The sequence below is a fragment of the Gymnodraco acuticeps genome, unplaced genomic scaffold, assembly GCF_902827175.1.
Source record: "Gymnodraco acuticeps unplaced genomic scaffold, fGymAcu1.1, whole genome shotgun sequence".
Taxonomy (NCBI): domain Eukaryota; kingdom Metazoa; phylum Chordata; class Actinopteri; order Perciformes; family Bathydraconidae; genus Gymnodraco; species Gymnodraco acuticeps.
The window spans coordinates 1,163,052-1,305,893 of record NW_022991219.1 but is presented as its reverse complement, the minus strand read 5'-3'; the positions used below and the strand labels follow the sequence as shown (position 1 = coordinate 1,305,893).

Sequence of the window (142,842 nt, the reverse complement as noted above, 5' to 3'; positions counted from 1 at the left end):
TTGCAAGTGAGGTCTCCACCTGCTGGTCTTTAGCACAAATGCAGATTTAAGACACTTGACTCAAGTGTTTGATTTACTTTTCAGAAAAGGAGTTTGTCACTTGAACGCACTTTCACATACATATATATACTCATCCAGAGAGATGATAAACCTGTATAATCCAAAATGTCAAATTAACCCCTTAACCATTTTCTGAAGCAGTTATACAACATTAATGGGAAAAACTTTTGAGGTGCTGGGTTGTGAAGAATCTACTTGACAAATGTGACTTTTTTCAATAGATTTTCAACACTTAAAACTGCTTGTTTACAGAAAATTGTGAAAATGTCCCAATTCACATTAAGCCTACTTTTTACCAAATTTGCCAGCCAGTTTAAAGTATTCAAAATGTATCTAATTGTTGGTGAAATGCCATGGTGCTCATTAAAAGGTAACACGAAAGGAAATATCACTAAGCAGACAAATATATCATGTATATACTGTATATCAGATTGAGCAAAAGAGTATAGCAATATTTAGCCATCCGTCCAATCATTGATTGGCTAAAATATATTAAAGAGTTTAAGCTACATCCCCAGGTCAACTCAGGTTTGTGTGAATGAAAGTCTTGGGAAAGTTGTAAGGTGAATCATAGACGTGGAAAAAAACCTACTGCAACAGTGACACACACCTGATGCATGTAATGCTCTTCCTCTGTAGTCATACCCTATAATTACAGTCATATTTATGAGAGAGAGAGAGAGAGAGAGAGAGAGAGAGAGCGATAGAGAGAGAGAGAGAGAGAGAGAGAGAGAGAGAGAGAGAGAGTAGAGAGAGAGAGAGAGATATGTCCCCGGGTTGTTGCACAACCAGAGTTTTTCCGCGCACGGCTGCATAACTTCCAGGTGACGGATGCTCTGCAGCGAGTCGGGGCGAGCCCTGCAGACTCTGTGATGAAATAAAAAAATGCGTAAAAAAGAGAATTTACATTGACGGAGCATCATAAATACCGTTTAACTCGTGGACCTGCTTACATTCTCTCCTCAGCTCTGCACATGAGTAGTTCAAGGCCGCTCCTGCACTTTTGATGCAAACAAGTGTTTTACGCTGAGACGTCATGTTGGATACATTTGGGTCGCAGAGCGCAGTTGTGCACGTCTCCAGCGCGGAGCTCCATCTCAAACTGACCGACAACAAGAGCAGCCTGGCCGGGATGGGGATGGAGAACGGCAGTGGGAAGAGACTCATAGAGATAACTGGACCGGCGTTATCCAAAGAAAACTTCTGGTGGGGTTAGACCTCCTCTGCCTCTTCCTGGGTAAATATCATCATAACGTTTACTTTAGATCTGCTGTTTCATTTTTGAATGCATTGCTGTGTACTTTCTTAGTGTACAACAACTGGGAGTGAACTTGATAACAGAAACTGTGCAACATCATTCAGATCATCAAAAAAGTCAAGTTCCATTGTACATAGCCTATCTATTAACTTTTTGTAAGCAAACATTTATGTTGAGGTGCTGATACAACTTTGTTAAGTTCATGTATTGTTAGGCTTTTGCTTGCCTGCTGTGAGGTGTTTTGTTATTTTGTGCATCCATGCATAAGTTATTTCAGATCATTTGCACTGATTGCTAAATAATCAATTAGGTCATTGGTAGAAATAAATGAACAATTTTGGTATTTTTTATGAAAAACTGACAAGTGTTCTCTGGCTTACAGCAGTGATTATTTGCTGGTTTAATGTCTCATGTGTTAATACATGTGAATATATTTGAGTGAAGTGTTTGTTTGGACATAGCAATCTGTGATCATGGGTGTTATGAAATGTGTGACTTTTTACTGTTTCCTTCTTTTTATTAATTAATGAAAGTAATGAAAGAGTTCATCAGTTGGATATTTTTAACTTTGAAGACTTTAAATGAACTATCTTGAAGTTTGTTAGTACTTTATTCAGGGTGGCTCCGGTGGAAGGTGAACTTAAACCATGAGGGGAGCTCGGGTTCCACTTTGTTTCCATCGCTTTGTATTTAGTCAACTAGGACAGTCAGATTCAGGATGAGGATGAGGATGAGGGTCTGAACAGGAGCAGCAAAAAGAAAGACAGTTTCTTCGAGTTTTCTCTCCTACTACATGCTGGCTCTCTGATTTCCATTCGTGCAGCGCTCTTGTGCGCTCCGTGCCAGCTGGTTTGTGCATTGCCCAGGGAATTCTGCAGTTTCCATGACAACCTCAGTTCTCAGGGTAGAGCCGGGCCAGGGGGAATCTGTATTTGTTATAAATAAATAAATGGTGTGTGTGTGTGTGTGTGTGTGTGTGTGTGTGTGTGTGTGTGTGTGTGTGTGTGTGTGTGGGTGTGTGTGTGTTGTGTGTGTGTGTGTGTGTGTGTGTGTGCCTATGACTGTAATTGTTGCTCCCTCCCATGGTCCCTATATGTGACAGGGGGAGGTTATATAATGTCGGCTAATTGGAGAAAGCTGGATGGTGAGGTATAGTCTGAATATTATTCGAACAGATTGAACTTGTGCAGAAGGATTCTCGTCTTTTCTCTGTCTCTCAAACCCTCTGTCCACTGTGTGTGTGCAGGCATGCAAAACAGGGAGAGAGAGCGGGAGGACAGACAGAGACAGTTGTGAGGCTGGCTCTGGCTCTGATCTGCTGCAGCATTTGCTTTGTTTTGTACGGAAGAGTTGAACTGAAGTCACAACAACGCCCCTTTCTCTTCTCATCAACAGAAATGCACACACACACACACACACCACACACACACACACACACCACACACACACACACACACACACACACACACACACACACACACACACACACACACACACACACACACACACACACACACACACAACACACACACACCACACACACACACACTCACATGCCAATTCAAGACTGGTCTCTGTCAATCTCTGCCTGCTTTCCAAGGAAAAAGAGTTCCCACCTGATTTTCCTGCAAAACTATTTCTCGTTTGACCCCTCCCTCCATCTTCCCATGTCCTATTCCCTGTTAGTTTGTTATCGACTTGCATCTTTGTTCGATCAGATTCAAACCATGCTGCCCATTAGTTTGAGGTGATATTGAGGTGGTTTCTTTATACTAAGTTCTTGCCTAGCTGATGTAAAGCTAAACATAACTCAAATAACAGTATATTGACATTGACATTGACAGTGCATGCTGATGTTTAGGCAGGTAATTGTCCATTCTTGTACATCTTAATTTTAAGAGTGATAGCATGCTACTATTTGTTCTTTAGCCATGGCTGAAGGCTGATGGGAGCTATTCACGTGTGTTTTGCAAGTGTTTGATAATAAATCTAAGTTTAGGGCTAAGGAGTTGAGATATTTCAGACTGGACCAAATTGACCTACCAACCTACCAACATCACAACATCGCCATCCCCAGAGCCACACTGCTAGCATGGCTCAAACGCATATAGTAGAAATAGAACTCTAGGGGATAGCACATCTTGAAAAACTGATGTGCATACTTGGGTTCTTCTTAAATTGCTCTTTCTCATCCTCTAGTTTCTAGTCGTTCTACTCCCACGCATCATCTCCACTTTCCCATCACAAAAAGGAATGTCTCTACTCCCAGTGGGGATTGTTGTGATTACAAATCATGTCCCTTTCCTCCCGTGCAGCTTCCATCCCTTTCTTTGCGTGTGAGCTGAAGGCAGTGAGTCCTTACAGGAGGGGCTTCATGTGCGGGGACCCCAGCATCACGTATCCTTATCTGCATCGAGAGGCCATACCTGACGAATTACTCATTGCCGGTGGCATCATCATCACCGGCCTCACTGTGAGTACTCAACATCCCTGTCATAACTAACAGTCCATTATTGATTTGACACAAGGAAGAGAATGTTATATGACGATGTGTCCTCCTTCAGATCGCTCTCGGGGAGTGTTACCGGGTTCGTTTCAGAGGCATCAGCTCCAAGGCCTTCGTGAGGAACCTGTATGTGTCCTGTCTCTACAAGGAGCTGGGCGGCTTCCTGTTTGGCTGCTTCGTCGGACAGTCTCTGACCAACATGGCCAAGCTGAGTATCGGGCGGCTGCGACCGCATTTCCTGTCTGTGTGCGGTGTCACCTATGCATCGCTTAACTGCACACCTGGAACCTACGTTGCAACAGTGAACTGCCGCCAGCCTGACCACCGGTTGGAGGAGGAGGCCAGGTGTGTGTGTTTGTGTGTTTGTGTGTGTGTGTGTGTGTGTGTGTGTGGGTGTGTGTGTGTGTGGTGTGTGTGTGTGTGTGTGTGTGTGTGTGTGTGTGTGTGTGTGTGTGTGTGTGTGTGTGTGTGTGTGTGTGCATGCTGTATGTTCAAGGACATGTGATCTGTGGGTTTATGCTTTTATTTTGTTATTCTAAAAACTTCTCTATTTTTTTAGGAAGTCTTTCTTCTCTGGCCACGCTTCCTTTGCGATGTACACAATGCTCTATTTAGCAGTGAGTATTTCTATCCATCCATCCATCCACACACACACACACACACACACACACACACACACACACACACACACACACACACACACACACACACACACACACACACACACACACGCACACACACACACACCCACAGACTGGCAAAAATTCAATTTGCCGTCTCTCCAATTTTCAATTACCATCTCTCTATTAAATACAGAGTGAGAATGAATGAAACAGCGAGCAATCTTCTGTCCAGTTAGCAGCAGAAAGCGAGGGAATGAAAGAGGAGAGGGAGAAATAAAAGGGCTGAAAGGAGAAATGGGACTAACAGAGACAGCTTTGTTCGGCTGTGGGAGGAGTGTGACCTCGCCTCACCGCCTCACTGCTCTCCTCTATTGTGTCAGTGTGTGTGTGTGCAAGCCCTCGCATTTATATGTGTTTATGGCAGCCTATGTGTGTCCCTGTGCAAGGGTCTGCACATGTACATGTATGCACACAGCATATTAATGTGAGTGTGGGGGGGCTGGTCTTGCTGGTTAAAAAGGGTAAAAGGGAAGATGAAAAACAAGTCACATCCACTGCACCAACCAGACTGTTAATCTCTACTTTTACCATAGGGAAACTTGTCTATAATGTTATTTAAATACATTAGTGTTTTTTTTTTTAAAGAGATATCATGTCATGGTTGGATCACCAAAATAACAAAGAGGGCAACTGTGTTGTTTTACTCAAGCTACATTCCTCCATCCCCCTATATATCAATCAAATACTTATTAATGAACACAAACACAATGCACAGAGAGGGGTGGGTATGGCATTCGTCTGTACTGATGGAATTATACTGCACATACGAATATTATCCAAAATGAGTAACATTGGCATACATACTGTCATCATTAATAGGATATACAAATAAGATTGGTGCCGTCCATCAACCATGCTCTTTTAACGGTGGCCGACAGGTGCAAAGTTGTTACAACGGGCCAAAACATTTCCATTAGGGAAAACGCACTGCAGTTTAAAAAAAGGATGCAGATTAAAAAAACACATGCAAATTAAGATGTTTGCACTGTTTACCAAAGGCTCTGCATACACAAAACTCTGTCCAATTTTAGGATCCCCAAACGTCAAAAAGCGCTACGCCTATGGAAGCAAACAAGAGACAGAAGTATTTGAATTTTATTAGACACCGAATTTATAGCATTGAAAATAAATACTTTGAAAATCATGTATCTGATTTTTTTTGCTCCGAATTTACCAATGACAAATAAAAATGTAAAAATTCAAGTTAAATAATTCGAATGTTCAAATTCAGATCCCAAAAATTCAAGTGAAAAAAAATTCGACGTCAACATTTTCGGTGTATAAAATTTGACATCCAAAATTGCGATGCAGCATCATCCGGGTTACTCAGACCATCAGCTCCCATCTGCATCCATCGCCTACAGTTTGCAGCATTGGGCTTCACCGCACTCTGTCCCGGAGTTCACTGCTTGGCTCTGATAGGCCAGAAGTCGGTTTGATTGCATTCGGGCTCGATTGTTTATCCTGTCTGAGTAACCCGGATGATGTTGCATCGCAATTTTGGACATCGAATTTTAAACACCGACATTTTTGACGTCGAATTTTTGGGATCTGAATTTGACTATTCCAATTTTTTTAACTTGAATTGTTACATTTTTATTTCACATAAACGTAAATTCGGAGCAAAACAATTCAGATAGGCCTACATGATTTTCAAAGTAATTATTTTCAATGCTATAAATTCAGAGTCTGAAAAAATTCAAATACTTCTGTCTCTTGTATGCTTCCATATTCGCCCACCCTATGTTACTTCCCCCAAATCTCATGAAAAAAAAAACTGACTGGTAGACTTCAATGGAAAATCTATTATTTACGATAACAGATGACGACCGTACACACAAAAGTAACATGTTGTTTGTTTTTGTCACATAGTTTTACCTGCAGGCGAGGTTGACATGGCGCGGTGCTCGGCTGCTGAGGCCGGCGCTGCAGTTCTTCCTGGTTCTGCTGGCGGTCTACACAGGTCTGACCCGAATATCAGACTTCAGGCACCACCCGTCCGACGTGCTCACAGGCTACATACAGGGCGCCCTGACTGCTTACTGGGTGGTGAGTACACCTTACCTAGTTTTTGGGCATATCCATATACCAGGGTCTGTTAAAATCCTAAAGTTTTGCATGTGCTTGTGTGTTTTCCAGGCATTCCATATCTCGTCCATGTTTAAAAGCTCCAGTTCATGTCTGTCTCCGACTGACACCCTGGACAGCCCGTTGTCGCCCCTCCACACTGTCTGCTAAACCTCACCTCTACCAACCCCTGCCACCTGCTGCCTGTAGTCTAGAGTGGACAGACAAGAAATATGAAGAATGTGAGACCATTTCCTGTGAAGTCAAACCACATACCTCAGTATTGGAGCATTGAGATACAGGGAGATAGTGAATGTGACTGAATGTGAAATAGGAGAGAGGAAAAGGGAGGGTGCTAAAAACGAGTGTAAGCAGCCAGAGCACCTGACCTTTTGACGGACCTTAGTTTCATGTGTACATTCACCTGTGAGAAAAGAAGACTGAATCCTGAACACACAGCAACCACTTCCCACTCTAAACGTCACCTGTAAATATATACATATTTTGTACAACGAATGATACTGTAAAAGCACTTTTTGCCCTATACTGAAACAGTTAAATGTTGACTTTAATTAAATGTATTATGTCAACAGATTTCACTTAACCGTATAAGGTCAGTTGAGAGCAATAATATTACGTTAAAGAAAAAATATTATTGCTTTCAACTAACCTAATACGGTTAAGTGAAATCTGTTGACATAATACATTTAATTAAAGTCAACCTTTCAGTTTTTTCAGTGTAGTATTAATAACCACATAGTATTGATATGGAATGTAGGATGTAATACATTTTGTACAAACATATAATGTATATTTTACTGTAATTGTTTACTACTTTTTTTCTTTTTTACATGAACCCGGTGAATGTAATGGTGTTTGAGTAAAGCACATATAGCGAGAAGGCAACTCATCTTTCTAATGTTGTACCATTTAGATGCCGGCTGCGTCCGTCCTTTGTGTGCAGTCTGTTTAATAACGAAATAGACAGTGAACATTTCTACACAATAGATATAATCCATGTATGTAAAGTATGGACGCTATAGCTCTCAGATTTGTTGACATGTTAATGTTGTTGCTAAACTACTTACCACTCCAAGAGCACACAGATCATTGAATAAAAATGAGATTTTTTTAAAGAAACATTGTCTATGTTTAGTTTGTGACATAATCTTTATATATACAGTCTATGGACATAATACTGCACACAACATGTGTTCATAACACATTTTTAATGTTATTGTATAATCAATATATATAATCTGTATTTATATATTAATAACTACAATCTGAATCTGTAACAATACTTGATTTAATCAAATATTTAAAAATCATTGTACGTTTAAAATCTTCTAAATTGTAGGAACATGTTAATCTACAAAGTAACAGCAGATGCCAGGGGAGAATAAATGAGTCTTGTGGAATAGAAAAAGAATATAGCCAAAAATGTATGTAGGTTAATCAAGTAAAGTCAAGGGCGGAAAATGAGACAATGGGCCCCTGCAAGGATACCACCTTTTCTTCTACAAAGGAGCAAGAATCACAAAGTTCATACAGTTGTATAGCCTCCTTTTGAGTTTGTTTTGTGTCTTTCGCAGTTATTTAGTCTCTTATGGCGCATTTCCACTGCAGCGCGTAGCACGGTTTAAGCGTGCCGTGCTAACCCGGCCCGTTTTTTGTTGCGTTTCCACTAGGGGTAGTTCCGGCTAGCGGGTACTGTTTCCAGAGTTCCTGCAGGTTTCACCAACTCAAATGTAAGACTTTTTGAGACCTTTTTAACAGAGCAGCCAGAGATTTTCTCTAGGGGGTGCTGTGGGGTAGCTTGACGTTTCATAGAGGGTGCTCAAACATTAAGGGTTTCCCATTAATGCACCAGCGCTACAGTTGAATGTTCTACTGCAACACTCCCCACACACACACACAGTGTGCCCGCGACTGTTACAATGAAGGCTCGATAATCAGCTCACGGCATATAGGCAGGGGTAAAGTACTATTTTTACAAGTGGGGGGTGGACCTCACCTCCTCTAGGGGGGTCCTCACCTCCTCTAGTGGGGTCCGGGGGTTAAAAGCATCAACCTGGTGCACTTTGAGAGCAACATTAAGAGATCTATGGATACATCTCTCAACATCCATATAACACAGAACTGTAAACAGATTTTCTATTTCTTTATAGATATTTTTAAAATCACTCCCCTTTTAAAACAAACCGTTTGAGACCCACTGAGATAACTAGACTAAAGTTAACTATCTAAACACTGAGAGCCCTTTACTTCACCTGAGCTGAGGTTATTTGAGACTCTCCGTCTGACAGGAGAGAGTTCTCCCTCCACCTTGTTGTTGAAAAAGCTCCTTATATCCGTTAACTTGGCTAGCTAGCACCAGATGCTAACCACAACGATCTCCGGTAGATACCCACCGGTGCGCGAGGCGAGCTCTCTCGCTCGCGCACACAAAATGGCTCGTGCCACACACACAGAGCAGAGCTTGAATGAAACACAGAGACCAGAGAAGCTACTTGTAGGCTACTCACGACGCTAGGCTATTATGTGCAGAATCCCTCTCGCTTTCAGGTGGTTTTGATTGAGTGTCCACATGTGGACGTTTAAGGACAAAAAAACGATCCATCTTTCACTTTGCTGTTAGCAAATAATTTGGTGCTCTAGCTAACAGGAAGTCACTCAAGTGTCAAAGTAATTTAGCCTATGGGTAGGTCAACAATCGAATGGGTGCTGGCCATTGGCCTAATCATATCACCTGTGTTGGCTTTATGTTTTTGGTAAAAAATGTGTTTGTTTCACATTTGCATTGATGTAATCAATAATGTTTCTAATTTAATAAAAATAATAATAATTTTCGAAAAAAAACAAACATATTTCTTGGGGGTGCTTTGGCAATCCTGGAGGGTGCTTCAGCACCCCCTAGCTCCCCCCTAGCGCCGCCCCTGCTTTTTAAGACAACTTTGAATAGAATTTAAGACCTATTTCATGGCAAGAAAGTAAGGAAAATTGCTATGAAAGAAGAAATACGTCTCATAATTATTTACAAAGTAAATGTATTCATGTTCAACATAAGAACGATGACTGAACATAACAGCATAGGCTACACAGAACTGTGTGTGCGTGTGCGTGTCTGTGTGTGTCTGAGATTGAGTGACAAGAGCTATATTCAGAGCTCTGCTGCCTTGGCTACAATCTTTCATCGTTGCTGTGATTGGTGTTTAGCTACGGTATTTAGCGTCCACAGCACCTACCGGTCCCCCGATGTTGTTGCGGGAATTAACGCTACATTAGCAAAACAAACGCAATTTTTTTGCTGCAAAAGGTGCAGCGGGCTTCAGACACGTTCTCCTCAACTGGTTTCAACCAAGCACTAAATTAGATGTTTTCCAACCAAATATGGTTGAACTTACACTTCGCCATATTTATTTGTAAGTAGATTCGAAGATACCAAGGTTACTGACTGCCGCTAGCTGAAGCTTGGTTGCTAGGTTACTAGCTGGGTGTTCTTCGATAAGGGGCCGGGGGAAACAAAGTTAGAGATTACTGGTTCCATGTTGGTACAAATTGTTGGGGGGGAACTGAAAGGCTATTACCATACTGATTACTTTGCCGCCCGGACATTTCCCCCAAAACACATTTAGACACGATCGCTACACAGAAGTACCTTTAAAATCCGATCATTTTTAAAACCTTCTAAATCATATTTAATTTAATTTTTTGGGACTTTTTAAGGCCTTAAATTCTGATTATCAAATGTAAGACTTTTTAAGACCCCGCGGGAACCCTGTGTTTCACAGTTTTCTGGCCCTCCAAAATACAGGTTCTTTCTGGGCCAACCACCGGGCTGAATATGCTAAACTAGTGAGAGAATCGCTGGCAAGGGGGCTACAACTACAACAAAATGAACATATTTTACCGTGATTTAATTGTAATACACGTTTCAAAATGATGCCGAAGTAACAACATACTGATACCGGTTAGTAAAAACCATGAATTAATGCTTTGACAAGTCTGCAGACAGACGGCAGGCGAAAAACCTTTTAAAATGCGTGTTTTCTGAATGGAGATCGGCTAAGCTAACGCAGTGTATGCTCCGACCGTCCACACTCACAACAACGGCCTATACAGACAGAAATAAACCAGCGACTGTATTCACCATGACACACAGTCTGTGGTTTGTACTTGTTTAACTTTTGTCTAGTTTCTGAACAGATATGAGGAGCTGTGAGCTCTGAGTGTTAACAGCTAACGGCTGATGTTGGTTTTCTGTGGTCCGCCTACACTGCGTTACTATAGTTTCTGCCCCAGCTACTAAACTGTAATGGAAACGCAGCATAAAGTGAGCCTGGCCTACCAAGGCCTAACTATACCGTACTAAGCCGTGCGAGGCCCTGCAGTGGAAATGCGCCATTAGTAGTCATTTTGTCACTTTGTGTCTCTTTGCAGCTATTTGGTATCTTTGTGTGATACTTGTCTTTGTAGTCGTTTCAAGGTTTCTTTCAGGTAAATTGAAAGGGGCCTTAATATGCTTTTGGGGGTTTTCCTGAAAGAGTGTCGTATACGTAGGTTGTCGGAGCCATAATGCATGTGTCTTTGTTTGTATTTTATCTGCACGTTTAATGCAGTTCCAACTTTCTACACAAGAGTATTCACTTGTGTGTGTGTATAAATGTAATCACTGGGTGATCAGGTGCAGGTGTTTTGGGACGGAAGCAAACCGTGTCGGCAGAAGCCGTGTCAATATGAGCTGTGTGTGTTAAACCTGTTTGTATTCAGCGTGACTGGCGTGCATATATTGGTATCTGAATGGTAACAGAAAGGCTATATGGAAAACAAAATAAAAGGATCGATAGATTGAAAGATATACACTCGTATGGACATTGTTTTATCATCTGGAACACGCGTCCGAACTGATTCGTGTTCACCAACACAATTTCGCCATTTTTTTCGTGTCACACAGAACGATTTTAAAAGCAATGTAAATAATAACAAATTAGAAGGAAAAACAGATTTAAAAAAAATACAGATTTCAGTATTCTGACACAGAACGATTTTAGAAGCAATGTATTTCTATTGGTAGTATGTTTCGTGCCTGCACCAAATAATAACAAATTAGAAGGAAAAAAAGATGACAAAAAATACAGATTTCAGTATGCTGAGGCTCTTTGCCCCATTTATTTTCCTAGCAGACGGCAAAACAACTCAGACATTATACAATTTAAAATAAAAGGGATAGGGTTAGGCTTAGGGTAAGATATTGAGTAAGAAAATGTTTTTATGAACCGCAGCTTCTGGTATTCCAAGATCCGACCGGACAAAAAGACGTGGTGCAGGCACGAAACATACTACCAATAGAAATACATTGCTTTTAAAATCGTTCTGTGTGACACGAAAAAAAATCATGTTGGTGAACACGAATCAATGGATTAAATTAATTTTGTGACTATAACACGAAATGCCGTGAGACTGGGTTGAAGGGACGGGACATCTCTGATAGGTTGGCCAATCACAACAGAGCTGGTCAGCTAACCAATCAGAGCAGACTGGGCTCTGGTTACAGACAGAGGGTAAAAAGAGGAACTGCAACACAGGCAGTATTAGAAAAATAAAGAGCTTTTTGAACATTAAAACATGTAAACATGTCACAGTAGAGGCACATAATCCAATTAGCAACGTGAAAATGATTATATTAGGGCCCCTTTAAATATCTTCCTAGTTGGTACAGTTATTATATCAAGTCCAGGGGGGGCCCATGACCTTTGAGCCCCTGTTCCTGTTCCCTATAGGCCTGTTCAGTAATCCATCCATTAGTAAAGTAAAAGTACTTTATGTACAGAAAAGTGTCTTAGTAAACATACTTAATTACATTCAACTGTAAAAGTATTCTTTATCTTTTTATTTATCTGATTCTCTTTATTAAATGCATCAACAGTCTCTCACCCCCCACCCTTTTCCACTGTGAATATCTTCTTGTGAAACCCCCCTTTCTCTGTACAATCACACAAAGAGAAAGACAGTTACATTTATTTCACATGTTTACTTGAACTTCAATAGCAATACAAGACAGTCAGAACACTTGAGGTCGATATGTACAGGGGTCTCAGGGGCGCAGAAAAGTTTTGAGGTTTCATATGATCTCTGGCTCTGGATTCAAGAGTCCTGTTGCTATGACAAACTCCATGGCAACGAGTCCCATCACCGACAGTTTGTGGCAGGTTGGGGGAGGGGCGGCGGAGGTTTTGGTCTTGATGTGAAATGGGATTGGTCAAGAGTTCAAAATCAGTGGGAGGGGATTTGTGTAAGAGTCCCCCCAGTTGATATTGATAAAATGCTTCACTGTGATACATTAATTATACAATAATGATGTATATACACACACTCACACACACTCTTCCTTACACACACGCATGCTCTTCAAGCTACGCACACGCACTCTTTTGCGCACACACGCTCACACACACACTTCAGCGCTTTCCTCCTACTGTATGCAGCCTTGTAAAGCCACTATAAAGTCATGCACATGTTCTTTGAAAGTATTTTTTGGCAACACTTGAGTGCTTCTTTGACACACTGTTTGCTTGCTACAGGAAAGGGCGACACGCAGCCGACGAACCAATAGAAACTTAGACGATGGGCCGATAAAGATAACCACCGATGAGACGGGAAAACACAGCAGGGCTTCGGGGTAGAGAGGATGAGGAGAGGAAGTCGAGGAGGTTTAAATGGATCACAGTCATAGAAAAGTAACAAAACATGAAAAGGTGGCAGTCTCGTGGTGATCGGGAGATAGAAGCAGGGAGGAGCCATCGCTGTCGTCATCGTTACCTTCAGCATTTATCCTTGTTGTCCTCTTCATCATCACAATCATCGTCATTTCCATCAGTTTGATCATCATTATTTGGTATTATCCCTGTCTTCCGCGTCATCCCTGGTTTCTATGCCCCGATCACCACCGCCCTAGTCACAGACTCGTCACCCGCTGCATCTGTCCGTCTTCTCCCTCCGATGCGGGCTCTCCTGTGTACGCTGCTTCTCCATTGGATGCCATTGGCGGCGGCTGGTAGAAGGTCTGCAGGTGATTGGGTCGCGGGCCCAGCGGGGGCCGCCCCAGGCTGTAGGGCAGCTCCAGGGCGGGCCGCTGGGTCTGGCCAGTGGGACTGACGTCTTCAGGACCTTCAGGGCTGCTGTCAGGGTACGAGAGCGTGGGAGGGGAGGTGCGGGTGTAGAATCGAGGAGGGGAGCTGCTCCGGCTGTACACCTGCGGGGAGTGGCGGGAGTAGATATTGTTTGGAGGCGAGTTATTGTCTCGAGGAACGAAGATATTTGTAGGGGGAGAGCTTCGGGGGAAGATGCTGATTGGAGGCGAGCAGCGGTCTCCGGGGTAGAGCGAGGGATTTGAATCGTGGGCGTAGATGGGTGAGGAGTCAGGGTCAAGGTCAAGGTCAGGAGTCAAGGGCAGAGAGAAGCTGTCGGAATCCTCTCGTTCGCCATGGTACCGGAGAGACCCTCTGTCTTTCCCTCTCTTCATGCCGTCGAGGCCGCCATCTTTGTTATCGAACAGGAAAGACTCCTCCCTGTCTACGTCGATCCCTCCTCTCCACACGTCCAGCACTCGCTCCTTCTGCTTGTCATTCTCTCGCTCCATCCCCGCTCTCCAACCGTCTCTGTCCTTCAAAAACAAGGATTCATCTTTGTCTCTGTCCATCCCAGCCCTCCATCCTTCCAGCGTAAAATCTTTCTTCTGAGTTATAAAAGTCTCTTCCTGGTCCGTCTCTGCTCCTCCCCGCCACACCTCCATCCTCCCCCCTCTCTTCTCCAGCATATCCTCCCTTGCCTTCTCCATCCCAGCACGCCATTCGTCCATCTCTCCATCCCGCGTTTGAGAGGTGAAAGACTCGTCCCTCCCTCTTTCGGTTGCTCCCCTCCAGTCGTCCATCATCTCGTCTCTTTTTAAGAGAAATGTCTCATCCTTCTCCCTCTCCTGGCAGTTTCTCCAGGTCTCCACGTTGGCCTCCCTCTGCTTCATCAGCAGCGGTTCCTCCAGAGCCTTGTACAGGGGCTCAGACTCCTGCGGGGGAGGGGGAGGAGGAGGCGGGAGGGGCCTGTCCCGGTAACGCTCCCTGTCTCTCTCCCTGTCCCTGTCTCTGTCTGTCCCTCCGTTCGGCTCTATTGTGCCGCGGTGGCGGGACAGAGTACCAGGGGTGCGGCTGAGGGTGGAGTACGGCCGTGCCTGGACATCGGGGGGGCGCGCCTGCTGCCTGTCCTGGAGCCCGCGGCGACTCAGAGTTCCCTGCAGCGACCGCTCCCCATCTTTAAGCAGCTCGCGGGACTCATGGTCTCCAGGAACTCGTGACTGTGACCAGCCATCTTGTAGGCGCGGCGCTGTGGCGTGATCTTGTCCACGGTTTGAGGAATGTGTCTCAGCGTCCTCCGTGTGGTGCCGCGTGTGCGCCCAGCCCTCTGGTCCGTTGTGTCGTGTGTTTGTCTGCATGGTGGAAGCCCACCCGTCCTGGGGGGGCTGTGGGTGTCGAGTCAAAGTAGCGGTGTGCGTGAGAGGCCTGTCGTGGAGGTGAGGCCTCGCCAGGCTGCCGTAGCGCTCAGGAGGGACGGGCATGGCGGTGGAGGGCCTCAGGTTGCTCTGCACCAGCTCTGAGATGATCATCTTTTCCAGCGCCGCCGCATCAGACAGGTTATGACGCATCCCTGCACCACTGCCCAGATCTGCAGCCCCGTGGGGGGTGAGGAGGGCGGGGGAGATGTCGTCACCTCCCATCCCAACTCCTCCCTCGCGCAGGAGGTCGGTGCTGCCCACCACTCCGGCTCGGGACCCGGGCGTGGTTCCCAGCCCGTGCAGGGTGAAGCTGTTGGGGGTGTAGCCTCCATTCAGACACACACTGTCCAACCCACAGGACTCCTGGCTCTGGGACCCACCACCCTCTGTTGGAGGAAACAGGGAGAGAACATTTGAAACAGGGATACCAACAAAGATTAACATTTGTTGAGTGAACATATGAATGAATGAGCAGAGTTTAGGGTTCCTACTGAGGGTGTGGATTCACCAGAAATATTTGGATATCAACAATATTGTGATGAAATGTTTGGTTATGAGGCCAAATAGGATAGATTTATGTCATGTCTTCATGGTGTATGAATAGTTATTGTGGGCAAAAGTGGCAGAGCTCTATGAAGTGAACAAGGAAGTGGCGCTTAATGATTTGAGTGAGCACAACAAAGAAGAGCTCGTACTCAGTTTGTTTCTGAAGGTTCCTACTGCTCCACATAAAGACAGAGAGACAAAGAGGGAAAGTGTCAAAAAAAACATTTAAAAGACAAACATTTAAAAGTAAAAAAAACAGAACAGACGGGTAAAACAAAGAGAATTCAGTTTTCATTTCCAACCATACAGATTGTACAGAAACAGCACAAAAGAAAAACAAACTGTGCTGGGCAAAACACGCCACTCAGGGAAATTCTGGCAGGAGAGCCCAAGTGATGGGCCAAAATGGACTCATTACAGATAAATGGGTATTGGCACGTAATGTATGCTGTCAGTGACAAGTAACAAGAAATGACGTTAAGAAATGTATGAGCTAATTTGGAAAACTGCCACTATCGGATTTGCTTATTAGATAGCACACTTACATTTAAGTGCACTGTCCATACACAAATCATGAATTAATAATTTACGTTTATGCTATGTCAAATCTTAAATTTGGTAATGTTTTGTCGTGGGATTTTTCAACCACAAAGAGGATCAATGGAAAATGTATGTAAGATTTGAATGGAGAGTTGAAACTTCCCTTAAAGGCGATGTTGTACACCTTTTAAGTGAGAAACTGTAACCCTTTTTCACTGTGGCTTAAGAGATTTGCAAAGCACTGTTACTGCGCAAAAGTGACGGACAGTAAAAGATACCAACATAAAGAGAGACAGTGAGTAAACTGTTCGGAAGTGAATAGACTCTAAATCGCAGAGCGTTGTGATGAAGCGTACCTGTGGAGGTGAACGGTTGGTTGTAACCCTGGGCGAGCATCGTGTCGTAAGGAGAGGCTCCAGCGTGAGTCTGCAACACTGGATTTGTGAGGAAGTGGTTCCCCAGAGCAGCTGAGGAGAGGGAGAAAATAAATATAATATTCTTAAGCAGCAAAGGAGTATGTAAGCTCGAGAGCCAAGTGAGAGAAAAAAAATTGTCCAAGTATCTAAATCTAAAAGTTTTCTCTCCTATATTTAAGATTTAAAGAGGTCCTATTATGCTGTTTTGGGTTTTCCCTTTCCCGTAGAGCAGGGGTGGGGAACCTTTTTCTTCTCAAGGGCCATTTCAATTTTTACAACATCCTCCGAGGGCCGTACAAATTATTGAACTCAACGTCTGCTTAAAAAACTAAAATCACAGCCCATTTATTTTATGCTGTGCAAAGAAAAAGCAACCTCTTAATCCAGATATTTGACCATGACCCGCGCATGCATGCACCGTGGCATGACCACCAAAACAGAAGTACAGTATATGGACACAAGATGTTCGCAAATGTATTTAGTTTCATATCCATGTGGACATGATTTAAGTGGGGGGGGGGATCTAACCTCATCTAGGGGGGTTTGGGGGCATGCACCACCAGGAAGATTTTTTTTAAATGTTGAAGTTAAAAGCATCAATCTGGTGCACTTTGAGAGCAACATTAAGAGATCTATGGATACATCTCTCAACACCCATATGAAACAGAACTGTAAGCAGATTTTTTTCTTTATGGATATTTTACAAATCACTCCCCTTTTAAACTGTATTCTTGTTTATTAATAATAACCTTTTTACTGTCATATTAGTATTTTATTCCTGTTTAATTTATTCTCTTATTTGTTTAGAACTATAATGATCATATAAAGATGTGCCTTTACCTCACTGGTTGGAGAAAAAGCTTCTTATATTCGTTAGCATAGCTAGCTAACCAGATGCTAATAACAACAAAGTTATTGACTGTATGATCAGTATGACAGATCGCCACTGGGCTTTCAACTAAGACACAGCCACGCAAAAACTGCGGCATGTGTACAGCTCCTTATGGGTATTGCAATTTGTGAAGTCCCGGCCCGGAGCCGTGTTCTGGTGCTCTCCGTTAGAACTACACCCGTGTCAGACGAGAGATATACCACGTGATGACACGTTAGGCTCGTGTTGTGTTCAAGGACCCTGACCTTGGCCAGGAAAAACAGGCACTCGCTTGTTTAATTATTTTGCGGTCTAGATCATTTGAATTTTTTTCTTTTTGCTTGTGTTTTTAAATTACCTCGAGGGCCGTACCAAATGGTCTCGCGGGCCGTATACAGCCCGAGGGCCGGAGGTTCCCCACCCCTGCCGTAGAGTGTTATATAGATATGAATTTAAATGGTCTGCAAAGGCTAAAATCTCAACCAATCAGACCTGGCTCTGGTTTCAGACAGAGGGTGAAAAGAGTTGCTGCATAACAGGCAGTATGAGAAAAATAAGAGAAAGAGCTTTTTGAACATTAAAGCAGTTAAAAATATCACAGTAGAGGCTCATGACACAAATATGAAACCTGAACATAGCATAATAGGGCTGCTTTAAAACAGTTTTGAGTTTTTCGAGAAAAATGTTTTATACCAGACTCAAAACGGATCATTAGATTTCTTTTTTTCACACTTGCTTCTCAGGGCTTTTGTACAAAAGGCAATGCTGTTATCTAAAATCTTTACCTCGGTTTAGAGTAGGTGTGTTGTTAATGTCTGCAGCGATGAAAGAAGATTCAGTCTGTCTGCGAACAGTGTCGTTCCACATCCTCCTGATGCGACTCTGGAACAGAAATAATCCAGACAAGGTCAAACTCAGAAGCTGCCAGAAAGAGAGACAAAGACTTAGAGACTCAGAGATCCAGGGTGTTGTAATGTACCTGTCTGTTAGCGGTAGCTCTCCGGCTCTGGCTGCTGGTGTAGCGGCTGTTGGAGCGCAGGGCGGCTCCTTTAACTGAGTCTGGAGAGCTGGAGGTGGATGTGGCGCAGCACTGTGAGAGGCGCAGGCACCGGCCGTAGTCCTTCTGACCCTACACGCAATATTCAAACATGTTAACAGCTGTTTAGTCACAAATGATGATGATACATGAAACATAATGTTACATAATGACAGATACTGACCTTCCTGGCAAGGGTGCAGTGCAGTATGGAGATGAGGAGGCCCTGGGCCGTGTTGAGGGAGGAGAAGAGGTAAGCCAGCAGCAGAGACGGAGCACACAGGAACATTAGGCCTGAGGACCAGGTGACGCTCTGCAGGAAGAGCAGCGTCAGGGAGCCCACCGCCCACGCCCTGGAAATCACATTTTATTTTCATTCCAACAAGTGATTTCAACAAGGGTTCACTCACCCAAATCTGCTAGAATGCCTTTCTAATTGGATTTCGCAGGTCTTGAGCTTTAAATGGCACGAAAAAGGTTTGAGTGCGCTCCGACTTGACAGAGCAGGTAAAACAAGGACAAACAGAGAGCTGGTGCGCGTGTTGCTAATGTCAATGTCGACCCAAGGTCAAGAAGAGCCTGCACACATCTATCAGAATGCCACCATCCTCAAGCACCCCTGAGTGTACATTTGAAAAATTACTAACTAAAAGCACTTTTGTTTGCTTTTTACTAACACTTTATTGAATGCTGCTATTTCCCCTTTATGTTTCATTTATACAATGGAGGTAAGATTTGACCTTCACTTTCTAAAAATGCAAACAATTCATGCTGCTGTCATGACTGCTATATACTGTATATGTTCTTGTCCTGTGAATACTTGACTTTTTAACTATTTAACATGTTGCAACTTGCTTTTTTTGTTGTTGACTGCATCTAGCTCAAAAAATATAGATTTTTATATTCATTTCAAAACTCATGAACTCAAAAGAATATATAATAAGACAAAATAACATGCCACTGGAAGGTAAGGTAACATAAGTCAAACATTTTTCATAATAAACCTGTTTCAGTTTATACATTTACCTCAAGACTGTGATTATAGCCAAAGCTGCTGAAACACAATCAGCCCTGAACATCACCAGCGCAACACATTAGTATGACACACTGTACTTACCTCAGGTTGTCATGGCGACTGGAGTCTGGCTTCAGAGCAGCAGTGCTGTGCATCTTAAGTAAAGTCATCACCAGGACAACCAGGTTCAACTGAGGCCGAAAAAGACAAAAACAGCAAACACGGTTTGACATTATGTCAATTAAAAATGAATGAACATGATGTCATAACACAGAGATGATTAAAAATGTAGCAAAAGGCTGGTTTCTGTAAGAGAGCATGAACTCTCACCGTGATGATGACACCCACAGGGCCCAGGAAACTCCAGATGAAGTAATTGTCTGTTCGCAGCCAGCATCTACACACAAACACACATAGGGTTAAATAAGAACCTGCAAGCGAACAACTCCAATATAGGAGCTGAAACAATACTATACACATGTAGAAAAGTAATTATTTCCATCCAAAATATGCACACACACACACACACACACACACACACACACACACACACACACACACACACACACACACACACACACACACACACACACACACACACACACACACACACCACACACACACAACACACACACACACACACACACACACCACACACACACACACACACACACACACCCACTAGTGAACATACGCAGTGTTTGAGCCGTAGCCTCTGAAGTCTATCGCTGCAGACACAGCCACCACCAGCCCAGGAATCGAGTATCCACAGAGGTAGAAATACTTCCTCCGTGAGTTTCGTCCTTCGAAGACCTCACGCTGCAGCAGGTACAGCTCCAGCCCCTCCAGACACAACCAGCAGAACACTGAGAGCAGCGAGAAGTGCAGCAGGCCAGCTATGATGGAGCACACAACCTGCAAAATGACACAGAGGAGAGGGAATATTTAACTAAATGACTCTCCCTATTGGTGAAAAGGGTAAACTTTTTAAATATTGATATCACAATGAAAACGTTCAGGTTAAGCCAGGTTAAACATTATTTTTGTACCATTATTTTTTATTTTGTTGACGAACAGCACTGCTATATATAGAGGGAATGTTTTATATCTGAATGTGTACTGTGGATGTTTCCTCTCCACTTGTTTAAAATAAGACCAGTTCAATACATTCCTAAAATACATGGGTGACCTCCAAGCGCTCACCGTGTATTGCGTCTTGTTGGCACCAACGAGGAAGAGCAGCTCAGTGAAGAGCAGGTTGGCCCACAGGTTGCAGTGGATGGTGCTGTGGTCCGTGTGCCAGGGCGCCCCCTGGCAGCACAGGGTGGTGAGACAGGTGGCCAAACACACCAGCGCCACAGAGATGCCGACCCAGGAGACCACGTAGACGAGAAGCTCCTCCACACCCACCCCGAACTGAGAGACAGAAGCAGAGACATTATTCATCTGATCATAAACAGCATGTAGGAAGATGTGCAGATGCATTTTAGATGAATTACCCCACTGGTTGCATGTTGCTGAATGTTACATAACATCTATTCAAATGAATAAATTCACACCCAACCAAGAGAACATCTTGCATACTGTAGGAACACTAAATTCAATTTCATGGCAGGACAAAACAGCCCGCAGCATGTATCACTCTTTCGCTATTGTGCTTTTACAGCTACCACCCACAATTATAACCCCTTCTCTGTTTAATTTTTAAACAAGAATTTGGGAAGAACGGTGGAGGGGAGTCCAAATGTGCAACAGCAAATGGGTGCATGAAGGTGGAGTCAGGAAGCCTTTGTTGTCGAGGATGGAGCGGATTTATGAAGTTACAAAATAAGTGTGGTGGCATGAATAATGTGTAACATAGGACAATCATACATGTGCACTAATGCTAAATGTACAGGGGGAATATCTAGTGCATGGCTGTGTTCAGTGCTAAATGTATTCGTCGAATCAAACATACGGAAGTCTCAAAGGAGCATCAGGTGAGTAAAATAGCTACTTTTCGCAACACAGTAATTATACCGTTTAAGTTAATGCAATTAAAAAATAAACACACTGTAACCCTAAATATGCTTTCATTCTGCCGTAAAGGTGAACTAAACGCTGTTATGTGTTGTTTTTGTGTTACTTACAGCCGGTTGCTGATATGTCATGAGGACGGCGTAGCTGGACAGGTGGTTGCAGGCGCAGGTAGTGTGTGTGTTGTTGGTGTGTAAGAGTCGGCAGCCCTGTGTAGACCACCTGCCACTCCCAGAGACCCCTGTCCCGTTCCAGAAAGAGCAGTTAGGGCCAAAGTGGTTCTCCATCTGTGGAAACAAACACCAAACACAATGGACACTAAGCGACCAGATTCTTCAGAAAAGGTCAGGCTCATTCCTTAAACTGGTTTCCAGGCAGACCTGCAGGTGCCTGAGAGTGAAGATCACGGGCTCAGAGAGGTACACTCTGTTGGACCCTCGGTGCACTGAGGCAGAGATCACATGGGAGTTGACCACCAGGCTCCTGCGCATGGCGTCCGACCCCTGACCCAACCCCAGCCCCAGCCGCAGAGTGGAATTCTGGGTGGTGAGGAAGGAGCCCAGGTTCTTATAGAGAGAGAGGACCAGCTTCACCTGGCCTGGAGAGGAGAAGGGGACAAAGTGAAGAGCACAGAGACACTTAGACTTTATTTTCGTTTATTATATAGTGTTTAGATTTGTCAAAGGTGGAGCTAACCTAGTATTGCTTCTACTGCCTGTTACTGGTCCCACTAATATCACACTTGCCAATGTACCCTGTATTCTGGTGATTTCTTAAAAATAACACTGCAGTAGTATTTTTAATAATTCATACTTTTAGCTTTAACGTGCATAAATCTTTGGCATAAACTAATGTTTATAGATTTACATTTAATCAGTCATGCAGTTCATTCAATGTGTACTATTGCCCGTGTCTGTGCATGCCACATGATGGAGATTCACTTCACTGCAACCCACAAGCTAGAAGGAAAAACTGACTAAGCATATTTTTACAAAACGTAAGCCACATCCCTTCAAATGTTTCAGAACAAAACTGAAACTCTAGTTCCCAGGATGTCTGAATTTTGCTGAAGTATTTTCTGGTTTTAGTTGCATACTCTCCATTTCTCTCTAAATCTGTCATCACTGAGGATGCTTAGGGTTAAGGGCATGAATCCAGGTGGAGACACTCACTGTAATATAGTTGTGAAAATGTGTGATAAATATGGAGGAATGTGGGAGAATTCTAATCCAGAGAGGACACTGGGAAAGGAACATTTAAAAACTAGAATCTCCCAAGAAAATAATGAGGAACAGATTAAATCAAAAATAAACAAAAGTGTTTAATATGGTTTACAAACCCAAATGTTGATTCATTTCGGTGTGTCACATACCATTGTTGCTGTACTGCTGCAGAGCCTGAGCCGATATCTGCAAGATGCTGTCGCTGTCGTAGGAGTGAGGGAACGTCAGGTCCTGTATGTCTGCCTCTGTGTTTAGCACATACACCTCCAAATCTGTGAACACACCGGAAGAGACACACGCAAAAGCTCAGTCAAAGTGGTAACACCAAAACGATGTGTAGAGCACAAGGAAGAAGGAAACGTACCAACATTCGGTGCCCTGTCACTGAAGCGGCCTTCGTAGAGGTTGTTAGCCAATAGAAACGCTCCTTTTTCTACTGCGTCTAACAACAGGGATGCTGAGCGCGACTGGTCAACGCCGCTCATGTCCGCCCAGGACACGAGAGCCTCGGGACCCAAAAGGTTATTGACCGTCTGAACCACCGCCTGACAGAGAGAAAAACCGAGTGTTTTATTCTTTCTACTTATTCCATCTATTTATCCATCAGTCTGTCCATCTGTCCATCTGTCCATCTATCTGTCTCTCACCTGAACATATGCTCTGCATGTGCGCTCCCTTTTCTGCAGCTACAGAGAAGAAAAACATCTATTGTTAGAATCATAATCACTGACATTTCCGCTCTGATTTCCAGGAAAGGTCAAGTACATTTCAGCACCAACAGCAGCTCGAATCACCTTGTTGTAATTGCGTGCCGCTGACTCTTTATTGGCCGGTCTCAGGGCCTGCAGCTGGGAGTCCAGGATGTCCAATAGCTGCTCAGTAAGCTTGACGGACATGCTGACGTCACCGGCGTAGATCCGCCCCCGGGTCAGGTTGACCAACTCTCCGGCGATGTTGGCAGCGTTCTCTCCGCTCTTTATCTGCAGAGAGATCGGGGGGGGGGGGGGTTGTAATGTCAAATATTTTTGACATTTGCTTGCTGACTGGCCTTAGGGCATTTACTAAGCGTGTGTGTGTGTGTGTGTGTGTGTGTGTGTGTGTGTGTGTGTGTGTGTGTGTGTGTATTTGTTTGTGTATGACTAACCTTCTGTGCGATTTGGCTGACCCAGGGAGAGGTGCAGTTGGAAAGGTCAGGCCCTCTGGAGTTCCATCCCACTGGAGACTGAACGCACTGATAGGAAGCAATACCTGCGGAGACAGACAGGGCAAGGCAGAGTTTCAGAGAGAGAGAGGACAGATCATGTGGTACACCACCTGAGGTGTACCATATGTTTTTTTAGATTGTTGTTGTTAATATTTAAAAAAAGTTTGAAATGATATATGAACTGTGAACTGGGAAAAATAAACATGGACCCAGTATAATGCCCATTACTGGAAAACTATGACATTATATACATCCAGCAAGAATGCGAGTCATGTTTGAGTCAACCTGATTTATCCTTTAGTCTCGGTTTTAGTATTTATCAACCATACAAACAAACAATTGCTGGCTAATAATAAGCCTTGACTTGTCTGTCTTCCCAAACCAAACACTAAATGTATTGTTAAAAAACAAACTCAAAGCTAAAAGAAGCTAAAAAGCTATGTTAAGCAGTATATTCGAGTGTTGCTCCTTTGCATATTTCATAGAAAACAGGTCTATAGGATCTGTAACACGCCAGTTCTTGAAATTATATATATTTATAAGACAACGCACGTGTTCAGTTAATAAACATGGTTCAATATAAGATTATTCCCCAATGTATCCTCACCTCTGTGCTGAAATCATGTTCAAAGCATTTCACATGATGAGGGCTAGGTAAAATGCACCACAGGCTTATCTACATCATCTCCAAAACAGCTTTAGGTCAGAGGGAGCGCTTGGCTGAGGAAGACAGCTGCACAGCGAGAGGAAGAGTTGATGAACCCTGTTTCTCTTCACACTGTAACCTCTCTCTTCTCCTCCCCTCTCATCTGAGGGCAGGTTCAAAGAGGGGACATCCGACTACATTTCAAAGGGAAACCAGATACACACACTGAACGCAACACACAGCCTGGCAGCACCTACCCAGTGAGCCTTTGGGGCAGGGTCTCTCCACCGACTCTCCCTTCAGCGTCGGGGGCCACTGCACCCCTCGTGCCACGCGGCCCTCACATCCGCTCACCTGACCGGGGCCCCCGGGGGCCATGGGGACACGCAGAGGGGGACGTGGAGTCAGAGGGACCATGGCTGTGATGGGCCGCTGGTCAAAGGGTCCTCTGTTGATGACGCCTATGGGGTGAGAGGCGGAGGGGCGCACCGGGGCCAGCGCCACAGTGGCGGTGTACGAGCGCACGGTCGTCATCAGAGAGGAGAGCGGACCTGGAGGGGCGGGAACACTGTTGGTTCTCTAGTTTCATCAGGTTTTATTGTCATATGCACATAAGCTACAGAGTAGAAATGGCAATGACATTCTTCTGACCCAAGCTCCTCCAACAATGCAACATATATAATAAAATACAAAGAAATAGAGCAAGAAGAAGTATTTACAATACATGTAAATAGAATATGATATGTACAAGAACAGAATATGAAATTAAAACATATATATTAAAGGTCACCTATTATGACAAAATCCATCCTTTTATACATAAACATGTGTCCCCTCTGTGTAAAGAGATTCTGAAAGAAAAAAGATTTGCTCACTTTTTGTCCTGATCCATTTATATAAAAACATGTCTGTCATAACGATGTTTTGGCTTGTGTAACCATTAGCCAATCACCAACCAAGGTAACACCCCCCACCTTATCCCCTGAATCTCCTCCTAGAGCCCCATTGTGTTCTTTTTAACCAAATCTCTCTCAGAGGGGCGTGGGGAGGGGCTCCTTATTTTCATCTAAAGTAACAGACAGAGAATCAGCACTTTGGAAACAGGGCTGAAACAGAGGGGTTTATGGGATGCTACAATGATCTGTTTGGTGTTTGGAGCCAAATACTTCAGAGACTTATTTTGTATATATCTGAGACCTATAATATATTGATGAAAAACAGTATAATAGGGGACCTTTAAGACTAAATGAAATACGATTTATTGCGGTTAAAAACACAAGTGCACCAGGTCTACAAACCTTTAGTTGGCGGGGGCGGGGTGAACTGCAGCGGGTATCTCAGCACGTAGTAGTTATTCCACACGTACAGCTGGTTGTCTCTGGGGTTGTAGTCTATGGAGGAGATGTACTGGTACGGGTTGGGGAAGGGTATCTGAACGGGCAGCTCCTGTCCTCGGCTCGTGTCGTAGGCGTAGATCACCATGTCGCTGCCGACCCGGCCCTCCGCCTGCCCCTCGTCGTCCTGGAAGACGGAGCGCACAGCGTAGAGCACGCCACAGGCCATGAAGGCGTTGCTCGCCCCACGCTTATCGAATCCTGTAGCCCACGTACCCTCGAAGCGCAGGGTGTATGGGTTGATCTGAATAAGGAGAGAAGACATCAACATGAGTCAGTAATACAACTCCTTCTCTTTCCTGTCTCCACTCATCGATCTGTTTTCCTTCTGCCGTACCTGGCTGACCACGATGCGTCCGTTATTGGCTTCAGTGGAGTAGATCACCCAAAGGCCGTTCTCGTCCACCGCCAGATCGATGTCTGACTTCCCCCCCCAGCGGTAAGGCGAGGTGTCGTGGTAGTTGGCATTGACCACCACTGCCTCGCCGCTCTTGATGCGTGTCCTAAGGTCGTATTTGACAAGGTTGCGCGTTCGCTCCTTGTTATAGAACACAGCGCCATCGTACACCACGAAGCCTGTACCGTCCACACGGCTAGGCAACCTAGAACAGAACATTTTGGAAAATGTGAATTGATGTTATTCATATTTTTTATTAGGAGAGTTAAATGAAAACCCTTTTTTTCTCAATCAGATTCTTATCATGCCTACTGAACACACAGTAATAACAATTTTGGTCACATTAAAGATTTTTGCATTTATGTCCATTATGTGCTGCTGTCCCTGGTCTGATATGAACCGTTGTTAAAAAAGATAACACATGATCACTGCATCCATTGTGCAAGATTAAATCAAAAAGGGAAATATTCGTTTCATTTGGAGACAATTTGAAGTGCAATTAACCATAAAGATACCAACTCAAAACAGCACGTTGTCCCGGACAATACAAACTACTTCATAGACAAGTAAATATATATTTGTGTTAACACATTAAATGTGTAACAGAATTTATAAATCGCACCAAGAATTGGGTTTGATCTAATAAAAAACGTAAAGATTTCAAACTTTAACTTTCGGTTAACGCTTGGTGCTTATTTAGTCATAGATATTTCATTTCTCATGGATTTTAAGGTGCTTTTATTCTATCTGTTCATTTAGAAAGTAATTGTTGCTCTATACCAGTGCTTCTCAAAGTGTGGTCCGCGGACCACTGGTGGTCCGTGAGCGCCCCCTAGTGGTCCGTGAGTATATTGGTAAAATTTCACATTTTAAATAAATAAATACATTTAAGTTTTCCGCACGCTCGCGCGAATATCTCCGCAATGGAGCGAGCTTAAGTTTCACTTTCGATTGCATCATATAGCCCAGCGCAACACTTTGATCACACATGTTGCCACTTCTTTGTACCAATTTCAGGCGATTTGTAATCTGTTCTAGAAAAACGATGTGTTTTGGGATATTTGTGGAGTTAGGTGGTCCGCGAGTGTTTTTTTATTGGATAAGTGGTCCTTGGTATGAAAAAGTTTGAGAAACACTGCTCTATACCCATTTTTAATTGATTGGGCTGAGCGTGAAATTAGCCCTGAATTACTAATAATTTTTATTTTAAATTAAACCATGCAGTTTGTCTTGTACGAATAGATGAATCGTTAATTAGATTTTCCCAACGCCAGTCACAAGTGTACAAAGCCCAAGGTCCTTTCTCCAGCTTCACAAAGAGAACACTCAGACATGACTCACTTATAAGTGGTGGTGACTCTGTTTTGGCGGTAGTCGTCCCAGGAGGCGTACTCGTACAGCACCTCCGTCCTATAGGGCGTCCACGGCATGACATACAGCCTATCGCCTGCCTGCAGAGGGTCCTTACACCACGCCCCCGACTGATGCTCTGCCTCCAGGAGAGAGGAGGCCGGCTGGATGCTGAGCAGCGAGCCGGGACACACGAAAACTGGGAGACGGGAGTTAGGAAGGGGGAAGACAGCAGGATGTGAGAAAAGAAAGAGAAAGAGGGAGGGAGAAGAAGAAGAGGAGGAGGAGGAGGTGAGGGGGGGGGAAAGAGTGGGAAGATAGCGGAGGCAGGTGCGGGGAGAAAATGGATCGATGCATGAAAAATGGATCGAATTAGATGCAGTTGATGCAGCAGGAAAAAGAAAACAGAATGAAGAGAAAGAGAGAGAGGGAATTAAAACACCTGTGCTGATCTCGAGAGGCAAGCAACAGAAGACACGTACAAGTGTTGCAAATCACACACTGTTAGCGTGTGCGTGTGTGTGTGTGTGTGTGTGTGTGTGTGTGTGTGTGTGTGTGTGTGTGTGTGTGTGTGTGTGTGTGTGGTGAGTAATACGACAGGGACACTGCAATGAAAGGTGTGTGAGTGTTGTATGTGCTTTGTTTTGATTGTGTATGCATGTGTGTGTGGGTTAGTGCAAAAAGAGTAAAAAAGAGTGTGAGGTAGAATCAGGGACGCAGAAGGTGGGGCTACATGTTGCCTTGAAGTGAATGAGAGGGCAGGTTAGTTTACGCCAAGCACAACGATTGATCCACCCACATGTCAATGAACACATATGTTTACTGTACAGTCTCACACTGGCATGCAAATAGGCATGCACACACACACACACACGCACACACACACTCACGCACAGAAGCAGTGCTTGGTAAGCACACATCCAGAAGGATATACAATCACACACATTTGGTCTTATTTTTCCTATGAAGATAAATAAGGGGCTCTTCCTATAAGGGAAGAAAAGGGAAAATAAGCATGAAGAGGATGATCAGACAAGTAGGAAGGAATGATTGGAAGGAATGATTGGTAAGAAAGAAAAAGAGAAAAGAAGAAAGGAAGGAAGACAAATGTGCTTGTTTGTAAGAAAATAGAGTGAAGGAGAGAAGAGGTAAGAAGAAAATGTTGTTTGTTTGTGTTAGTAGGCGTGTTTTTGTTTGTGTGTGCACTGAGGAGCCGGGGGAGAGACATAAGAGACAGAGAGATCGACCAGCAAGAGAGGAAGAAGCTGGAGAGAGAAGGAAAGAGAGCAGAGAGAAACTAGGTGCAGAACCTGGATCAAATTGGATAAAAGGACGGGTTTCAACAACGAGAGATAGATAGAAATGGGGGGGAAAAAATATATGAAAATGAAAAAAAGGGGGCAACATCCAGCATGACTACGAAACAACGTCCTAGGGTAGGAGGAAGAGAGAGATGGCAGGAGAGAGGAAGAGAAGGAGAGAAAAGAGGGGGGTCGGGGGTAAGGAGAGATCAAGATGCTACAATGTTTTGTCTTTACCTTTTTGGTCCACTTCTACTCAAGCATAGGAAAAAAAGAGGGAGAGAAAGAAAGAGAAGTCAGAGGGTGAAAGAAGGGAAGTAAAGAAAAGCAAGCAAGAGAGAAAGGAAGAAAAAAAGAGAGGAAGAAAGAAAGAATTGCACAGATAAAGACTTTGGAACTCACTCTCACCACAAACTTTTTAGGTTCACATAAAAAGAAAGAAGAAGCAGAAAAAGAGATCCAGCATATCTCCCCCTCCTCTACCCCCCCCCCCCAGCCTCCCCTCTTTACCCTCCCCTGATCTCTCCTCCCCTCAATCAGGCTCCTGTGGAGAAAAGAGAGCAACTCCTGTGGCGTGAATCTGAAAAAGAAAACACACGCCGCATGCATGCGCAAGTGCGTCCGTGCACTCTCGCACGCACGCACACACACATACACACACACACACACACACACACACACACACACACACACACACACACACACACACACACACACACACACACAACACACATTATGCAAATGTAATATAGTTTTCCCTTTTTACTGTCTCCATCCAACTTTTGATTTATAATTCACAAACACGCACACCCTGAGAAAAAAACAAACAACTCCTCTATCACTCAACCTCTCAGTCCATAAGTCAGAACATCCCAATGCAGCGAGACAAAACCATGTTACATCTCTCACGCATATATCTGCGTGTTGTGTGTGGGTTTATTTGTGTTTGGATAATATATGCATACTCACTGTAAGGGACACATTCATACTGGATCTCCAGGTACTTGTATGTTCCAGGACAGGGGTCTGGGAAGACGTCGACCCCGGCCACCACCACACACTGAGTCCTGTTGTTACACCTGGGGGGGGGATGTATGAGTGAAAAGGGATGATAGAGAGAGAAAACAAAGGAGGGAGGGAGAGTGATTAACAGACAGGAAAGGGAAAGCAAAGGACACTCCATTTGTCTACTCTCCCTCTCCCCCTCGCTGACTATTGATCACTTCTTCTAGGAAAACACTGCTGAGTACACAGCTAGTAGTGCAGCCAGGCACTCAGACTCAGCTGGAGAGATTACTGCACTCGCACACACACACACACACCCCCCCACACACACACTCACGACACACAAGTATTGGCTTTGTCTAACGTTTCTTCTGACATGAATCCGCACGTATGTTGGCGTTGCACGCATGCTGTATGTAGGAAACAATAGATGCTTTAATTGATTGGCTTAACTGCTTCCCAAATGTTTGCAAATACGCAAATGGCCCGATTTGCGTCTGCTGGATGATTTAAGATCTCACTCAAACACAACATGTGTAAATCCGGCACATACACACCTCTGTGCCATAATCTTGAGTGCATCAGGGAGGTAACACTGCGTGTTCTCCATCTGGAAAGGGTCTGCGTCACAGATCTTGTCATCGGTGCGTCCATAGTTGGCGGTCTCCACCATCACGACATCACTTCCTGGGCAGCGCAGCTCTATGGGGTAACCCTCGCACGCCAGCTCCCTGCGCAGCAGCCCGAACGGCATGGCGGCCCGGGACATAGCTGCTCATGAGGGGGGGGGAGGTGAGGGAGATGGGGTTGGGGGGGTAGGATGAGGCAGAGTGCAAAAGGGTGGAGGAAGGAAGAAAAGAGGGAGTTTTTATTGGAAAGTACAATTAGCATTTACCTTGTTTGCTAATCAGTTAATGGATGAATATTCAGAGTAATGTAGTAATGAGTAGCAGCCTGTGTGACAATGACTTTCAGGACCAAGGCCCGATCAGACCATATCCAAGTCTGACAACTCTATAGGGGCTGATTTTTTGTTTACCTGTTTTAATTACAATAGTGCTTAAAGTGACACACAACCTTCTCAGGTTAGAAGCTGCTTGCTGTCTGCTCTGCAGCTACACCAGGGACTACATTCAACCAATCATCCCCATGTTGTAATTAGAGGGGCGTTAGAGGGTGGCAACACTGCCTAGTTGGTGATGAGAGCTTCTTATCTATGCGGATTCAAATAATGCCGTTATGTTTGTTTGCTAAATTGTGAATTTCCTCTCAAAGCAGCTGTTTATAATTCAAGCATACATACCTCAAGATATGTAATAAGCTATGAGCAACACACTCCTACGATCTACCCATGTTGACATGTACGTGTAATTTAGATACCTCACTCTGCTTTGCTCGATGCAAACATGGTGATACCTGCCTTGGTGCAAGCACACATATTGTCACATTTACTCTGGCAGTATTCCCAGGTGAAGCATGATTGTTGACATAAATCACACTACACCTCCACTGTGACACCTGCATGCGATGTGATGCGTGGGCACACGTGTTGTGAAGTCTTTGGGGGCAATAAAGCTTATACTACTGCCTGTCAGAGGCTCGGTAAACTCAAGTCGAGAAAAACAAGATATAATTATGATTTCTTTTCTTTTCTTTGAAGGCTCTCTTTGTCATGTCTGTGAGTGTGTGTGTGTGTGTGTGTGTGTGTGTGTGTGTGTGTGTGTGTGTGGTGTGTGTGTGTGTGTGTGTGTGTGTGTGTGTGTATACTCCCTTAACTGCCATATTAATCCGTGTAAACCATGTTCATTGAATAAAATCACATTAGCATTATCTTAATCCGCTTGTTCACATGATGCTGAGTATCATGTACACATGGAAAGGTGTTTTGCCGCTTCAGGATTAGAGCCTCTTTCTCAGCGAACAGGTCTGTGTGATCAGTATGCTGCTGGTGTTCTGTAACTGTCCGTGGTGCTGAATGACTGATTGTTTATTAACTAGGCGCTCTGGGCGGCTTCTGAAGAAACTCCCTGTGGCAAGCTGCACACTTCAAATGTTCTGGTGAGCTTGTTTTTGTTATGTAGGTCACCGGATGACTTTGCCTTTCTCTACAGGAAGTGGGCTGAGTTACACTTTTCGACTTTGCCAAACAATGACTTCAACTTGAGTCACACAAGCACCATCCATTTCTTCCTCTTCCAAATGTGATTCATTCTGCTGTTTTGCTGTGTCAGGTTCAAAACCATCACGTGATACATACTACCCTCAGTGCCGGGAAGCTTACCTTGGCTGGAGGGGGCGACGTGAGCCAGAGTGAGCACACACACCCCCAGGAACCACAGGGACGCAGCCATGCTGGGCAGGAAGAGTTAGGACGTCACACCACCAGCCGCGTTAGGAGAGCCTGGGGAGGGAGCAGAGTGAGACTGAGAGGGAAGAAGTGCACCTCTCCTTGTGTGATCAGTGTGTTTCTGTGGGTGTGTTGGATACTCCATAACACACACTGACAGTGAAAGAGTGCACGTGACAAAACACGGCCGTGTGGGAGGGGACAGAATAATACAGAGAGGAGAAAGAGATAAGAGTTAAGCATTCGGTGCAGCGAAAAGTCCCTCAATCTGCTGTTACCATGGTGATAGCACGGTGCAGTCTGAAGGAGTGAGAGATGGATGTGCTGCGTGCGTGTGTGTGTCTTTGTGAGTGAAAGCACACGCATGTGAGTTCGTGTTTTAAATCTGTAATTAGCAAGAAGGAACCACTGACCCATAAAAGAGTCTTAATCTTACTATCACACACACATACATTTTACTATCACACACACACACACACACAGATGAGAGGGGATGGGCTCAGTTTAGGCCACTTTTCAGTAATCCTGAATGAATTATGTCGTACAGACATCTCTTCCGCAGCAGGGGTAACAAGGTAAACAGCTGACGGAGGCCGCAGGTGATGGGAGGGCGATGTGGAGAGGGAACATACGGGACGCAGGCGGGCGAGACACAAGAGAACAACAGTAATATGACTCCTTAATATAGACTGAACTCTTGGCCCCGGACAGAAGGGAGGATGGAGGCTGAATCGCATCGTGCACGACATTACAATTATTTATTTTCTCCTGCTTAGCTGGACAATCTGCTGCTGCAGAGTGTGCACAGTCTCCAGTGTGTGTGTGTGTGTGTGTGTGTGTGTGTGTGTGTGTGTGTGTGTGTGTGTGTGTACATGTGTGCTTGCCTGTGTCTGTTTCTAACTTGCTTTTCTCTCCGTCTTCATGTTAGATAATGATGGCAGACAGATTTAGGTCACTACTCAACAAATGTCCAACATGCATTCAAAGACTTGTGCTTGTACAGGGCACACACAAGCAAACACGCACACACAAACACACACACACACAAATACACACACACGCTGACACACAAGAAAGAGAAGAGAGACCTCTGCCTTATTTAAGTCCACTGAACCAACAAGACTGTAATAAAGGCCTCAGGACCCCTGTGATACACACACACACACACACACACACACACACACACACACACACACACACACACACACACACACACACACACACACACACACCAAAGATAGTACATTTAAGACTCGCCAGAAAGAGAACCTTCCGTTTTTTCTTCACATACACACACATGCACACACACACACACACAATATAGGTCTCATCACATCCAAAACCCTTATGGAAGCATGTTCCTTTGCTTGCAACCCCCACGCTCTCTTGCTCTCTCTCTCTCTCTCTCTCTCTCTCTCTCTCTCTCTCTCTCTCTCTCTCTCTCTCTCTCTCCTCTCCTCTCTCTCTCTCTCTCTCATCTCTCTCTCTCTCACCCTTAAGTGTTGAGGCAGGGTAAGTAGAGCAAGGACACTGATGGGCCTTGACAAAGCCACACACCCTGTTCGCAGCACCATGCTCCATGCCTGCAACCAAACCCCAGCCCCAGGCCACCGGCCGGCCTACTTGGAGGAGCAGCACTCTCTAAGTGAGAGTGTGTGAGGAGTAACTCAACCAGGAGGGGAACTGCATTTATTTTCATGTATCTAACTTTGTTAACAGAAAATGTAGCAACATTTTTGTATCAAACGAAGCTCTTCGTTTTGGGCTTATGGGTTGTTGAGATCACATGTCTCTGACTGACGGCTTGTTACAACGCTCTCTTTCAAATACAAGACCACCAAACAAACCATGCGATCTTTGCAAACTTTGAGATCTGCTATAAAGTCATGGGGGTTTGATCAGAGTTAGGCTTCAGGTTATTCGCTGGTTCTGGCTCTTCGCATGTGAGGATTTGATACTCTTTTTGTGTTTGTCAAAAATGTAAATTGGATATAATTTATGCAATGGATATGACATCGATATGAGACCAGATATCGACAATCATTTTTGGAAAAGTGTTGTCTTTTCCTGTTTACAATGGCTGCAATGTCATTTTCTGAGATGAGTAGACTGTCCTATTTGTTGTTATTTTTCCGTTTCCAAATAGCCATTATATCCATATGCATCATGTTATTGCAGATTATTGATCAAAAATCTCATTGGGTAAATATTTTGAGAAAGCACTGACTGTCAATCTTACAATATTGTTGCAATATCGATGTATTAGTTCTTCATTTTCTTCCTATTACCCAGCCAAATGTTGTACTACAGACTAGTTCAGTATTATCTGACATTTCACATATTTAAATAAATGTAAGATAACAAGTTAGGGAAAAGATAATATCATGAGAATACTCTTAACACGAACCACTAAGAAGCTGATATGTTAAACAGGAGGTTTGATATTCAAGCAATACATATTGAAGAAAGCGTCACTGCTGTGGTGGTCAGCAAGAAAAAACCTGAAAGCCATTAACGTCAACCTGTTGGAAATCATTCAAACTGATGTGAAACTACGCCAGTTACACAGATTCACACTACGGGAGGCAGAGGCCATAACACACACAGCAGAGAGGGGGAGATGGAGAGAGGGAGGGAGAGTAACCTCCCCCCCGTTGGTCAGAGAGCTATCGTTGCCTGAGGGCAGATCACTATGAAGCACAAAGCGACAAAACAGCCTTGTAGTGTTATGCTCCTAATGGAAGAATGAACGTGTGTGTGTGGTGTGTGTGTGTGTGTGTGTGTGTGGTGTGTGTGTGTGTGTGTGTGTGTGTGTGTGTGTGTGTGTGTGTGAGGGAGGGAGAGGCAGAGAGATTAGACTTCTGAAAGCACAGCGATGGCGAAAGCTTTATTGGCTGAAATTCTTTTTTTAATAACAATGGTGTCAAGAAATGTTCTTGTTGCCGTGGACATTATTTAAGGCTTAGGAGAGGATTTTGGAACACACTACTACAGTGCCCTCTATTTCAGACCGTTGACCTCTACAGCTCCCAGAGGGCTGAAGCCTACTCGCCGCAGTCAGAGCCACTTACAGGGCTTTAGAGCCTGGATGTGTGTCTGGTCGATGCGTGACCCTGGGGAATGGAGGTGTCGCCCGATGTCAATCGTTTGCTTGTTGCAGGCACGAATCAGAGGCCACGCTTAGAGCCAAGATCAGGGGCCTCATTTATAAAGCATTGCGTAGGATTCACATGGGAAGGTTGCTTACGTAGGACAAAGCAAATAAATACGCAGACACTTTCCGATTCATAAAACACTGCGTACCGGCGTAGGACTTGCGTACGGCACATCCTACGCCGGTTTCCCTTTATAAATCATAATCAACTCAAAATGCGGCGCAGCTTTTGCGGGCTTCACGTAACGCCCATATTTGCCTAAAGAAACGCCCATTCATTCATTTTGACTGACTGCATGAAGAAGATCGCAGGAAATGACGACAGAACAGCTAAAAAAGACATCTCACACCAAGTTTGTTTTTTATAAGTCGCAAACATTGCGTAGAAACTGGCGTACGCCATCTTTTGAGCGTACGCACCGTTTATAAATGAGGCCCCAGGGCATTACGACCTGCACTGCATGTTTGAGAAGTCATTCTATTTATTTCACCTAAAGAACTGAGTCTCTTCTGAAGGCTGCAGGGAGGTGGATTAAATATTAATAGGTTCCCTCACATATTTATCAAGATCGTAGTGTTGCCCTCAGCACTCGCTCTGTGACTTAAAAGCACACAGTGCATTAGTGCCATATAAGCACTTTCTGGGTATATGAGAATTTTAGAAGTCTTTGGTCATTTGTCACTGTTTTGTTTTTATCTCATCACCATACATACAGCCTAAAGCAGAATAGATCACCACACACTCTGGGAAGAAATAACCCACGACACCACAGAGTGCTATTAAAGGATAGGGCCACAGTTTTTCTTTAAATCTGTCTTAAAACTGACACCATCATACACGCTTAAAGAGTTATTTGTCGCTGCGATTGTGTCTCCTCTCCATACCGGCGTTGAATTAATTCCCTCTCAGTGTGAACATATGAAGCTTCAGTGGTCTGTACAAAATAATCTGATGACTCTCAACGTGACAGGGCACATCTGAACTGATCTTCTGTACGGTACATGGCAAAGATGGGAAATCTCATGTGTAAATGACTACCAATTTCTCATGTTATTTAGATATTTGTATGAAGAGTTAGTTTAGGATTTAAATATATGCAACATAACACCACTGAGAATTCATTCTTACATGAAACAGTGGACATTGGCTGATGAGAGGCGTCGGCCATGCCTGTTATATTGGATGATATCCCCAGTTGTCGTAACAACTAAAACTGCAGCAATAAGTAAATTGATATCAAATAAATAGAAACTAGTTTGAAAATCAAAATGGTCTTTGAGCAAAATTGGCCATCATTTGCAGACTTCTGCTTCTCAAACGTCATGATTTTAAGCCTTTTTTGTAATACATGGTGGTAACATTAATATGTTTTGGTTTTGGTCCATTAGTCAGACAAAACTAGACATCTGAAGACATCATCTTGGTTCTTTTGAAAAAGGACAACACAAATAATATGTTAATGGGATTTTTCCATTATAAAATGCAACTTTACCTCTTTTGGATCACACCCGCAAAATAATGGAAGTATGATGGATAATCAGTAAAGACAAGCATGTCTGTATTTAAGTATTACATCAATTTTTGTTATACTTCCTAGTTGTGATAACATTTCTTAATTCTCAAATGTATTAAATAAACGTGTGCTGACCCAAACAAGGAGCAGCAAATGGATTGATGTAGTAACCAATCAGAACTCATTAAGTTCAGTTTAAAGATGTACACTTGAGTGGATGAGCTTCGTCGCTCCTGTAGCTAGCAGCAGTGACCGTTTGCTACAGTCCATGATGCTGAACAAACGTCTCTTACATGCAGTCCTCATGCTTTCACTGGGTGCTCATGCAGAGGCTTGTTAACTGGAGTCAGCCACCAGAAACATTTTCTTACAGTCAAAGTTAAACCAATTAAGTGCCTTTTTCTTCCACAAAGTTTGCCTTTTTCTGACTAAATGACCTCTTTGTGTTGACTGCTGAAGCTTCATAATGAACTGTACATGCATTTCTGCAGAGACCGAGGAATGTAGATTCTGCTTTTCTATCTCTTAAATTGGAGTCACGCTAAAAAAAGATCTTGTCATCACCAGTAAGGACAGAATAAGTTTGGTCAGAGATTTCCTCTAAGTGTATTGGACTATTGTGGGCAACACTTGCAAATCAAATGATGTTGCATTCACTCTTTGTTCTCTTTACCCATTAACAGTTCTCCATAGATTTTACATAAATGGAACTTTAGCTTTATATATCAATGTCTAAATATGAAATGACACTCTGTAATATAACATTTTATCCATGTGTCCAACCTTTACACAAGAGGCACAATTACTAGAAATAATAGTATGGTAATACTGTACAACTTATTTGAATAAATGTGATTCATATTATTTAAAGTAGCACACTGTGTTTCTGTGATTAACCGCCACACACTGCTCATAGTTTTCACAATAAAACAGCAGGGAAGTTCTGCAGTAAAGGTCAGAAAGATGTTGTATTTCCTGGAAAATGTTAATTCCAATATGTAAAGTGAACGGGAACCAAATGTCTTGGGGTTGCTTAAATATTCATAATGTATTGCTAATGTTAAATGCATCTTGAGTCGTAGAAACAATGAATAGTTTAGTGCTGTCTGAATGTCACAGAAAGCACAAAAGGGTAATGTATGAGAGCCTCTGATGTTATTGTAAGTCATGAGGATGTTTTCACTGAGGTTAACATTCAATAAAGAACAAACGTGAACAGTATTTCGAGCGGTTACGACCTTGAGTCTGTTGTGCTGCATGCTCTGTCCTGCCTTTTTGCACTAAGTAGGATTTGTTTGTCAGCATAACCTGGAACTACAATATGAGTCCTCACAAATAACAGGATTGCGATCTTACAAAGTCATGGCTATAATGTAAATATTTGTGCATTCTCTGAAATCATTGACGGAGCAGGTGCGTGACAGAGCCTTACACCATCACACCATTATAATAATTTAAAGAGGCAAGAGCATCAGGCAGCTTTTATTTCGGCTATAGGACCATTTATACAGTGAGATGATGGCAGCAATTGGCCGCTCGTCAGAGATTATTCCATAATCCCTTGAATATATGCAGTAGATTTAACCTCCATTGTTTGAGCAGATTTTTTTGTTTGAGGTAATTTCATTACATATATGGTCTGTGACTGCAGGAAATCCAATTTGGATGCAAAACGTTGCACTAAAACATTTAAAAAAGGAAAATTCAATAGTTTTCCAATCTTTGTAGTTGCACAATGATTGCTTTTATTTTACTCAAATTGTCTCTTAAATGTGTTTTTTAAGAAACACATACTAACCCACAGTATATTCCAATATCATAAAATCACATAAATCTAGTACTATGTTTTAGAAATATGAACATTTGTGCTTTTAGGGACATTTGTACAAAAGTTTGGAGAAAAAACCATAATATTCCTACAATGCTTGATAACTGTTTATTTTCCTTCCACAAAGTGTCTAACAAATCAGATTATTGTATTGCTGAACCATCAATCCCAGGAAAACACAACAATAAATCCTGAAGCAAATTACAGCAATCAGTCGATTGGCGGAAATTCAATTTGCCGCTATTTTGATAATTGATTATAACTCATCTCAATAATAAAGAAAGCAAAAATGTCAAAATTCACTGAGTTTAACAATGATTTGCCTTTCTCTGATAGGATTTTCTGTCATATATAATGGTTTTAATTTGACATCCCCTAAACATTTGTTCACTATTTATTTCCTAATTTATTCACTGTTGGTTACTCAGCCAAGTCATTTTTGAGGATTAATCAGTAATTAAAATAATCAGTTTACACCATTATAATAATTTAAATCCTGATGTCTAATCTCCACGATATTAATATTCGACTCATATATCCGCCCACAGGCCTGCGTGCACGCTCGCAGCATAGTGTGTGTGACTGATGCAATGAGACTGATGGGAACCTGGGAGAGGTGGTCAGCCCAGAAAAGACACAAATAGTGTGTTTTACAAGTCAAATCCTCCTGACTGATGTGTGTGTGCGTGTCTGAGTGGTTTAAGCAAATGGATGTTTTTTTCTCCTCAGTGGGTAATGTAAATGATCTCTACATGGATACAAACCTCCCTACCTGTTTTCTCGTGCCCATCTACCATGCACAGCACACACACACAACTAGGAGTCACCTTATTAAAATGTGAGTCCTCTGGCATTTCTACGTATAAATCAGTTCAAATAAATCATCCTACACACACACACACACACACACACACACACACACACACACACACACACACACACACACACATATACACACACACACACACACACACACACACACACACACACACACACACACACACACTCAAGGCTACAACTCAGATATCCAGCCTGACAGAAGAGCCACTGAGACGTTTCTGTCTCCTCTCATCCTCATCCTTGCCTCCTTAAGCTTTCTTCTTGTCTCCTTTCTCCTCTGCATCTGTTTTCTCTTCCTCATCCCCTCTCTGAAATATTGATAATGGACTCTCTCTGTCTCTTTCCCTCCTCATGTTCCCATCTGTGGTGAATCAGCAAACCAAAGTAGCAAACATTCAAACCAAACCTGTGTGTGTGTGTGTGTGTGTGTGTGTGTGTGTGTGTGTGTGTGTGTGTGTGTGTGTGTGTGTGTGCGTGTGTGAGTGTGGTGTGTGTGTGTGTGTGTGTTGTGTGTGTGTGTGTGTGTGTGTGTGTGTGTGTGTGTGTGTGTGTGTGTGTGTGTGTGTGTGTGTGTACACCACTTTCCAATGCAGCACTAGACACGGCAATGAAGGAGAATGATGTGTGCATGTGTTATGAACATAATTCAGCCCACTTGTGACAAACCCCCTCACTGTGGGACAACCTGAGTCATTACGCCACTTTCTCCCTGCACTCCTCTGAGAGGCTAATCACGTGACCATGAATATTTCACATCACCCATCATGCCTCACACTCCTTTACTGACCCAGCTTCAATGGCAACCAGGGCCTGCATCAGATCCCTGTCTGTCCCTCTGTGATCAAATGGCCTCTGACAGCAGCAGCAACAGCACTGTCTTCTCATGAATTGATCATGTGTGTGTGCGTGTATGTGTGTGTGTGTGTGCGCACGCGCGTGTGTGTGTGTGTGTGTGTGTGTGTGTGTGTGTGTGTGTGTGTGTGTGTGTGTGAGAGAGAGAGAGAGACATGAGGGGCGGCGTGCATCCTCATAGCCTATATGAATCCATATCTTACCGTCAATCCTCCGGTTTCCCTCCTCCTCCTCCTCCTCCTCCTCCTCCTCCTCCTCCTCCTCCTCCTCCTCCTCCTCCTCCTCCTCCTCCTCCTCCTCGCTCACTGCGTCTCCCGCATCCCGTCTCTCCGCGCCCTCGTGCACCCACTGTACTCTCCTCCCTTTCTCGCGCTCCTCTCTGCCCGATGCATGAAAAAACTGAAATATTCAATGAGGGGGAAATAAATGGGCGATACCTGCTGCTGGGCTATACGGCAGTCATTAGCGTCCGACAACAACTGGGCGTCCTCGGCCTGGGATCAGTGTCCTGTGTGGGGCTCCGCTGGACCTCACACCCTCCCTCCCTCCCTTTCTCCGTCCTGTTGAAGATCGATGTCTTCCCCGCTGTGCTGTGTGACTGTGCGTCACGTTGGTATCATAATTCCCACGGGTTTCATGCCCAGAGACGGTGCGGCTAGGGCCTTATAGCTCCGATTGGATGAGGGGGGAGTAGTAGAAAAATACGCGAAAACAATAATTAGGCGCAAATTAACACGCAGAGCTGCTCAAGTCTCCCTCCGTCGATTTCTACCGCGCGTCAAGCCCAGTCGTCGTATGTCACCGTTGATCATATTGCATCCTTGCATTTAATGGGGAATAACGTCGACGCGATGACAGCCGCTTTGCATATCCTTGAAGAATCGTGATGAGGCGCAGCAGCACATCAGGACGGGGATGTTGGATGTTGGGCGTCTTTACAAAAAAAGAACAATAGGCAGGAATCGTGCTAGAAAATGGTGCCGTGATCATTAATAAAAAAGACAACAGCTGGATAGGAGATATGAGGTTTTCAGCTCCTGGCCTCGCCTTGCATCCGTCCTTCTCTCTTCTTCTTCTCTCTCTCCATCCGCTGGTCCGCTTGTTGCGCGTTCTGTACTCGAGAGCGCGCAACGCGTGTGTGTGTGCCTTTGTGTGCGCACGTGTGTTTGTGTGTGCGTGTGCGAGACAGTGAGAGGATGCTTCTTCGACTAGATTAACAGGGGTTTGTCTGAGTGAGCAACAATAAGCTGCTGTGTAGGCAAAAGGAGAGGAATATGGACTAAACTGAAATGCTCATGTTTATTTAGGACGCTGTGTTAGATATATGTACGTGCATCTACAATCTTCCATATGGCAACAACATGTAGCAAGGGGAGCTATTGTGCGCAGCCTGCGTGCATCCAGTGAGCAGACTTATAGAAAGAGCTTTGCTACTGACAGAACAGGTGTCCTTAAGGAAATACATTATCATGTCACTGCCATTTATGAAACATGTCAAATCAGGCAGAAACACCTCGATGACACCTGATGGCATTCTGGTTTCATCATCTGTCTCTGCAGGAACACGTTTAACCCATCTCCTCCTGCCATTATACGCCTACTCAATAAGAAAAAGCACCGTTGATTTCTTTATTTGCATTCCAGGAGTAATGGCAGCATATATTGAAGGCGCAGGTCACTCAGGGGATCTTTTGCCCGTTCAGATACAAACATAATTTATGCAGTTTACAATGTGCAAGGAAGTGTGCAAAGACTAAACACAGTCCTTAGCATGGAGGAGGATGAAACATGTCCAATGAAATCAGTGATTATGTAGAAAAGCCCATTGCTCCATAGTTCCGCTCCACTGCCTCTGAATGGCTCTGATTGCTTCTCGTGCCGCACGTAAAGTGGAGCTACACTTCATAAACACTCAAAGCACAACAGTCACTAACAAAATTATTTTTAATGGTTCTGAATAATTCATTTGTTTCAGATAATACATGGTGTTTTGATTGATTGCTACAAATTATAATGTCAAAGACAATAAGAAAGTGCATTATGTTGCAGAGCTGTGTTGTGAAAATGGGGAGAGCGCAATAATAATCTCCTGGGTGTTATAAAAACAAGCTATAACAGGAAGACCTGGCTCAGACCTAGCCTTGGCGCCGAACTAGATAACAAAATCTAGTATGGATGTAAAAAAAAAAAAGTTAATCAATTAATCATCAATAAAATGTCCAAAATTACTGTAAAATGTCGATTTCAGTTTCTCATAGGTGATGTCTTTAAATGGGTTGTCAGACCAAAACCCAAAGATATTAAGGATTTTGAATGAAAAAGAGCAAACCTACAGTATGAGGCTGATCACCACGTTTTCTGCATAAAAAGTGTCTCACACTTATTTGATTATTAAAAGAGCTGGTGGTTTATTTCTCTGTCAATCGACTAATCAATTTCTCATCTTATTTAATAAGCTCTGAAACAGTCAGTGACCTTGGTTTGATGTTTCTACCTCTTGGTTAAGATGAGTAATGTCAGTATTTTTCTCACATTGAGCTGTGAAAAGGGTTTTGTTGGATTCAACAAAACTGTGTTGGCAGCGTCAGTAAAAAACCTTTAATTAATACTTAACAAAACCCCCAATCTTGTCTTTTTGTTCTTGGTCTCCATCACCATGGTGAACCTCCTCCATCCTTACCATTCACATCCTCTTCTCCACCTCCACCCCACCCTCTGTCAAGGTGCTTTTTCTTGCTTTTCTTCTTCTCATCCTCCACCCTGTACTTCAGTCTCCTCATGGGGTCACTCCAGCTGCACATGGACTTCACTTCAAAGTCCTCGTTGATCAGGAAGTTCCTGTCGATGATCTCCGCCGCCTCCTGCCAGTTGCGGTAGCAATCTGGTCCGAGGCAGAGAATCTCCTCCGCTGCGTTGGGGATGAGGATGGAGCAGTCGGGGCGCAGCACCACCACAGCGGGCAGCTCCTCCACATTAAACATGGCCTGCAGCTCTCTGTGGACACACACATACATTAGCATACATATCATTTATACAGCAAGGCATATTTACATTACAATCATTTACCAGCAGGTTGTGCACACAACCAAGTGGCCAAACCCACGCACCTCCTGTAGGGGTCCTCGTAGGCCAGGAACAGGCACCTCTTGGGCAGCTCTTTCAGGAAGCTTTCTTGCGCTTCCTCCGTCTGGTCCAAACTGAAAAGAAAAGGAACAATGGAAAATAAGGAGGGGCACGTTGAGAGTTTGGGATGAAGAGATAGATTCCAGGTCAGGACACATATCCAAATGTTTAGACTTATGAGGACATTCGGTTCTCACAAAAATAGGAATATATCCTTATTGTTTCAAAGGGACGAAACAGAAATATATATGTACAATGTTAACAAAACACATGAATACAGGTGCATATTTGTACACGGAACCTGCAAACAGAAAATGTTCATATTGAATTTGGGTAACGGGCATGGAGTGACCAAGTAACTATCTTTTATGTCTCAAGTCTTTGCACTGAAGTCTTCAAGTCAAGACTAACTAGTCCAAAGTCTTAACCAGATGTTTCGCCTCTTTTGCATACTGCTTTAGTTTTTTATTTGGCCATTATGTAGTTTTTGTATGTAAAAACAGATATGTTTGGTATCATTTTCAGCCAAATGCCACTCAGTAACGTGACATCAGTTTGTGGTTCTGTCCCGCATCTTGATTGATTGCTGTCGAAATTAAGTGTCAACTTGCTGGGAATGCAAGTTGACACTTAACATAGAATGTTAGTTGATTCAAGAAATGAAGTGAAAGCAATTATTTCGGGGTACACTTTTTAAATAACTTGTTTCAATCCATATGGGGGACGGTTTTAAGTCGAAAGGCTCAAGTCCAAGTGTAGTAACGTCACGTGTCATTGGTGTTTAAGCCAATTTGATCAAATCCAAGTCACGTGACTCGAGTCGACACCTAAGGGCTGTTGTTGAGCAGCTGATTAGGTTTAGGTGTTGGGGAATAAATGTGGTCCATTGCAAGTCTAATGCAAGTTTGAAGTGTCTCCGTGTGTGTTATACCTTATGTACACGAGAACAAGCTGAGCAGCTCGGTCGACATAGAATTCATCCGTCAACCGTTTGAAGAAGTTGCTGAGCGTGGGAGTAAACTGCTGGCATCTCTCACATGCTGCAGATGCAAAGAAGAGCATCAGGATGCGGTTCTGCAGGCGCATGACGATCTCTCTCTCTGTGTCCAGCTCATCCTGCTCCTTGTTGTTCTTCAACAGCACCCGGTCAACAAACAGGTCCACCATATTCACAGGAATGAGGACGGAGGCTAAGGAAAGCACAGGGGAGATATATAAAATGTTTTTATACACAATGGATTAACAGTAGAATCATAAGGAAAGCACAACATAGTATAAAAGAAAAAGGGAAAGAAAGAAAACAGATAGTTGTGAGGGTTATCACAGGCATGCATATCAGTGCCAAACGTGAAGTAAAGCAAAGACTAATAACTATAATCTTCCTTCAACAACAATATATGAAAAAGGTTTTGCCATTTGCAAAGGCTTATCTTTCATACAGTATGATTTGATAAGTAAGACGTATGTTTCCAGTCAGGCAGAATTATGAACAGCCCGTTAATCATATGAGCCCATCTTGCTTGCTGATAAATGGGATAATCCTCACAGTTGCTTACCTCTCGCAAATATTATCTCCCCTTGAGGCCGCAAATCCAAAAAGTAAACAGCTTTCAATATATTGTGTTTTCTTTCTTTGCAACTCCTCCTGGTGTCGTATGTGAATCTGTTCCCAGCCTGTCAGTTTATATCTCGTCCACTCATTGACTCCATCTCCTTCACCTTGACGGCAGTAGCTGCTCACTCCCTCTCCCTTTGTCTCCCCCCTCCCCTGTCTGGGAGGGAGGGATTGAAAGACAAGGTGACAGAGGCACAAGTGACATGAAAAGCTCACTGTGATTGTGTGTGAAGGCAGCAACTGAGCCGGAAAGCATAGAAATTACAGAATGAGAGTCGTGCTTGAAAAAATAAAAAGGCCTTAATGAGGTGAGAGCCAGTGAGACCTTTATTATCCAGTAACTAATGGAGGAGCAGAACCACAGGGAGAGTGTGGTTGGAGATAGTCTGATTTCCTCCACAGGGAAATACACAATAAATCCATGAAGCACAGCAGAGACATCAAAACCGTTTGTGCTAGCAGAATAGAGTGTATTGTTTTTAGAAGTACAATACAACTTATACTTAGCAAAAGATATACTATAGCAACATCAAATTAAGCTCGAGACATGCCATACATAACAAAACAAATGCAAACACAATGCTTTACAAAGTATTGAATTCCTTTTTTTACATCAGGCACCAGCACCTAAAATACGCTTTAATGAGGCAAACACTTGTTTTTAGCAGTGTCTCAAATTCGAAATACACCGTGAACACTAGGCCTACTTACTTGCGGCTGGTTACCAAAATGTACTGTCGCCTCAAATCAAACATAGCTGTTGTGCACTTCCTGTAAATTAAAGAAACATTTGACTAGTTTAAGTGTATTCCAATGTTTACCAGATTAACCAATTGGGTTTCCATAGCCTACATTATTAGACATGGGGATCCCCTGTCTTCAGCCAAGATGGCGACCACTTAGGATGAGATCTGTGAAATGTTCCAAAAACTACTTTTTGGTATTTTTGGTTAGATCAAGTATACTATGCTCTATCTTAAAAAAACGGACCCCAGACAAGTGTTTGGAAGGAAATAGAATAATAGATGGTAAACTGTTTTGTTGCACTGTACATATAGTACGTAGCCTACCCTCTTAGTTTCCAACACACAAAATAGACCCCTTTAAAATTAGGTGTTAAAAGAGGAGTAAACAAAATACCGGTACAAAAATGTGTTGATCAACTTATTACCTGAAAACAAATGCAAATTTGAATTGGCTTATAAAAAACACTATGACCGAAATCAAATCCCCTCAGATTTCTGTATTATTTCCCTTTAGCCAATATCTGATCTCTTAACCTCTGTGTCCACAAAACAAAATAAAAAAAGTTGCAGGCCCGAGATAGTCTTTATCTTCAGGAGAGGTATGCCACCGAGAGTCTGGCTCACAGGGACGCCAGTCCTGTAGAAACAGTTCGTGATCAGACAGATTAAACCGTCAAGCAGTGGAAGTGAAGTCCTCGTCCAAAACCACACCGAAAGTAGGCTAATTTCCGGCCAGCAGAAGCGTCCTTTGATGCAGCAGCTGTGCTCACGACGTTAGTTTAGCAGTTAGCACACACACAATCACGCAATAACTCCGCCCTTATCACCTGAGATTATGGCAAGAAACACGCGTTACAGTTTCCGCTAAAGTATATTGCTCATAACTAAATTATTCAACAGGCTAAACTATCCTCGTTTTTATCACCATGGGTCCTTCTCAAGTCGATTAAATGGAATCCTTGCGTCCCTCACTTGCGTCGTTTCCCCGCGTTTAGTCCCTCCCACAAGGGAAGCATGGAGAGACGCAAGGAAACCACGAGAAGCAGGGGTTGCGTTCCGATAATCCAAAAATCAGCTCCTAAATTCTAACCCTATCTCCTATTCCTTGACCTCTGAGTGAAACGTCACGGGGTTAAATAGGAGAATTCAAAAGGATTTAGGAGAAGAGACCGCAGTACTTTAGAGAATCCGAATGCACTTTCACTATCCGACGTGTTTATGATGCGCCAGCGGACGTCATAAATGTGCGTCTGCTGCTGTGGGGAAACTATGGAAACTACAGTTTTCTATACAGTGGACTACAACATGGATGTTTAATAAGAACGAGGGACTACTGTAAACTCATCTAGAGACTCTGCACCGTGCTCTGATGCTGTTGCTTTATGCTTTATGAACGTGGACAACAGAGAAACATATTCTTCATGACCAAAGTTGGAATTGAAATAAAAAAGGAAGGTGAAACTTATGCTCGTCACCCTCTCTCTCCGGTCCACATTAATACAAATGATCCCAATACGTATGATTGTATGACAATATCTTAAAATCATAAATGTATTTATTATAAACGTTAGTCCTTAGGACTCCTTACCATCTATCACTGTGTATATCACCATTCAAACATCTTTTAAAAGTTGAACAAACCCCACACAGCTCAGTAAAGACTGTGAGATGTTGACTTTATTTGATCATTTCAGTAAAAACTAACGTTCATATTTCTCTTTTTGATTATAATACTGATGAACGTTCAGAAAAAAGCACTTACCACATACGTTTTAAAATGCTTAATAAGCACCGTAACTTTCATGATATAATTTCTCGGTCATAATCGGTTGTTTCCGTGAACGGGCGACTGTTGTGATGGCAAATGCTGCGGCTGCAATGCATTGTGGGGCAGCATTTCCTCCTTAGTGAATAAAGGTTTTGATTTGCAATATTTATACAACAAATCGATATGTGTATGTATTTACTAGTGCTGTAGCGACGCGTCGACATCGTCGACTTCAAAATCTCGTCGACGACAGATTTCCTCGTCGACGCATCGCCACACACACGTGGGTCACCCAAAGCAACAAGCAGTTCGCAATCGCACTTCAAACACAATGGAGACTGAAACGGCTACCACCTCCTCCTCACAGGATTGCGCACGAAGCCCTGCAAAAAGCCCCCAAACAAAAACATCTCTCCCTCGGTCTTCAAAAGCATGGGAATACTTTAAATTTAGTCCAAAACGCAAAGGCATTGTTATTTGCAGTCTTTGCCAAATGGAGTTGGCATACCACACTAGCTCAGGGTTGCCAACTTTGGGTACCTGGCTGGAGTGAGATTTTGATATCATGGGTTTAATTACACATATGCGCACTAAATGACTGCTATTGTGTCAGCGGGACCTTAGCATATAGGATATACAATATATACAAATACACAATAAAGGGCACAAAGTGATGATGTTAAATGTGTTGTTTTAGGAACATCCATTGCAAATACATGGGATTCAATAAACATTGAATAGCATATCATGCAGTTTGTCGGTGCCTTTTCCTCCGTGTTGTCCTGGTTTGCTGTGCTGCCTCCTAGTCGCCACCATGGTTTGCTGTGCTGCCTGGGGATGCTCAAATCGCTCCGAGAAAGGAGTACGAATGTACGGCTTCCCCACTGACACAGAGCGTAGGAAAAAATGGCTGGCTCAAGTCAGCAGGAGCAATTTCACGACCAACAGCAAAAAAATATGTGATGTAATTATATACAAACACTGCATTTGCACTTTTTCACAAAACGAAAACCACACCATTGGGAAAGCTTAATGTTTTGTTTAATAAAAAAAAACAGGCAAAGGCTTGAAAAACACTGAGAGTTGAGACTCAGGGTGCAGGATGAGGGTCTCAGTGCAGGTATTCAGGCTCCATTGAATCCCCCTCTGGTTCTTGTGCTGAAAGAGGGAGTAACAGACAGGAGAAAGGGTTATACACACCTATATAGCACACCTATTGGATGGGAAATTGCCTGGGGGAGATAAGGTGTTTACTTATATAAAACAGTAGTATTAAACTTACCTTGTGTTTTCACTCTCACTTAAGTCCCTCTCCCTTTGCCATCAATCCAAAATCAGCTGAGCTGCAACATTATACAGACAGGTAATAATCAACATAATCACAAGGACACAATATGGCTCTGCTAAAAACACTCACTCTTACACGCACCAAAGTTATATTTAACTCCCTCCACCCCCGCATACAATCCCGTTTAGAAGCCCCTCTTCTCTAATTCAACAACGTTGGACCAAATAGACTTAAGAGAACGGAATTTACAATTAAAAGGCTGTTCAACGTGTGTTGCTAACTTGCTTCGGTATCCTAGCTTGATCTGTTATCTGTAAACGTTCCCTAAATCTACTGATTTAGGGATAATCCACTGACATCCTTTAATACACATGTTAATTTGAATCAGATGTACTGATAATATCCGCAATATAAATCTTTAAACTTCTTCTTACCTTTAAAAGTCCGTCACGAACGGTCTATTATGCTGCAACTCTACAGCTCTGCTAGCCTTGGCGCTAACTTCCGGGGAACGAGTGAGAGGCTCCACGATCCGCCATTGCTGTAAAAAAGTGGTCCATTGGAGTGAACGGAGATGACATAACTCTCAGTCTATATGGCGCTGGCGCTAGCTAGCCAATCAAACCGCGTGTAAGCAGGGAGAACCAGACCGCAGTTCATTTTTGAAAAGCTGCTGTGTGGACGTACAGTTATGGTGTTGGACACCTTTTTTATTACTCTTAGTGTGGTTGTCTTATTCTTAAAGTAGGCTATACATACATGCATACATACATACGTGTACATTTCAGGTAGAGGTCGACTGATAATGTATTTAGCTTATAACCGATTGTGCCAATAGTCAAAAGCTGCGGTGAAAACGATGGGCGATTAATCGGACAATAGTCCAAAAAAAGAAGTATTCACAGACTGTCAAATTCTAATTTCCCCATGCTTATTAATTATTATTAATCAGTCTACCTCTAATTTCAGGATTTGTTGTGCGACGGACTTTCAAGAAGCTGTCCTGTGATGTCTGCCGTGCCAGCCTGGTGACGGACGCTGCATCAGCCAGTAAGGACAAGAGCTACCACCTGCTGACTTTAAGAAACAATGGGGGCCTGGTGATTCCGTCTGAAGGCACAGTGAGTGTTGTCAGGGCAGCAGAGTGGGTAATTCGCCAGGCATCAGCAGATTCTAGACCAGGGGTGGGGAACCTTTTTCCTCTCAAGGGCCATTTCAATGTTTTCAACATCCTCCGAGGGCCGTACAAATTATTGACCTCTGCTTAAAAATACTAAAATCACAGCCCACTCATTTCACCTTTCTTTCATTCTGTGCAAAGAAAAAGCAACCTCTTAATCCAGATATCTCACCATGACTCACACATGCATGCACATGCACGGTTGTGGCATGACCACCAAAACAGAAAGATATGGACACAAGATGTGTGCAAATGTATTTACTTTCCTATCCATGTGAACATGATTTAAGTGGGGGGGACCTAACCCCTTCTAGGGGGGTCCGGGGGGCATGCTCCCCCGGGAAGATTTTTTTTGTAAATGTTGAAGTTAAAAGCATCAATCTGGTGCACTTTGAGAGCAACATTAGATCTATGGATACATCTCTCAACACCCATATGAAGCAGATTTTCTTTTTCTTTATGGATAATTTACAAATCACTCTTCTTTCAAACTGTATTCTTGTTTATTAATAACAACTTTTTTTTACTGTCATATAGTATTTTATACCCGTTTACTTTATTCTCTTATTTTTTTATAACTATAATGATCATATAAAGATGTGCCTTTACCTCACTGGTTGTGGAAAAAGCTTCTTATATTTGTTAGCATAGCTAGCTAACCAGATGCTAATAACAACAAAGTTATTGACTGTATGATCAGTATGACAGATTGCCACTGGGTTTACAACTAAGACACAGCCACGCAAAAACTGCAGCATGTGTACGGCTCCTTATGGGTACTGCAATTTTGCCGGAGCGGAGCTGCGTTCTGGTGCTCACTGCTCCCCGTCAGAACTACACCCCTGTCAGAGACATATACCACGTGATGACACGTTAGGCTTGTGTTGTGTTCAAGGACCCTGATCTTGGCCAGGAAAAACAGGCACTCACTTGTTTAATTATTTTGCGGTCTAGATTTCTTTAATTTTTTTCTTTTTTGCGTGTGTTTATAAATTACCTCGAGGGCCACACCAAATGGTCTCGCGGGCCGTATACGGCCCGGGGGCCGGAGGTTCCCCACCCCTGTTCTAGACGATCACAGCCCATCAAACTGCTAGAGGTCCTCTACATTGTGCGGAAGAGGATAGGTCCAGAGGATGTGTTTTTGCTCGGGGAGCACATTGTCGACACACAGTATGGCATTGACAGTCACCACCATACGCTGTTGACATTAGTTGTGTCCCTGTTTTTTAAGCTAAGGCTGCATCAAATTGCAAAAATAACTACTCTGAGCTTACAGAGTGGCAGCATGAGACAGAAGCTCACAAAAACAGTCCTTTTCAAAGGGCATTAGCTCCAACTGTGTGTGCACATGTGTTACATGCCGTAGTGGGTGCTTGTGTGTCTCCCTCTCTTTCCCCCTGATGTTTCTTCTTCTTCTTTGTTTAATGGCGAATCGCTACCACTAGGAGCATATATCGCCACCTACTATGTATTTATTAAATCTTCATGTTCCATGAGACGCAGCACTATGTTCCCCACATATGTTTATGTTTGCTCAGTCTAATAAACCCATAACATGGTTGTGAAAGAATACCAAAGCTGAGGCTGGACGATGATTGATTGTTGGTGTGCCATGTGTCACCGTGTGTCTTATTGGTTTTGTGTTATACTGTATTTTATTGTGTGCAGCTGGTCCTTATCTCCAAGACACATTTAAAACAAATAACCTTGAACCTTGAAGCCCCATCTCTCCCCACCTGCTCCTGCTTCCTACATCCCCTCCACACCAAGTTGTTCTTCTTAATAATAATAATTAGGGCTGTCAGTCGATTAAAATATTTAATCTCATGATTGTCCATAGTTAATCGCGATTAATCGCAAATTAATCGCACATTTTTTATCTGTTCTAAATGTACCTTAGAGGAATATTTTTCAAGTTTTTAATACTGTTATCAACATATGAGTGGACAAATATGCTTTATGCTAATGTTTATTATCATTTGAACAATGACAAATAGCCTCATGAATATTAAACACAACAACCTCTGAACATTACAAATATTCGCCTCAATTCAACCTGGAACCTCTCTCATACAATAATACAATACAAATTGTGTGTGTGTGTGTGTGTGTGTGTGTGTGTGTGTGTGTGTGTGTGTGTGTGTGTGGTGTGTGTGTGTGTGTGTGTGTGTGTGTGTGTGATCGTTGGAGCTATGTGTAACTCAAGGCATAGGCATATGCTCGAACGGGAGCTGCCTGGACGCTGCAATCATGTTGCGCACTATCCGTGCTGAGTGTGCTGACTTTTCGTACAATGTCCCACTGTCTGACTTCCTGCATAAAGTCAAGTGCTCGGCGCAGTTGTGGCGAAATGTCGCTCCTCTGTTTTCATTTAAACAGCTCCGTATATCCGTTAGCGCAGCTAGCTAGCACCAGATGCTAACAACAACAACAATGCACGTAAGGTCTCTCTCTCGCTCGCTCGGGCCACACATACACACACCCTCCCGGTCCTCCAGATGGCCAGTCGGTGCCTGCCGGTGAGCGTGGAAGTGTGGTCTGCCACAAGCGGGCGGCAGGAGCGGGACTGTCAGCATCAGCTTGTAGATGGTATTTTAAACTCGATGCGCTCTGAAACTACGGGGCGGCCAAGCCGATTATCAGGGCCGATATTCCGCATTCGACCGATTATCGGTATCGGCCTTTTTTTTAATCAAATTGCCGATAAAACTTTGGCTCTGATGCGGCCGTTTCTCTGGCTGCAGTCACCACTCTGTGTACACGAGCAATGTCCCGCCCACAGCGCTATCTGATAGGCTATTACTGAAGATTTTCCGGGCGGGAGCCAGCCAGAGGCGGGACCTTCTCAGATTACAGGCAGGTGCGAAAGAACGCAGACACAGACTGAAGCAAGCAGCAGCGTTGAGCGGCAGAGCCATACATGTGTTAAACCGAAGTTCAATAAACATCCCTATCCCCTATGCTGAAGTTGTAAAAACACCACGTTCTTATGATCCAATTCTATCAGTTTCCCAGTTACACAGGGACGCGGGAAGTCAGTCAGAGTTGGGGGTGCGTGCAGCGTCTCGCAGCGGAGTAACTGTGGTGGGGGGGGGGGAGGGGCTGCGAGTGGAGCCTCGCAGTTTTTCAGGTTGATATGTGAAGCTCATTAGCTAGCCAACATGTATCTAGCAAATGTTTAGCAAAATATTAGAAGTGAGGCTACTAGACTAACGTTAGGTCTACTGTAATAGCCTCACTTTTAATAGTTGGCAAAACATTAGCTAGCACTAGTGTTTTGCAGTTGCTAGCAGCTTATTGGGATTTTATGCTAGATAGACAGATATAATAAATTAAGCATTATTGTTAGTTAAAGGGATAGTGGAAATCCGCGAATTTTGGGTTTAACTTATGTATTTTTATTAAAAATAAGCATAATAAACAATTTTTTTTAATTTCATGCGCCAAGTTTCATTTTATTTTCAATTTTACTGCGCCCTCTCAATGAAATGAAATACTTCGGGAATCGTCGGGAATCTTCGGGTGATGACGAGAGCATAGGAAGACGGGCACAAACAATGGCGGACATTCAATAGCATTTGCATGTGAATAGCCGACCTTTATTATGGTACCGAGTATATTGCCATAAATATGATGATTGATTATCAGTAAAAAATCCTACGTGACACAACGACATTGGATTAACTTTGAGATGCGTTTTTATTCCGTTGAACACAACTTTTGATCACAACTCAAAAAAGGTAAGACGTAATTATTGTAATATTTTTGGAACCGGATGTTGTTTACTTTCTCTTTTCTGGCTGATAGCTATAGGAATTCGAGGTCTTACAGTGATGACATTACATGTGTGGAATCTGTGGAGTCTCAGCTTTAAATCGTATATCTTGTTTGTGCAGTTAAGATAGTAATAAGGGCATTTCTACCGTGTGTTGTATGTAAAAAAGCGTTAGCATTAGTTAGCATTGTTTCGCTCAATGCTAATTCAAAGGCTTGGTATTACTCTTGTGTTTTTTCTAGCTAACAATTGTTCTTATTGTCAGTTAGCGGAGTTTCTTACCTTTAAAAGGGTATGAAACATTAATAGTTTCATAAATGTTAAGAAGCCCTGAGACATGTGAGAGAAAAAAAAACTGTGGGAGGGGTCCACTGGGGGGACCTTCGGGATTAACTGGTTAACAATGATTAATATTTGTAAAGGCTACAGGTGATCTTAAGATGCGTGAGCTATGCTTAGGGACCTACCAGTCAAGATTATTTGTGCGTAGGGGTGCATCATCTGGCGCCTGGTCCTGGTCATCCTCGCCATTGCCCATGCCGTGAACCATCACCTCGGGCTCGGGCTCGAACAAATAAGGACGTAATGGTCCATCGTCTGGCTCAATATTGTCACCATCGTCGCTTACTGAACCGGATTCAGATTTAGTTCCTAAAACGACATTTTCGTAGGAAAGCCGAGAGGATGTTTCTGACTCGCTATCATCACTGGATACCTCGTACAATCCTTCTTCTTTGTCTGGTATATTTGCCCTTCCACGTTCATTCTGCATAGACGCCATGGTTTGTTATCGTATCGTCTTCCTACGTTTTCGTCACTTCCGGTTTGGCTGAGTCGAACATTTCGTTTCTAAAAAACTTCGGGGAAGCTGCAATAAAGTGCTTCTAACATGCGTAAGGCAATTATTATATATTTTTAATCAGGTGTGATTGTTTTGGTACGTAATTATGCTTGTATATAAGTTAAAACGAAACTATTTGAGGTTCCATTTCCACTATCCCTTTAAGCATGTCAGCCTGCAGCCCCACTTCTTGTCTGTCTCTCTAACTCATTGCAGATGACTGCACTAAAGAAAAGGGCACAGAGAGGAAACCAGTTGTAAGATGTTTAAAACTTAATTAAACATAATATATGCTTAAATGCATTTCAAAGAAGTTGTGTTGAGTTGTGTTGGAGTTTGTGTTATTCTACATTTTGACACCAATATTTTCTGATTTTACTGCAAATGTATATCGGTTCCAAATATCGGTTATCGGTCTCCTTGATTACTAATCATCGGTATCGGTCTTGAAAAAGCCATATCGGTCGATCCCTACTTCTAATGAGTAGGCTACTTAGGCTACTTTTTTACACAACCAGCAAACAAGGAACTACATCATCATTCATTTTTTAAAGTTCTGTCCCTAGTCACCTGATAAAAGTAAGTCCAATATTCACTTTATTTTAACTTTGCTTTGGAATACAACATAGGACATTGATTTGGCAGCCTATGCCCCCTTTGCTGTTCTTTTGTCAATTTCTAAAAACTGCTGCATGGTGCATCTTGAAAGGTATGGGATATGACTTGAGGTACTTGGCAGAAATTCAAAAACAATGTACTTACATTTGGGATTCCTGGGTTAAATGATATACAGGTAGACATTTATAAAGACCATTAGGAGCAAGACCATTACTGTGTATATTTATGTTTTTGTTTGAAACCTGGGATTCGCTCTGACTGAGAACTCACCCTTTGTGCTAATACATCCTGCAACAAAACAGAGGAGCTGTTTTCAGTGTGCATTTTTAAAGAGTCCTCCTAATGAGCCTGTTAAGAGACTGCAGTATCAGTCACCAAAGGATTAATGATTAAGGAGGCTGGACTTAAATGTGCAAGAGAACAAAAGCAAAAGTGTTTTCCTTTGTATTTTCTCTTCATCTTATTCTCCATATTCCTTTATCTCCATCTTTTCTCTTTCTATCCCAGGCTCCATCTTTCTCCTCCTCTTCGTTTTCATCTTTGCCCTTCACCCATAACTTCCACCATCTCTTTTTCCTCTTGTCGTCCTCTGTCTTGTACTTGAGTCTCCTCACAGGGTCAGTGGCACTGTGCATATTTAGGTTGTCGAAATCCTCGTTGAGCATGAAGCTCCTCTCAATGACCTCCGCTGATTCCTGCCAGTCTCTGAAACAGTCGGTACCGTAACTACAAATGTCCTGCACAGCATTCGGAGAGAGTACGGAGCCATCAGGGCGAAGGACCATGACTGTTGGTACGCTCTTCACCTTAAACATGGCCTTCAGCTCACTGACAAAGAGAAAAACACACACAGCTACCTTAATGCACTTGTATAAGTAATACAAATATTTGACTTTAGAAAACCTACACTTTAACATGTTAAACATACAAATACAGAAAAATTGAAACTACAGAGGCGCTCTTTTCTCTCCACTTACTTCCTGTATGGATCCTCAAAGGCCAAGAACAGAACCTTTTTGTGCAGCTTATTGAGGAATCTCTCCTGCTGCGCCTCAGATTTGTCTAAGCTGGAGAGAGGAGATGGAAATGGAAATTACATAAAAGATAAAACAGTGTGAATGGGAGTCCATGCAAACACATGGGGTCATCAAAGAGACAGACAGAAGTAAAGATAGAGACCTGATGTAGACAAGTGCAAGCAGTTTGGGGTATTCAATGTACGCTGGATCTTTGAGTCTCTTCAAAAAGTCATTCATTACAGGGAGGAACTCCTGGCAGTTTTCACACTCGGAGGATGCGAAGAATAGCATTAGGATTCTGTTTTCGAGGATCCCGACAATCTCTCGCTCTGTGTTGAGTTCATCCTGGTCCGTGTTGTTCTCGACCAATACTCGGTTTAGGAACAGGTCCACCATGATGGAAAAGATGGTGCAGGTGTTCTGTGTAGAAGAAACGGTGACATAAGATTTGAATATTTGGGGATATAAATCATGCTTAGTGCCTGTTTCCATGCCAACTCTATCTGGAAAAAAAGGTAGTCTAACACTGGAGATCATTATTCGATCATCTGAGATTTTCAGTGCAGTCTCAGGAGTAACTAGGGATTTCACAGTGACTTTCAACATCCCACAGAGGAGTGTGAAGCACACCGCTATATGTACTGAGAGGAAAAGTAGCAATAGTACTGCAGCAGAGAGATACTTTTTTCCCATACTGTGAAGGCACTAACTAATGCTGCAATGCACACCCCAATGCATTACATATTCATGATTTAAGGAGACAAAATAAGAATCAAAGTTTGGAGAAAAAACGCTGTTACATATTCAGAGTTTCACCATGCAGTACTTTGCTTCAGCAGGACTGTGGGTGGATCAAATTTGATCAACTGTGGCAGCACATGAAGTAAAGAAAAATCCACATGTTGATTAAATGTTGCTTGACAAATCAAAGGTTCCAACTTCCTGTTCCTGTCCATCACTTAGAGGAATGATTAGCCGCTGTTTTGGTGTTTGTTCTGCCCTAACATACTAACTTTATAAAGCTTAACATTTCTTTATAACACACATATTTAAGAAACTTAGAGGCACTATTCTGGCAGGGCCTTTGCTTATCTATTCCCAAGTCTTAAAAACAGGATACAAAAAGATTATATCAGATTTAGAAAATGGATCCTCAGAAATGTGTTCTCCCTTTATTTTCTCACTGAACTTCTGTTCAGTTTTGGATTATTTGATTGCAGAGCTTTTTTGCTATACTTAAACAAGGACATATATCTGTGAAAACCACACAGTAGTGCAAAGTAGAGTAAAAAATGTATGAACAACTATTATTAAACATTGTTAAATAAACAAAAAACAGCTACTGAATTGTGCACATTATGTTAAATGGTCTAGATGTGAGCAGTTATTAATGTGATAATAAAATATCTGAACACTAGTACATTTGATCAACAGACTGTTTTTGTTTTTTATATCTGTATCCAGGCCTCCCATAATGATAGTGAATGGATTACTCTGAAATGAAGTTATCTGTAGCTATTAAAACACTCATCCAAGCAAAAAGAAGTCCCAAAATGTAATCACTTTTATAATCAATAAGGTAAAAACATGTTGGGTGACTGTCCTCTTGTAGTGGTACAGCTCAGGCCCAAGTGACCTGTACATACAGTCTATAATCTTACATAGTTTTTGTTTACAAAAGTAATTTACTACACAACAGCTCAGCCAGGATCAGCTGACAAGGATGAATCGGTCATTTATGCGATGGTGTTTTCCAAAAGAAGACTTATGGCTCAGAACAAAAAGCCTCATAAGAAATACCTTTCATATAAAGAAATAAAGTTCAGACCTAACATCTCAGAAAGGTGCTTTATCTGCCTCGACCAGCCTGTATTTCACTGTCCCAGCCGTCGCTGCCGGCTGTGAATTGACAGCGATAACCTCACAAATTAGATTTGGCTCTGGCTCTGAGCTGTGCCAGATCTATTTGAGACCACCACTCTGGACTCAGACTTCCAAGGCTGATGGAGGGGAAATATGTTTGAAATTGAGCAGCATCGCACTTCACCTGAGAAGAAAAAGAAAGATTTACTTGAAGACTCTGAAGGGTTGGAGCTTAAATCTAACATTTAAAAAAGTTATTTCATAATAACCCTGCTCACTTTTTGAAGCTGATCGATCGCCCCTGATACAAACAAGCAACTCTACCTTGTTTTGCTAGTTGCAAATGTAATAGGCCATCGATCTGTGTAGAGTTGTGTCAGCTGTATGTACCAAGAGTAATTTACCTCACCTTGAAACTCCTCGACTCCTTCAAGGAAAGAAATATATCCAGTTACTTCTCTCTCTCAAGCCATGCTTTGATTTGTTTTCTTTCTTCCTTTAAATCATGTGAAGTTGGTTATGTTAGCGACACCTATCACTGCCTCTCTCTGTAATTTATTTACCGTGCACTGTGCCGTCTACCGAAGAAGATTACAGAGAGCTGGAGGTGTGTCGTGCTGTAAATCAGGAGCAGAGGTTGCTCCTTTGTGTATGGCTGTGTTTTTGCACTGTGGGCCTTTAAAACTCCAGCTCAAGAGCAGCAATCGTATTACCTTAAGAGAAGAAGGGAGGGAGCAGAGGAAGGATAAAGTTACAGACAATTGGATTGCTAAGGGAAGACTGGCGTGTAGGTTAAATGGTGGAAAGAAAACAGATTTGAAGCCTTCTAACCTGCTCAAACCTCTCCTTAATTCTTACTAACCACTATGTCACGTATTTACCCCCTCAGAGCTTTATAATGATTATGTCTCACTGTTTTCAAGGTGATTTGACAGGATGTGGAGCTTTAAGGAAAATAAACTGAGAAAGTCAATAGCTGGTTGGAGTAAGCATCAGCAGGTCCAACTGCAGAACAGTGACTATTGATCAGCAGAGGCACTCGCAGAGAATACCTGGGTTAATCTCACAGAGAGGTGAGGTAAATATAGAGGTGGGGGGAGGGAGATCTAATAGGATTAGTCTGAGTCACAGACGAGTGCCACTACTCATGGTTACGCTCACACCGATACATGATTAACCTAATTCTGCGAACATAGGAGCAAACACACACAACAAGTGCTAAACCTTTTAACCATGATGTTTGGGGCATTGTTGATCATGTTCTCAGGACGAAGCGTAATAACTAATCAACACTAAGATGGTTTTTGGGGAAATATTTTCCTAGGCCCATATACCTTTGACCCAGTTTATCAGTTTGTACTCCCCTCAATGAGCACATGCCTGCAACTTTGGGCTGCTGTGCTCTCAGTGTTTTGTCTCCCTATTCCTGCCTGTTGGCGTCAGCTGATAGAGGTGTTATAGTGCTTTGCCTGTTTTATCTTGTTATGCAGCATGTTGATTATTCTTCAGAGCTAGCTACATGGGAATGGGGAAAGATTCTTCAGAATTGGTCGGGCACCAGCTGGCCCATATGTTACGGCCACAGCTTCTACACGGCAGTAGTGGCTCACGCTGAGACCCGCAACATGAAAATAGACGCAACAACCAGTAGACTTAACATCGACCATTTACTTTTATTGAGCCGTCTTCTTTCAACAAGCCAATCTAAAATGAAAAAGGTCTGGAGCACTGGCCAAAAAGAACAAAAGGGTGGAGGGAGCCTGAGCCAGCCACACCATGGGCCGTAGGACCCAGAACTTGCCCCCCTAAAGTCAGGTGTATAACCCAAAGTAATAAATGAAGCCATGAAAACTGGACTACCAGGTCCTCCAGGCTAAAAAAAGTCAAGACAAAAGAGACTGTATCGCTCAAGCCTAACTACAAATAGGGGTCTTCAGTCGTGAGTGTCTTCCGGCGTCAGAAAGAGAGACATCCTTCTCCTCTAGCCTTTCTTTTATACCCGTGATTATGTGGAGTTGGGAACACCTGTGCAGAGGCGGAGCCAGGGCATACATTAAAAATACTTTTCTAACACAATAGTAATTTTAAGCCTAAAACAATTTTGTTTTACTTTTGCTTACCTTTTATGTGTTTAATTCAAATACAAAATATGTTGTGTGTGATGCAATAACATGAAATTGTACAGCAGCCAGTACAGTAGGGATCATTTGTATACACACAGTGAAGAAGGAGGAGTAATGGTGGCCTGCTGAAGCCCAAACTGACAGGGCAGGCCAACATCAGCAAGCACCAATTAGAAGAGAAACCTCACTGGCTTGTGGGATGTTTATGTCTGTGCTGGAATTAAAGCTTCTGTGTGACAAAAAAAGCAGTGCAGTGTATTTTGATGTTTAAGCCACTGGCTAGAAATAAACCCACAATGTCAGAGCTTCTTTGTACTTCAAACTGAGCCTCGAGGGACTGCAAATAGACTTAATTCAGTTATAGTTAAATTCAGTAGAGAACAACACAACCAATCATTAAAAAAAGTCTTTATTCACTCTTTTGTTAAAAAAGACACACTGTGAAACCATAGAGGAGCACACAAACAAGAAAAGTTACTAAAGATCTATATTCATTTGTTCTTCTGATCGTCTGCAAACAAAAAGATACAAAAGCTAAAAGTTTGAACTGACGGGAAAACAATGAAACATGAAAGCTTACTGGCAAAGTGTGAAAAGGATTGATAGCACATAAAGGAAAACACTGATAGATATACAAGTAGCAAACTTAGAAAACGTATTTAAATAACACTCGAGCTAAACTGAAGAAGAGCAGGGTGTTAGGAGTCACAAGACGTAGAAGAAGAAGACATGCCGTGGTTCCCGGCTCTTTGGGGACACTTTATCACAGCCAGTAGAAATATACAACTGGTGATAATCGATTGCAAATAAACATTGCTTCTTTTCAACCACTTACAGTATTACACCGTTTAGAAAAGGCAACATTTTAGTGATTCAGTTTCCTGCCTTGAAAACCTAGTATAAAATCAGATAAAAATCACTTTTTCGTATTTTAGAGGCTCTTTTTTTAAAACCCAAAGCTTTCACATTTACTTTCAGCAGTTGATGTGACTTGAAGTCATATAGAGCTATCAAGAGTTGGGTTTAATACTGTATTTATTCCAATGTATTCTTTTATTTTCTCTGTAGGACTTTATATTCAAAACATGGAACTATCATTGGACCAGGTTGTGGTTAAAGGATATGCGTTGGATGCAATAAATAAAACAAAAGCTTCCCGTCGAGAGTTAACTCTTCAACTACATCACAATTCTTAGGAGAAAGATTGGAGAGAGGAATATATGGGGAAAAGCATATGTCACACCCACCCTGAGCTCGACTACTCTGCCTTTCCCCCTTCCCCTCTCTATTTTGTTATATTCTCTCCATTTCATCCATTTCCCCAGTGATCACAGCTTTGTTCTATTTCCCTCATCCTTATCTCTGTTTGCCAGAGTTTTCTCTCCTCCTCTTCCTCACAGCTCGTCCCTTGCGCTCCAGTTTTCCAGTTCAGACTGCAGTACGTCAGAGTTTTGGGCCTCAGAGCTCAGTTCCCCCTGCTCCTGAGTTTTTCTCGACCTGGCTCGGTCCCAGTCGGTTCTGACTGTCTCGTTGTCCCAGACCACCGATGTTTCCGTGTCGCTGATGTAACCCATTTCTCCTGTGTAATGCGTTGGATACACCAGAAGCGGCTCTGCGGAAAATGCACGCAGGTCCCGGCTCTCAAAGCGCTCCATGTACTCTGACCTGATGAGCGAGAGGAGCGGGACATTTTATTAAGAAGAGTGTTACAGGACAGAATCAAAAAGAGGAGACGGGTAGAGGAAGACTGTTCGAAAAATATCACGCGTCACTGGCTTGAGCTTCAATAACAGGATACATGTATTTATGAATCCTCATCACATACAGAGCATATGGAACAACTAGTTCCTGAGCAGTGTCCTTCACATGCTTTATATACAAGAGAGGGTGTTACACAGTCACAAGATGCATGGATACCGGTTCAAAGCAGTATACAATGTTTAGTTTAGATTAACTAAGGCCCACGTCAGAAATGATCATGCTTGTCATATCTCCATAGAGGCTGAATCATCATGTTAGTCGTTGTCACATAGCTATCATATGCCTAAAACAGTGTGTCCTGATGCTCTTCTAGGTAATCATACATCCTGACATCTACGCAGCTACAGTTGGGCCTTTGTTATCATGTGCTACTCTGATATTGGAAGAGTACATCCAGTATTTTCCAGATAAAGACGATAGAGGGATGGTGGGTTAACTCACACTGGATGTTTGTCATACATGACAGGGAGGAACTCATCGACAGGAAGCAGATTGTTCAGAGGTTCGGCCAGGAGGAGCTTCTGGGCCCCCTTTAGGGACAGCAGGTAGCCGAGGGTCCAGTAGGAGTAGTCGGCCTCCACCAGGTTGTGGATGTTTGGTACAGGCTTCTCTTGGTGGTCAATCTGCATCCGCTTCCGCCCAATGTAACTGTATTTAGTGTTAAAGATAAAAGGGGTGGTATACATCAGAAGCACCTAACTTACATCAGCATTTTAAACAGACTTCAATCAATTTATTTAAACATATTTGATGCAGTCAGGTGATGAGCAAAGAACAGCACCGTGCCAAAGTTTAGTTTTTTATTTTGGCTGAATGTATTGTAACTACTGATGAAGGTTTGTTTCTGTCTATACCGACTGTCAATGCAATGTTTAAAGGTCTATAAAAAATATATATGTACTTTTACTTTATTTACTAACTACTAAGAAAAAATGTTAACTACAAGTTTATGTCCTTAAAGATTTTTAGTTTTATATTAGATGTCTTTTTATATATATTATTTTTATATATTATATTTTATGTATGCACCATGACATCAAGTCAAATTCCTCGTATGTGTGAACCTACCTGGCAATAAACCTGTTTCTGATTCTGATTCTGATGGTAGTTTCAAGTCTTGTATGATTATTTGTTTCGTTGTAATAAAAGACATTAAAGCTGTTCATTTTTTCGCTTGGCACGTTTTCTTGCTAGCTAAAATAAGCATCCCAAATAATATCTCGATTAGCTAGCGCTAGCATTTGCTGGAAGAATTGCATTTGCTTTGTTAACGGCACCTGGCCACACCGGGCCTCACTCCTCTCCAGCTGCTCCACCCTCTACCCTTTTGGTTCCAAACATATGAAGGCCACGGCCAAAACGCCAGAATCCAAGCTTCAAAACCATAATCTAGAAACCATAGGGTGACATCCACTTCTCTAAAACAGTCTATGATGTTATATATTATTTTGTTATTGAATTTTTGAAGTAGGGGCAGGTTAAATACGATTTTCTTCTCCCTGCTCCTTTCCACCATGGGCTACAACAAGCATCTGTGTAAAGTGTATGCTTTGTTTTAAAATAACTGCCATGTGTGGAATAAATAAATAAATCATAGCACATACAGTATACTGTATAATACAGTCTTCAGGCTTGCTATCCTACAGCATAAATCAGGCTCTGTGAATGTGAAATGTCTAGAGCATCTCATTAGTGTGATTGCATACGATGCGCAATTCCCACAAGTGTTCTCATAATGTGATAAGGCGAGTTGTGTGAATGACAGATGGACGGATTTCACTGAAGCGACTCGATAATCCTCTCTGTTTACTACGTCGTGCTCTGCATCACTCACATGAGATCCCAGTCCAGTTTATAGGTCGCCAGCTCCTGCAGCAGCGTCTGGAGGCGTCGCTTGAAGAACACCTCGAAGCGGAGGTCGTCCTCGATGACCAGGGAGGTGTGCAGACCACGATCTACGATCTACACACAAACACAAAAACACATACGTGTTATACATGCAAACACATCGTTTTTTTAAAATACTGGAGTCTTTTGTTTAACACATTCCAGACGTAGGCCTACAGTATGTTATATATTTTGTTACATTACGCCAACTTTTTCCAACCAAAACGCATGGGAAACGTGGTTGCCTACCAGAAGCTGTCACAATATTGATGACTGTTTATTCGGTTTTAAGCAACATTTTTAGAATACAATTTTTATGTTATATATTTTTACTATACTTTTTAAATTGTGAAACTAATTTTATTTTGTTTAAGTTATACCCAGTAGGCCTATTCATCACAGGTTGTTTTGGAGAAGAGGTAACCAGGTAATCTGCGGATATTTCCGTTCCCAGGAGAGACGTGCTGGAGCTTGGTCTCTTTTAAATATTAGTGTGTGTTTTATTGTAAGTATTCTTTGTGAGCAGATTTTACCACTTTGGACCACACAGTTCCTCCTCCTCGGGTAAAAACATGTTTCCACTATGAGGTTGCACTCAACAGTTGACATTAAGACGAGGATCTTTAAAAAAAGAAGTTACTACTGTAGAAGAACCTTGTTTCACAAAAAGCAATAGAGGTATTGAAACCAAGTGGCAAACTCTGGAGCACTTTCTCACTTCACTTATTTTTCATTTCCTCGCTCCTCGGTCTCGGCCTCACCGGAAGTTGATTTGTCTGCGCCATCTTGAGTAGGAGCGATAATGGAGGAGCTATAATCGAGGAACCACCAGACCATCCTTCGATGAAATCCTCAGACACTCGCCCCGCCCCCTTACTGTGTATCGCTCACTGATTGGACGATGCAGCGCACGCACTGATCTGATGCTTCTTGACATGAGAGCAGTTCCCGGCGGAGTGAAAAAAACACATGAAACTCACGAGACTCACTCCTCAGTTTATACCGTGTTTTGTTTCAATTAATGTATCATTTAGTTACAAATATGTGATATATCTGAACAACAAAGTGGTCAAAAATAATTTTATTCATTTTTTGGAAACATTTTCACGATCGCTTTTTTCGTTTTACATTTTCATTTATTGTCATTTCCATTCAGTCAGTCATTAAGTGCTATTAAAATGTTAATTTGCTACATATCCAAACAAAGTGTGCAATCCAATGAATGTTAATCTAACTGGGTTTTGATAGATAACATATCGCTTTTTCTTCTCTCAATTATTTTATTTCTATTGTGCACTCTATCAATATTAATCCAACTAATGTTCGTTTATACATTTTAAGAATGGCGTTTATCTTTTTTGAGAATAAGTTCTTATTTTATTTATTTGGGTCTACAACAGATGATACAAATGTTTGTGTCAGTAAATGTGTACTAACAGAGGCGGGGGTATGTGTGGAAATAACGGGGATAGAGCTGGCTGCTGTCAGACGATCAGCTGTGCAGAGTCATCACAAACGGACGTCGCTTCACGTGACGCCCCGGAGGAAAGGACGTCCCATTGCTCTTAAAACTCATTTCCCTGCTTCTCGTGGTTTCCTTGCGTCTCTCCATGCTTCCCTGGTGGGAGGGACTAGTCACAGGGAAACGATGTGAGAGATGCAAGGAATCCATTTAACCGAAGTGAGAAGGACCCTGGGGCAGAGCAGGGAGGCCAATAAGGAAGTGCCACAAACTGCAGTTAATCTATTCGCCGATAGGGGAAGACTGCAGAAAGGAGCAATTTCCATAGACCCCCATGTTAAAATGCCCAGCTTTGGAGCAGAAATAAACATATTTCTACCCCTGAATGCAATAACAATTATTATGGATATAGTTAGATTCCACCTTCATGATTATGGATTGGTGAGTGAACTGTTTTATAACGCAACTCTTTTAGTTATATTAGGTCTTAACGTTTTTGCATAAATTAGGGCGTGGTCACCTTGAGTGACAGGTCTCTGCAGTGAGTGCTGCTTCTTGCTTTCTGTCTCTCTGCTAGTAGCTCTGTTAGCTCAGTGAGCTCCAGGATGCTACAGGGGCTCAACTGCTCGGCTGACCCGGGGAACACAACTTGAACTCGTTTATGTGTTTGTTGTGTTGGTGCCTGGTGGAGTATTCTTAATTTAAATATCGGACTTATCTTATGGCTCTGTGGTTAAAATAGACCGTCCCTGAATGCAGTTTCTTCGGTAAGTGAAATTCAAGCACTTTATTTCTTACTGGTCTTTTTATTCAGCTAACGAGCGAGAGGAAGCTACATCTGTGCTAACCGTAGCATACAAGTTCAAACATATTAGAGAAGTGTAAAACATTAAGAAGGATTATACTGTAGAACAAAAGGCTTCTCGGTGAGGTTGGTAAAATAAGGTCATCCTCGTACATTAGTTAGTTTGCTAGTTAGGTAACTGTATGCATTGATATTGTTGATTTAAATTTGCTATGCTCGACGATGCAAACAGCTAATGTTACAGTAGTGTTGAAGACCAGCGTACTGTATATGAGAATAACCTCACTATAAGATCTGTGTATCTTAGAAATATGAATCTCACATTTCCAGATGGTTCCAGAAATAACGTTAACATAGATATTGCGATATGGTTTGTTGAGCTGGAGTTGATTATTGAAGCTTACTGGTTAACGTTACCATCATAATAAACGAATGAACCCAAACCTTGTTGTTTTTATTAATATTATTACCAATACTTACTAAGCATTTTATTATCATTACACTGGAGAAACCGACTTATTGTGGCAGCAGAAGGTGCACATGTAACTTAAGTATTTAAGGGCGAAAAATTGCGTAATAGTTTATTTTACTATTCCAAAGTAACAGTAAAATGAAAAAGCACCCCAACTATACAATAATACACAATCCAACTGATAAGATACAGTAAGGGCTGTGATACCCAGCACTTTTTTTTAAGGATAATCAAAAAGATTAGGACATGACATTGGCATGTAAAAAAAGTCTGTGACCACACATTGTTACTTTACTATCTGTTTGTTTAAAGTTTCCAGGTGATGCAGACTGACCAGAGGATGCTGACCATGAGAGACAGACCTATTCCTAACATCAGTGAACTTCAGCATGGAATGAAAGGTACAAAGACCCCTTTCATACTTTACAAAGAATGGAGAAACCTTCTGGTTTAAATAAAGTAACAACTATAATACACTGATATACATGCCATTAAACATGACTAAATATACTGACATTAGGGAAGTTGAGTGTTCCTTCCTTGCAAAAAGTTACATTTAGATTTGACCAAGCAACATGATTTTTTTGTCAGCTTTCACATGTCAATGTATTTAAGGCAATTATTATTTTACTTTGTGAGAATAGCTACCATTTGTCTCTACATATTATCTGTAAAAACGTGGTAAAAGTGGTTCTTGCAGTGAGACAACCGAACAGCATGATACTACATTTACACTAAGTTCTGATAACAGTTGAATATTATTTTAATAATAACATATATTTTAATGTTGATTAACTGCAGACTGTTAATTCATAATCTGATTATCTTTGGAGTATAAAGTGATGAATTTCAAAAACACATTCAAATACATTTTGTATTTATTTCTACAGCCTTCTAACGCACCTCTTTCATAAATAACACACTTACTCTGCAATAATGTCATGTTTTATGTTTCTTGTCATTTATGTTAGGGAAGGACACAACTGCCTCACCGTTTTTTCCGAGGGGCAAGAAGAAAATGAAAAGCTGATATGAGATTAAAGACCAATACAAGACATTCACTGAGAAACTACACTTTTATTGTGAACACAAAGATCTGCACACTGAATAGTGTGTAGTCAAACAGGACCATAATTTGTTTGTGACAGCTGTGCCCAGTATGGGCTCACAGATGTAGTTTGGTGGTTTCTTCATCAGACCTGGTCCTCCTCCCAGAGAAAGACCGCTCCACCTCTGTCTTCTCCAGCCAAACCCACAGACAGGACATCATCACGCTGAGGTTTCTCCCAAAGTCTCTGCAGCTCCCTGGACACAACGCTGTCTCAATTGATCCACACTGTGAATATGAGAGGGGAACATGTGTGTAATAGGTTCAAGGTTATTTATTTTGTCATACGAGCTACAGTGTAGTTATGCCGATGAAATTCTTAGGCCACAGGCTTCTCCAACAGTGCAACACAATAACAGAGATAAACAGAAAAATATAGTGCAAGTAAATAATAATATAGTAAATACAAAAGAAAAATAGTTTTAAAAAGTGAAATAGTGCAATTAAGAGTCTATATGCAAGTTATTGGAATGATATATTAGATAAATAGATTAATAATTACTAAGTAGCAGATTAATGTTATGGATGTTGTTTCAACAGTTCAGGTGTTTAGCAGTCTTATTGCGTGTGGTATGAAACTGTCTCTGAATCTGGTGGTTTAAGTCCGGATGCTGCAGTAACGCCTGCCAGACGGCAGCAGACAGAACAGTTTGTGGCTGGGGTAACGGGGGTCTTTTATAATCCGGAGGGATTTCTTCCTGAGCCGCTGGGAGTAAAGGTCCTCCATGGATGGCAGCTCCGTCCTGGTGATGTTCTCTGCAGTTTTCACCACCCTCTGTAAAGCCTTATGATTGAGGGCGGTACAGCTGCCGTACCAGGCCGTGATGCAGCCAGTCAGGATACTCTCTATGGTGCACCTGTAGAAGTTGCAGAGTATCCTAGAGTCCATATTGAACCTCCTCAGCCTGCGGAGGAAGAAGAGCCGCTGTCAAGCTTTTTTGGTGATGGTGGTAGTGTGAGTCCATGTCAGGTCCTCAGTGATGTGGACACCGAGGAACCTGAAGCTGCTGACTCTCTCCACCGTAGTCCCATTGATGGCGATGGGGGCATGTCCCTCTCTCGGCTGCTTCCTGTAATCCACAATCAGCTCCTTTGTTTTGCTGACGTTGAGATGGAGGTTGTTATCCTGGCACCAAGATGACAGGTTTTCGACCTCCTCTCTGTACGCCGTCTGGTCGCCGTCTGTGATGTTGCCGATGACGGTGGTGTCGTTAGCAAACTTCACGATGGTGTTGGAGCTGTGTGTGGCCACGCAGTCGTGAGTGAACAGGGAGTAGAGGAGAGGGCTGAGCACGCAGCCTTGAGGGGCTCCGGTGTTGAGGATCAGAGTGGATGATGTGATGTTTCCCACCCGCACTGCCTGGGGTCTGCCCGTCAGAAAGTTCAGGATCCAGTCACAGAGGGCGCTGTTGAGCCCGAGGTCTCTGAGCTTGATGACCAGCTTGGAAGGCACAATGGTATTGAAGGCTGAATTGTAGTCAATGAACAGCATTCTCCCATATGTGTTCCTCTGGTCCAGGTGTGAGAGGGCAGTGTGGATGGTGAGGGCTATGGCGTCATCTGTGGACCTGTTTGGTCTGTAGGCAAACTGCAGGGGGTCCAGAGAGTCAGGGAGGGAGGAGATGATGAATGATTTGACTAACCGCTCAAAGCACTTCATTATGATGGAGGTGAGTGCTACTGGGCGGTAGTCATTGAGGCTGGTGATTTTTGTTTTTTTGGAGACAGGAACGATGGTGGAGTGTTTGAAGCATGTGGGGACTACAGACTGCAGCAGGGACCTGTTGAAGATGTCTGTGAACACCTCTGCCAGCTGAACTGCACACACCCTGAGAACACGGCCAGGGATGCCATCAGGTCCAGGAGCCTTGTGTGGGTTAACCCTTTTAAAGAATTTACACACATCTGCCCTGTTTAAAACAAAAGGGCAGGGCTCCTGATCCTTCTCTGCACCCCCAGCCTGGCTGCTCTCGAAGAGAGCAAAAAAACTGTTCAGCTCATCTGGGAGAGACGCAGACACTCCCGCACCCCCCCCGCCGCTCCTTTGTAGTCTGTCATTGTTCTTAGTCCCGCCCACATGTTCTGGGTGTTACAGTCTTTGAAGTTAGATTCCACTTTGTCTTTGTACTGTCTCTTTGCACTGCTGATAGCTCTCCGGAGTTCATACCTAGAATTCCTGAACTCCTCCAAATCTCCAGCTCTGTGCGCGATAGTGCGCGCTTTCAGCTTGGTACGCACCTCGCTGTTTATCCAGGGCTTTTGATTAGGGAATGTTCGTACAGAAACCTTCGGTACCACGTCATCGATGCATTTCCCAATGGAGGACAACATCGGGATGTTAAGAGCATTCCATGGAATATAACAAAAAGTGTATCTCGAGCCGGTTTCTCAAACTTACCTACCCCACCTTTAATTGTTTAAAGTAAAGTAGATAGAACTGGTACTTAAAGGTGGGGTATGTAATTTATTTCAGAAACACTTGTTGTTATATTCCATGGAATGCTCTTGACATCCCGATAGCAATGAATATATTAAATGCTTTGACAATAAATACATTAAAAAAAATGTCATCTGTGGAAACCGTAGCGCTGTAAAAAGCACGACCAATCATTTTAGCCGGCCCGGCTAAAGTAACTGGATGGCCTACCTGCCTGTCAGCCTTCCATCTGTGCACAAACTTATCTCGTGCCCTCATTGGTCATGTGCGCGCTCGTGTGTGTTGGAGGAGGGGCTCTGTAAGGAAGTGGCAGATTTTTTCCGGTTGTGTATTTTCAAATTCTAGCGCACTCGAGCTGGTTTCTCCAAAATTACATACCCCACCTTTAAGAGTTGTAATACAGTCTGGTTGTGGAGGAGGCACACATGTAAGAGCACTCACTAGCTACCATCACATGTAACTAATCTTGACTTGAATTTATTAAAAGTATAATTAAGTAACAGCAAAACATCAATGGCTAAAATCATGCAAATATTTGAATCTTTGCTGTTGAATTTACCACAAAATATATATTTTAGAAACCTGAAGGCATTTTAAGATTTGTATGCAAGTAATATCCCAAAACTCAATACCTTAGATTATTATTGAAAGTTTTGCTGAATAGTTTCATGTTCACTTACCTTAAGCAACGTAAAATGTGCAGACCGGGAGCAACAGATGTAGGTAATTAGCCGGCTAGCATCACAGAACAGCACTGCTGAGCATGTTAGCTTAGCCTCAGCTAGCTCGGAACTTCCAGCTCGGTGGCAGGAGGTCCCGCCTCGGCGGGAGTTAGACTCTGACGTCACAGTCGAGCCGTTAGTGGCCGACTCCGCCTACTAAGGGCTTCTCGGCAACTCTGCAGAATCCTATGGGTGACGTCACGGACACTACGTCCATTTATATATACAGTCTATGATTTAAACCTAAATAAAACCACTCTCACTGCCTCTTCCCACAAACTGAGTTACTGTGTTTTTCAGCATTAAACATTATCTGCCAAGCACAGGTCGACCCAGAGGCCTGTCTCACCTCCTTCCAGATGTTATAATGAGAGAGAAAACAACCGAGTTCCCCCTTGGTGAGGGGCCGACCATTATAAGGGTCTTTGTAACCCGGCAGCATCTTAATCTTCATGGACTCTATATCAGTCTTGTTCAGCACTCTAAGGGAAAGAGAAGGGATAAACAAAGAGATTAGAGATAAACAATAAATTATAGGGGTGTGATGTGTGTTTGGAATGGGAAGCAGAGACTTGAATAGCCAATACAATAATATAACACAAGGCATGTGCTGCTTTATATTCATTCTAACCATTTTAAATCAAGATGATGGCAAACACAATAAAATATGTAAAATATGACACTACCTCCGTGACTGGATAGCCTTCACACATATTAGTTGTATTTTACTCATATGAGCTGAAACGATGTCGTTGAGTTGATATATAATTGGCAGCATACATCTGCTACTTTTTACGTGGTTGTTTGTCTCTGCTCAGCTTTCCTACATCAATCAACACTGCATGCTGCAGAGGCACAAATCAAGAACACACAGGCAGTGGGGGAGGAAGGAGATGAGAAACGTACTTGCCGTCCACAGCGGCAACAACCTTACAGCTGATCTCCTGCTCGTGCAGAGTTCTTAGCATTCGCTCGCGACGGTCAGATCTCCTCACCAGATTGATCATGAACACCTGGGTGCACACAAAGGGAGAAGCCTCACACACATGATTAGGGTTATTTGTGTGTTTCTACGTGTTGGTGAGATTGAGTGTGTGTACCTCATCAAAGCCCATCTTGTTAGGCTGCTTGGGAGGAAGAGACAGGAAGCTGGAGGGCTCCAAGGGAGGGTTTTTCACTTTCAAAGGAAGAAAAGGGGAGAAGGTTACAAAGAGAATGAGAAATGTGGTGAAACAGGGCTTTTCGAAATCTGGTTCAGGGATGCTCAGGGAACCCCAGGAGATTTCCCAAGTGAACCATTGATATAACAGGATAGATGAGTGTGTGTATAAAGAGGACTATTTTTATCATTATTCAATCAATGTTTATTTATATATCCCAATATCACAAATGTTACATTTGTCTCAGTGGACTTCACAGTGTGTACAGAATATCAGTATGACAATACGACACCCTCTGTCCTTAGACCCTCACATCGTACAAGGAAAAACTTCCGGAGAAAACCCACAGTTTAAAGGGAAACATGGGAGAAACCTCAGGGAGAGCAACAGAGGAGGGATCCCTCTCCCAGGACGGACAGACGTGCAATAGATGCCGTGTGTAAATTTAAAAGATAATACATTTGCAACATAGGTAGTCCAAATGTTTGGAAATGCATGTGTGTATAATAGGAAGATGAATCCACGAGGATATCCATCCATCATTATTGGTATTCATTTGTTTCAAAGACTGTCCTATTGTTTCCTACAATGAGAGACGCTGCACCAAGAAATGATATTTAATTACAGTAGTACTTTACTCTGGTAACATGGAATTTATTCTTAGAGACACTGGTATGACAATTTCCACAGATACTCTATCTATGCATCTTTAATGGCACTATTTCGGGCCCTCTGTTTTTGACTCTTGTTTTTTCTATTTTCTATGCTAACTGCCAATGTCTTAAACAGATTGTAGCAGTAGCAATTTTGTCGTGTAGCAAAAGTAAACACTGTCTAATTAAGTTTGTAGTTTGTACGCAGAGGCATACATCATTGCACTACTATGGTTGAAGTTTGTAACTCTAACCCAATATAAAGAAAACCGGTTTTCTTTTACATAATGACTACAGCAAAAAAGGGATTCAGTTCAGCTAAAGAATAATTGGGGAAAATTAAATAAATGCAAAACCTGCAGAGCAGCACAACAACAGCCTAGAGTCTGAGACAAGCAGACTGGCACCCTTCTGCTGAAACTGTACAACACAAATAAATCTGTCTGGTCTTTTTAAAGGCTCCTTAACATGGTCGACTCACCCATGACCTCCAGCTGAGTATGCAAGAAGCTCTCCTCCTCATCCTGCAGGGTGCCATGGGAATGCATCGGCACTGGGAAATAGCCATAAGCCTCTTTGTTGCAGACATACATCTGCACATCTGAGAAGGGAAAAAAGAAAATCATGCTTACAAAAAGGGCTGAACGATTTGGAAACAAATAATTTGGAAAGGTTTAACTGATACTGCAATTAAGATATCAGTCACAATATTAAAGGGAAGGAGGATTTTTGCATCATTGAAAAATCTTTTTGAATGATCATGGTGTGTTTAGATGTTAAGATCTGTACAGAAGATCTGTACAGAAGAATGAGTATTGAAGGTCAGAACATCCCTGTAGTACGGTGGCTGAGAAGTGCAATCGACAATTACAAAGTGTGAAACACTTTAACAAAGCTTGAGACAAAATTACATTTTATAAAACAAAATTACATTAGAAAAACAATTTTACCAAAGAAAAAACTATTTAACATTAACAAAAACAAATTAACAAGATGCGAAACACTTTTACAAAGCTAGAGACACATTTACAAGTGTCGAAACACTTTAACATTTGCCGAAACACTTTAACAAACTAGAGAATAAAACCGGAAAGGGAATGCCCATCATACCAGAAGTCACGTGCAAGTGATTGACACAAACTTAAGTTTGTTTTGGCGGATAGACCGCCGGTACCGATGGACCTTTATGGTCGTTAAACATGTTTTGTCCGTTCTGTGGAAACCACTTGGGCCAAGTGGTTTTGCTCATCACGATATACTTTCTCGTGCGCAAGAGATACGTTCTCCTGCACACGAGAAAGTTACAGGTTCTCCAAGTAAGAAGTGGAGCTGTGCCTTTTACACACAGCCTACGCTGTGTTTACCTTCATTATACAGCTAAAGAGCGACTGCAGGCTGCTGCGTTATAGCCACACACACCTCTACACACACACACACACACACACCTCTACACACATACCTCTACACACACACCTCTACACACACACACACACTCACACACACACACACACACACACACACACACACACACACCTCTACACACATCAAACTGCCCGATTATTCCCCCTATTACTCGTTTTATGAAGGAGATGTCCGGTCCACAAGGCGCATGACGTGTGTGTTTGTGCTGTGCTCAGTTTCGCTCTGTGTGTGTGTTCGGTGTGTTTGTGAATGTCCGACACCGGCATTTGTTTTCAAATTACCATGAACAGTAATTTACACACATCTGGCCAACTCCATAGGTATAATGTGTGTGTTCCCAAATGAAATACATTTGTTTAATCTTAATCTCGATGTAGTGCTCAGTGCAGTCGGAGTGCAGTGGAGCACTGCGGTCAACTCAGCTGTCTCTCGCGTTTGCTTGGTCAAATCAGCAGCTCTTCATTTGTGAGTGCGCGATTAATCGCGCCTTTACGGTAATCGACAGAGAAGCGGCACTGTAGTACAAGAGTCAAATAATGCATGTTTGATGCTATATTTTACGAGGGATAAAATGATTTTTAGCCATAAGTTCTTAATAAAATTGGTACTGTTGGACTCAGACTACAACCACAAGTACATTCAAGTATTTTAACTCTGTACTTTTGAGTAATACTTGGTTAAACTCCTGTCCTGAGTACAATAATTCATAGTTCATATACAATACAGGACATCTCCTTCATAAATAGAATAATAAGGCGTAATAATCGGGCAGTTCGATGTGTGGAGAGGTATGTGTGTGTGTGTGTGTGTGTGTGTGTGTGTGTGTGTGTGTGTGTGTGTGTGTGTGTGTGTGTGTGTGTGTGTGTATAGAGGTGTGTGTGGCTATAACGCAGCAGCCTGCAGTCGCTCTTTAGCTGTATAATGAAGGTAAACACAGCGTAGGCTGTGTGTAAAAGGCACAGCTCCACTTCACTTCCTACTTGGAGAACCTGTAACTTTCTCGTGTGCAGGAGAACGTATCTCTTGCGCACGAGAAAGTATATCGTGATGAGCAAAACCACTTGGCCCAAGTGGTTTCCACAGAACGGACAAAACATGTTTAACGACCATAAAGGTCAATCGGTACCGGCGGTCTATCCGCCAAAACAAACTTAAGTTTGTGTCAATCACTTGCACGTGACTTCTGGTATGATGGGCATTCCCTTTCCGGTTTGATTCTCTAGTTTGTTAAAGTGTTTCGGGAAATGTAAAAGTGTTTCGCATCTTGTTAATTTGTTTTTGTTAATGTTAAATCGTTTTTTCTTTGGTAAAAGTGTTTTTCTAATGTAAATTTGTTTTATAAAATGTAAATTTGTCTCAAGCTTTGTTAAAGTGTTTCACACTTTGTAATTGTCGATTGCACCTCTCAGCCACCGTACTGTAGCACGACAATAATTACATCAGATTTTTACTTTTTTGGTCACATATGCTGCATTTAACAAATATTGTAATACTATCGTAATCAAATACGCAACAAAATATGCCTAGAAACACTTTCATCAGCCCTGCAGATAAAGAAAATCGACATCTGTTTGTCTCACCTGCCATGCGAGCAGAGTAGGCCAAGACGATGACATCATCCAGGGCCCAGTTGTACTCGGGGTGTGGGGGATAAAAGGCCAGCTGCCGGGAGGCCTCTTTCTGCAGGTCCAGCAGGTAGGTGGAGTGAACCATCGGCACGGCGAAACAGCCACGACGCTCCTGCTTACGGATAGGTATGTAGGCTGGAGTACGCTTGTAGTAGCCCTGCAGAGTGCACACAAACACCGTACGGTTAAACACTACTTTCGTTACTCTGATTTGTTTCCTAGAGAAATAAAAAGCTGTGGAATAATGAGGAACTTATATTTCACTGAGATCTGATAATTGGCTGTCCAAAGTCTACAAAGAAGACACTTTAAAGGATTAAGACATATCTGAAACTCAATTCTTTACTACTAAATTACAAAAATATGTAATAATAAGTGACAGAGAATGAGTAATACTGACTTATAGGAAGAGTCTCTGACAGACTGATGCGTATTGCCTTTAGGATACCGGCCAATTAAGTGTTTTTGAAAAAAGTCCCCTGCAGGAATCAGAGAGTCGGTTGCTGGAGGAAAGAAAACGTCTGTGTGTCAGCTCTGATTTGACAAGAAGCAAAGATGAGTACTTAAAGGCATCCTGTCTCAACAGATCACAGACACAACTGTATTTAAGACATGCACATACAGTGTGTAAGGCCTGATAGATCAGATGTGCACCTTTGATGGGTCAAAAAATCATGTTCGCATAATTGTAATGATATGTTAAAAAAATATATGACAATGTTTTTTATTAAAGTAACTTTTATTTAAGGCATGCATGAATTAAAAGACACAATGGACTTTAGTTCTGAGTAATCTTATAAAACAGCACAGACAGCAATATCTGAGTGGAGCCCGCAGTAAGAGACTGAGAAGTAGGAACAAATTAAACATAATGAGCCGTGTGGGTTGTCTGTGAAGCAAACCTATTATCTCCTGATATCACAAACCTTTAGCTAAATATGATGTTATTTCAGGACGATAAAGTTTAATTTCACCTGTGAGACAAATTATTTACTTTAATTTACAAAATATATTTACAGAGCATTCAACTCCTGCTCGGAAATCTGAGGGGAAATACTTAATAACAGAAACATCTCTACTCAGCCTTTACATTGACTAATGTAGAGTGTTTTTAAAGTGACTTGTTTGTACACATTTGATTTCCTCATGCATATAAAAAGGAAATAAAGTGTAAATTCTCTCTAGATTTATGTTTTATGAAGGTGGAAGGAGATGCGCTTTATTATTCGGCACGATTGCATGAAAAGGAATTGTATTCACAATCAGAGAGTTAATAGCAGACTTGGGAGTACATCATTCACCTGGGATGCAGAAATAAGAGGTTTTTATGGAGACGTTTCGAAGAGGCTATACTCTATGTATAATCTCTACAATCTGTTGGTTTGGTTTGTGTGTGTTGGAGTTAAGAGGCCATACTACAGTAACATGCAGAACATTAGTCTAAGGACATGCATATTTGTATATCTGTATACAAGGACTTAGAAAGAATCTGGTTGGGTGTGGTAACTTAAACAATTTAAAGGTTTTCTCTGATTTCTATTGTTGCCATTTTAAATATTCTTATTATAGTTAAGTGTTAATACCACACCCAGATCATTACACAATTAGTAAGAATCAGAAATCCTTTATTCGTCCAACAGCAGGGAATGTTACAGCAAAGGGGGGAGTGCAGATAAAAAAGGCAAATACAATGAATAGGCTCACAAAATATAAGGCAATCACACATTGATTATGCTTTTTGGGGTTTTCCTTTTCGTGTAGAGTTTCACTCCGACACAGTCCCCCCCTCCCCCTGCCTGAAATGCCTCCTTTGTTGTCCTTTGTTTATTTCGGATAGTGACATCACAACATAACACATGCGCTTCTACGGGCTAGCGATCAAACCCGTTGTACTTGATAGGCTTAGGGACGGGACATCTCTAAGCAGTTGACCAATCACAACAGAACCGGCCAACCAACCAATCAGAGCAGACTGGGCTCTGGTTTCAGACAGAGGGTGAAAAGAGGTGCAGCAGCACAGGCAGTATGAGAAAAATAAAGAGGTTATTGAACATTAAAGCGTGTAAACATGTCACAGTAGAGGCACAAAATACAAATGTGAACATTAAAATGAAATAAGTTCACATACATGGTAAAGAAAAATGGAAATAAGAAGCAACATTATGATGTACATCAGGGGTGCCCAACCAGTCGATCGCGATCGACCGGTCGATCGCGAGGAGATTCCCAGTCGATCGCGAGATGTGTCTAAAAATAGAACAACAACATTCTGTTTTATCGTTAATGTCCTGTAACATAATGTTCCTGTGCCAGAATGCACTTGAACGCATCAAAGCTTTGTGATTGGCCGACGTGACCCCATGTGTCGGGGCGTGGCTGGTGGGCAGTGGGCACTATTTTGCTGACGTTGTTGTCCGACCGTGTCAACAGGAGTGACAGTCCGCACACACACAAGACCGCAATTATGGCAGAAGCAAAAAAGCCCAAAATATATAATTTTCACTCCGAGTGGGAGGTTGATTATTTTTGTATCTATTCCAATTCAAAGTCCATCTGTCTCTCATCTGCATTGGGAGCGTGGCTTTATCGAAGAAGGGTAATTTAGGAGCGGCATTTCAAAACAGTGCACAAACGCTACGAGACGGAACTCCCTCCTCCTACGCTCCAAAAGGGGAGGGGCCTGAGAGCACAGCTAAATGCACAGCAGTCCATTTTCACCAGGCCCAACAACAAGAGCAAGGCTGCTACCAGAGCATCTTATCGTGTCAGTCACGTTCTAGCGAAACACATGAAGTCTTTCAAAGACGGCGAAGTTGTGAAAGAAGCTTTCCTGGAGGCTGCTGACGCGCTTTTTGGGGACAGGTTTTTGATATAATAAAAACTCAAGTTAGATACCGTTATTAATCAGCTGTAAGTTTTAGTTTGTTTGAACTTATTCATTATAATTATTGTACAAAATGGTATAAGAATGCAAACATTAAGATCTGTTCTGTTTAAATTGATTATAGTCTATTATCAATTCAGGTTAAGAAACTAGAGTTGCTTGCATCCTATTTTAAAGGCATTTATTTTTATATTCTACTAAAATGCAACAAAAAAATGGTTTGATTCTATTAATTTTGTCTTTTTTATTGCACGTTGGCAGCAGATTCCTGAGTAGCTTCAGATCTGAGTTGTCTTATTAGTAAGCCGAATGTATACTTTTGTAGCAACACTATTTTTATATAATGGAAAAGAAAGGGTTCAGAGTCTTTTCTTTTTCCCTGTGTCATATGTGGCAGCACTGTTCAATGTTTCTTAAACATTACCCACTGTAGTATGTGACGTGTGAATAAACTCAAACTCTGTATCAACAACACTGTTGTGTAACTTCAGTTAAATACTTGTATGTGTGTAGATTAGAAAGAGGTAAGATAAAGGATCTGCAGTATTTTATGGAGTATTAATCGTACAAAGGTCAGTTTTATACAAGTAGAAGTGTGTATTTACCTGGTAGTAGGCTGTCAGTAATGGCTACGCCTCTCTATTTGGTAGATCTCGGCAGACTGGCAACTTTAAAAGTAGCTCTCGGTTCAAAAAAGGTTGGGCACCCCTGATGTACATGAACATACAAAGTTACTGTGCATCCAATAATAGAAATCCTATCAGTACAAAAGTGTAAATTTCACATGGAGGTGGTATTGCAAAAAACAGGAAGTTGATGTGAAGGAACTGTGAGGAATAGCTATACCAGCAGCTCTATAGGTGGTTAAACAGCATAACAACTAATCATCTGCAGTACCTGTGAAGTCATGCCGCACCAGAAGTTGGAGTATGCAGCTCTGGACTCCAGCATGGGCGCTACAATGGTCTTGTTCTCACTCATCAGCTTCCATAACATGTCCGTGTTGGTGAGCAGGTTGTCACAGTCAGCCACCTGCAGACAAGAGAGAAGGGCACGATATTGACGAGAATCCCACACAAACATAATCATGCGAGCACAGACAAAGTGTCGCCTGCTCTCACTAAAAGATTGATTGAGCCTCAGCATCCCTCCTAACAACTCATTATAACTCACAGCCCTGAACCTTAAACAATGCTAACCGACAGACTGCACTTGTTTTACCATGTCTTGAGAAAAATGTAATTTCAAAATGCCTAAACTCATAATTTAACCTTTGTGTTTGTCCACCGGGATGTGTCTCGCCAGCTGCTGTAAATAAAGACTGCTCTGAGTCTACATTTTCTTCAGCCATGATATGTTTAAATAAAGCCAATTATAACTGAGATCACTCTTAAACTGATATTGGAAAATGTTATCTTCACGTAATGTTTCCATAGTGCACATACAGGTGGTATTCAGATCTTTTTGAGAAATATTTAAGCTGGAGGGAAAAACAAGACAAATCTCTAGATCAACCCACATAGAAAAATGCATAGCAACATTGCTAAGGCTTCTTCCTATATTTACAGTTAACTCTCATATATAAAACTGACGACAAACAAATATTTAAACTCTAGCATCATTACATCTTCTCAATTACTTTGCTACATCAACCCAGATCAGTAATGAAATCTGATGTAACAAAATGGCTAATTTAAAACACAAAGAAACACTTTATGGTGACAAAGAGCGTCAAAAGATTTTTAGACTAACTCAAATCCAACAATAAATACATCTACAGTTTTGTCTGTTTAATGCAGTTCCCATTCTTCTAATATGAGGAAGATCAAGCGTTGCTCATTTTCAAATTCAAACCCTTTTAACAGCTGTAATCAGGTGTACTCGACAATGGATTTAAGTCCCACGAATCAGCTTAATTTACCACCCATCAGAGACATCCCCGACAGTAGCTGCATAATAAGAGGAGGCTTTTGAAGCTGCTGCGTGGATGATAACATACCAGCAGGTAGTCGGCCCAGATTTCACGGGCGGTCTCCAGCGCGGCCTGACGGAGCTTCATTACGTGTTCGTAACGCAGATTATTCCAGTGCTTAGGCCCCACCTCGTCTTCAAAGGCACTGGGAGACATGCACAGACACACCCATTTAGTAAAGCACGACACACACACACACACACACACACACACACAGAGAGACACACACACACACACACACACACACACACACACACACACACACACACACACACACACACACACACACACACACACACACAACACACACACACACACACACACACACCACACACACACACACCACACACACACACACACACACACACACACACACACACACACACACACCACACACACACACACACACACACACACACACACACACACACACACACACCACACACACACTACCTGGTTTCATCATCAGGTCTCCACTCCACATAGTGATAGTCATTCTGCACCTTCACAAGCCAGTCCTCTGAGGATGGCTGTGGTGTTATCTGTGTTGTGATCAGTCGCCACCCTGCCGGGGGAGTTGGGGGGGAGGGGGGGTGAGTGGGAAGAGAGAGCGAGAGGGTAAGAAGGGAACATTTCTTAATACATTTATTAAAGAAAGAGCAAAATCGCATGTTTTCCTCTGTATTCTAAGCCAAACGTCCCTCTTTTAGTTTATATTTTTTAACAATGTTGTACTGTTGCACAGATCTGTCCACACATTTCTGTATTCTATTATATCTTTGCTTAATGAACCTACATTTTCTGGGGGTTTTGTGATTTAAACTTTTTTTCTATGCTTATAAGAACTCCTTTAAATGTGAGAGTACCTTGCAGTACCTGTACCACCCCATGTAGGTTACTCTTTAAATTGATCCAGTGTTACTTGAGCTAAGGGGTAAATCTATGGATAAATTATTCAGTGACAGTGTTGAATGTTATACTCCAACAATAATACAGTCAAATAAATGTTATTTACCTTGTCCAATATCACAAATCTCCCTCGAGGGGCTTATATCAGGGGTTTTAGGGATGCACAGATGTGAATCACTGTAACATAATTGGTCCCGACAATATTACACCGCGCCTGCTCCTGAAAACTGCTTTTTTTTAATTCAGTGATTCCACCTTTATTCGGTTGCAATGCACCACAGCCATCCCTGTGCACAATAATGACTTGTTCATAAATATTTGCCAGCAGTTATTATTCTGTCACTCAATAGCATTTGCACAGCAGGAGGTCCTTTGTTTTTCTTGTTTGCTTCTTACATTTCTTGCAGTCAGCTAACGCATCCACATAAATAATGCTTTTTCTAACAGCATGAAGTGATGTGCCGTTATATGCTAATGTTACCTTACATATAGACAAAAGATCACAATCAGTTGCATACACTAAGGCAGGGGTGCCCACACTTTTTCAGCTTGGGAGCTACTTTTAAAATGACCAAGTCCAAATGATCTACCTACAGGGCCGCCGTTGCCCAATCTCTGTCGCAAGCCGGGGGGGGTGGATAAGCTGTGGCGCGCTTACACTAATTGCTCCGCATAAGCGCATCATAGTGCGCCGCATTTGCGCTTCAGATGATGAGGTGAGGCCCCCTCATAACTGAACCCATGAAACATGAACCCGTATGGCACAATACATGAACCCGTATGGCACAATACATGAACCCGTATGGCACAATACATGAACCCGTATGGCACAATACAACTCAGTACATTTTTGGGATATTTTTATATACATTGGAAGGCTAACTAGGTAATCAGCTTGTCTGTGATTTGCAGCATGCGTGGTGAACTGCGTGTTAGAAAATATGAGATCTCAGACTAGCTTACCTGTACGTCAATCAAGTGGAAAATGCCATAGTAAGGATGGATGATAGGCTAACTTTAAAAAATCATTCTAGTGATGTGTATGACTAGAATGATTGAAAAAGAAGAAAATAAAACAACATAGATTAGCTCCATGGCATAATGCCGAAACCCGCAAAATAAAGCAAAAGTCGAGACAACTTCACCTTTGAAGTTGTCTCGACTTTTGCTTTATTTTGCGGGTTATGGCGTTCCACTAAACTTGAAGAATCTCGTTTAATTTGGCATATTACTCTCAATGAATATAAGAAAGCACTGCGTAAAGCGAGAGCAGCCTACTACTCTTCATTAATAGATGAGAATAAGAATAATGCAAGATTTCTTTTCAGCACTGTAGCCAGGCTGACAGAGAGCCATAGCTCGATTGAGCCTTCTATTCCCATAGCACTCAGTAGTAATGATTTTATGTGCTTTTTTAACGATAAAATTGTTACTCTTAGAAACAAAATTAATGACCTCTTGCCTTTGACCAGTATAGTGTTATCAACAGCTCCCGGAAACGTAAGTTCTAATATTACACTAGATAGTAAACTAGAATGCTTTTCAGCCATAAACCTTGAACAATTAAATTCAATGATTCTCTCTTCTAAACCATCAACGTGCATGTTAGACCCAATTCCAACTAAGCTGTTGAAGGAAGTTTTTCCATTAATTAGCACTTATTTATTAAATATTATGAATATGTCTTTATTATCAGGCTATGTTTCCACAATCATTCAAAGTAGCAGTGATAAAACCGCTTCTTAAAAAGCACAACCTCGATCCAGAGGTTTTAGCCAATTATAGACCTATTTCCAATCTTCCGTTCCTCTCAAAAAATTCTTGAGAAAGCGGTCGCAAAACAGTTGTGTGATTACTTAAAAAAACAATGATTTATTTGAAGATTTTCAGTCTGGCTTTAGAACACATCATAGCACAGAGACAGCTCTGGTTAAAGTCACAAATGACATTCTAATAGCCTCTGACAAGGGACGTGTCTCTATTCTTGTTTTGCTCGATCTCAGTGCTGCATTTGATACTATCGACCATGATATCTTATTGCAAAGACTAGAGCACTTAGATGGCATACAGGGAACTGCTTTAGGCTTTAGGTCCTATCTATCTGAACGCTCTCAGTTTTTATGTGTCAATGATGAATCTTCCACGCAAACCAAAGTTAGCCATGGAGTGCCACAGGGCTCAGTGCTCGGACCTATTTTGTTCACATTATATATGCTTCCGTTAGGCAATATTATAAGGAATCATTCTGTACATTTTCATTGTTATGCGGATGATACTCAACTATATTTATCAATCAAGCCTGATGAAATTAATCATCTAAATAAAATTCAAGACTGCCTTAAGGACTTAAAAACGTGGATGACCTTAAACTTTTTGATGTTAAACACGACCAAAACTGAAGTTATTGTACTTGGCCCGAAGAATCTACGAAACAAATTATCTAAAGATATACTAACTATGGATGGCATTCATTTGGCTTCCAGTGAGACTGTAAGGAATCTTGGTGTTATATTTGATCAGGATTTATCCTTTAACGCCCACATAAAATCAATTTCAAGGACCGCCTACTTCCATCTACGTAACATTGCAAAAATCAGGCATATCTTGCCTCAAAACGATGCAGAGAAACTAGTCCATGCATTTGTTACTTCAAGGCTGGATTATTGTAACTCTTTATTATCAGGGTGTACCAAGAAGTCAGTCAAGCTTCAGCTGATTCAAAATGCTGCAGCTCGTGTACTAACCAGAGTTAGGAAAAGGGACCACATTACTCCTGTTCTGGCTGCCTTACACTGGCTCCCTATAGAACACAGGATATAATTGAAAATTCTTCTTCTCGCCTACAAAGCCCTTAATGGGCAGGCGCCATCTTACCTTAAAGAACTCATTATACCCTACTGTCCTACTAAGGCATTGCGTTCCAAGAATGCAGGGTTGTTGGTTGTTCCTAGAGTCTCTAAAAGTACAATGGGAGCCAGAGCCTTTTCTTATCAAGCTCCACATTTGTGGAATCAGCTTCCAGTTTGTGTTCGGGCAGCAGACACCCTATCGGTTTTTAAGAGTGCGCTTAAGACCTTCCTTTTTGATAAAGCTTATAGTTAGGGCTGATTAGATTCAGCCCCTAGTTTTGCTGATATAGGCTTAGTTTGTCGGGGGACATCTTACTTCTTCCTTCTCTCTATCTATACCTGTGTACTCTCATGTTCCGATTAACCCAGCTTCCCCAAATGTCTTTCTTTTTGGTGTCTATATATGCCGGGATCCGGAGTCATGGATGATCCTGCGCTCCTCTGTCCTGGATCGCGAGCCCTGGATCTTGAGTCGTGGCTGTGGTTCTGGATCATAGGTCCTGGATGGATATCCTCGTGGATTCATCTTCCTATTATACACACATGCATTTCCAAACATTTGGACTACCTATGTTGCAAATGTATTATCTTTTCAATTTACACACGGCATCTATTATACGTCTGTCCGTCCTGGGAGAGGGATCCCTCCTCTGTTGCTCTCCCTGAGGTTTCTCCCATTTTTCCCTTTAAACTGTGGGTTTTCTTCGGAAGTTTTTCCTTGTACGATGTGAGGGTCTAAGGACAGAGGGTGTCGTATTGTCATACTGATATTTTGTACAAACTGTAAAGTCCACTGAGACAAATGTAACATTTGTGATATTGGGCTATATAAATAAACATTGATTGATTGATTGATAGACAATAAAGCTGCAAGGAAATCATGTTTTGGGCTATTTGGGGGCAGCACGTGAAATGGAAATCAGTCTAACCATTTATCAGAATCAGAAACAGGTTTATTGCCAAGTACTGTAGGTTAACACATAGGCGTAATTTTCCTTGGTGTACATGGTCATGGTGCATACATAAACATAGTTAAAGAAGATAAAAAGAACATTCACCCGTAATGTAATTACGATTCTAATTCAAAGCCACTAACGTACACTTCTAAACCATAGACATGCCTACGGGTGCAATTTGGGGTTAAACGGTCCCATTTATGGTCCTTTTCAGGTCTCATAATTGTAATGTGTGGTGTGCCTCTAATGTGATATGTTTATATTATTACTGTTCCAAAAGTCTTTTTTTCTTATACTGCCTGTGCTGCAGCACCTATTTTCACCCTCTGTCTGAAACCAGAGCCCAGTCTGCTCTGATTGGTTAGCTGGCCGGCGCTGTTGGGGGCGGTGGGAGATAAACTTTGGGATTTCAGCCTTTGCAGACCATTTACATGCACAAAAACCTATAACAGATTGCAGGAAAAGGAAAACCTAAAAAAAAGCATAATATGGCCCCTTTAAGTTTCTCCAGGACACTTTGAGTGCAGGTTCTGGGGATCAAATCACTGACCTTCTGATTGGTAGAAAACCCCAAAGCCAAAGTCGCCCCTTTTATAAAACCATTCACATAAGAATACAAATGAATGCACCTTAAAGCAATATGGAAAAAGTACATTTAAGATATATCTCTAAATTCTGGAAGATATTACAATGATAAAATATTGATTTACTATCCATCTTTTGTCTAGCCATCATTACAGCAGAGATGCACATCACCAACGTCAAGCGGGAGAAAGGAGATCGCAGACAGACAATAGGGGCTGTGGAGCGGTACAGCGCCATTCGTCGGCTGTCTCTGTTATCATAACAAATCAAAGTTTGTGTCAGCAAGGGGCCGAGGCACAGAGAAAGCAGGAATGGGGGAAAGAATGTGTACATATGAGAGAAATTGATTTACTCCCAGTCCTGTCATGTACTGAGTGACGTGCTGCGACTGTTAGTTTCCCATCTGTCTGTGGAGTCCAGCACCTACATGTGACCAACTCAACAATCCACAATCCATCTTCCTCCTCTCTCGCTACCTTTCCATTTCAGACTGCTGTGAAGTTTTGAATGAGCAGAGGTAGTTAATAAAAAAAGGTTTATGGAGAGGATATATGTGGTTGCATGCCTGCCATAAACCGATAGCAGAGAAAGAGGCAGAGGGATGGAAAATGGCAGATTAATAGAGAATATCCATCATGCAGAACACACACACTGACTGTACGTGTGTGTCTCTCTTTTGCCTCTTGCCAAGCACTCCATCTTCACCTGTCAGGCTGATAACTGCAGGTATCGACAGGTGGCCGGCTCGCAGCACAGTTTATGTCTTTCATGCTGCATTTTAGATGCTTCTCTGTTCTTCCACTGAGGGAAGAGATATGTTGTAGATTAAAGCAACCATGCAGAAAACTGGGCTCCAGTTGCCACATGGGCAGAGCCAGACTCAGGCACACAGGCTGAATGTTCTGGCTGTGATACAAGGGAAAGCGCTCAACATCCAGTTTTGTTTAAACAGACACTTGATCCCGCATTCTAGCTCCTGCTGAAAAGTTCATTTCAGCATTCAATCTCAGAGGAGAGACTCTGTTGGATCAAACATTCAATTCATGGGATTGAATTTCATTTTAATCCATAGTCACATTAAACACAACTCTGCTTGAGGCCATTGCCGGTGTTTACCTTGAGGCCAAAGAAATAGTATCTAACCGGTCAGGACTTAATGCTGATGAAAAGATTATGTTAATCTTTAAGAACTGATCTACTGGCACAAGATCAAAATGACAAGAGGAAGTGAGCAGTCGAGCCAGGAATAATTTAGGATGGGGGCTGGGGGACAGAAAGAGAATGAGGAAGGTAACATTTGCTGAGGCTTTTTAATAGGCAGATTCACAGATTGCTGTGTCGAGTCTGTAAAAAGCAGGTGTGGAAGAAGAAGAGGGAGTGGAATGAAAATGCGAGGGTGGGTGGAGGGGGGAAACGGAGGGGCAACGAGAGAGACGGTCTGTGACTGAATGGAACTTTTTACAGGCGAGTCTGCTGGCACAACAAGCCCTCCGAGAGCCTCTGGTCAAGTCACTACAATACACGGGCTGGACTGGGACAGCAAATCGGCCCTGGCATTTAGACCCAGACCGGCCCAAATCCATAAAACAAACGAATAGTAGCGGTTCCTGACAAGAAGAATAACTCAGTATAATTTTTTTTTAAAAACGCTATTATTATCCTTTTTACGTACCAGGGGCAAACAAAACTAATACATACCACAAGTAGGCCTATGTGTAACTATCAATCATTAGAAATTAGACCTTCAAACCCTCTCACAAAGCGAACAGTGACCGAGCACTAATAGGGCGTAAGTGTCAATTACTAAAAACATTTAAACAGAGGGCCAATCTACCCGTTTTATGGGCCGGGACTTCATAAAATAAAAATAAAATGACGTGTCGGCCCAAAAGGCACGTCGGCCCACCGGGAAAATGCCCGGTATGCCAGATGGCCAGTCCAGCCCTGACTGTATTCATGCTGCACTTTCACTAATTTCACCGCCAATTAATTGTGTATTATACTGTAGTGTGGAGCTAAAGCACTTTTGCTTTTCCTCACTTATTGATAATAACACAGCGTCCCCACCTGGTCAAAAGTTTCCTTCTATCTATTCTATAGTCTCCTTCGTTGGCTTGACGTGTATCTGATGCTCCATCAATGAGACCACACTGTGTTGAAACACACTTTGACACTTTTTCAAATACTTTATATAAGTTTTCCATAATATAGTCTCATATTGTGTCAATGAGACTTATTTGTCAGTGTTTACAGCGATGACACTCACCACAGCGCAATGCGTTCCTTCGGGTAGTTGAGGCGCTCCAGAGCTCCGAGGAACAGCGGCAGTGAGTGCGCCGAGTTGCGGCAGACCAGCGCGACGACGACCCGGGGGGCGAGGAGCGGAGACTCGGGGCTCCAGCGCTCCTCGGGGAAATACCCCCGGCTCGGTCCAGGCAGGAGAACGCACAGCAGGGCGGGCAGCAGTGAGGTGGCCCGGGGCATGGCAGGGGACATAAACTCGCGAGAGGCGCAGCGGACAGAGAAGGGCACCGAGGATGTGGAAGCTAAGGCTGCCGCTGTTGTGTTGCGCCGACACTGGATACATGGCGGAGGAGCTGGCTGAATTAAAGGTCAGGTCTGGACTCGTTCAAGGAGAACTCGGTGTTCTCAAAATAAACTCGTAGGCCCACATTTCTGAGCTTTGTGTAGCAAATCAATGAGATCCTGGTAGGTTTTTGAGTTATACGTTGCACAAATATCCCCCTGTGGGCCAAAAAGACGCTTCCCTCTGTGATAGGACGTCCTCCCCTTTAAGAATAAATCCAGCTGTAGGAAATAGAAAGGAAGCAGCATGGGCGTGTACATGTGTATACTGTACTGCAGGCCTGACACACGTGGTTAGGTAAGCAACAAACTACAAACTAATTTTCAATAAAATAAACTCATCCGGGACTTCGTGCAGGACATCTTACATTGTTCTCTGTTTGCAGCCGTAGGACAGATGAGTGCCGAGGGACTTTCTACAAAGTACACATCCGAAATCAAAGTCAAAGTCAATTTAACCTACTACAAACATTTGAAATAACTTCCCTGACATACAGTCAAGTGCTAACTAAATCAATTCACACATTAAAAGTCTCATGTCAGTTATTCTTATTTAAATTCCAAAATCCCTTCACAGATTAATTATCTCCTTGTAATAATTTCCCATTGCATAATTGTGATGAATAATGATTGTGGACAATATTAAGTATTGAGTCTTAAGACGCTTTTTTTTTAATGTCACTTTCTGAAACTTGGCTGGAGGGACAATGGCCTTATAAGTCCTTGTCTTTTGTGGACCCAACAATTCTTCAACAAGTTTCATGAAAAGTACTGTTCTCTTGAAAAATCTCTTAGCAATTGTATTTTCTTTCAATTTTCACTTCTTCTTTGGAAGCTTGCTGTCAAGTGTGCCAAATGCAGTAAGGCAGAGATTCAGTGACTCTCTTGACACATTTAACTACAAATTGAAGGGAAAGTGCATGCTAAATGAATAAAGCAGATTGTACTGTAGATTTAATGTGGGTTTAAATCTCACTACAAAGCTGTTGATTTGTTTCCTTTCCATTAAAGTTGTATATTTGTCATGGTTCAGTCAGTGAGACAGATATATTCTCCGGCATCCAGCAGTGAAGACGTGTGATTTACAGCATTTTCTGAGTTAATGCTTGGTGTGAGTGTTTCAGATCCGGAGGTGGACCCTTCAGAGGTGTGGCAGAGGTTCTGCATACAGTCAGTAGGAGGCAGCAGCTTGTTGTGTGCTGTTTCAGATAAACTAGAGCAGGAGCTGACAGGGAGAGGCATGAGCTGCTGTGGCAGGGAGCACCTCATCACTGTAGGGGGGACAAAGTGTTGCAATCAAAGATGGCAATAGTTTCAAAGGGGGGTGGACATTCAGTTGTAATCCTGTCATCGACATCTCAACTGTTTTTATCCAGTATATAAAAAGTTCCTCATCACTGATTGGATGTAAGCGGTCAGGTTTTCTCTCAGGATGGAGTGGAAGACGATGTCAGGGTGGATGTAAAAGGCATGCTCACCATGGCATACAGTATACTCAGTATACTATACATATAGTCAAGAGAAAGACAAAAAGGAGACCAAAAGATTATCATACACATCTGAAGATATAAAAACATGTACCTGCTCACCTACACCACGTGTAAACACATGCAGTGTAATCTGCAGGATCGCCTCTAGAATCAACTGAGATCGAAGAGCCAATAGTTCTGTTTCCAGGTGCTGAGACAGGGACAGACAGAGACATGAATTTGGTTTTAATGACGTAAAAAAGCAGCTGTTTCCCTACTGCTACACACCTTTATTACTCTCTCTCTGATCCTACACAACACTGCCGTGATCTGGGAAGAGTCTAGAAAGAAGCATTGATATCGAGAGAGCAACCGATGAACATCACAGCATACATGTCAACCACCTGCAAGAGAAAAAAGAGAGGAGGGATGTGAAAGACAGAAGGGTACTTTTTTTTTTATAAATGCCACTCGTTTTTAAATTGGATACACAAACATGTTTGATTTACTTTGTAGAGAGCCTTCTGAGCTTTAAGTAGCAAAGCCCTCCAGACCCCACTGTGGACACCCCATGTCTCCTGGAGCCACACATGCCCTCCAGCCCGTCAAGGCACTTCCACATCCGGGCAGCGTCTGGGCCAAGGCCACACAGAGGCATCAGGATCTGTGATACAGAAAAAACCTTATTAGCAATGCCATCAGAAAGAATTAAACCCTCCATGAACTTTAAAGGGCAATGTATTTCTAAAGAGCTGCCAGTTTAGTTGTAACAGTTCACATTAAAGTGTAGCTCTGTACAAGCCTTGGATTTGTGCGCACTTTTTTTTTTTTTCAAACTAGGATTATGTAGGATGTTTGATAATGTTTCCACATGTATTTTCACACATCACTCTTGATTATAATTATTAATGTTTAAAAAGCAACATGACGGAATCGTCCATTAAAATTCTTTACGCCCTGGGCCTCATAAAACTCTTCACATTCCAGCACATAATTACTCAATTGCATAGCTGCCAGTCAAATAAAGACATGAAACTATGAAAACACTTCTCCTGTCCCTTGAGGGAGATGTTGATCAACGATCCTTCTTCTGTTGTTACTTTATTCGAAAAATACTTAATCTTCAGCTACCAACGTTATGTCCAGAACTATGGAGCCCCGGAAGGGACATGGAGACGTAGAAAAAAATCAAAGGTTAAAAGTTACTTGTCTGTGATCTTACGTTTCAAATGTGGGTCCCTATGACTACAGTAGCTTGGAAGATAGCACTGAATTTGATGAATGTAATCCTCTGTACACAAAAATCTTCTTACATTTTCTTTTACAATAATTGTTTTGCCTGATGCAACTTTTTCAATGATGTGCCTTTTGATCCAGGTCTATGGGACCTGTTATGTGCCGTGTTGTGTTTGTCTCTCTCCCCCGATTGTCTCCCTCCAGGTGCAGCCTCTCCCTCAGGTGCTCCCAATCCCCAATCAGGGCCTCCATAAAGGACCTGAGAAAGGCTGCAGTCTCTCTCTCCTTCTCCTCTGGGCTGCATGTGTGCAGCATGTGTAGTGTGGTGTCTCTATCTCTGTGTGAGGCCTGCTAGTTAACCTGTGTTTTGTTAATTATTAGGAGATGTGCTCCAGTGTATCTGTGCGTATTGTTTTACTTTAGTCACTTTCTTTTATAAGAAAGTTGTTCACAGTTTACCCTAAGTTTACTTTGCAAATTGGCTGGTGAGCCCTCTTTACTTTTTGCTTATTAAACATCACCTTGTGGCTTCAGCAATCAGTTTTCTCCTTTTTTCTCTCGCCCGGTTATTTTATATTTTGTTACTTCCCTTTGGTTCCCCTAGTCCAGGAGGGAACGTAACATGTCCTCACATGTCTCCAGGAAGTATTGCCAGGTTGAAGCAAATCCATCCCAGGTGGGTGCGGCCACTTCCTGCAGAGTACGGTCGCGCTTTGGGATGACCATGTGTTGGAGAGACTTTAACATCGGCTCACACATGACCTCTAAGAGAAACAGCAAAAGGTTTAAGATGCTGAAGTCTCCTTTTCCATCCTCTGACTTAGCCAAAAACACTGACCTGTGATCATGTGAGCGATGTTGTCCTGCAGCAGCTTTTACCTGTTGCTTTGTCATCCTGTAGACCTCCGACAGCAACTACAAGGCATGCATAAATACATAAACTGGAGTTTCAAAGAAAATCATGCAGGGTATTATTCGTCCTTTTCACTCACAGTAATCCAGGCTTTCCTCCTCCTGCTGTGATGCAATAATACGGGGAAATACTTGCTGCTTGAAGGGGATCACTTCTTCCATTACAATGCTTACCAACAATCTGAAGGGCTAAGAGAGGTGGAAAGATGGCATATAAAACAGGCTCAGATAACAGTCAAATATAGCAGAAAACAGCAAAAGACTAATACAGGACATCATACAACATAAACAGGAGAAAATACCAAACCTTTTGTGAAACAATAGCGAGATGGATGGCTTAAAATGTACAACAAATGAGAGAAGGAGTATTTATGGGTGGCAACAAGGTTTAGAAGATTACTTTTTCTCGATGGATGGTTGCTCACCTCTTCCCCATCACCCACTGGATGTACCTCGGTCTGACAGTTTCCTCTAAGCCTCTTCAAAGATGACACAGCATCTAAGAAGGCCCTGGTGTCAGGTGAAGCTTCACACCAAAGTGCTGGCAAGACAATACATTATTAAAAGAAAAGATTGACTTCAAAAACGGCATTGAAGGCATTTTGTCTTGTGATTGGGAGCGGCAATTAGAGAAGTGTACCGGGGCTCTGATGTTGTGCTGCAGCTCGTAGCATGTTGGCCCAGCGTGTCTGTTCCTGGTGGGATGCAGTGGCCAGACAGACCAGGCTCTGTAAGGGTGCTGCATGAAGACAGGAAATGCTGTGGGACAAACCCAACATGCCAGCTCTTTGCCTGATTTACCTGAAGCTTGCAAAAGTGCAGACAGTGAGACACATTAACACTTTTGTTTGAGTCAAGTAGAAGAAATACATCAATTATACGGATTGCCTATAGGCAGTTTAACACACAATATGACGTTTTCTGCCCCTATCAAATTAAAACAACAAAAGATGGAGTATAGTGGTGTTGTGAGGGAGCGTTGGATCATGGGGATTGTTGTCTTCATCACATTGCAATCTATGAGGACAGTTTTGGAAAACGTCAGTGTTTATTGTTCTGGAGGATTTTACAGGGAGTTGTATTGAGTCTCCTCTTTTCCAAAACAAACTGACCCACTGCTTATAAACGGTAGAAACACTGAATAAAGCAGTTTCAGTATCAGTGTTTTCGTACTCCAGCCAATTGCTGCATGTTAATCCCTCTTTCTAGGTATAGCTGCTTTATCAATTAAAGGCAAAATACCCGAAAAATAATGCTGTTCTGCAGATAGGATGTGGGAGCTGAGGGCTAACTGCTGACGTTTTTCTCAGCTTGTTCCTCCAACATCCTAAGATCCAGTAATTCCAAGCCTAAACTTCTTCATCAATTTCAAATATAAAGTTAAAGACAACCAACATCTAAAGTGTATCATATTGTTTTTTCCCTAAGACTAGATATAAATATAAAAAACTTCTGGCTGCATATTTTAGCATGTGCATGCCAAGCAACCAGATGAAACGAGCCATTTAAATATATTTTAATACATTGAATTTCTCTCGCTTTCAAAAGTCTGGTTGGTTTTAATGTTACATATTATACATTTAATAGCAGCGTACCTTTGATGTGTCGGCACATGTCATCCACTAACTCACGATGCTTGTATGGAGGTGCAGATGTAATCGCCAGAAAGCACCATTTCAGTCTTACACCCCCTCCTTCAAATACCTGTGGCATTCAAATTGACAACCAACCATACACAGACACAAAGACGCACAGAGACACTCAATGTGCACATCAGGCTACAGTAGCAAGGCAGATTTAGGTCAAGGAGCAGCTGGCTCCTGGGTTTCTGCCTGTACCTGTTTTGAATCATGACTTTCGAGTGTAAAACTGTTGTTGAGCCGGAGGTGGCAATGTATCCAGATCCCATCGACGCAAAGAGGCAAAGTCCCCTGCAACACAATCCCAGCATGTGCAACAACATCCTGAAGTACACATTTGTAAAATAAATATAAAGAAGTTGCTTTTTATCTAGCAAAATGTGCAGATTTAAATATGAACAAATTCAATATTGTTGCTTTTCTCACAGGATGTTGAATCAGAGGGCGGGGTTCGCTGATGGGCTCTTTGTGTCACGGTAGAGCGAAGGAAGCAGGACCCAAATGCAGATTAAACTGATATACTTTTAATAGAACTTGGACAGACAGAACACTCACCGGTGACCACAGTCAACAACAAAAGACAAACCGACAAAGACAGACAGAAAAACCAGAACTTAAATACACACAAGACTAATCACACAAACAAGACACAGGTGAGGAGGGAGGAGAAAACACAGGGGCCACAGGTGAACACAATTGGGTAATCAGACACACCAGGGAAACTAACGACAGGGAACCACAGACAAATCCAAACAAGACACAACGCAGACAGAAACAGGCAAGACAGGAGGTGAAGACCTTACAAAATTAAACATGAAACAAGACAAGACAAAACACCATAAAGACAGATCGTGACACTTTGTGTGTGTTCCTCATGTGGATCAGTAGATTTGAGCTGAGGTGACATTGATAAAGAGGAGTAAACATCTCTATGATGTCAGCAATGTGCACTGTTTATCCACAAAAAGAAATAATTTCAGCAATGTATTACCAGCAATAGCATGCAGGAAATATGCATTCACACCATCACCCGATCTATACCAAATTGAACCCATTTTGGAGATTTAAGACATTACTCTCCCAACAATCACAAAAAAATGTGCGAATATGTCGGGTTCACCTTTAATGTGTGCGTTTTAACTTGCACTTGTGGTTGTTTGGTAAACGGCTGCACTTGCTCCCATTGAGCATGAATGACAAAGGACAGAAAGAGTGACAACCTGTTTTTTTTCACGAAACTGTGTCTCAGGGCTTCTTAACATTTAATAATCCATTAATGTGTCATACCCACTAAACGGGAAGAAACTCAGCTAACTGACGATACGAACAATTTTTACCGAAACAAAACACATGTCTCACAAGAAGCGTCTAAATGAGCCCTGAGCGAAAAAATGCTCACGCACTTAGCACAGAACTCATTGTAGATGTAGAAATACTTTATTACTTATCGGATCTGCACAAACAAGATATCAGCTAGCAAGCTGAGATTCCACAGATTCCAGGGGTATAAGTATCACCACTGAGCGATCAAAACTCGCGGCAGGGAAGCAAACCCAGACATCACACAAAAAAACGGAAAATGAGTCTTACCGTTGCTGTTTTTCTGACTGCATTCTGACTGCATTCCACAGACTGGGAGCAGCTGAGCAGAAGGCCCGGTCTCCCATAGTACGGAGTTTAGTCCTGGGGGGTTTGAGGAAGTTGGAGTTGCTGGAGCGGGTGGTCCGCAAGGAGATATGGGGGGTGAGGAGTTCCTTGAGGTAGGGAGGGGCAGTTTCATGGACACACTGGTGGGTGAGGACGGAGACCTTGAATTCGATCCTCAGTTCCACGGGTAGCCAGTGTAGTGCTTTAAGGATGGGGGTGATGTGATCATATTTGCGCACCCTCATCAGGATCCTAGCAGCGCTGTTCTGAATGTATTGGAGCTTCTGGATGCTTTTGTTGGGGATCCCGATGAGGAGTGCATTGCAGTAGTCCAGCCTGGAGGAGACAAAGGCGTGGACCAGCTTTTCGGCGTCAGACAGAGTGAGTGTGGGGCGGAGTTTGGCGATGTTCCTGAGGTAATAAAAGGAGTTCTTGCACAGCTGTTTAATGTGGGCCTCAAAGGTCAGATGGGCGTCAATTTTAACACCCAGGTTGGTGACTATTGAGGAGAGGGTAATGTCCTGGCCGGAGAAGGTGATGGTGGTGATGGTGGATGACCGAACCTGGTGTGGGGTGCCAACTATAATGGCTTCGGTCTTGGAGCTGTTGAGTTTCAGGAAGTTTTGCTTCATCCACGCCTGTATCTCCTCCAGGCAGGCAGTGAGTGTGGGTGAAGGCAGGGCTGCAGAGGAGGTAGGGTTGATCCTGAGGTACAGTTGGGTGTCATCAGCGTAGCAATGAAATGATACTCCATGTCGGCTGATGATAGAGCCAAGGGGGAGCATGTAGAGTGTGAAGAGGGTGGGGCCGAGAACTGATCCTTGAGGGACACCACAAGCTATGTTCACAGATCTCAGTATACATGTGGGTACAATCCTTAACCCTCTAATGGACCCAACCAAAGTAAATCAACTTTGTTTGGGATTTTGTTTGTTACTTTAGCTTTTATCAACTTTTGTGTCAACTTGTTGAGATTATGAGAATGTACAAGGTGGTCGAGGTGTCCTTTTAGTAAAATATCAAACATTACAAATAAAAAATTAAGGATTGTTTCTGGAAATATTGTTAGCAATACCACGTTTTCCAGGTGTTGTTGCATTGTTTACAAATCTATGGGGCTTAGAAACTGAACTAAATCATTTACGTCAATTTCTCAAGTCATTGGAGCTCTCAGTGAGTTACAAACCAACATGTAGGGGACTCATTCTTATTCAGGAAATGTATTTGCAAGAGTATCCTTATCCAACTAAACTTCACTAGCTTATCCTTCACAAACAACCATATTGAGTTCAGAGGTTAGCAAGCTAAACTAAACTCGCCTTTGTTCAGTGAAAGTAGACGGAGCTCTGTTTAGCACTGCAAAGTGAACAGTGATTCTTTAACTGAACATACCATAAAGTAAACATGAACCTGAGTTACAGTTGCTGATTCAATCACCCTACCTCTCTCCCTTCCTCTCAAGTATAGAAAAAGTTGTACCAGATATATTTAACATATTTCGGTGTTAAAGGTCTTATATTATACTATTTTTAGGCATATATTATAGGACTCAGATATATAATAATATATAAAAAACATGTCTATGCTCAAAATACCAAACAGATCACCCATTCTAGCCATGCCTCATAACCCTCTATTTCAGCCCTGTTGAAGCTGATTCTGTTTTCTGACACTTTGTGAGTTCCCTGACACACAGGGGAAACATATTTATGTATAAAAGATATACAAAATTGCATTTTGCAGGACACCCTAAATTCTCAATATAGAAGTTAACAAACAGAACATTCAGTCAAGTTTCAGTGAAGTGTCTTGAGTTAAGTGCAGCCGTGGCTCCAACATTAAACAAATCATTTGAACTTCACCACAAACAGGACACAGGCTAATTGTGAGCTTCCTGGGAGGAAGCCATCCAAAAAAGGCCTGGTTCTAAAAAACACAATGTCCCCATGGGAGGCCAGCATACGTCTACAGAGTGCTAGCAAACTTGTCAACAAGATATCAACGGTGCATATGTTGACATACGTAGGGTCATATGCGTCTAACAATGTACTGTACTCGCTGAGTTGTTGAACATTAGGAATAAACATATTATATGTCATACAGTTCAAAAGAGAGCATGTGATGTCACTGAAATATGACTGACCTGTCAAATACATGCTCTCTGGATCTGAGCAGCTCAAATTGTCAAAGGCCAGTGAAACTGTATCCATGTGACATAACTCAGGCCTGGCATACAGTGTGTAAGAAAGTACAAAATAAAAAGAGGAAACTCTCACATTACAAGAATATTATAAAATGTATTTAGTGCAAAATCACACATTATTTTTGCTTCTTCTTAATATGCCATGAAATAAAGCAGTGCTACACCCTTGTCTCGTGGAATATAGTAATTAAAGTATCATGCGATGGCACAGGAATGAATTCTGCCTTGGGATGTGAGAATGCATAAATCAGTGCAGGTCATGAAAGTCAGAATGACATGCAGAGTGTATGACTGCGTCTGGTGAAGACACGCTGGCCAAGCTTCAAGTTTGAGAAGCGGCGTGTAAGCAGATCTACTTTATGTAACCTAAGAATGAATTAGGACTCATGTATGGATGCACACATGCAACACAGATGCCAAAACAAGAACACACCACTCCTCCCTCTTTTTTTGTCCTCTCTCTTAAAGTCTGAGTCAACTTGACTGGCCTCAAAGATGGAGACCACCAGCGGCCCCACCATGAGCTGCCAATCCTTCCTCCCTGTCTCCCTTCACCGAGCCGAGGCAGAAGACCTCGCCTCACCGCTCTACTCGTTTGACTCTCAGGAGCCATGTGAGGAACACGAAGAGAGCCTGACCATGTTCTGTTTGGATGACCTGGAGCCTTTATGTGAACACGGTGCAGCTGTGAGCCACGCAGGACACAGAGTTTACCTCCTGACTGAGGCTGCTACTGACTGCAAGGTGTCAGGCCAGCAACTCATTTTAACTGCCTTGAAGACATCAATGTTATAGCTGTAGTGGGTATTTCACCTCTTGTAAAAAGTATTTATAGCGTAAAAGGCCTCTTACCCCTCAAAACAAAGCAGATTCTTTATGTGACACAATCTCTCATGTTTATTTGTCGTGAGCTGCTTAACAAAAACATATTTCCCTCCTCAAATTTTTTCATTTATACCTGTGTAGAAGGCTAGTTTCAGTATTCATTATTTTTCTCAAGAAAAGATCAATTGGAATAGGCAAATAAGAATATGTATTTGTAGGGAAATATGTTTTTGAATCCCTCCTATCAATCTAATTATCTTTTGATTCTGAGGTTGGTATTGCAATTGCCATGAGGTAATCACCGAAGTGAAAGGCCTGAAATAGGTCTCTTTATTCCTCCACTGAAAGCAATAAAGTATCACGCTGAAGGATTGGATACACAGCAGCTGGCAGGAAATCGCTGGGGTCCTCGAGGACACTTCAGCAGGGCAGATGATTGCCGTTAAGAGTGCTTGAATTCTGGACTTCCAGTTAAGATCGCCCTGCTGCCACAAAGCCAGACAACACAGTGGTGCAAAGACGTCAAATAACAGCAGAGCTCTCGAAGGCACAGGCTCTTCTTAGATTGGAAATGTATCTTTTCCAAGATGAAGGGTGCCCCCTGTCTCGTACTTTTTCATCAACATGCTTCCTGTGACCTCTCAGCAAATGGATAGCAAGGAGGCAGTCAAGCATTTTTCCTTCTCTGTAAATATTTATTTTCCTGCCCAAACAGATGACGCCTGTTATTCCAAGATTAGTTTACACAGGCAGAATTTAGAGTGAGGTTTAGAGAGGCATCCAGCTGAAAGTGAAGCCGGTAATTGCTGTTGCTATCATTGTGTCTGAAATGAATGTTTGGGTCTCATTAGGCAATTTGAACCACACAGACACAAATACTCAACCTAAATCCCAGAGAGTGAATGTATTCTGTGAAATTCCTGTGAAGTCAGTGGTGTATATTCAGAAATGGCTGATTTATTCATACTGATGACCCAAAGAATAAGCAGCAATTTAACTAATCTTAACTACCTATTAGACAATTGGCAGTTTCAAACATAGAACAATAGTGTGATCACATTTTGTTTAAATATAAAATGTCCTTCACATCCAAATGAATGCAGCCTGATTACTTACCATGTTTTATTGAGATATCTCACACAGTAAAAATGTTTATTCTATAAGCTTAAGGTAAACATGTGTGCATCAATCTGCAAACTGAAGCTGTCATAGAAGTGAACTTTACTCAAATAAATAAGTAGTCATTGCGCTTAAGAACGTGTTTCTCCTTTCGACCACTAGGAGGAGTTGAAAACATCACTAAATGGACTGAAGAAGAGGAGGGTGCAATTTGAGAAAGTCACACAGAACTGTGAACATGCATCCAGACATAACCAGGTAGAGCTGCAACTAGAAAAACAATCAGAAAAGTTCCGGTGCTAAGTTTATGATTGGTTCACTGCTTTAGGGCCTCCTCTGTTTTCCTCACACATGTCTTTCCTTTTCCACTCTTCCCAGGCTGAGGCCGAACTCACAGAGGAGCACATGAAGAAGGAGTTTGAGAGCCTTCACCAGTTTTTGAGAGAGCAGGAAGCAGCCAGGCTGCTCGTCCTCAGGGAGGAACAGAAGGAGAAAAGGAGAGAGGCAGAAAAACAGGTAGACGAAATGAATCAGCTGATAACATCTCTGGAGGAGAAGGTACAACTGGTGGAAGAGGAGCTAGATGCAGGAGGAGAAGGGGCTGGATTTTTAAAGGTAACACAAATCATATGTTTCACAAAAAGTATATAAATGTCAGGTGTTTGTATTTTAAACAGTAACCTTGAACAGCAATACCAAGACACAATGAATAGGTATGTGACATTTCAGGGTATTTTTCACACACAATCACATACAAATGAAACGGTACAACTGTATTTTAATGTTTATTTATTGTACTGCAGTACCTGTACAGGTGACAGGGAACCACAGAAGGTTTGCAGACCTCTGATAGAAGTGACCAAACACCTGGGAAACCTCCAGTATGCTGAATGGGAGAAGATGAAACACATTGCCCCCTACAGTCAGTTTCCTTATATTTACAGTGTGTGTATGTGATTACTTCCTGCTCCCTTCTTCATTACCCTCTGACCCCCCTTTGTGTCTTCCTGCTCCTGTGACCCTTGACCCCAGGACAGCAGGCCTGTCTCTGAGGGTGTCTCCCGGGTTAAACAGTGTCCATATCACCCCTGGACCTTCACAGTGTCTGGATGTCCCAGCTGACCCAGACAGTTTCCACCCTCATTCCTGCATCATGGCGAGAGAGGGCTTTGACTCAGGAGTGCACTGTTGGGATATTAAGGTATTCAAATCCTGAGTCTGAGAATTATACTGTAACTATGAGTAATAATTATTGGGTAATAAGACCTCAGAAAATAGTATCAGTACACATGATTTATAGGTTGCTCTTTAATGGTAAAAGTACTATAGGTTCATATATTTTAGGTATATGCTATTTTGTTATTACATACTGTCACTGAAAGTAAAATTAGTGTTTGATATCCTATCTCATCTTTAACAGTAGGAGTGTCACTATTTACAGGTATTGACAATAACCTTAATATTTAAAAAGTGTAATATTGATAGCATGTTAATAATAAACACACTGTAATATCATGAAAATAATTCAGCTCCTCTTAAAACATTTAAATGTTCTATCTGGCCTCTCCCATAAAGCAAGCACACCAATAATATTGTTACGATAATAGTGCAATGAGAGTCTAATATCATTGCATTCCATACATTATGCCATTAAAATATTGTCAATATCCCATATGTTGATTTTATTACACAAATACTGATGGGGGTTTCAGCCTCAGGAATACAGCACACATAACTTCACCGTCCTTCACAACCTGCAACCTTTGTCTGTCAACGAATACATTTCAAAATCCTCCTCCTAACCCACAAAGCCAACAACCAAGCCCCCTCCTACCTCACTGACCTGCTCCACCCCCACACCCTTCCCACAGCCTTCTCTCATCAGAAGCCAACCTCCTGTCTATCCCCACACAAACCAAGCACCAAACCTGGGGGGACAGAGCATTCTCCACTGTGCCCCCCCCCCCCCCCACCCTCTGGAACTCACTCCCACAAAATAATCATAGACAGTACTACCCTCCCCACCTTCAAAACACCAGCCGAGACTCACCTTTATAGACTAGTTTTTTTTAAATCTGTGATTGATGCTGTGTCCTTGTGATAAATATGTATTTATTGCTTGATTTGAATTAGACTTTTTATCTTTTTTGTATCTCTGTAGACGCGCCTGATAAAGCGTTAAAATGAATTATTATTATTAAGATACATTTATCTCTGAGCTGCCAGGCTATGATATCCATCATGGTATTTAATCTTGTTCCTCATTGTTTTCAACAGGTTGGTGAGGTGACACCAACAGTTGGGCAGTCGGTGTGGCTGCTCACGCAGTGTCCAGAGGTGTCCAGCCTGTCCCGAGGCAGGACTCTGGTGTATCAGCCTGCGGGAAGGAGAGTACCTGGCTCTGACCGCTCCCACTCAGAAACTCAACCCACAACACCTCTCTAACCTGCGTGTGAGGCTGGACTGGGATGAAGGGACGCTTGCATTCTTGAACACTACTGAAACACATATTTTCACGTTTAAACATCGCTTTACTGAAAAGGTGTACCCATACTTTGAGAGTACATTGTTGTATGGGGACTTTTCAGTGTTGGCACAGAAAGTGAAGGTCAGCCTGGGGTCATATGATGTCCCTGAAGAGGACACTGCTATCCTTGAGGAGGATCAGGTGATAACAAATGACTCCTGGAAACAGGGAGACATTAACGCTCTTTCAACAAATAACAACGGCAAGAAGAGTGAACGTCTGAATGAAGACAAGAAATCCAAACCTCAGGGGGGCACCTTGAAGAACCATATCATTAAAACAAAACCCGCTGAGCAAAAGTCAAAAGATAACAAAACCAAAAAACAGAGCAGCAAACCCAGGTTCAATGTGACCTACCATGTGTCACTGAACAGAGCCCTAAACATCATCAACAATGAGTCTGACAGTCACAAACAAATCCAGATGAATCATGTTGATCATTTGGTTAATCATGCGTGTGTTAAATAACAAGAGCCCACAGCCATAATGAATTACAATAACATCATTACCATTCGTACTAAAGTTATTCTTGGTTTTAAGTTGTGCTAGAAGCTTGCCTCCAGGATTGTAAATTACACTCAGTGATTGGCGTGTTTTCAGACAGTCATGTTCCCTAGAGCAGTGGTTCCCAACCTGGGGGGCGCGCCCCACTTGGGCGGGCGCCAAATATCGCAGGAGGTGCGCCAGGCCTCAGATGATTTGAGGCCAAATATCATATTTAGACTTTTTTTTTTCTTTTTACATATAATTATATGTAAAAAAAAAAAAAAAAGTACTCAATACATGATTGTCACTAAAAGCCTTGTCTCTACATTACAATAAAATATAAAAAATAATTGATTAATTAATTTGAATAACAATTCAAGTTAGTAGCTAAAGGCATAAAAAGACAGAAATGTATAATTCTTTCTATAGAAATGTTTCTTCTGCCCGTAAAGTGTCCAAACCGGGCTTTTCTGGATAAGCGCATTTTTAAAACATAGTCATTGTCCATGCCAGTTTCAGTTGGATTATTTGTCACAGTTGCTCCAATCAGATCGGTCTCCTCCATTTTGTAGATTATTTACGACTTTTGAATCAACATAAACACATCGGCAAAATCCGGCTTACTTTGAGCATGTGTTTTAAACAGTTTAATCCCTTTGTGAATTGTTTCCACTTCCGCGCCGTCCTTTAATTTCTTCATACAGCGGGAATCCAAATGAATGAATCCTGAGTCCAATAACCATCAAAGTCACTCCAATAGTGCTCCTTAATTACTCTTTCATCCTCCTTTAACAAAATACTTCACATTCATCTAGTTTGTGACAGTAGTTGTAGCATTTTTGAGAGTTTTAAACTTTAATTACCGCTGTTGCTAGAGGGTGAATCCTGATGATGTTGGTGATCCCTTGACTTTTCATTAGAGCCGACAAGAGGTTGACATTTGTATTTTCTTTAAAATGTCCCAACTAGTGGATGTATTGCCATGCCATTTGGTACGTACAATCGTATATTTGTCAGAGGGAAATGTTATTCATTTGATGATTCCTGGACTCAGCATAAAGCCTCGTGTGGCCGATATTTCAATTTGTCCAGTATTTTGGTTTATTAACAAATACCTGCAAAATGAATACCTCTATGGTTCTCATCACTTGGACTCTGTGTTTGGTGCTTATAGCCAATGTTACTTCACTGTCAGCTGCTAGCATAGGTGTACTCTTAGTCTGGTTTTAAATACATTATGAGTTGATTATATTTCATGTTGTTTTATATTGTGTGAAAATATATATTTGCTGTGAGCTCATCAGTATGTTACCTTCTGGAACAACAGAAGATAAAAAATGAAGTTTTACAAATCTGAAAGTTGAATTTTTCCAGTCTTGTCACAGTTTTTTGGATGATATGTGTAAAACTCTTCATATTGTCTTCTGTTCAAATGTGATCCAAAAAACTGTATTAAATGTGTTGTTTTTCAAAATATGTGTTTTTATTTAATTGCAGAAAATAAAAAGCATCACAATCAGATATTTACTTTATTATTTACCATAGATATTTACAGACGTGTTTGTGTCTGTAAATAGGTCCCTATGTTTTCCTTCTCTCTATTTACACTTTAAAATATGAACATTATCTTCTTTAACAGCCTCTTCTGTCTCATAGACACGCCGTCCCCTCCATGATGGATTTATATAGTTCCTCAGTAACAGCCTCGTAGCACCCAGCCCGACTGTTCAGAAAATACATCTTCTCACTCTCGTCTTGTGGCTCGTAACCTTCCTTCTGCAGCCGTGTTTTCTGGATTTTAAAGGTACCTGAGGACAAAAATGAAAACGTAACTTCAGATGTGACTTTGTGAATGTGTGTGTTTGCGTGTGTTTGCGTGTGTTTGCATCAATGAATCACCTGTAGTGTCAACAGATGGCATAAGTCGCAGGAAGACGGGCCGTGCGTAGGGCGGCAGGGCTTTCTGTACAGCGATGAAGAATGCATCAAGGTCAAACTGGCCTCCTGTGTGTGCTATTGCTGCCATACCCGCCTTCCCCTCCACTCCTGCATGCAGACAGACAAGTGAGGTCATAAACAGGAGACTATAGGATGTAACTCCAGCATTAAGCCCTTAATCTTTAGTCTTGCATTCATGTGTGAATGTTTCTTCCCGTCCTGAGACTGTCTGGTCTCACCTGGTACAGCCGCTCCATAGATGGCTACAGCAGTGTGTCCCAGCAGGCGGCTGAGGACCCCCTCCACCTCTGTGGTGGAAACGTTCTCCCCTCGCCAACGAAATGTGTCGCCGCTGCGGTCCCTGAAATATATGTAGCCGTATTCATCCATCACCAGCATGTCACCTAAAGATAAGGGACAGAGAGACAGAAAACAAGGACAGCCAGAGAGAGGAAAACAGACAAGAGACAAACGTAAAAATAGTCATTATCCCTGTAGGGCATCACAGAGTATCAGACAAAGACAAGGTAAAGTCTGTATTGATGATGACTCATCAGTACAGGTTTGACTTTGATCTGATCGGATGATGATTCATTTGGCTCCACTGTGTTGTTTGCAAATGTGTCAGTTTTCTCATGATTACTTGTCGCATGCTTTCTAATGTCTCCTTAGGCCACAGTGTGTGTAACACCCTGAGTGTGTCTGTGGGTGTATGTAGTTCAGTTGTGTTTCTCTGAGGAAGAATCGTCATTTCAAGGGTTAAATAAAGTGGAGTGTATCTATTGATCATCATTTGTTGTGGCTTTGTGCAATGGGTTTCCAGTCCTCAATCACAGACAGTGAATCACTAACAATTACATTTATATTTAAAGTCTCCAATCCAGCTGTGTAATACTGTAAGTGTTCAGACTGTGGGAGGAAACACGTATGAACCCAGACAGTCCATCATCATTAAAGCCCAGTCAAGCTTTCCGAACAGACATGGGCTGATATGGAACAATGACCAGTAAACGTTTGGGCTTTTTAAACTGGATGCAGGTTTTTCTTGCTGCACACCAATATTCTCCCAAACTGTAGGTGGGCAACATATCGAGAACTCATGTTTGGTTTTGTTGAAGAGTTTAATTTAGAAAATGATAATCTAAGAAGAGGAGCGACTGTGTTTCGATTTTACCTGCTGTGACAGAACAGAAAGAGGACATGAAACGAGGGCTATATTTGTGTAAGATAGGTGTTCGTATAGCCTCACTTCCTGCCACACTTCTTATATTTCTCAATTTTCTTCCATCTGCATTCACTTAGTTAGAAAGTGCAAAAAGGACCCCCATAAAGGGTTGCGCTTGATGGTTTTACATCACCTTGTGACCACTTGGGACCCTCGCAGATGTGTAAAGCATAAGTCAAGCTTTGATCTGACTGTGTTCTAAAGAGACAATGAAACATACCTGAGACATAAGCAGAATCCCCCATCTTGAAGACATTGTGAGCTATTTTCTTATTGGTGGACTCCTCATCCACATAGCCGTCAAACCTCCGGAGAGGATCAGTGTCGGTGATCCGTCCTACTAACATGCCCAGCTCACCTGCAGAAAACAGAGACATGGGAGAGGAAATAAAACATTTTGAAACATGTGTGGCTTTGTGTCTGCAACTAAGCTGTGTGTAAGTGTGTGTGTGTTCTTACCAGGCAGACATGGAATACAGAGTCCTTGTGAATCCCTGAGCAGCTCTCCGCTCACCTCCTGCATCCTGACCAGCCTGATGGGGTAAAAGCTCGGGAGGATGCGACTGTTGAAGCCGCACGCCCCCACCTGAACATGAAGGACATGACGTGAGACAGGATGCAGTTTGGAAAATCCTACACTCTACCTTTAAGACGTCCAAAACACACACCTGTCCATCTATGTTCAGGAGGCTGCAGTTGCACTCTGTGGCGCCGTAAAATTCCCCAACTCGCCTGATTCTGAATCTCTTGACAAACTCCTCCCACACAGTAGGACGGAGGCCATTACCGATGGCAACACGCACCCGGTGATGTGCCTCTGATGAACGGACCGGTTGGGCCAACAGGTAACGACAAATCTCGCCTATGTATTGAATTACCTTGACAAAAAATAGATTTTTTTAATAAGTTGGACAGTCTTTGTTGATCATTTATCTTGTTGGCAGTGTGTACTCACAGTGCAGTTGTGTTTGACACAGTCCTCCCAGAAGCGACTGGCTGAGAACTTTCTTCTGACTACAACAGTCAAACCAAAAAGCAAACACTGGCCGACACCCATGATGGTACCTGTATTTCCCATAAACACATTAAGTGAAATGCACACAAAAAGTAGGAAAATATGATGATTATGGTCAACTAAGGCCCAAATCAGACAGAACGCATTTGAAAGATGGGGTCAAATCTTATTTAATTGATTTTGATGAGAGAGAAACGCCTTGCTCGGTTATTTTCCTGTGCTGAGCGTTTAGCATTTGCAGTAGCACCCTGGACGCCTCGAGTTAAAAAACCTTCATTGAGCGGGTAAAAATGCAAAATGTTGTTGGCGTCCCATTGTCCAATCAGGACCATGGGAAGTAGGCATTCTGTTGTGGCGATGACAACAAGTGTTTTTTGTTAATCCAACATTAGCACATTTTCAATGTAGCCACTGTAAGCTGCAAGACATATTGAACAAGTTGTAGCCTCACCTAATTTCTAACATACAGGCTATTTGTTTAGCTAAACGACTAACTAACATTCTTTTCACCCCGTGTTGGTGAAAGAGGATTTTGCAGAGACTAAAAACGAACAGCTGATTCGGTGGTTGCCATCAAAACGCGCTCTGTCTAATCGACACCTACACTTGATCAATATGTTACAATGGATCTTAGTCAATAAAAAGCAAAATAAATTACAATAGGTTTTGTATTTTTTTGTTATGATGATGCAACAGGGACATAAGGATACAGTACAATAACTTGAATACCAGCTAGTGTTAGGGTTTATTCAAACAAGAAGAATGATAGCAGATTATTTGCTGTTATTTGTGACAGGTGTGGTAATGTTTCACTAATGAGAGTATAACATACTCTGAACTGTAATTAAACATGATTATCACCAGCAGAGAAGCATTATGGTACAAATGGGTTGATGTTATACTTTGACAGTGAAATACATCAGGGATGATGACAGGCTTTTTTTTGTAAGGGTTCATCTAAAACACTTTTTTGATAACGCATTTTAAAGAAACACAATGTGTATAATATGAGGAGCATACTGGCTGAGAGAGTGAGGCCTACCTGCAGAGTGATACAGGGGAAGGCAGTTGTAGATGACATCATCATCACGTAAGCCAAATGAGTGAAAACCAAAGGCAGCGATGCGAAAATACCTGAAGAGAATGATGGAATAAACTGACTGACGAACATCTTCACCAAACCGATCCTTATGGTCCTGATTTTAATTCAAACACTTAAATATTGTATATCTGAATGTATTATTACATTAAGCTTTCCTATAGTTTCCAAATAGACAATAATAAATGAGATTCTTGGTTGTAAAACCAGTCATAAGATGCTTTATTGTCTTTGGTGAATTTATGATAGATAAATATAAAATATAATTATATCATATCAAATTCAAAATTATAAGAATCAAAGAAAAATAGTGCAATGATTGTGAGCCAATCATGAGTTGAAGCAATTTGGCCCAGTTGTCCTGTAGGGTTTCCTAAAGCTTGCTAATGCAAGTGTTATTAAAAAATGTGCTTTAGAGATTTGTTTCATTTTCGTTCCCTTCATAAACATAAATGCATCATCCGTTGAGATGAGATCACAGATAAACTCACCGACTGTGCACCACCACAGCAGCCTTAGGCATTCCTGTTGTACCAGAAGTGTAGATGTAAAAAAGTTTGTCTGCATGAAGAGTTAGAAAACATAGGGGAAACAAATTAAGTTTCGCAAAGCTGAATTGTTTTAGGGAATGTTCCAAAGAAACAGTCTTTTGTCTATTTGCCAATGTTTGACGTGTGTGGTATGCATCCCAGAATTCCCCATCATTCCTTAACATGTTGTCTCTCCTTCCAGATCCTGTGTATGTCTGACAAGCAAAGACTTGAAGAGTATGCACCTAGGAATGTCATGTGATGGCAAAGGTAATAACAGTACAGATCATCAAATTAATAAAAGGTGAATACCCAGATATATCACATAATATTCAAAATTAAGTGAGGAAGGAGGTTTACATATACTATACCATATAAAAAACACCTTTAAATGCATTTAATTGTTGTGTGACATTCAGTATCTCTATGATGTGAGTTGGTGGGTCTGTTTTAGAGCACACTCCTATCTGGCAGGGAGCATATCACCCGTAGCAGGCAAAGACTTGCTGAAGAAAAGTAGGTGTTGCGATCAAATCATTTGTAACATAAGTAAATGATATGGCAACAGTCATACCAGAAACCTCCATGCACAAACACTCAGCAGAGCCTCACCGTTGAAGTCCTTCCTGAGTGTGTAGCGGGGCGGGTGTTTGGGAAAACCCTCCAGCAGGGCATCCAGGCTCTGAGCGCCGCACAGCTCCTCTTCATCGACCTGCTCACCACTGCTGAACAAAACCATGTGGGGCTGCAGAGACCCCCGTACCTCCAACACCGCTTGGAGACAATACAAAGTCACATGTTACAAATGTGTCTGAAGAGGATCAGCCGGACAATATCTATCCAGCTGAAAACTACGTTAAGAAAGGATTTAAGAGAGGCATTCTAGTAACTGTTATGGCATGTCCATAAACAGTTTTTGTTGTGTGCATTTATTTTGGATTTGGTCAAGTGTTGAGATTTTCCGGCAACACTGAAGATATTGATCTTGAGCTTTTTTTTGCTTTGGATGAATGTGTTGTTTTGTCTCCTGGAAAATAATGCACAGAAAAAAAACTCAACAAGTGTAATCTTGTTGTAACAGACAAGTTCCTTATCCATTAGGCCTAGGGTAAATTCACAGGAAGACCATGATGTATTGCCTTTAGCAACGATTTGAAATAATACTTCATTTCAATCAAACGTTGAGTATTTTAAAATGAGTGCAATAAACAGTGTGTTCCTTTTTTAAATATAGAACTTATTTATTTATATAGTTGTATTCATGTGGCCTGATGTCTTTTAGAGAGATATATCAATGTCACTTGGACTGGATTTGTTTGTAAATGCACTTTATTATAGGAAATAAAACACCATAAAAAGCTATACCTTCTCTCATCTCTGTCCCGAATACCATTGCCCGAGCACCAGACACGCCAACACAGTGCAGCAGCGAGTGCAGTCGGAGGTTGTGGTTTATGAGAGCGGCCTCTACGCCGACCATAGCCAGACCCAACCATAGAGCCACCACTGAAGGCTGGCTCTCCATGTACAGGGCTACCACGTCTCCCTCGGCCCACCCCTGAGCCAGGGCCCAGTGAGCCACAGCATGGCACCGCTCCTGCAGGTCCCTGAAACTCCAAACCTGGAATAAAGAAATATGGAAATGCAGTAACAGTCTGTGATTCTATTTGACGTTTAATGATTCTCAGTGAAAATGCTGATGCTGTTAAAGCTGCATTTATATGTAATCTGCGCTTATTCCTCACCTCTCCTGTAGCCTCATAGATCAAAGCAGGTTTGTCTGGGTGCTGTGTAACCATCCGTGCAAAAAGGGCAGGGATGGTGCTTCTATTTCGCAGATTACGGTACATGGAAAACCTTACTCGCAGTATCACAACCAGACACCTTTTAAATAATGAAGAAAAGAAAAGGGAGGAATAAAAGGAAGTTAGAAATAGCAATTAAGTTGGGGAAGATAAGTAACACGTGCATTTTCACTCAAACTCCTTACATTAGGTCTCTTTTGATGGTGCATATAGCTATATATATGAACTTCCAGGAGCCCCTCCAGACAAAGCACAGCCCCAGCCCTGCCAACAGGCTGCACAGCCAGGGGAGGGAGAGCAGTCTGACATCCCAAAACACACTGAGACACGCTGTTACACCACTCAGCAGATGCATGGTGCTACCTGTGCGCATGTAAACAGTGACATAATTCACAAAAACAATCACGATAGAATTCAAGTTTGAGAGAGAGCAAGGCTTACCTGTTTAATCCTGCTGCACTAAGAAATCAGTAGCAAAACGCTCCTTCATATGTCCAAATGTGTCAGTAAACTTAACTTTTTCCCCACAAGAGTTGTCAGAAGTAGTCTGCAATAGTCGAGGTGACGAGGCGCACTGGAGCTGACAGCAGAGCATGTTACAACTCATAAACCGCTGCGTCACTGCTCGCCTCGTTGCTCCCTGCGGTGTGAATCATCCCCCCGAAGATAACAACATGTCACGGAGACTCTGATTTATTCAATTGTAAATGTCTCATTTAATAGGAAAAACATCAAGTGATCGCTTTACTGATAGATTGACACATATCGAAAATATCTGTGGTGAACGCATTGACCGAATAGGCTACAAGTAAATGAACTGCATTACAAACAGTATTGTCAACAAGTGTAAGTTGAAGCCCGGAAAATGGCAGCAGTTAATTGTTGGATAATAAACGGCACAAGCTGAATTTTAAGGCAGTTTGTTTGCTAATTGAAACTTGTTAATTAGCTAGCTAAGTAGGTTAAATTCGCGTTTTTACATGTCCTCTTGAACTTTATTTCTTATAACATAGCATAATGTTGGATAAATACAAAAAGCACAAATAGGGCTACCTCAGATTTGTTGGAAGAAAATTACGCACTTTCCCAATGAAAGGTATATAATAATATCTAATCTATAATAGCTAACTATCAAGGGATGGTCGGTCCTGTGTGTAATGCGTCAGTTTGCTCACGTTATGACTTGTGCTACATTTATCATAAACGCAATGTAAGCAATTGCACAACCTATTGGCACATTTGAAGTTTTAATTCTGAAGTATTAAAATGTCAAATATCAAGAAACATACATCCATTAATCTATCTCTATCAATCAATCAATCAATATCTGCTTGGGAATGTCATCACATCATTACAAACCACACACTCACAGATGAAATCGAAGCTTTAATAAAAATGTGTGCATATTCTAAAGAACAGTACCAAAATACATACACAATTACAAAATAGAAAAATAAGTTCTTATAGGCCTACCTTTAAAAAAGAGCATCTATTCTTACAATAAGCTTCTTACATTCACAAAATAATGTTGCATAACGCACATAGCTTTTTCACATACAAATACATTTTGCAATGAATGAATTAAAGGTAACGATGGTCACAAAAAATTGCAGCCATACCAGAACAGTTTAGTTGTTAAAACCAACATAAGAGTAGTCTTAATCAGGCTCATGGCGATTTTAAAAAAAAGGTACAGGACACACCAATCACATACAAAGAATTACCATTTTGTCTTTTTTTTCTGCAGATCAATGTCTCTGATCAATTTCTATAAAGTAGAAGATATATAATTGGTTGCTTTATACAGCAAGTAACTGGTTTTTTTTTAAAACGTAAACTGTTCTGGTAGATGAAGCTGCTTCTCAAGTCTTTTGATTATCACATGCACCATTTAAGTGAGGATGTGCTTGACTATCATTTTGATAACAGAAAAGTGCAATAACATAAAGAAACACAGGTCTGTACATCTCCCATCAATATACCTTATTTAAATAGTCAAAGTTCTCATTTCAGGGATGTGATTCTTAAATTCACTAACAATGTGTGGACACATACTCTATCAGCTATAATAAGAAAACATGATAACAAAATGGAATTTAACTCCATTTAAACACTTTGATTGCAGGAAGTTGCTGGCTTATGGGAATGGGTGGGTCTGTTTTCATGTATTTCCAGAGTGACTATTTTTGGCTGTATTTGTTTTTCTTGTTTGCTAATTGAAACATATTTCTATATCTTCACATAAACTAGTGAGAAAGACATAGCTTTATGGCAAATCAATAAAGATTATTTTTTTAAAGCCACAAGTGAATAAAAATCACTTATTTTGTATAAGAAAGATCAACAAACTACAAACATAAAATCCTTGCAGAAGCCCACGTAGGATTTTCAGGAACATGACGGGACCATCAGAGGCACTTGGGACATGTGCATCATAAATCAGTTGTTTCTCTGCCACTACTTTATATGGAAACAAATAAGTAATGGAACATTTCCTTGAACAAAAGGCACACCCACCCTTCTTTTACCAAAAGCATTTATACAATTCTGCGCAAACTGATTGCTCATGCTTTGAACATAAAGAGCTTAACTCATATGTTCTTGTTGCCTACATATTGTAGACGTATTTCTCTGCGCTTGAAAATAAATACTCTGTCAATGTACAGTTTTTATGTTTTACTTTGAATCCTTCCAAAGTCAATACAGCTTATAGTATGATTGTGATATGTGTTGGATAAACATATAGGATACTTGAACATCTTTTAGTAAGCAGTTCCCAAATAAACAGGGACGTTTTTGCCTGCTGTGACAACAATGGGATACAACTTTGGCCCATAATGCAGTTGACTGGCAAAGTGTGCTAATCATGTTTTTGGATCCAAGTTTATGGTTTTTGAGATGTAAAATATGTGGTCCCTTTAACTTCCTTAGGGTCTAAAAGGCCTGCGATTTAACTCAGATTCCACCCAGATGTATCATGCAACCAGTGGGAGGGCCCCTGATTAGTTATATCTATAAAAGTAATTGGTGCCATTTGACCTTATAGTAATTAAATAATGACTGGATTTTTGTTTGAATTGATGCAAACCTAAAATCAGAGCTAGCTCATATAGAGTAAAGGTGTATCTATGAGTTACATTCAAAGATAGAGCACTTCATATTTGGGATTCTCCGGTGTGCTGCCCACTTCGCAAAGCCTATAAGAACACAAATGGTACAAGTTTAAAAACAATGCAGAGAAGCAATACCACAATGTAAACATACTCCATAACAACTTAATGTTACAAATAAATGAAAAATAAATACTCCAAATTGCACTCTAAAGCAGTAGTGTACGTAACTTAGAAGGCGTTAAGAAGTGAGGTCGCTTAATACTTACTTGTGACTGACTACTGGAGGGATTGGTACTGGTGAAGTCTGAGTATCTCTTCTTCTGTGGTGTGCAGATACAGGAAAGGAAATGGGCGTACTCCTCTCTCACCTGCAGAGGGCAGCAGAACATCAGAAAAACATTCACAGCTCAAAATGATTCCATCTTAATTTTAACACTTTCTCTTGTAGTTCATTTATTTATTGTGTAACTATTTATGTTATTTCCCAGGTACACACTCACAAACCCACAGTTGCCGTTTCCTACCTGTTTAGACAGTAGGCAGTGCATGAAGAACACCAGCGCTCCCTGCAGGCTGTTGAGGATAGTGAAGATGTATGCCACCACTGTGTTGTCCTCTTGAAACAGGAAGGCCCCAAACACCCACATAAGACCCAGAATGCACATCTGGGCAATAGCTGTCACTGTGAAAGCTCTGTAGGGAGATCAGAGATAGAGATAGAGAATGAGAGGAAAGATTAACAGATTAACACAGTGATGACTCAGAGGCTACTGCAGTGTCTGGAAAACCCCCTTACAGTACAAGTATTAGGAAAGGGAGGATGGTATTGAGCAAAGCAGCTGTTAACTGTCTACTAAGAGCAGATTGAATAATAGAAACTAAAGGCCACTGATGAACATGTTTTTTGGTGATTATCTTAAATCTTAAAGAAAATGAAGGAAAGAATGAAGGAATAAAAGAAGAAAGGATGGAATAGAAAAAGGGAGTAAGAAAGGAAGGTAAAGAGAAAGGAAGGAAGGAAATAGGCAGGAGGGGGGCGTAGGGAAAGAAGGTAAGGAGGAAGGAAGGGAAATAAAAAGGTTTAGACAAGAAAGGAACTATTAATAAGTAGCAAGTCTAATTTACACCAGGATATGACTATATTAAAGGGCCCATGTCATGGCCATTTCTAATTCCATTGTTGAGGTCTACTAGAATAGATTTATATTGTGCAATTTTCCAAAATCACATTGGTTTCTCATACAGCATCTCTGTATAGTATGTGTATTCACTCTCTGTCCTAAACGGCTTGTTAGAGCTCCTGCCCCCCCCCCCCCCTCCCTATGAGCCCAGTGTGCTCTGATTGGTTAGCTCGCCCACTCTGTTCTGATAAGTCCACCACCGTTACAGCGGAACATCAGTGATTATGTGTTACAATGGCGTTTGTTAGCAACCAGAAAATGACACCAGTAATGACAAACAGGTGAGAATGCTGCGTGGGGTGTGGGTGCCGTGTTGGCGGGACGTTGCGCGGCTCGCTGCTGCGAGGAGTGCTGCTGCGAGGAGCGGAGAGTGTGAGCTGGGTTCATTTCCTGCTAGCTGCATGGGGTCTGCGAGACAGCGAGACATCGCGAAGGGACGCGGGAAGGCGGGGTTGCTGAGGGGGCTGCAGCACCCCCATCTGCGAGGCTCCACTAGCACCCCCAAACGCGGCACACCTACAGTGTAAGCGCGCCACAGTTTCACCGCCACGAGGCTCCACTAGCACCCACCCCAGCGCATCACTGTTTCGCCATTGAGAGAGTGTGTGTGTGTGTGTGTGTGTGTGTGTGTGTGTGTGTGTGTGTGTGTGTGTGTGTGTGTGTGTGTGTGTGTGTGTGTGTGTGTGTGTGTGTGTGTGTGTGTGTGTGTGTGTGAGGAGCTCCACGGACCAATGGGTCCATTTGGGTATGGTCACGTCACTGTACCCAGGAAGGAAAAGATAAATCTCCAACGAGGCGTTCTGGGGCAGCATAGACAGGTCTTTTCTGTGTTAGAGTTTTACTACAGGGTGTACTTTGAGGGTTTGTGACTTTGCAGACCGTTTACATGCATAAAAACCTTCATAACACACAAGGGGACGGGTAATAACTGGACAAGCATGACATGGGACCTTTAAGTTTAAATAAAGGTTTTATTTCTGTCCTTAGAATATGAAAAACCTCTGAAATGTGGATGAGATCATTTTCCACCGACAGAAACCTTATCACTATAATTGAATGCTATTTGTTTAATGAAAAACATTTAACTGGATTTTAGCACAAAAAGTTCTCATGCTCAATACCCTGGACTAAATTGAGCATCACTAATTGATGAAGCAGTCATGTTTATACAGTGTGTTGTCCACGTGCAGTAGAGTGAAAAATGAGCATTCAGTAGATGGAGTGGGGAGTGGGGGGGGGGGGGAGCCCCTCAGCACGTCATTAGGGAGCAGAGTTGGTACTAGAAAAACATTGGCTACATTTTTTCCCGGCAAAACTCTCACATTCTTTCCATCCATCCATCTTTCAGCTCCCAAAGCCGCACCATTTGGCCAGGTGAGGGCCACATTATACACACACACACACACACACACACACACACACACACACACACACACACACACACACACACACACACACACACACATACCATGTATACATCCCTTCAGGGGACATTACATTGACTTACATGCATTTCCTGGAGACTTATCCTAACCTTAACCATAACCAACACATGCCTAACCCTAACCCTTACCCTTAACCTTACCCTTACCCTAACCCTAAACATAACCAAGTCTTCACCCTAAAATTAATGATTCCCCTCATGGGGACCTCCAATTTGTCCCCATAAGGGAGGCGACTCCCCACACGTGACTGTGTAAACAGATTTAGGTCCCCACAAGTATAGTAATGCTAGGCCACACATACACATACACACACCTAATTTTGTGCAGTTGGGTGAGGTCTGGGTTGAGGGTGGCGAACTTCTGGGCGAGCTTCCAGACGGTGACTAAGAAGAAGAAGACGTTGAGGATGATGATGAAGCACACGGGGCCAAAGAAGCTCCAGATGAGGCCGTCTTTCAGGGACAGCCAGCAGCTGGTTGAGAGGAAGGAGAACACATGTGCAGGAAAGAGTTTTGCTGACATCACTGACATAGATAGCAGCAGGTTGGTGTAATGCAATGATGTCATTAGTTTCACACATCAAGCGCATGCTAACAGATGTAACACTTACTGCTGGTCAGTGCCGTATCCGCTTGGTCTAATGATGGCAGAAATAACGACGATAACAAGGGGTGTCCCATAACCAGTGAGGTATAAGTAGAGGGGACGCATGGTGGCGTTGAACACCAGGACCACCATACGGTACAGCTGCACCCCTTCTAACAGCATCCAGGTGAACATGGCCAAGAAGAAATAATGGAGCATCGCTGCGACGAAGCTGCACCCACCCTGTTATAGTATGACATGACAACATAGACGAAGATAAGGTCAGAGAGGAAGGAGCACAGGATGAAATGTCTCACAGCAGTAATCTGATCGAGACAATTCTTTGAAAAATAAATCACCGCGCTGTTTTACATCATCATGATGACCTCAATTAGAGTTAGATTAATCAAAACAAGACTAGTAAGAAGTAGTAATATAACAATTGTTTTACAATGTTGTAAAATCCTTGCATTCAAAATAGTAGTACAAAAAAGTCCATAAATCATTACAAATCATTACAACCAACTTAAAGTAACAATGTTGAAGATTTTCATTTATTCATCATATGACTATAAGGGGCAATTGTTAGTGTGTTTTAGGTTCTCTTCACTTCCGCAAGAACGCTTGTGTTTTTCCAGGTTATGTCGCCAAAGACACCCAGTTTGTACTCTAAATACAAGTGCTTTTATCAGTAGGCTCAATCACTATTCTTTAACCTTATTTGGCAATAGATAATGACTTACCAGACATTTATTTAAATGTAAGATTGAAACTTTATTAATTTAAGTAAAAGTACTAATGTTAGCCATTTTAAAACTTACCATGAATAACAGTTTAGTAACAGTTTAAAAAATATTGAACCAGGTCACTGCTAAGTTTAAATACTTTCATAAGAACTGCGGAATCATTTTAGTAAAATCCGAATAAAGTGGTTAAATATGTGCTTCTGAAATTTTGTGGAGTACAATTTACAGTTGCATAAATGAAAAGTACAGGTTCCTAAAAACTGCAAATAATTCACAGGTACTTTCCACCATTGATTAAGACACAGGACATAAAGAAGTACAAACAAACTTCCTTTTTAGTTTTTTTCCACTCCCCTGTCAGCCACAGTTTCTACCACCTCCTCTTTTTGTTTCTTAGAGTAACCACAGGGGTTTTAAACTGTAATGTGGCAGGAAGAGGGGTTTAAGGTTTAATGTTGAGGCAGCGCTCGAAAGTGAATGTGCCTCTTGAGTTTTACACAGGCTTCACTGCGTGTCAACACAAATGAAATGTTCTACCCAATGTAAACATTTAAATAAAATGTATGTATTTGTATAGACTATGTTTATAGTGAAGTTATTGCGGTTCTTGAAACTGAATACACGATTTTGTTGCACACATACCACAGGTTTAGTTTGTGAGATGCCGGCCAGAAAGAAGAGGTCAGCTACGAAGAGGCAGATACAGAGGTGAAGGTGGATGGTGGTGCGGGTTCCCTTTATGGAGCGGCAGAACTTGAACGTCAGGATGCACAGCACGAGGCACAGCAGGGAGATGGTCAGCCCAATCTTGGTCACCACCTGGAGCCCAAAGGAGTGCTAAGAAAGGAGACACATTAGATCCTGAGTGTATTATTTACAACATCATGTATGTGTGGGTATTAAGGAAGATTCGGAAATAGAGAAGCAAGTTTATTGTCCCTCAGAATAACTCATCTTTTGGCCACTTGGAGGCAGCGTAAACGAGTTGTAAACACAACATTCAAGTATTATCACTTCATAAACGTGATTCTTACAAGCAAACAGCTGCGTATTTACACACTAAGAATTTACGAGGAAACATCGGAAATGATTTAGAGTTGTGTTTCCGGCCAACTAGCAGCTGGTAGGCCAATATTTAATCTCTTCTTTGGTCTCCATCAACTCCTGAGAGAAATATCTACCTCTTCAGTAGCTAAATGCTCGACTATGTTGTAATTTACTAACTTAAAACAGCTGCCTGCTTGGGCCAAACATTGCATAAGACTGAACATGAATTCATCAATACAAATAATAAATCCTACATTTGTAAAATAAGTAATTAAATATATGAAAAGTGAATGTTTTATAGGACTTTTATTGCCTTTTAAAGTTGGCCTTTTCCCAATAACATTTAAATGTTATGGCTTTTTTATTTGCCTTGTCTGCTTAATACCTTCATGGGGTAGAGAGCCATGAGCACAGCGAAGCTGCTCAGATGTTCACATGTACACACAGTTTGTGTGGCATTGGACTCCTGTTGATAACAACCATCTGTGGACCAGGTCCCGCTCTCTTTCCAGTACGCACAGATGTAGCTCAGCTCATCCGACTCCTCTGTATCCTATGCACAAACAATACCATCATGTCAAAAGCAGGCTCAATATATACAAAGAATTTGAACATTTCTAAAAATGTTGAGCAAAGATGAAATGCCATACTGAGAAGACTCCAGGACAGAAGAGACTACCTGTAGATGTCTGAGGGTGATCGTCACGTTGCGATTCAGTTGCTGAGTATTGGGATTAGAAACCACAACAGACACAACTTTGGAGGAGATCTGAAAGGAAGGAGTCACTCCGTCTTTTTCATGTCCTTTGAGCCCCTCAAACGACCGGTTAACCGATTTCTCAAGCTTCTTGTAGCTCAACAATGCAGCCAGAGCAAAACCTGTTTTAGAAATATAATAGTAATCATCGATAAAACTTAAAATTGGGACAAATTTGTCAGAAGAGATGAGGAAAGTGGTTTACCAGGGTATGGCCCCGTCCCAGCTGCTGTTGTCCAGTCAGTGTCGAGTGTAGCAACCTCATTGGTCAGCTGAATTGGTCCTGTGGGCCGAGTCTTTCCCCTCTGCACTGCAATCTCAACTTCTATTCGAGTAAATAACTCAATTTAAAGTACAACGTTTACATCACAGTTTTCTCACCTTCATTTATTACAGGAATACTTCACCCACAAAATGACCATTTGTAAATCTATTACTCAACCAGTGTTAACATGATTTTGTGAAAAAACCTTTGTTTTTCTCCTTTCCTCCGCGTTGAACAAGAAATCAAATGAATGCTTTAAATAGTGGTTGTAGCAAAAATGCATGTGTTTGGGAAGAAGTGACCATAACAAAACTCTTTTTTGAGAGTTAAAACAGACTGAGTAATGGATATGCAACTGTTCATTTTTTAGGATAAGTATTCCATTGAACTCAGCATGCATCCTCATCCATAGAAATGACCTGTAAGCTTATGAATTCTCAAATACAGTATGTTAATCACTAGCTGTCACCACCCTAACCTGTCTCAGTGGTCTCCATCCTGGTGTGTTTATCTTTCAGTTGTGGTCCAATGAGCATAATAGCATTCTCCACCGTGCTGAGCAGTCCGCTCACATCTTCACTGCTGTTCAGTTGCCCGGGGGACAGGATGGACTCGGCCGCAGTGAATAGTTTCTGTTCAAGTTGCAGAATGCGAGAGCAGGTTTTGAGAATACTGTTTGTGTTTTTGTATGTGTAAGAATGTTTGTGTTTTGTCTACCTCAAGTTGCGCCTCTCCATCAGTCTTCACTTCACTCGCAGCACTTGGGTTAGAAAGAGCCAAACAGCTGTTTCTCATCATGAACAAAATGTCTGCCAGGCCTCCAAGCGACTAAGAGACGGAGACAGAATAATAAGGGTATTCAGTTTGCCCTATACTAAAGAGAGGGCTGCAGGGAGGTCTGGAAATAGAGGAAATTGGCTTAAATGTTTCTTAGAAAGACCCACAGTGCTGGACTATATCTTATATCAGCTGCAGGGACAAATGTAATGAAAAAATTAAAAATTGTATATCTAAACATGCAGCTTACCGAGGCGGGTCCACCGTTTCCATTGAAGCTGTCACACTTGAGTGCTAGATGGAACAGAGCGAAATAGATAATCATCTCACTGGTTGAATTTGTCATTTCACAACAGCATGCATTGATAGCAGAGGAGTGCAATACAAATCTACACAAAGCAGCAGCTCTGAACAGAAATGCATGCATATTATCCTGTGAGAGTTACACCACAGATTATCTGTAATCAGATGAGCCAATACATAAAATATGAAAATCTACTACAATGGTATTTGTGATGGGAAGTTTATAAAGGGAGGGTGTGAACAAATCGAGGCTTCATACAAAGACATGACAGTAAGTAACGGTGATGATAGAGAGGGACTTTGTAAACTCACGTGAGCACTTTGTGCTGTTGTTGCCGTAGTTGGTGTATCCTTTTAAACAGCTGCACCAGTAACTCCCATTCCTGTTAATGCAAGTCCCTTCACCTCCACAGAGGTCTTCTTGTTTCATTTGAGCTTCATAGCATTCATTTATGTCTGTGTAAGGAGAGGAAACAGATACATAAGCAATCACTGACATTACACAAGGGCAATGCTTCCCGTGGGGTAAGTCTGACACAAATCTGGATATAGCTAGTAACCTATTGCAAGTGGACAAATCATCTCTGCAATGGAGGGGTGTACGTTTTTCTTTGTAGTCAGAAGGATTTTAGAAACACCTCTGAACGTTACAGGCAGCCCATGTCGTGAGATGTTTTTAAGAGCTACAATTTGTTCAAGCGGGAGGCAGGGGAAGGCTTTGGGGTTTAGGTCAGAGTACAGAGAGTACAGGGGAGTTGAATCATGATGAATCAAAAGCAGGTTTGACCTTTTCAAGATCTACCGTAGAATCTACGGTAGAAATATTTCTTAGGAGCAGCAAAGCTTTACAATGACCAGGGCTACAGTCAGAAGAGTTTTTTTTGTTCATCATTAAAAAGCTCGAGGACTCCCAAAAATACAAGATTATCACCGCTCACAAATGAATAGGATTTGCAGTAGAATGTACCTATACTCCAAGAGGTTTTGATACTACTGAGCTGTATGAGTAGTTGCGTATGTGGCTAATGTTAGCTAACAATATAGAGGTCTAACCTCTAATACATTATTTGAGGGTTTTTTCATGTTTCTATGTGTATAGTTATTTAATATAGCATAGAACATACATTAGTGTAACAATTTACAGGGGAAGTTGTGTAAATCACTTAAAGGTCCCATGTCATGCTATTCGGTTATTACCCATGTGTTATGTAGCTTTTTCTGCGCGTAAACGGTCTGCAGAGACACAAACCCTCAAAGTACACCCTGTAGCGAGTAAAACTCTAACACAGACAAGACCTGTCTATGCTGCCCCAGAACGCCTCGTTGGAGATTTATCTTTTTCCATTGTTTACTTCTTGGGTATAGTGACGTATTTGGGGATGACGTAACGTCCGCGGAGCCGTTACGTTTGGACCAATCCGCTGACTTCCTCACACACACACATTCGGCGGGATGTTGCGAGGCTCGCTGCTGCAAGGAGCGGGACAGTGTGAGCTGGCTCACTGGTGTGGGGTCGGCGAGACAGCGAGACACCGCGGAAGTTAGCCTGAGCCAGGGCCGGACTGGGACAATAAGTCAGGTCGGGAATTATACACCCAGCCAGGCCACTACCAGTTTTCTTTTGTGCCATTTTCCTGGATTTATTTGTCAATATTTACAGCGTTGCTGCCCATAGTGATAGCCCTAAACTTTAAATCTACTACCCCAGAATAAACATGGACATGGGTTACTATTTTAAAAAAAATTGCAAATCTATTTAGGAACCTATCCATGTGAACATATTTTAAGTGGAGGTGGACCTCAATTCCTCTAGGGGGTCCGGGGGCAACCCACTGAGATAACTCAGACTAAGTTAACTATCTAAACCAGGGGTGCCCAACCTTTTTTGAACCGAGAGCTACTTTTAAAGTTGCCAGTCTGCCGAGATCTACCAGTCCAAGCGTCCAGGCGTAGCCATTACTGACAGCCTACTACCAGGTAAATACACACTTCTACTTGTGTAAAACTGAGTAGTGTTGCTACAAAAGTATAAATTAGGCTTACTAATAAGACAACTCAGATCTGAAGCTACAGGAATCTGCTGCCAAAGTGCAATAAAAAAGACAAAATTAATAGAATCAAACCCTTTTTTTGTTGCATTTAGTAGAGTATAAAAATAAATGCCTTTTAAAATAGGATGCAAGCAACACTAGTTTCTTAACTTAACCTGAATTGATAATAGACTATAACCTTTATCTTTATCTTATACCATTTTGTACAATAATTATAATGAATAAGTTCAAACAAACAAAAACTTACAGCTGATTAATAACGGTATCTAACTTGAGTTTTTATTATATCAAAAACCTGTTGAAATGCTACTGTTATTTTTACTGTCCCCAAAAAGCGCGTCGGCAGCCTCCAGGAAAGCTTCTTTCACAACTTCGCCGTCTTTGAAAGACTCGGGCCTGGCGCCACGAGGGGGCAAAAGGGGGCATTGCCCCGAAGTTGTTTTATTTGCCCCCTCACTTTGAGCATCATTCAGCCATCGAAAAGTTAAATAAATGTCACAATTATTAAATAACTTTAAATAATTATTTTCCCCAACACACGTTACTATGTTTAGATCAGATATGTGGGCAGGCAGTCAAGCAACGTGTAAACAAGCCTCAACCCCAAGTGAGCTTGTAGTCTTAATTAATGTTAGCATGTGTGCTTAGCTGTAAACACAGTCGGATGGGGGACCAAAACGTCCCTGTTTTCCGGGCAAAGTCCCCATTTTCGGAATGTGCGTTAAAAAACATAGAGCAAGGTGAAATAAAATGTTACATGTCAGTAAAAACAGAGTAACAGTGTTGTGCCTGTTTGTAGCGTTAGTGTATTTCTTTTTCTAATACTTCTTCTACTTCTTCTTCTTCTACCTCTACTTCTTCTTCTTCTTCTATCTCTACTTCTTCTTCTTCTACCCATGGATGTATAATAAGAAGCTTCTAATTCAATGTACCTTCCCGCAAAATATTGGACAAAAGAAAGTCGGCTAGTAGTGTCAACTAAATCCATAGTATTAGAACAAAAGTGATTTAAACGAGGTAAATTACGAATGTATGTTCTCAATCGCCAAGTGTGCGATTGAATATTAAATTAGATTTATTGCCCCCAGGGAGAAATTCATTTCCACAGCTCTGTGAAAACGAGATGAAATCGACAAAAAATAAGACAACTACAGATAGCACCACACATGATGCTTACCTGTTATTATTTAGGGCTGCCTGTATGGATCAGGTTTTTGCCAAAGCGAGCCCTTTTACTATAATAATAATATGTTATTATTATATAAACCGTATTGGTACAATGAGCGACATCTAGTGACGGATTTTTAATCTGTGTCTGTCCATTTGGTGCAGTATTTGATCCAATATTACATTTGGTTTATATATTAGTCACTTTCTTATGGAATGCCAGGTTTTAGGTCTTGGTTTGAACATTCAATCCTGAAAATAAAAAATCAACCAGATTAATTTGTCTTTAATCCTGACATGACTAGAGTAGATAGTAAGTAAATAAATCTGTATAGGAAGACGAGTTAAGGGATAGAGGAGAAAAGGTTATGGTATAATTACAGAGCCTGTCCATTTATAAATTGAGGAAATCAATGTTAGTCTGTTAACGTGACTAACAAAGTGCAGGCATCTAATAATGTACTATCTATTATTAAAGATCAGAGGAAAATAACAGAATGAGAGGGGTCAATCCGGAATACAAATAAAGAAGCAAAGAGATTGTAGAGCAGTGAGAATGAAAAAAAACTTGGTGTGTCAATTCATTACATTGCCAGTATTTTTCGTTGTTGTGAAAAAAAAGTCGCCCCCTAGGATTTTTGAACAGCCCCCTCAGTCATTTCAGCCTGGAAAGACTTCATGTGTTTCGCAAGAACGTGACTGACACGATAAGATGCTATGGTAGCAGCCTTGCTCTTGTTGTTGGGCCTGGTGAAAATGGACTGCTGTGCATTTAGCTGTCCTTTCAGGCCCCTCCCCTTTTGGAGCGTAGGGCAGAATTAGGAGGGAATTCCGTCTCGTAGCGTTTGTGCACTGTTTTGAAATGCCGCTCCTAAATTACTCTTCTTCGATAAAGCCACGCTCGCATTGCAGATGAGACAGATGGACTTTGAATTGGAATAGATACAAAAATAATCATCCTCTCACTCGGAGTGAAAATTATATATGTTGGGCTTTTTTGCTTCTGCCATAATTGCGGTCTTGTGTGTGTGTGCGGACTGCGGACTGACAATCTTGTTGACACGGACAATGTCAGCGAAATAGTGCTCACTGCCCACCAGCCACGCCCCGACACATGGGGTCACGCCGGCCAATCACAAAGCTTTGATGCGTTCAAGTGCATTATTCTGGCACAGGAAGATTATGTTATAGGACATTAACGATAAAACAGAATATTGTTGTTCTATTTTTAGACACATATCGCGATCGACTGGGAATCTCCCCGCGATCGACCGGTCGATCGCGATCGACTGGTTGGGCACCCCTGATCTAAACACTCAAGAGTCCTTTACCTCACCTGAGCTGTAGTTATCAGTCTCTCAGTCTGACAGGAGAGGACTCTCCTCCACCTTGTTGACAGTCAGCTCATTATATCCATTAGCGCCGCTCGCTAGCACCAGATGCTAACAACAACAAAACACGTAACCGGTGCGCGCGCTTTCTCTCTGGCACGCTCGCGCCCGCCCGCCACACATACACACCCTCCCGAGCTTGAATGAGAGACCAATCGAGGGCTTTAGTGTATGATCTGTATGACGGGCCATGTCGGCAGGCCACATCATGTAGACAGCCAGTCACTCTCTGTGAGGCAGAGTCAGACTCACATTTGCGCAGCGTTGCGTTCACAATACATACATAAAAAAAAAAAAATCCTCAGGCCAGCAGGCCACTTAACAGGCCAGGCCATCGGGAAACCTCCCGGTCCTCCCGATGGCCAGTCCGGGCCTGGCCTGAGCACACATACAAACTCCCAGCCAGGCTGCGGGTGTGTGTGTGTTTCGGGCTGGGTTTCTCTGTGTCTCGCTGTCTCGCAGACGGCCACTGGGCTCACGGGGGGGGGGGTATACACATACTATACAGAGATGCTGTAGGAGAAACCAATGTGAGTTTGGAAAATTGCACAATATAAATCTATTTTAGTATACCTCAACAATGGGATTATGATCAGTAGAAATGGCCATGACATGGGACCTTTAATACATTGTGGCTGCGAGGGAGTGCGGTCGTCTTTGAACCGGAGGGTTGTGGGTTAGATCCTGTCATGTCCATATATTGTTGGGCATTAATGTGTGTAATGCCCAACAATATAGGCCAGTGCCAGTGCAGGTGGTCTATATGAATGGGTGTGAACCATGGATGTATATAATAAGAACTGGATACAGCGTGGGAGGCGGGGTCTCGTTCTTTCCTATGAGAGCAGCTGAAGCATGAAGTCAAAATGGCCCAACTTTTGAGAGAGCGAAACGTCACAGATTACCCTTCATGCCTGCTGCCAGAGCAGAAGAATGTGCGCCCCTTAAGCCCCGCCCCCTGAGCTTCCACTCTCGGCTCACTAGAATGAATGGAGAGAGAAAATAAATCTAGATTCGGCTTTTAGTGCATTTTACAACTTTAAGGACCTAATGATTCTAATAAGGGCTATACAATAGTTAATACTGGGTAGTTTATTTAGTTAAAAACAAATTATCCACTGATTTACAGACGTCTCTTTCCCCATGTTAGTCAATAGAGAGGCGAAGTCCCGCCCATTTACTTCCGACCCATGGGACCTTATTTCGGAAAAATTATGTATTAGTCAATGGGGAGAGACAGATTATCTTTCAATCCCGTTTGAATTGTGCCACGAATTACACATATGATGTTTGTCAATCTTAAAAAATAATTTCCATGTAAAAAAAGTCACAGTTTGTCGTAAAACTGTTGAAATATAAGACTATGAAAAATACGCAACTAGAAAGACTACAAATCCCAGAATCCCAGTCCTGCATGCTGGCTCTTACGGAACCAACTAACTCCCCTTTTGTGTATGTACAGCTCTCAACATGCCCAGGCTTGTAGTGATTTTCACCTCTTTTAATACTTTTCGCCTCATTCTGAAAGAAAGAAGTGAAATGTGCCAACGTGACGGCCGTCTTGGTGTGTGGTGCGAGACGGGAGATGTAGTTCATTGAGCGGTTTCACACAAAAAAAAGCGTTACTTCACATTTTTATTTTTTTGACTTGCAAAATTATCTTTTAAATTGACAAACATCATATGTGTAATTCGTGCCACAATTCAAACGGGATCGAAAGATAATCTTTCTCTCGCCATTGACTTCAATACATACTTTTTTCGAAATAAGGTCCCATGGATGGAGGTCCCCCGGAAAGGGAGGGACTTCGCCACTCTATATGGCGCACCATCTCACCAAAATTATGTATTGAAGTCAATGGAGAGAGAAAGATTATCTTTCGATCCCGTTTGAATTGTGCCACAAATTACACATATGATGTTTGTCAATTTAAAAGATAATTTTGCAAGTCAAAAAAATTAAAATGTGTCGTAAAACTGTGAAGTAACACATTTGTTTGTGTGAAACGCTCAATGAACTACATCTCTGGTCTCGCAGAACAACACACGTCACCAAGATGGCCGTCACTACTGTAATAATAATAATAATAATACTTTACATTTATAAAGCGCTTTTCCTGGTGCTCAAAGCGCTTACAAGCAAGTAAAACAAAATAACAACAAAAATAGAAAGTGCTAAGCTAGGAGGAATAAGGGCAAGGGGTTAGTTGATTAGGGGTTGAAGGCAAGAGTGAAAAGGTTAGTTTTGAGGGATTGTTTGAATGATGTGAGAGTGTTGGCGGATCTGACGTGACTGGGGAGGGAGTTCCAGAGTGTGGGGGAGGCTGCTGCGAAGGCCCTGTCACCCCAGGTCCGGAGCTTTGTCCTGATGGGCTGTAGTAGGTTAGCTTCAGCAGACCTGAGGCGACGGGTGGGGTTGTGTCGTTGGATGAGGTCACAGAGGTAGGAGGGGGGGGCAAGGTTGTTGAGGGCTTTGAAAGTGAAAGTAATATTTTAAAGTCAATGCGGTGTTTGATGGGGAGCCAGTGGAGGTCATGGAGGATAGGGGTGATGTGGTCGGAGCGTCGGGTGGAGGTGAGCAAGCGGGCAGCTGAGTTTTGGACATATTGAAGTTGTTTTAGTGTGAATGCAGGTGATCCAAAAAGTATGCTGTTGCAGTAATCCAGTCGGGATGTTATAAAGGCATGGATCAGAGTTTCAGCAGCGGTCTAATGCGGGCAATGTTCTTTAAATGGAAGAATGCGTTTTTTGTGACCTGGTTGACGTGAGGGAGGAAAGTGAGGGTGGGGTCGAGGATGATGCCAAGGTTACGGATGTGAGTGGAGGGGTTGACAATGTCAAAACATCTTGGGTTGAGCGGGTAAGTGAGTTTGGGCCAATGATTATAAGTTCCGATTTGTCACAGTTAAGTTTTCGAAAATAGTTTTGCTTCCAAATTGTAATGTCAGTGAGGCAGGTGCTGAGCTGGGAGTGTGTGGTTGGATAAATTGATTTTGTTGAGAGGTAGAGCTGCGTGTCATCAGCATAACAGTGGAACTGGAGTTGGTGTTGACGGAGGATTTGTCCAATTGGGAGGATGTAGATGATGAACAGAAGGGGACCAAGTACAGAACCCTGAGGGACGCCATGATTGACGGGGGGATTGACTGTGGGGGATTTGGAGTTGTTAATGGAGATGAATTGATGTCTGTCAGAGAGATAGGATTTAAACCAGGAGAGGGCAGTACCGGTAATGCCAATGGAAGACTGGAGGCGGTTGATGAGGATGGAATGGTTGATCGTGTCAAATGCGGCTGTTAGGTCAAGGAGAATGAGAATTGAGAGGGAACCAGAGTCAGCAGAGAGGAGAATGTCGTTGGTCACCTTGAGTAGGGCAGATTCTGTGCTGTGGACAGTACGGAAACCAGATTGAAAAGGTTCATAAAGGTTATTGCAGTCCAGATGGGACTTTAGTTGGGAGGCAACAGTTCGCTCCAGAATTTTTTACAGGAATGGGAGGTTAGAGATGGGCCGGTAGTTATTGAGGGAATCAGGGTTGAGACCAGGTTTTTTGAGTATGGGAGTGACAGCAGCGAGTTTCAGATCAGGGGGGACGAGTCCAGTGGACAGAGAGGAGTTAATGACTGTGGTGATAAGATGAGTGAGTTGGGGGAGGCAGGCCTTGACAAGGGTGGAGGGCATGGGGTCCAGGATGGAAGTTGAGGTATTCATGCCGGTGACTTGGGCAACTATTTCCAGTGAGGTAATTTGTCTGAAGGCTGTAAAAGGGTGCCTGGAAGGAGGAGGGTAGGCAGGTTCCGGAAAAGGATGGGTGGTGGACGAGACGGAGGAGTTGGCTATGTTGCTGTGTATTATTTCAATTTTGCTTTGGAGGAATGAGAGGAAGGATTCACACTTTGAGGTGGTGAAGGAGTTGGAGATATTATCCATGGGGTTGAGGAGCTTGTTAATAGTTGAAAAAAGGGACTTTAGGTTATTGCTGCCAGATTGTATTACAGAGGAGTAGTGGAAGGAGCGTGCACTGTTGAGGGCATCTTTGTACTGCTGTTGGTGCAGTCTATAAATGTCTTTGTGGATAGTGAGACCAGTTCGTTTAGCATGTATTTCGAGCCGGCAACCTTTCGTTTTGAGGCAACGGAGATGATCAATGTACCAGGGGGCCGAGTGAGTGAAAGAGACATACTTGGTTTTTATTGGAGCGAGTTGGTTGAGACAGGAGGAGAGAGCATTGTTGTAGGTGTTGACCAGGTCAGTAGGGGAAACATTCTGGGTGACAGTGAAGTCAGGGATGGTGTCAGCCAGTAGGGAGGAGAGGGAGGAGGGGTGTATGGACTTGATATTCCGGAATTGTATGGTGTGCTTCTGCTTGATGAGGGGGGTTGGGGTTAGGATGTCCATGATGAGGGCCAGGTGATCGGAGATGGTGAGGTCATAGGTGGTCAGGTTGCTGATGGCGATGCCAGTGGTGCAGATCAGGTCCAGTGTGTGACCCTTTTTATGGGTGGGAAAATCAACATGTTGTGTGATATTGAAACAGTTGAGTATGTCCAGGAGTTCTGAAGCGGTATTGGAGTCGTTTGAGTCGACATGAATATTGAAATCACCAAGTAATAATACGGATGGAGAGATAGAGCAAAGTTGTGTGAGGAATTCAACAAGATCCGAGGGGAAAGCAGGGTTTGGTTTGGGGGGACGGTAAATGACTGCTGTAACCAGGGGTTTTGGACCAGACAGTTTAAATGCAAGGTGTTCAAATGAGGAGGGGCAAGGGATGTTTATTGCAATTGTTTTTATATTATTTCTTAGAATTGTGGCAATTCCACCTCCACGCCCATGGTGGCGTGGTTTTTCAATATATGTATATCCTGGGGGTGTTGTCTGGTTGAGGGAGAAGTATTCCTGTGGTTTTTGCCAAGTTGCTGTGATACAGAGAAAGTCCATATTATTGTCAGTGATGAATTCATTGAGAATGAGACCCTTGTTGTTTAGAGACCGGGTGTTAAACAGAGCAAGTTTAAGATGAGGTTGAGTTTGAACAGGCTGGGGTGCTTTGGGAAGGGGGCGTAGGCAGGCAGAGTGCACGTGTTGGTTGTTGTGATGATGAAATGGAGGGGGTGTGTCAGTGCGCGCAGCAGACCAGATGGATGAGATGGAATGACGGACCGGGAGTAAACAAACTTTCGTCCGGAGCTTCGGTGAATGTATTTGGGTCGTTGTAGCAGTCCATGCTCACCGATGGCGGAGATCATCGTCGGGCATGGTGGAGTGGATGTGTGCTTTAGCTGGAGTAGTTCCGCGATGGAGTATGACAGTCATGTCGGCCGGGAAGGATGCAGCTCACAACGAACTTCTTGAGAGGATTAATGTCAGACAGCAGGAAAGCACACATCATGGCAGGTGATCGGGGTGAGTAGCGAAGTTTCTGTTGACAATCAGTGATTTTGCGGGAGTCAGTGGAATGAAGGCTAAGAGACTAAAAGAAGGAGAGCGGTCCAATGCTAGCGTTAGCAATGCTAGCCACCCGGTGACTGGAGGTTGGCTAGCTGTAGAGGTAGCGGTCACGGCTACTAGGGCTTTCCCCACCGGGACAGCTACAAATATTTTTTCCCACCGTAGCTGTGTTGTGCAGCGACGAGGGTGTCCAATGTTAGTGGCCAGCTGACGGCAGGGAGTTGACGAGATTGTTGACGGCCAACGGCTGGAGGTGACTGGAGGTTGGCTAGCTGTAGAGGTAGCGGTCACGGCTACTAGGGCTTTCCCCACCGGGACAGCTAAAAATATTTTTTCCCACCGTAGCTGTGTTGTGCAGCAACGAGGGTGTCCAATGTTAGTGGCCAGCTGACGGCAGGGAGTTGACGAGATTGTTGACGGCCAACGGCTGGAGGCTGGTAGCAAACGGGCTAGCAGGCTAGGGTCCGGTACGCAGGAAAAAGCAAATAGGTAACGGAAAACTACTTGAACAAAGTAGCGATTCAGTTGGAGCCAATATTGACAGATGTTATATATAACTAACCGATGTATAAAGAAAAATCAGATCAAATATGTTCAAACACGAACTGAAAGCGGCGAACAAACCACGCCAGCGTCCTCTCCTATCGGCAGAATGGTCTGTTTTGTTGACAATGTCTTGTCAACAAAACGATTGACTACCCTCACTATCACCACAATGCAACACGTCCAGAAGAATGTCATGCAAAGCTGCCTTCCTTTGATTCTCTCTGAACTGCCTGGTCTTTTTAATGTTTAATGTCAACCATTTGTGCAGATAGCATGAAGTAGAAAAGATCGGCGATCGCCGATGCTAGCGTTAGCATTTCTCCCCCGGGCTTAAATTGTGTATTATAGAATGATCACACCAGTGACAGTACTTTTCAAAGGGTTCACGAAATATGACTACTACTCTTACTGTTTAACATTGTGGGTTACTTAATGTTACTTCATATTAAGGCTAATAACAATTACAAGGCTGTAATGCTAACTAACGTGCTAGCTACTAGCTAGGTAGGTAGCTAACTTGATCCAGCCACTCCTGGTCTTTTCATCAGACGGGAAGCGAAAGAACGAGCAACACCCATTGCTGGTATGATAACAACCTGGTACTAAGCACACAGCCATCTTGTTAAAGTTATCTTATTTTAGCCAGCGTCATATAGATAGATTATATCGATATGGCGCTGATCTTAGCTATCTCTTAGTGGAGGAAAACAATTGTGACATCACTTACGCGACTTTGGGATTTGTAGTCTTTCTAGTTGCGTATTTTTCATAGTCTTATATTTCAACAGTTTTACGACAAACTGTTACTTTTTTTACATGGACATTATTTTTTAAGATTGACAAACATCATGTGTAATTCATGGCACAATTCCAACGGGATCGAAAGATAAGTTTTCTCTCTCCATTGACTTCAATACATTATTTTTCTGAAATAAGGTCCCATGGACCGGAAGTAGATGGGCGGGACTTCGCCTCTCTATTGGACAACTCCGTACGGCAACCCAAGTAGGAAAATATACACCACAAAGGTGACCAGTTTAAGAGTCCTTACTCTTTCATAAAGTAAACACACACCCATTCATTACACCTCAGAAGCATATGGTGCAGGCAATACTATTATTGAGTTGTCTAGCAAATGAGAAAGAATTAAATGAATCACAAATGAATCAAAAATAACTTTTCAAAAGGGCATAACTCCTTAAATGTCTCAATCTGGAACTATATATACGTTTTCATGATAAATCACTTACTCACATAGTTAACAATTCATTTTCTGAGAATCAACCAAGAGATTGACAGAGACATCGTTTTACTTGTACTTGTAAACACTGTTTGGTACTGTTATTTACTAGAAACATCACGTCTCTTTTTTTTCTCAGACATGCTTGTATATAACCGACAATATAATAATAACACACCACTCACCCATGCAGTTGCTAAAGCCGCTCTTGGAGTAGCCTAAGTTGCAGGTGCACTTGTAACTCCCCATCAGGTTAGTACACTGAGCAGCGGGACCACAGATATTGGTAAAACCAATGCACTCGTTTACCTCTGACAGAAGAAGTGAAAAGATATGTTAAACAGTTAAAAACAAAGAGACACAGATCAAACATAATGTCATGCACAGGCTTACCTTGACAGTGTCCATCTTGTGTGAAGTTCTCCAGCCCTTTACTGTGTGTATAGCCTTGTTGACAACGACACAAGAAGCTACCATTCGTGTTGAAGCAATCTGCGTTTCCCCGACAAATGCCTGGAGTTTCTTTGCACTCATTCCTATCTGGATTTGGTTACAAACACATAAAGCAATGTGATTACAATTAAAGCAATTAATCTCACAGGTCAATACAAAATATAACATGCTTGATTTGTAGATGGAAAACATTTCATTTTGATTTGAAGCAGCCTCTGATTGCGATACGATACGGTACGATAATACTTTATTGGTCAGATCAAGTCTGAAATGTGACTTGCGTCACAGCAGCTCCATGTCCAACATCAACAGACAAGTATCCAGACACAAGACATGAAACACAAACAACAAACATTTAACATAACAGCACAATCAGTGAGAGAAAAGCTGCTCAAAGAGCCTTCAGCGTGCATTTGATCTGGGATTTAGCTCTGTGTTTACTGTGAGGATGGACTGATGCACAAAGGAGTGCTTCAGTCTGACCTTATTGAATGGTGGGACCCTGTATCTCCGATTAGATGGTAGAAGATCATATTCACTGTTCAGAACATGGTTTGGGTCAGAGATGATGTTGTTGGACAGCCTCACCAGGTTGTTATGATAGGCTGAGTCATAGAGTCTCTGACAGGTTGACCAACAATCTGTGAGCAGATTTTTAACAGCTGGAGCAGTTTTGATTTTAAAGCTGTTGACAAACACTTGTACCAGGTAGTATTGCAGTACTGTAGAATGGACATGATCACAGATGTAAAGAACAACAGAAGAATTTCTGAAGAACAGAATAATTAGCTCTGATTAGCTGATTAGCTCTTTTTCTGTAGCTCCTCTTTCCATTGTATTTCTTTTTGTTAGCTGATTAAAACTGCAAGGATCCAATCATCTTTTAACATCTAATACTGACAATGTTTTCTTTGCAATCCACTCTGAATGAGAGCACTGAGCAGTGCCTAAAATGGAAAAACAAGATGAATGTCATACAAAAAAATTACTTTTCCTGTTCAACTCCAGTAAGAGGTATTGCATTGGAACACCATTTATCTCTGAGAGCTGTTGTATTAACTACAACAATAATGGCAATAGTAGACAAAGGCAAGACAATGACAAGGGATGCTTAACATTTGAGGTAATGGCAGATTATTACCAACACATTTCCCTCTTGCCGTGTTGAAGCCAAGGGAACATTCAGTCAAACATTCCCTCACCATAACCAATACACCTGCAGGGAAAGAGAGAAAGGTCATTTAGTTCCATTGACAAGTAAGACGTGTATAAAGCAGAGCAACCATACATACCACTAATGCCCACTTCAGGTGTTCTTATTAATTATTATTATAAAAGTTGGCTGCAGAAGCCACTACACTGGTGATGATGCTATATTTGAGCAACAATTGTAGCCCTGTGCAGTAGTGGTGTTCCATTTTAAATGTTGCCACTGCCTTTTAGAGCGCTTTGCCTCTGATCAAATTGCAACATATTACAAAACTTCCCCAAACTAAAAGTTGTGAATCACATGCAGTTTTGTTGCTGGGCTATCACCGGATTTCCAGTGATGATGCTTTTTACAGCTCACTCAGCCTTCATTACAACTCTTGGTCTTGTTGATACATGGGTCTCCATTGGAGCCCATTGTAGTGGCTGAGTATGTTTATTAATTCACGGGACAACAACTGTGGAGAGTGTTAATGTTTGTGTTTTTATGTATTCCACCTTTTGAACTACATATGTGCGCGACTTATTTGAGTGTGATTGTTTTATTCCTCCTGTTTATCTACACCCATGGTTCTACCCCGGCTTGTCAGATTAAACGCACACCACAGTAGACACGTGTCAATCACATTTCCTGACTCATGATTCAGTGGTAAGGCAGAAAACAGCACCCCCATTCCCTCACATTGTGTTCCCTCCCCCGATCACAATGAGGCCTCTGTTGTTGGTGGATTTCCCACAGTAATGTCTCTTTAGGAGAAGCAGGCAGCGTTTGACAGTGAGTCTGTGACTGAGCCTTACTTTATGCCTTAATAACTGTGGACATATACAAAGAGTGACTCTGTGCTCAGCTAGCAGCTGACATTTATTCACCAGTAGGCACAGTGGTGAATTTGAATAGAAGTCTGTAACATAAACTATCCTCTCAGTGGGTCTTTCTTCATTCTTTATAAGCTGTATGTAGCTAGATTTAGTTTATTATGTTGCTCTTCCTGTTGCATTATCTTATAGGCTGCTAGAAAGTGGAGGCTATAAACGCAGGCAACACCAGGGTTTCTCTCTAACTCTTTCTCTGTCTATTTATCTGTGTATTGAGTCGCATTATGAAAGTAACTGCAATATCCTATAGCCCAAAGGCCTCATTTTACACTCGTCAAAAGTCATGCTGAGTCATTTAAACTGTGTAGTCACATGTTTACAAATCATTATGTGAAAATGAAGGGGATTTCTGCTTCTGCCCACCTTTTGTAAAGACACTACTGGGTTAAAATACTTCTAATGGTGTTAATAACTTGCTGCTCTGTTACTATAATTGTTCATGTAGTACCAATAAAACAAACCGGTATCATGTATGTAGTATCATGTGAATGTAGACATACATGATGATTGCCGCTTCTGTTTTTAAGGGGATTAATCATGAAATAGTCAACAGTAGTGTTTAGTAGTTGAGTCGTATATTGTCTTCAAACTTGATTGACATTGTAAACGACTTCTGATTGTAAAACTCCACAATGTAAATGACTATGAGGGGTGAGAACCAGAGGGGCGTAAGTGACATTTGACCAACTTTACAGGAGAGCCAAAACAAAAAATGACCATACTTTATCCTGACTTTGTTTATTAAATTCAATCTTTCAAACTTCATAAACATGTGGATGACAATATACTTAATGAACAATATTTTGACTTTCATTGAAAAAAATATTCTTCTATTTTTTTTAAATTCGGAATAAAGTCACATGCGCCTTTTTGGAACTAAGATTTTATATCATATGAACTAAAAAAAAGGGCGTATCTGATAAATATAGGAAAAAGGCTTTACATTAATGAGGTCAAAAGTAACAGTAATCGATTGTTATAATAACAATATTATATGAAAATATCCTTATATCATATTAGTTCATTGAATGTAATTATTTTTAAAAAAAAAACATTAATAACCATTTTGCCAAATAGTTAATTATTTAGCCATTTCCCCAAATAACGGATTGAAAATAGGCTACAGAGTCCATTGTGATCATATCAAATATCAATATCACATTAGTTCACTGAATAACAATAAATTACATTAAACCTGGCCTAATAACTATTTGGCAAATCAAAAACTACTTTAGAACATTGGGAATGTCAAATATAGCAATATAATTATATACGACAACAGCATATTTCTGTACTGTGTAACTAACCTGTACGTAAAAAATATGCTGTTTGGTGGTAAGCCTATAAAACGTCTGTCTGACACAGATGTACTGTATAAACCAGAAATGTCCCCATCCTGTCAGGGTTTGTGGCGTCCTCAAACAGGATTCCTGCTGTGATTCATGTGCCTTCAGACCTCTGCATGCTGCCACAACTCTGGGTTGGTTTTACACTGTCTGTGGAGCAGACGTGCAGAGACCGTTTCTCACCACACAGCAGCTACTGTGACCCTCATCCATACATGACATCTGCACACAGCTGGAGGGCTGCGCTCTGCTTCCTGTCTTAAAGGGTTAAGGTTACTGATGCTGCCCATGTGGCTTTAAAAACATTTTTCTTTCAATTTCACACCTTCTGCTATCATATTCACATGTTGTGACCGCTGTTACAGGATAAAAGTCACCATATAAGCAGTAGCGTGGGGTGGGGAAAAATGTAGGGGAAGCCAATGTTTTTGGGTCGGGGGGGGGGGGGGGGGGGGGGGGTGGTCAATAACGTAACCAGATGAGTGATTACAGCGCCCGGTAACATTTTACACACATTTGTATCATACAGATGCAGGACTTACACACGCCTGTTATCTAAGCGACAGGTCCGCATGCACTCTCCAGCTGAAACTCTCTCGTCTTATTAATTTAAGCATTTTCTTATTAATTTAAGCATTTTCTTATTAATTTATGCCAACCTCCACCCACCAATGCAATACCAGCCGCTCAATGCGCAGTGCAGATTCGGTAATTAATAAATAAGAAGCATTCATTCACAAACTAAATCAGGAGACCTTTAAAGTTTTACGTTCACATCAAAGTATCAGTATGCGTTGTGTTGATAATGGACGAGACCCGCCGAGTCAGCGTAAAGTTGAGACGATCTCTGTTTAATGTCTGAATCTGATAACAGATAAAATGATCAGTTTTACATACATTTCCCTCAGTGACTCCTCTCATTGCTTGGAACGTTTACAAAAAGGGAAGAGGAAACGTGAGGGACACAATATATACAAAAAGTAAAATCACAAAGAAAGGAAATTAAAGTCCTCACAACAATAAACTCCTGAGCACAGCTCTCCGACCTTGCCAGGTATTTAACATTCAATAAAATGAAGAACACAGAATACAATAATATAAAACACAGAATGTGTGTGATTATACAAAATTAAATTAAATAAACCCCACTGCATATTTACATCTGTTACACTAACACACACTGCAAGTGCAGCAACAGTCCTCGTCTCTGTAATTAGTTCAGTCCGTAGTCCAAAAGTAACACAAAAATATAAACAATCTCATCTATTCAGGTGATCGGGCCCTATATGGCATGCTATCTGCGGTGCTGATTTTCGGATAGCAGCACCCTGTGCTAATTAAACAACTGCAATAAAACAACTACTTCAGACTGAACACCTGCAGCTAAATCCAGGCAAGCAATGCACAATAACCAACAGAACCACATCAGAAATTGCACACATAGCTACACGGGCAGTTCAGGCAACAGGTATGCACAGAGAGAAAGGGGTGTGCATTTCACTCACCCTATTTGAAGAGGAAGGCCATTCTCCTGTCTTTCATGGTAACGAAGTGGTCAATAACAATGTCATAGAACTTCCCAGCGGCCTTTAGGTCCTCCACAACAACAGAGTCAATGGATATTGTGGCTAGGTTGACAAGTCTGTCCTGTCCACACGTGTTCCTCAGATACGTTTTGATCCTTTTTAGACAGGAAAAGGAGCGCTCTGCTGATGTGCTGGTGGCTGGTATCGTGAGCATGAGCTGGAGCAGCTTGTAGACCTCGGAGAGTGTGCCCTGTAGGTCATCCTCAATAAGAAGCTGTATCAGCTCTCCTGGTGGCTTGTGAAACAACCTGTTGTTGTACAGCGTGTGCAGCTCATTCCTTAACTTCTGCTCATCAAAGAATGGATACGTGTTGATCAGCTGAGCCAGCTCACTGCTGGGAAATGCATCAGGGTTGCAGAACGATGTGAATGATGTGTGTTCCAGTATCCGAAAAAAGTGCAGGTGCTCCATATCTGCAAATCTTTGGGTCATGTGCAACACTATGCCGTCAACAATCTGGAAGTAAAGACGCCGGAAAGACACAACCGTTTCCTCGTCTCCTTCTTGGTGCTGGTTAAACCCTTGCTCCAGGTCGTCCCAGCCGCGGCGACGTCGTTTACGTCGGGGCACAGGATCGCCGACTGCTTTGACCGTGTCATCGTAAATGCGACTGAATGTCTCATCTGTTCTTGTGGCTTTGAGAGCGCTGAGAGTGCTCATGATCCGATCCTGGCATTTTTTTATGTCCGCCGTCTTGCTTTGCAGAACCTGGAAGAGTGGTTCTGTGAGGCCGAAAATGGACTGAAAGACCCCGAGCAGGAAGGTGAAGTCAAAATCCTCAAGTTTTTGCTTCAAGGAAGCACTCTGTGCAATGGTCTCTTTGTCCCATCCCGGCTCTGTCATTATCCTGTCAAAAGCGATACAGAGCGACCCGCGTCCTTCATGGATGGCGTGTACTGCGCGGCTTTTAAAATTCCACCTCACAGCAGAACCCCCTGGTACACGCACAGCTCGATCAACTTCAGACAGTAGTGCTGATCTCTTACATGAACGTGAGAACAAATTGTGGAAGGCATCGAGATTGGCAAAAAACAGTTTGGCTGCTTGGATGTTGTTTGTGCCTTGTGCTAAAACCAAATTTAATTTGTGAGCATAGCAGTGGATGAATAGCGCATTGGGGCAGTGTGCTTTCACTAAAGCCTGAACGCCACCGTGCTGTCCACTCATGCAGCTTGCTCCGTCATAAGTCTGACAAATCAGTTTGTTTGTTGGGCTGTAGTTCCCGATGGCTCTCATGACAACTGATGTTACAGCTTTTGCATCTCTTTCTAAACTGACATCAAAAAAGCCGAGGAAACGTTCACACACACTGCCTTTTTCATTCACATATCTGATTATGATAGTGAGTTGGCACTTATTGGAGATGTCTGATGTGTCATCCACTTGTACAGCAATGAAAGGAGAAATGTGTATTTCTTTATCAGTCTCATCCTGGATACAATGAGCTATGCTCTCAATTATGTCATTTTGTATGGTGTTTGACATACCACTGAAGACTGTTGACGATCCCAAGTGCTCCGCGAGTGCAGTGTCAAACTCTGCAAATGCACGTACCAGCTCTACAAAATTGCCCCTGTTAGAGCTGCCAGCGGCCTCATTGTGTCCCCTGAATGCTTGCTCTTGACGTGCAAGGTACAGGGCAGCAATGATGAGTTTCCTCAGAATATCCCGGTTCTTTTTTACTTGTTCGTTGTGCTTCTTTGTGCTAATGGTTCTTGCTACATCCAGAGCCTCGTCAATCCTGACGCGTCCAAAAAGCTTTAATTTCACAGCACAATCTATATGATTTTTAGATTTACCGTGCCTCTCAATTGCCCGTGACAGGTTGGCAAGGTCGATGAATCCTGAAGTTGCCCAAGGATTGTTCAGGGAGCACGAACCCTTGTCAAAAAGAAGACATGGCCAGCAAAATAGACGCTGAAGTTTAGGCTTCCAGTTAGCCACTCCGTGCGGACATAATTGTCCTCATTGAACGTCCGATTAGATCCCTTATTCCTCTGTGTACACAGCTCGAGTGTGGGCGTTGTCCTGCCATCTGCTTTAATTTTTAGTTGCTGCTGTAGCGGAAGTTTAGTGAAGTTATGCTTAATTAAGTACGCCAAATCTCCTCCCTCCATAATGCTTCATTTGCTTGATCATTTCTAACGGCGGTGATGACAGTTACAGTATTCAAATTGATGTTGATGTGATTGGATGGCAGTGTCCAATCAAATCGCCAGCCGCCAGCCGCCCCTGAAGGGAAGCTAGAGGCGGCTGGCTTCCCCTGGCATGGCCCTGACCAATCACAGGTTGGCAGGGGCATCACGTGGGCCTCATCTGATTGGTTAATCCCTCAATTTTTTTTCACCAAGGGAAGCTAGATTCTGCTGGCCTCCTCTCGCAACAGTGAATGCAATCTACTGTTTCACCATGACATCTAGAGGGGCGCTGTTTCACTCTTTGTAAAATACTCAATGAGAATGGGGGAGAGACGGAGAGACGGTCCGGCAGGAACACACAGGAAAGTAGAATTACAGAAACAAAACAAAGTGTTTTTATTTATTTATTTAAGTTATAACTACAATCCGAAAAAACAGGGGAAGCCTGGCTTCCCTTGGCCTCCGGGAGAAAACGCCACTGCATATAAGTTGTTGGACCTCATTTAAAGTGAGAAGCAAGGTTAATATACTAATAATGAAATACATGTATTTACACATGTCTCCATAGCCACCACATAATAATGAATATCATTGTGTATGACTGAAAAAACAAGTGGGCACACATCAACTGAAGTGTTACAACATTTCCAAACATCCCCATACTTTTGGTTTCTTCTTTGCTTGCCTCAACTATCACACAGTCACACACCGACACACACATTGTGATCTCATTGAGAGACTTACCGAGAATAAGGAGCTCCTTCCCAGACCCCATGTCCAAGACAAACCAGCAGATTACTGTATCAGAACTGTGAATTAGTTGTAAATCATTTAGGTCCAGTTAAAATCCTGTAATAAAAGTTTAGTTCCTGACAAAGTTCAAAGTCCAAGGTCCGCAAAATCCAGCAGGAATGAAAAACAAAAAGTTAAATCCTTTCGGTTGAGGATAATTGTATGGCAGGAAAATAACAGTGAACCTTCACCAGCTTTCTTCCTCTCAGAGTCAGACTCTTAGTCTCTGAGCACGCCTCGCTCTCTCCCTGATCCCCCCCTTTCTCTCTCTCTCTCTCTCTCTCTCTCTCTCTCTCTCTCTCTCTCTCTCTCTCTCTCTCTCTCTCTCTCTCTCTCTCTCTCTCTCTCTCTCGTCTGTGTGGCCTTGTCTCTGTCACTTCAGTCTTTCTAACTCTTTCCTTTCTCTTTGCATATATTTTCATGTGAACACATTTCTTACACTGGCACCGTATCACATTGCTTGTACAAACCCCCCCTCTGTATACGCCGCCTTTCACATTTCACTTTACGCTCCACCGGCTCTATTTCAGGAGCTATTCACAACACTCTCATGAGGGACGGAGAAAGAGAGGAGGGGGGAAAAGAGGCAAAAGAGAGGCCGATGACTAACGCTCAATCTAAACAGCTGCTGCTGTACTTGTGTGTTGCCAGTAAGTAATCTTATATCTGTTTCCATACTCCTACTCTCAATCTCCTCCTACTTTTCTTTCTTTCCCCCAAAATGTGCAGCCCTTCACCCAAATCTAGTGAAAAAAGTCCTGTTCTCAACCCCCCAGACAGAGAGCTAACAGGCTGATGACGGATGCAGAATGACCTCTATTAAATGAGACCCTACAAAGGACCACAATGTTCAAAGAAAACGGGGGGGTTTGCGTTTTGAAATATGTGTAGGCTGTGAATATAAAACCCACACTGCTCAAACTTCGTTACTTTTCCTAAAATGTTTATATTTATTTACTTTGGGGCGTGAGGAATGAAGAGAAAAAAAGATAATAATGCTGCGCTATACTTTGCGGCCACAAGATTGTATCACTCAGTTATCTAATGACATAAAACTCCACCAATGATTCAACAAGAAAAGAAAGTAATAATACAAAATATTTGAGGAGACCTTGATTTTAGTGTTTGGTTACTGTTTGGCGAGAGCTATGTGAGTGTAACTTCTTGGAAAGAAAAACTCTCGGAAGCTTTAACTGTTACGCAACTATATCCCCCTTGGTTGCTTCTGCTGAAGCACCATGCAGTTTACAGTGAGAACTCTGACGTTGATGTAGGCTATTAGTAATTGCAAACAATGATACAAAATGGGCTTCTTATTTCTTGTATGCCATTAAGTTGGCTAAAAATTGTCTAAAGGTTTTATCCGCCGTAGCTAGCTAGCTAATAGAGCTAATTAAGCTAGGCCTACATTTTAACAAAGGTCTCCAGCAGACTTGCTTTGAACTTCAAATGTTGTATAACAATGCAAAGATGACCACATACAGAACATTAAGGCTAAACTCACATGTATTTTGTTATTTTTACGTAGCCTACATATCTACGATGAGTTTGTTCATCCCCTAGCGCTGCCAACTTTACGGGTAACCCACTGAACACACACTATGTTGACTTCTTCTCCGACTGGGGTTGAGTGTAAACTTCCCAAAATGTAATAAAGAGTAGGACAGAAGCAGAGTTGTTGCTGATAGCATCCTGGGGTTCCTATGACGTTAACCCTAAACTAACAGTTAGTGAAAGCAGCTGTTTACAAACATGTTATGCCTTAGGCAGAAGCAACACGTGTTATTATCACTCTGTAGCCTACATGTTTATTTTCATTTCATACCAAGTCATGGTCTTTGTGCAGCAAACAACATCTAACACA

The 142,842-nt window shown here is 42.2% G+C and overlaps 8 protein-coding genes and 1 pseudogene across 23 annotated transcripts; 2 read left to right on the top strand and 7 right to left on the bottom strand.

Moving 5' to 3' along the window:
• Positions 1-868: 868 nt before the first annotated feature.
• On the top strand, positions 869-7,714 carry LOC117561718 (annotated as a pseudogene).
• A 4,866-nt stretch (positions 7,715-12,580) lies between these two features.
• On the bottom strand, positions 12,581-41,737 carry LOC117561683 (adhesion G protein-coupled receptor L1-like). 6 transcript variants are annotated; one of them, XM_034239231.1, is made up of 26 exons: positions 40,821-40,873; positions 32,364-32,483; positions 30,640-30,853; positions 30,047-30,156; positions 29,315-29,329; positions 27,768-27,975; positions 26,367-26,631; positions 25,934-26,273; positions 24,893-25,186; positions 23,930-24,033; positions 23,580-23,765; positions 23,433-23,471; positions 23,150-23,330; positions 22,935-23,057; positions 21,943-22,160; positions 21,676-21,849; positions 20,750-20,962; positions 20,241-20,461; positions 19,877-19,943; positions 19,649-19,737; positions 18,716-18,884; positions 18,475-18,624; positions 18,281-18,377; positions 16,565-16,675; positions 15,818-15,841; positions 12,581-15,508 (listed from the first exon to the last, which is right to left on the bottom strand). In XM_034239231.1, the coding sequence occupies exons 2-26, from the start codon at positions 32,431-32,433 to the stop codon at positions 13,533-13,535; spliced, it is 5,658 nt and encodes a 1,885-aa protein (XP_034095122.1). In that variant the 5' UTR covers positions 32,434-32,483; positions 40,821-40,873; the 3' UTR covers positions 12,581-13,532. The 6 variants fall into 6 exon arrangements, with proteins under 6 accessions (XP_034095122.1, XP_034095125.1, XP_034095123.1 ...); XM_034239230.1 differs by lacking the exon at positions 40,821-40,873 and adding an exon at positions 41,055-41,737 and having other exon boundaries at positions 13,533-15,508; XM_034239234.1 differs by lacking the exon at positions 15,818-15,841.
• Positions 41,738-42,803: 1,066 nt separating this feature from the next.
• Positions 42,804-45,684, bottom strand: LOC117561755 (nucleoredoxin-like protein 1). The gene is made up of 4 exons (XM_034239351.1): positions 45,297-45,684; positions 44,672-44,930; positions 43,725-43,814; positions 42,804-43,611 (listed from the first exon to the last, which is right to left on the bottom strand). Exons 2-4 carry the CDS (start codon positions 44,905-44,907, stop codon positions 43,269-43,271), a joined length of 669 nt encoding a protein of 222 aa, XP_034095242.1. The 5' UTR covers positions 44,908-44,930; positions 45,297-45,684; the 3' UTR covers positions 42,804-43,268.
• Positions 45,685-55,573: 9,889 nt separating this feature from the next.
• LOC117561756 (nucleoredoxin-like protein 1) lies at positions 55,574-59,087 on the bottom strand. 3 transcript variants are annotated; one of them, XM_034239354.1, is made up of 4 exons: positions 58,861-59,087; positions 56,754-57,013; positions 56,552-56,641; positions 55,574-56,402 (listed from the first exon to the last, which is right to left on the bottom strand). In XM_034239354.1, exons 2-4 carry the CDS (start codon positions 56,987-56,989, stop codon positions 56,030-56,032), a joined length of 699 nt encoding a protein of 232 aa, XP_034095245.1. In that variant the 5' UTR covers positions 56,990-57,013; positions 58,861-59,087; the 3' UTR covers positions 55,574-56,029. The 3 variants fall into 3 exon arrangements, with proteins under 3 accessions (XP_034095245.1, XP_034095243.1, XP_034095246.1); XM_034239352.1 differs by having other exon boundaries at positions 58,866-59,087; XM_034239355.1 differs by lacking the exon at positions 58,861-59,087 and adding an exon at positions 58,422-58,604.
• A 1,884-nt stretch (positions 59,088-60,971) lies between these two features.
• LOC117561730 (procollagen galactosyltransferase 1-like) lies at positions 60,972-88,996 on the bottom strand. Its single transcript, XM_034239299.1, is given in 13 exon segments — positions 60,972-62,244; positions 62,782-62,988; positions 64,175-64,302; positions 71,583-71,715; positions 72,140-72,246; positions 72,334-72,410; positions 73,528-73,647; positions 76,049-76,253; positions 79,878-80,012; positions 80,980-81,097; positions 81,406-81,470; positions 81,472-81,517; positions 88,518-88,996. Coding segments are annotated over 13 exon segments (1,842 nt in total). The 5' UTR covers positions 88,748-88,996; the 3' UTR covers positions 60,972-61,973.
• Positions 88,997-89,408: 412 nt separating this feature from the next.
• Positions 89,409-94,145, bottom strand: LOC117561731. Its single transcript, XM_034239300.1, has 7 exons — positions 94,050-94,145; positions 93,095-93,261; positions 92,880-92,995; positions 92,629-92,643; positions 92,175-92,457; positions 90,816-90,970; positions 89,409-90,710 (listed from the first exon to the last, which is right to left on the bottom strand). Exons 2-6 carry the CDS (start codon positions 93,231-93,233, stop codon positions 90,912-90,914), a joined length of 612 nt encoding a protein of 203 aa, XP_034095191.1. The 5' UTR covers positions 93,234-93,261; positions 94,050-94,145; the 3' UTR covers positions 89,409-90,710; positions 90,816-90,911.
• Positions 94,146-95,985: 1,840 nt separating this feature from the next.
• LOC117561603 (tripartite motif-containing protein 35-like) lies at positions 95,986-103,181 on the top strand. 8 transcript variants are annotated; one of them, XM_034239120.1, is made up of 6 exons: positions 95,986-96,157; positions 98,413-98,688; positions 100,051-100,146; positions 100,267-100,503; positions 100,692-101,089; positions 102,166-103,181. In XM_034239120.1, the coding sequence occupies exons 2-5, from the start codon at positions 98,440-98,442 to the stop codon at positions 100,704-100,706; spliced, it is 597 nt and encodes a 198-aa protein (XP_034095011.1). In that variant the 5' UTR covers positions 95,986-96,157; positions 98,413-98,439; the 3' UTR covers positions 100,707-101,089; positions 102,166-103,181. The 8 variants fall into 8 exon arrangements, with proteins under 8 accessions (XP_034095011.1, XP_034095006.1, XP_034095009.1 ...); XM_034239115.1 differs by having other exon boundaries at positions 100,267-100,601; XM_034239118.1 differs by having other exon boundaries at positions 100,267-100,810; positions 100,929-101,089.
• Positions 103,182-104,372: 1,191 nt separating this feature from the next.
• On the bottom strand, positions 104,373-111,108 carry LOC117561631 (long-chain fatty acid transport protein 1-like). 2 transcript variants are annotated; one of them, XM_034239161.1, is made up of 14 exons: positions 110,955-111,108; positions 110,699-110,876; positions 110,454-110,592; positions 110,074-110,329; positions 109,321-109,482; positions 108,670-108,739; positions 108,122-108,213; positions 107,020-107,129; positions 106,733-106,942; positions 106,524-106,650; positions 106,285-106,422; positions 105,079-105,243; positions 104,801-104,947; positions 104,373-104,709 (listed from the first exon to the last, which is right to left on the bottom strand). In XM_034239161.1, the coding sequence occupies exons 2-14, from the start codon at positions 110,866-110,868 to the stop codon at positions 104,552-104,554; spliced, it is 1,944 nt and encodes a 647-aa protein (XP_034095052.1). In that variant the 5' UTR covers positions 110,869-110,876; positions 110,955-111,108; the 3' UTR covers positions 104,373-104,551. The 2 variants fall into 2 exon arrangements, with proteins under 2 accessions (XP_034095052.1, XP_034095053.1); XM_034239162.1 differs by lacking the exon at positions 110,699-110,876.
• Positions 111,109-111,879: 771 nt separating this feature from the next.
• Positions 111,880-141,251, bottom strand: LOC117561630 (adhesion G protein-coupled receptor E5). Its single transcript, XM_034239160.1, has 17 exons — positions 140,931-141,251; positions 134,172-134,246; positions 132,971-133,117; positions 132,763-132,888; positions 121,045-121,188; positions 120,680-120,723; positions 120,370-120,480; positions 120,131-120,284; positions 119,593-119,712; positions 119,310-119,509; positions 119,016-119,183; positions 118,226-118,420; positions 116,863-117,080; positions 116,566-116,724; positions 114,151-114,319; positions 113,893-113,994; positions 111,880-113,710 (listed from the first exon to the last, which is right to left on the bottom strand). The coding sequence occupies exons 1-17, from the start codon at positions 140,959-140,961 to the stop codon at positions 113,669-113,671; spliced, it is 2,205 nt and encodes a 734-aa protein (XP_034095051.1). The 5' UTR covers positions 140,962-141,251; the 3' UTR covers positions 111,880-113,668.
• Between the last annotated feature and the right edge of the window lie 1,591 nt (positions 141,252-142,842).

What these genes read in the sequence shown, in the direction of transcription:
- LOC117561683 (XM_034239230.1), bottom strand. Translation starts at nt 32,433, where the DNA reads ATGGCTGCGTCCCTGTGGTTCCTGGGGGTGTGTGTGCTCACTCTGGCT. An exon ending in TGACAGGGCACCGAATGTTG is followed by an intron (nt 23,058 to 23,149) that starts GTACGTTTCCTT and finishes GTGTGTTCACAG; the next exon opens with ATTTGGAGGTGTATGTGCTA. An exon ending in AACCTTCAGAAACAAACTGA is followed by an intron (nt 15,509 to 15,817) that starts GTACGAGCTCTT and finishes TTCCTCCAACAG; the next exon opens with AGGGTGGTGGGTCCCAGAGC.
- LOC117561755 (XM_034239351.1), bottom strand. Translation starts at nt 44,907, where the DNA reads ATGGTGGACCTGTTTGTTGACCGGGTGCTGTTGAAGAACAACAAGGAG. An exon ending in CTTGTTCTCGTGTACATAAG is followed by an intron (nt 43,815 to 44,671) that starts GTATAACACACA and finishes TTTTCTTTTCAG; the next exon opens with TTTGGACCAGACGGAGGAAG. An exon ending in TACGAGGACCCCTACAGGAG is followed by an intron (nt 43,612 to 43,724) that starts GTGCGTGGGTTT and finishes GTGTGTCCACAG; the next exon opens with AGAGCTGCAGGCCATGTTTA.
- LOC117561756 (XM_034239354.1), bottom strand. Translation starts at nt 56,989, where the DNA reads ATGGTGGACCTGTTCCTAAACCGAGTATTGGTCGAGAACAACACGGAC. An exon ending in CTTGCACTTGTCTACATCAG is followed by an intron (nt 56,642 to 56,753) that starts GTCTCTATCTTT and finishes TCCTCTCTCCAG; the next exon opens with CTTAGACAAATCTGAGGCGC. An exon ending in TTTGAGGATCCATACAGGAA is followed by an intron (nt 56,403 to 56,551) that starts GTAAGTGGAGAG and finishes TCTCTTTGTCAG; the next exon opens with TGAGCTGAAGGCCATGTTTA.
- LOC117561731 (XM_034239300.1), bottom strand. Translation starts at nt 93,233, where the DNA reads ATGTTGGGTTTGTCCCACAGCATTTCCTGTCTTCATGCAGCACCCTTA. An exon ending in AGCACAACATCAGAGCCCCG is followed by an intron (nt 92,996 to 93,094) that starts GTACACTTCTCT and finishes TTGTCTTGCCAG; the next exon opens with CACTTTGGTGTGAAGCTTCA. An exon ending in GCAATACTTCCTGGAGACAT is followed by an intron (nt 90,971 to 92,174) that starts GTGAGGACATGT and finishes TCTGTATCACAG; the next exon opens with ATCCTGATGCCTCTGTGTGG.
- LOC117561603 (XM_034239115.1), top strand. Translation starts at nt 98,440, where the DNA reads ATGGAGACCACCAGCGGCCCCACCATGAGCTGCCAATCCTTCCTCCCT. An exon ending in AGGCTGCTACTGACTGCAAG is followed by an intron (nt 98,689 to 100,050) that starts GTGTCAGGCCAG and finishes TTCGACCACTAG; the next exon opens with GAGGAGTTGAAAACATCACT. An exon ending in ATGCATCCAGACATAACCAG is followed by an intron (nt 100,147 to 100,266) that starts GTAGAGCTGCAA and finishes CACTCTTCCCAG; the next exon opens with GCTGAGGCCGAACTCACAGA.
- LOC117561631 (XM_034239161.1), bottom strand. Translation starts at nt 110,868, where the DNA reads ATGCATCTGCTGAGTGGTGTAACAGCGTGTCTCAGTGTGTTTTGGGAT. An exon ending in CGGGACAGAGATGAGAGAAG is followed by an intron (nt 109,483 to 110,073) that starts GTATAGCTTTTT and finishes ATTGTCTCCAAG; the next exon opens with CGGTGTTGGAGGTACGGGGG. An exon ending in GCTGTGGTGGTGCACAGTCG is followed by an intron (nt 108,214 to 108,669) that starts GTGAGTTTATCT and finishes CATTCTCTTCAG; the next exon opens with GTATTTTCGCATCGCTGCCT.
- LOC117561630 (XM_034239160.1), bottom strand. Translation starts at nt 140,961, where the DNA reads ATGGGGTCTGGGAAGGAGCTCCTTATTCTCG. An exon ending in CGGCTTTAGCAACTGCATGG is followed by an intron (nt 121,189 to 132,762) that starts GTGAGTGGTGTG and finishes CTCCTTACACAG; the next exon opens with ACATAAATGAATGCTATGAA. An exon ending in TCACCCTCAGACATCTACAG is followed by an intron (nt 119,184 to 119,309) that starts GTAGTCTCTTCT and finishes GTTTGTGCATAG; the next exon opens with GATACAGAGGAGTCGGATGA.